Genomic DNA, 139,322 nt, shown 5'->3' with positions numbered 1-139,322 from the left:
TTATTTTTAATACATTGTCTTCTTTGGCAACCATGATCCTTATTTTGTGATTATCTTGCTTCTTTACATAATTTTGAGTAGTAAGCTTAGCTTTTCTAGAATATATGCAAAAATCCTTTTGATGATGTTAAGACTTTTTTTTACTCAATAAAAGATTTAAAAAATATTGTATCAATTTATAATAATTTTAGCCTTAATAAATAAATTTTTTAAAACTTAAGAATTGTTATCATTACTTGATTTATTCTTTTTCAGCCAAATCTTTATTTTTGACACCTTTCAAATAGTCAATTATTTCATACAATGGCTTAAGAAATAAATCATTTCAAAAAATCTATTTTTACTATTATCAATAATATATCTTTGAAATTATTTTTTAATCCATATTAAAATTCATTGATAAGAGCTTTGTTGATTCAATCTATATGTCAAGGACAAGAACATGATAAAAATAAATAAACAAGTAAGACTTCTCTCAAGGAAAGATGACAAAATAGGAATAACTTGATATGTATATTAAGAAAGAAACTGGAATGGCTATTTCCAAAAGCCAAGAAAACTAGAGACCCTTGAAATTAGACTAGAAGCAAGAAAAGAATTGACAAGAGTGAAGAAGGCTTCACTTTTGTCTTTATATATATTATCTAACTAGGGGCTACGTGGCAATATTCTATTGGACCTCCAATATATATTAACTTTATAAGACACATGCCTTGACTTACAAGGTAAGTTTTTCTACGTGTGGGCCACATAGTTAGCTTGGTCTTCAAGCTAACAACATGTGTGGCACATAGCCAACTTGTTGACCACGTTTCTAATCTAAAGAATCAATTAAAGACATCTATAAAGTCAAAGCAACGTCTATGAAGCTTCTAGAAAGCTTTATAATAAATATTATAGAATTAACTTATTTTTATCTACTTATACTTACTTCTATCTATTTATACATGTAATTATTGGCTTACATACGTATGTCCGTGATATTACCCCCTTCTAGGGACGAGTTCCACAAAGAACGGTCATCATATGTTGGGGAAATCTATGATGTGACAAATTATATTTGTCACATATTCTGATCTTTATTCTCTTCGAAGATGATTGATAGGGCCTCTCAATCATCAGTAGTGTCCTACATCAAGACGAGAAGACCATCTAATTATTTGATCGTTATTGAGGCCTTCATAACTTCCTTCGAATAAAACATTTAAAACATTGTCATGAATTATTTCTACCTCTAATAAAATCACCAAACATTGAGAGTCCCTTCTAAGGTCGTGATATCAAACGAATTGTATCTCCCCATCTATTCGAGGAAGAACATGTCATTCTTAAAGATCTTCATCTCGATTGCGTTGTCTTGAAGGTTGTGACAATCGTAATATCTCGTTTGGTAGGTCAGCAAATAAAGGCTCTTGAGTCAAATTCACTGGTTATTGGTTCTCCATCTCCTTAGCGTTACAACTACAAAGAAACTACAAACAAGGATTGAAAGTAGAATGTTATCTTGCTTAGATCTTGTTTCTTGTATAAAGAAGGTTTTCATCTTGATTTTGATAGATGTCATTGATGAAAAGCCTCCACCACCTTTGCTACATTTGTAAGATTCTTTACTAGCTCCCATGTACATTCACTGATATCATATCCGCACTGATAGACAAGATATTTCAATTTATTTTGGCATCACCTTGAATCTAAGACTTCTTCCACTTCAAACTCTTCATTATTGTCCACTTCTATGGGAAGACGTGGAGCTTGTCTTCTTCTTAGTATGTCCACTGTCTTGTATGGTTCAAGAAGAGACACGTGAAATACTATATGGATTTTTATTGACTCCAGTAGGTATAAATAATATGCAACTAAATTGATTTGTGTAGAAATAGAAAATGGTCTCAGCCTTTGATAGTCCAACTTGTCACAAAGACGAGTAGTCTTGATATTGCGATGAAGTAACCATACCTTATCATCCATGTGAAATGGTAGTTATTCCTTTCGATAGACATCTACATTGACCTTTTGTTATTCTTGAGCTTCTTTTAACTACGCTTTCATCGTTGCATGTAGCTCTAACAAATGAATTGCTAAATCTTTTGCAACAAGATTATCAACTTTTGAAAAGTCAAAAGTATCAAGTCGTGGATGATAACCATAATTGATAAAGAAAGGTATTTGTTTTGTAGAAGAATGTATCGTATTCTTGTAAGTAAACTCTGCCAATGGCAAAAGAGTTAATCAATCATCTTATTGGTAGTTAATGGTACATCTTAAATACTACTCCAAAATTTGATTAAGACGCTCTATTTGTCCATCAATTTGAGGATGGAATGCCAAAGATAGTTTTATATCCACTTTTAAAATCTTGAAAAGAGTCCGCCAAAATCTTGATACAAATTGAATTCTCCTATCTGATATAATATCCTTGGGTAATCCATGATAGCGATAGATATTGTCAAGAAAGAACTTAGCTGTTTCTTCACCTATGATAGATTTTGTACATGGTACAAAATATGCCATCTAGATAAAATGATCTACTATCACAAATATAGAGTCATAAAAACTTGAGATTAGAAGATCCGTGATGAAATCCATAGAAACAGAAGACCATAGTTGTTCTGGAATGGATAATGGCTGAAGAAGTCCGTAAGATCGATGATGAGGAGTTTTTGATCTCGAGCAAACATCACAAGATTATACAAAATCTTTAACTACTTTTCATATTTGGGGCCACCAAAAGTCCCTAGATATTAGTTCTAAAGTTTTATTGTATCTAAAATGTGTTGCATTGGAAAGTCATGACAATTTTGAAGAACACATAATCGAGCTTCACCTTCTAGAACATATAGGTGTCCATCAAAATATAATAGATTCTTCTTGAATTCAAACTTGGAAGTATCATGAGACTTTGAAGGATTTTCTTAATATCATGAATAAGAGAATCAGAAGACATACTTAATTGAACTTGCTTAATGAAAGTTGAATCAACAGTTAGTATTGATTTTATTGCTCGAAGATGAAGATGCTTTGGCTTCAAGAGAATTATCCGTTGTTGATCGAAAGCAGCATCTCCTTCTTTTGGTACAAGGTAAGATCGTCTAGAGAGTGCATTTGATAAACCTTGCTATTTTTCTAGTCAATAAGTGATCTTGAATTCGAATCTTGATGAAGACATACTCAAATGGACTTAATAATGATTCAAAATATGTGCTGATATAAAATATTTAAGATTCTTGTAGTCCGTATACATTGTGATTGGACTAGAAGCATCTTTTAGATAATGGTGCCATTCTTAAAATGAATCCACAATTACAAGAAGTTCTTTGTCGTGGATCTCATAGTTGATCTCGGTTGCTAAAAAATTTTTGGAATGAAAAGCTATTGGATGAAGTTTATCATCTGTTTCCATTTGTAATAATACGGTGTCGTGTTGTAACACGAGTATACAGTGAAAATAAAAAGAAAGGAGAATTTTATTAATATTCAGTTATCTCGAATATTGCGAGCATCGACCAACTCCAGTATAAATACTGAGTGGTCAAGTTCAGTCACTCCGTTACAGTCAGCCGGGGCATACTGCAATGCTCCATTCGATTCCAATAACGGGAGTCAGCAGGAAGAGAAGGACCAATTCACACGACGGGTTCGAGGAGCCAATTGGATCCAATTTCGATAATCCAATCCGGGTCCTCTTATCCAATATGAGACCTGAATTGGCCGGTCAACCCAATGTGGTCTAATTACGGGAAATCCAGGTCTTACTACGGGTCTTAGCTAATCTGACGCGAGGACCAATTTGACCCAATTACGGGAACATCCAGGTTACTACGGACATCTTTCCCAATATAGGACCTGAATTGGTCGGGCGACTCAATGTGGTCTAATTACGGGAAATCCAGGTCTTACTACGGGTCTTAGCCAATCTGACGTGAGGACCAATTTGACCCAATTACGGGAACATCCAGGTTACTACGGGCATCTTTTCCAATATAGGACCTAAATTGGTCGGGCGACTCAATGTGGTCCCGATTACGGGGTTCGATTCTGTTTCAGGCTGTCCTGTTCTCTGTGCCGTTTCAGGGAACGTTGTTTTCGGTAAATGGATTTCTTGAAGGTAAAAACGGAGGAAAAAGCTTGACGGCGAGAGCCAATTTCGGATCCAAGCTTGAGGTGGGAGCCAATTCCGGATCTAAGACAGAAGATTGAAGAAATTCAGAGGATAAGGTTAGGGGGGGATATAGTTTTGAGGGGGGAGGTTTTTTTTTTTCGGGGAAATCGGGGAGAGAGCTAGTTTTCAAGCTTTTGCAAGGTTACCAGTTCGGTTTTCATTGGAGGGTTTTTTTTGAAGATCAAGGGAATTAGAGAGAGGAGCTTCATGCTTCGGGTCGGGGAAGGAAAGACATAGAATTTGGATTTTTCTTCTTCGTAGAGTTTTGGGAAGACTGAGGCAATCGCTGCTGAAGTCAGTGTTGTAATGGTGAATCGGGATTTTTAAATGAAGTGGGTTTGAATACTCTTGACTGTTTTATAAAATCGAGTTACGTCTGTGATTGAAGGATTAAAGGGGTGTCTATAGGATTGAGTATGCGGAGTGAATGAAATTTATTGGGTTAATCTAACAGGACAGTCAGTGGATACAAGATCGTAAGTACAAAGGGGTATTGAAGATTAACAGTTTGGGTTGTTCGGGGTTCTCTGTAACGTCTAGAGACCTATCGGCTAGGAAAAAAAAAAGACCTCGACAAGCAGTCGAAGAGCATCCGTATAGATTTACGGTACATTGTTGCAGTCGTTTATATTCCAGCAGTCAAAAACTGATAGACTGCTTAACTATCGGCAAATCTCCATAGTACCTTCTACAGCCAGACGCCCGGCGCATTCTCGAGCAGGAAAGCACGTAATACGACATAAGTGGTGAACCCGACGTGAAAGCTTGAGGTAGAAGGTATTGGATTTCGGTTGATTTTATCTTTATTTTTATGGAAAACGAAAATAAAAATTTTGAAGGATTTTTGGGAGAAGTTTCTGGTGGGAAGTCTTCTAAAGGACAAGGTATGCATATGGATCTGTCTATTGCTAGTTTGTTTGAAGCCTTCTCATTGTCAATGCAGCAATAGCAAAGCAATGATCGAAAGGAAGCTTTGGCAACCAAAGCATTACAAGCAGTGGTCAATAAAATTGATCAATTTGATGGGAGGAATATTTCAAGGTATTTAAGATGTTATGTTCGTGAAATGGAATTAAATCGGGTTTCTGAGAAGAAAATGGTTGCACTATTTGGACTTGCCACGATACCGGAGATGAGGGACCACATTACATCGATTATGGATCATTGTGGGAATTCATGGGAGGATTTTTTACATGCATTGAAAGACGAATATTTCTTGGAAGATGCTGATCGCATTACTAAGAAGCTGTTTCTGGGATGGATTGAACGGCCCAATAAGAATTTGCAAGCAACAGAGCTACTAAGGAAATTTGAGAGGCAGTACTCTCAATTATCGAAGGTAGAAAAATTGACATTGGAGCCGAACAAAGTTGATCTATTTCTTCAAGCTGCTGATGGAAAATTGCAAGAGAAATTAGAACCCCTTCTTGAAGACAAAGAAGAAGATGAAGGATTGACAACGAAGTAGAAGAACGTTGAAGATGCGGTGGAGTTGCTTACAAAAAAAGAAAGGAGGAAGGATAGGAGCAATATTCCGAAAATAGTACAAGCACCCAAAGCTCCAGTACATACAACACTACCGACAATGCCTACAATTCAACCTTCGACATCCTTGTCAAAGAAAGCAGATATGGGTATGGAAGAAATTATACGAGGAATGCGAGATCTTCAAATCAAATTGGCAAGACTTGAAGAGAATACTTCTATAAACAATTCGAAGAATGTTTCAAAACAAGGATATGTACAAAGATGCATTTGGTGTGATGATGCTTCACACACTAGAAAAGATTGCAATGAATTTAATAATATCATACGGCAGGGAATTATTTGCTGGAAAGATGGGAAGATAGCATTAAAAGATAGGGAGGATCTTCTTCAAACCAATTTTGGCAAGAGAAGAATGAGAGCATTGGTTCAAGATTACTTAAAAGAGCATGAAACAGTAGTACGAGAAAGTGCAAGTTATGGTGCTAGAGTAGATGATGAAATTGGTGGAAGTACGAAAACTAGTGAGTTTTGGGCTTCTGCCATTTCTACAATGCAAGAAGGGAAATTACCTCGAGAAGCGTTATTGAGAACTGCAGCTACAATACGAGGAAGAACAGGTTGGGAGGATCCTGTTGAGTCTCTTTCACTTCATGCATATATTGCTAAGAGCCAACATGAAGCTTTGATGGAAGAAAAAAGACGAGGAAATTTTGATGATACTAGAGAAGGAAATTCTTTTAAGAGGCAAACTCGAGGAGACAAGGCTCGGGAGGCAGCTTCACAAGAATTGCCTGTAAAAGATACCTCAGCATCATTGGGAGAAAAAACAATGGAAACAAAAGATAAGGGCAAATCAATTGCTTATAAGCTACTTTCTGACATTGAAGCGGCAACAAATTTGAAAGAGGTGTTGGAAGAACGTATATTAAACGCTAAGGTGGAATTCACATTGAAAGAAGTCTTGGGAATTGCAAAGAAGGAGTTTCATGATGTTATCATTGACAGCATTAAGCGAAAGAGGCAATTAATGAGCGAAACTGGAATGAGTCATGCTATTGATGCAAGAATATGTAGAGATGAAGAAGAGGTTGATATTGGTTACAAGCAACCAACAAATGAAAAGAATGGGTATAATCAGCGAGCACATTTCGAAGATTCTAGTGACAAGGAAATGGAAACTCTGAGCCATTATACTCGAAAGCATTGGGCAAGGGCAACTACTGAGGTATTGGTGAAGGTAGGAGATATAGAAGAACCAATAGTTGCCTTGGTGGACCATGGTTCTGAAATAAATCTCATGTCTAAAGATCTTTATAAGAAGCAAAAATGGCCAATTGATATGGAACATGGATGGGCAATACGAGCAGCTAATAACACACGAGGCGAATTATATGGACCTTGTCCAGATGTCAAAATTTGGATTGGAGATGTTGCGACGGAGCAACATTTCTTCGTTCAAGATACAACGTCTTATCCGTTGATTTTAGGACAACCTTATATCACGGCAACACGGATGGAAACAAAGGTTCTTGACAATGGTTCTGCTTATGCAAGGGTACGGAGCGAAGATAGGAGGAAAGCTGTACAATTTCTAACAGTACCTCCTAACCATGAACGGAATCGAGATAGGTTGAGGGAGAAACCATTGCCAAAGTTTGTTAAAGGATTTAAGGATTTTGGGGAGATATCACTGTAAAGCGAGATTATGGAGGTACAAAAGAGGAGGTACTCTCGCGAGATGAAGGTGCCTTTGATGCGAGTTTTATTGGTATATTGGAGAATGGAAATATTATGTATAAGAAAGTTGATGATTTTAAAAGAAAAGAAAGAAAAAGATTATATGATATTGAAGGACAGTTATGCAAGATAGGTACATTGCAAGATAATGAGAGGATTTTGGGTGTTTATGAAGAAAATGGGCTGGAAGATTCATTGGAATTGATTACATCTATTGGGTTAGGGGATAATGATAAGATTGTTGAGATTCATTCGAGAGAGGTTTATACCATGCTTGAATCTTTTCAAGCACCAGAAGTCACAGTAGAGACGAGATATAAAACGGCAGATAAGAAGGTAAAGCCTGTTGCCGGACCATTACCAGAGGATTCTAAAGAACAAATGGGAGAAGCATCAAAAGAAGCAAGTTTAAGAGATCCAATGAGTATTGGACATCAGTTTACTAAAGAGACTTTTGAAGAATTGAAGATTGGTTCTGATGGTTCTTTATTGCCGGAGGAAATTACTTGCTTCAAAAAGATGTTGGCTAAACAAGGTAGATCGTTTGCCTTCGAATCTCATGAAATTGGGTGTGTGGATCCAAATATTATAACACCTATGGTTATCTTCACTGTACCGCATGTACCTTGGAATCTAAGACCGATTCCAGTACCGAGGGCACATTTACCTAAATTGGTGGAACTATTGAAAGAAAAGATAAAGATGAAAATATTAGAACCTTCATTTGCGCCGTATTCTAGTCGATGGTTTACGGTACCTAAGAAGAATGGGTCACTGCGGTCTATTCAAGATATGCAGCCGGTGAATGCTGTAACTGTTAGGAATGCAGGAATTGGACCTATTGTGGATGAATTTGCTGAGGCGTTTGCTGGAAGGGCGATCTATTCAATGAGTGATTTGTATTCAGGTTATGATCAATTTCAACTTGTCGAAGGAAGTAGAGATATGACAACGATGAGGACACCGCTTGGATTGGTTAGAATGTGCACTCTTTCTCAAGGCGCGACCAACTCAGTTGCGCATATGATGAATGGGATGAATAAGGTATTGAGAGATTTTATTCCGGAAAAGACTATGCCTTTTCTGGATGATGTTCCTATAAAAGGGTGAAGAGAAGGAGACAAGGATGAAACTTTAGATACGAGGGGGTGTCGCTGATATGTTGTTGATCATATACAAGATTGTGAAAAGATTTTAACTCGGCTTGGAGAAGTTCATCTTACATTATCGGGTATGAAGTCCGTATTTGGAGTGCGAGAGGTTGTAATTATTGGACATTTATGCGGATCTTACGGAAGAAAACCAGATCCGACTAAAGTTGATGCAATTGGAAGGATGAAAGAGGATTGTGGTTCTTTAACAGAGGTTCGCAGGTTTTTGGGTGCATGTGTATTTTATCGAATCTGGATCCCTCATTTTGCTCACATAGCGGATCCATTATATGAACTGTTACGCAAGGGTTACCGATTTGAATGGAAAGAAAGGCATATTCAGGCAATGCAAAGATTGAAGAAATTATTGATGTCACCTCCAATATTGAGGAAGGTTGATTATAAGTGCAATAGACCAGTGATTCTTACTGTAGACGCTAGTCCAATTGCCGTTGGATGGGCTGTGGGTCAAGATGATTCAAATGGGAATAGATTTGTAGTTCGATTTGGGGCTAAAGTTTTAAGTATTCGTCAGCGTGCATATTCGCAAGTCAAAAGAGAACTTTGGGGAGTCATTTCGGCTATGAAAGCTGAAAAGGACTATTTGATTGGGGCAGTAGTAGTAATTGAAACAGATTGCTTGCCATTGCTTAGAATGATTATTAATTGTTCAACGCCAGATATTGCAATGTTGAGATGGATTGCTTATATTAAGTCACTAAATCTAAAATTTAAGCATATCACTGGAAAGGATAATTTAGTAGCAGACATGCTATCTTGAGAAAGATACGAGAGGGAGGACGAAATGGTTGAAGACATTGATGATGTCAGATTGAAATTCTATTCAATATCAAATCTCAACAGAGAAGACAAGCTATTTCTTGAAGAATCTTATGAAGGAGAATTATTGGATATTGGTCATTATTTGAATATCTTGTCTAAGCAGGGGAATTGGTCTACAGAAAAATTCAAACAAATAAGAAAAAAAGCATATGGATTTTTACTTCGAGATGGATTCTTGTGGAAGAGACCGAAGAAAGGAATTGGGATGCCACAACGAGTGATAGGCAAAAGGGAAGAAAAACTAAAATTATTAAAAGAGTTTCATGATAGTTTATGGGCAAGGCATAGAGGAATCTGGGCTACTTTTGCTAAACTCAAGGAACGATATTGGTGGAAAAATATGTATCGAGATGTGCTCTCATTTGTAGAGTCATGTGAAATCTGTCAATCGTATTCTAATATCCGACATCGAGATGGTCTTCATCCTACGTATCCTCTGGCTATTCATTTTAAATGGGTTGTTGATTTGGTTATTATGCCGGTTGGGTTATGGCAGATGAGATATTTGGTTTTAGCTCGTGAAGATTTATCAAACCAAGTAGAAGGAAGAGCATTGAGGACAAAATCTACAAAGGGGATTTGTAGGTTTTTGCTTGATGATGTCATTTGTCGTTACGGGTGCGTAGGAAAAATCACTGCAGATCGTGGAGAATTAAATGCACAAGAAGCTCGTAAGTTCTTTGAAAGATGTGGAGTTAAACTATCACTGACTACTGCTTATAATCCGGAAGGGAATGCGAAAAGCGAACGCGGTCAGCCGCCGATTGTGAAAGCATTGGTTAAAGCTTGTAATGGGAAGGTTAAAGAGTGGCCACGGCTTTTGTCATTTGCATTATGGATTGATCGAACAACACATAGTTCGGTGACAGGATATATGCCAGTAGAACTTATGACAGGTCAAAAACCAATTATGCCGATTGAAGAAAAGGTACTTACTTGGAGTATGCTACCATGGGAAGATGGATTGACAAGAGAAGAACTTCTGGCTATTAGGATTCGACAATTGGAGCAAAGAACGGAAGATGTCCAGATAGCATTGGAAAGGTTAAAAAGAGCAAGGTTACAAAATAAGGCGCGATTCGATAAGCAACATCGATTGAGACCAAAAGCAATCGAGGAAGGTGATTGGGTACTTGTTTATGACAATAGTCTGGATAATCAACATAGCACTTTGGGGAAATTTTCAAAACGTTGGTTTGGACCATATGTTGTAACAACTGTTCATGATAATGCGACTTACTCATTACGGGAGTTAGATGGTACAAAATTGAAAATACCAATTGCAGGAAAGCGAGTAAAAATATTTAAACGAAGACATGCAGAGATGAATATTGAAGACCTTAATGAAGGTACAGAGATTCCACAGCAAGAAGATGAAAGTGATATGGATAATGAAGGTGACGAAGACAAATTGGACAAAGACGTAGAGGATATATTCTGAATCAAACAGCAATTGGGTAAATTGGTGCATACCGGAGGATTTACAGGTTCAGAAGGGGTGGATGTCGTGTTGTAACACGAGTATACCGTGAAAATATAAAGAAAGGGGACTTTTATTAATATTCAGTCACCTCGAATATTGGGAGCATCGACCAACTCCAGTACAAATACTGAGTGGTCAGGTTCAGTCACTCCGTTACAGTCAGCCGGGGCATACTGAAATGCTCCGTTCGATTCCAATAACGGGAGTCAGCAGGAAGAGAAGGACCAATTCACACGACGGATTTGAGGAGCCAATTGGATCCAATTTCGATAATCCAATCCGAGTCCTCATATCCAATATGAGACTTGAATTGGCCGGTCAACCCAATGTGGTCTAATTACGGGAAATCCAGGTCTTACTACGGGTCTTAGCCAATCTGACGCGAGGACCAATTTGACCCAATTACGGGAACATCCAGGTTACTACGGGCATCTTTTCCAATATAGGACCTGAATTGGTCGGGCGACTCAATGTGGTCTAATTACGGGAAATCCAGGTCTTACTACGGGTCTTAGCCAATCTGACGTGAGGACCAATTTGACCCAATTACGGGAACATCCAGGTTACTATGGGCATCTTCCTAATATAGGACCTGAATTGGTCGGGCGACTCAATGTGGTCCCGATTACGGGGTTCGATTCTGTTTCAGGCTGTCCTGTTCTCTGTGCCGTTTCAGGGAATGTTGTTTTTGGTAAATGGATTTCTTAAAGGTAAAAACGGAGGAGAAAGCTTGACGGCGAGAGCCAATTTCGGATCCTAGCTTGAGGTAGGAGCCAATTCCAGATCTAAGACGGAAGATTGAAGAAATTCAGAGGATAAGGTTAGGGGGGGATATAGTTTTGAGGGGGGAGGTTTTTTTTTTTCGGGGGAATCGGGGAGAGAGCTAGTTTTCAAGCTTTTGCAAGGTTACCAGTTCGGTTTTCATTGGAGGATTTTTTTTGAAGATCAAGGGAATTAGAGAGAGGAGCTTCATGCTTCGGGTCGGGGAAGGAAAGACATAGAATTTGGATTTTTCTTCTTCGTAGAGTTTTGGAAAGACTGAGGCAATCGCTGCTGAAGTCAGTGTTGTAATGGTGAATCGGGATTTTTAAATGAAGTGGGTTTGAATACTCTTGACTGTTTTATAAAATCGAGTTACGTCTGTGATTGAAGGATTAAAGGGGTGTCTATAGGATTGAGTATGCGGAGTGAATGAAATTTATTGGGTTAATCTAATAGGACAGTCAGTGGATACAAGATCGTAAGTACAAAGGGGTATTGAAGATTAATAGTTTGGGTTGTTCGGGGTTCTCTGTAACGTCTAGAGACCTATCGGCTGGGGAAAAAAAAAAAAAAAAAGACTTCGACAAGCAGTCGAAGAGCATCCGTATAGATTTATGGTACATTGTTGTAGTCGTTTATATTCCTGCAGTCAAAAACTGATAGACTGCTTGACTATCAGAAAATCTCCATACTACCTTCTACAGCCAGACGTCCGGCGCGTTCTCGAGCAGGAAAGTACGTAATACGACAACGGTACTCAAAGCAAAGTTTGATGCATCTATTTCCATAAAAAATGGCTTAGAAAAATTGATGCCATACAAATTTGGTGGAGAAACAAATGCTGTCTTCAAAGCGTCAAATGCTACTTCAGCTTCTTCATTCTATTGAAGTTTGTTTTTACAAGTCAAATGTGTAAGTAGAGCTGCAACTTGAGAGAAGTCTTTGATGAAGATCTGATAGTAGTTAGAAAATTCCAAAAAGCATTGGACATCTTTTACCGTTTTTGGAATCTTCCAATCCGTAATAGTTTGAACTTTCTTAGGATTCATCATAAGTCCATTATTTGAAATGATATATCTTAAGAAGTCAACTTGAGTAGTGTGAAATACACACTTTTCTATCTTGGCATAGAGTCTCGCATCTCTTAATTTTTGTAATACATGAAAAACATGAAGTTCATGTTCTTCTATATTCTTAGAATAGATTAAGATGTCGTCTAAGTAACAGATAACAAAATCATCTAAAAACTCCTAAAAGACATCATTTATTAGATGTTGGAATGCTGATGGTGCATTTATAAGTCCAAAAGGCATGACATTATATTTGAAATGTCCATACCTTGTTTGAAACACAGTCTTCTATTCATCTCCTTCTTTGATGCGTACCAGATTGTATGCTCCTCGTAGATCTATTTTTGTATAGATCTTAGCTTGATTCAATTGATCAAGGAGTCTAGATATCTCAGGTAGTGAGTACCTAATTTTTATAGTGATTTTGTTGAGTTCTCGATAATCGATTTACATCTACAATGATCTGTTTTTTTTTCTTCACAAATAAAATTGGAGCTCCTGCTGGAGATTTAGAATGGCGTATGAAGTTCTTGGCCAGATTTTCTTCAATATACTCTTTGAGTTCAGCCAACTCATTTTGAGATAAATTGTAGATTGGTCCAAATGGCGGTTGTGCTCCTTCTTGAAGGTCAATTGAGCAATCATAGAAACGATGTTCCAGAAGAGTATCCGCATTCTCCTTCTCAAATACATCTTGAAAATCTTAATATTGGCTTGGAATGTGACTTGAAGTCTTTCTACCAGTAGAAACAAATGTGGCATAAATGACACAAGGTGATCTTTCTTTTGCATCATATAAAAAAGCTCTTGCACCTACAAATATAGGTTTAATTATACTAAACTCATGACTTTCTACTTGATTAACTACACTCTTAGTTATACTTTCAGAAAAGTCAAGACTAGAAGAAGTCCAATCTATTTTAGGATTATATTTTTTTAGCCATGATAATCTTAAAATAATTGAATTAGAAAAGAGATCTAATGATATTAAATATTACAAAGCTACTACGACCATTAATTGCTATTTCTATAGGAAGGGTTTCATAGGTAACATCTTTTGAAGACAACAGACGACCATCTATGACTTCTACATGAACAAGTATCATGGACATACTCATGTTAGCCAGTAATTACATATATAAATAAGTAGAAGTAAGTAAAAGTAGATAAAAGTAAGTTAATTCTATAGTATTTGATATAGAAGCTTCCTAGAAGCTTCATAGATGCTACTTTGACTTTATAGGTATATTTAATTGACTTTTTGGATTAGAACGTGGTCAACAAGTTGGCCATGTGCCACACATATTGTTAACTTGAAGACCAAGCTAACAATGTGGCCCACACATAGTAAAACTTGCCTTGTAAGTCAAGGCATGAGTCTTACAAAGTCAACACTTATTGGAGGTCATATAGAACGTCGCCACATAGCCCCTAGTTAGATAGTATACATAGAGACAAGAGTGAAGCCTTCTTCACTCTTGTCAACTCCTTTCTTGCTTCCAGTCTAGTTTCAAGGGTCTCTAGTTTTCTTGTCCTTAAGCAATAGCCATTCCAGTTTTTCTTTTAATATACATATTTATTTATTTATATTTTGTTACATTTCTTTGAGTGAAGGCTCACTTATTTGAATTGCTTTTTCATCGAGTTCTTATCCTTGACAGATTGATAAGAGTACACCTACAATATCAGAGCTTCGTCTAATCTTGATTAAGAGTGGATTACCCATTTTTCTTGATAAGATATAAGCATATTAGAAGTTGTGGATTACCCACTTTTAAACTGATATTATTCTTAGTATTTTCTTTGTTTTCAAGTCCTCTCTTTTATTTGTCTTGAGCGATATTAGACATCTTCTCTTTTCTAAGTATTATTATGGGAGAACTTCTTGAAATGAAGAATGCAATGGCACAAATGCAAGAGTAATTGAGGGAGTTAATGCTTGCGATGCATCAACTCAATTTACTACCACAAGGAGCAACAAGATTGACAAGAAGTGAAGATATAGAAATAGTTGGAGCTGCTTCAACATCTGTATCAAATCATTTCCTTTTTTCTATGGTGGAACGTCCTTCCAGTGTTAGAAAATCAAGAATTGCCTTACTCGAAAAGTTTGATGGCATCAGATATAAGTTTCGAAGATTTATCAATCAAGTGTAACTTGTGATTGAACTTCAACCCCAAAGCTATCAAACTCCAAGATCATAAGTTAGATTTATTGGTATGCTTCTTTTACGTCTAGCACTATCATGGTTTTCATCTTTTTATGAACGACGAGATCCAATATTGGATAATCTAGAGGCTTTTCTGGCAAAGTTTTGATTCATGTATGGAAAACATGATGCAATTCGTGTTGCAACCAATAAGATCCGTATTTTATGACAAAGCAATCGGTTAGTAACATTGTATGCTTCACAATTTTGACAACTTGCAATTGATATCAAGTGGAATGATGCTGCACTTATTAGCCAATTTCTCTACGGATTACAATATGAGGTAAAAAAATTAATGCTCAACTTACCTGATCCTCAAACATTGAGTCAAGCAATTGACTTTGCTGTGAACTGCGACAATTGTCTTTTTGAATTTCGATCTGAGAACAATACAAATAGACCTCAACGTTACTATAATTCAATGGCAACACCAACACCTCTTCAACACATACATTCGGAAGTAGAGGATATGTAAATTGATATAGTATGTTTCAAACCTCTTACTGAGCAAAAAAAGACTCGTCGTTGTCAAGAAGGATTATGTTTATATTGTGGAGAACCAAAATACACTGCTCAACATTGTCCAAAGAAACGACACAACCACAAAATGAAGAGTATGGCTGTCAAAGAAGACAATATATTACAAAATGAGTTTGTGTAGCTATTATAGGGATGGTGCGGCTAGAACCTTGCACAACATCTAGTAAAGGTCTTATTCTCTCCTCAGAGCCCTCTCCTTGTTTTACATTAAATATTATTTTAGGACCTAAATATTACAAAACCTCTGCCTTGTTAGATTTAGGAGCCTTAGCATATTTCTAAGATGAAGAATTTATTAAAAGACATAGCATATCTTTAGTAAAGAAAACTAAATCTATTAATGTAGAACTCATAGATGGTCGTCTATTGTCTTTTGGAGATATTACTCACAAAATCCTTCCTATAGAAGTAATAATCAATGATCATAATAGCTTTGTAGTATTTAATACCATTAGATCTTCCTCTAATCTAATCATTTTAGGTTTATCGTGGTTAGAAAAATACAACCCTCAAATAGATTGGATTTTCCAAATTCTTACTTTTTCTAAAAGTATAACTAATAGTGTAGTTAATGTCATGGACACAAAATACAGACTTGAAATCTAACAAGAAGTTCAAGAAGAAGTGGCAGAACTAGATTAAACAGATGAGTACAAGAACAACACCAGAAAGGTGAGCTAGAACTCCAAGAGATGTGTTGTCGAGACTGAAGAACCCTTCAGCCTCGACTCCTATATATACTACTGAATAGGAAGCTTCTCGAGCTACTTCCGCTAACTAGGACGCTTCTCCAACAACTTCTACTAATTAGGAAACTTCTCGAGCAACTTCCTAGAATGTATCAGAATATTTTAGAACCTTCTAAGAATATTCTAGAACCTTCTAAGAGAATCTTTAGGGAATATTCTAAGAATCTTCTAGAACCTTCTAAAGGAATCTTTAGAGAATCTTTAGAGAATATTCTAGAAGAATATTCGAAGAATCTTCCAATGTATGTCCATGACATCACCTCCTCTTCTAACTTCGAGGTCTCCGAGAAGCAATGTTGTTATCAGTCAATACCAACGCAAGAAAATGAAAATCTGTCGCATCACATCCGCTATGAATTCCAATTGTTGTTCGCGAGGCAAATGATTCATCGGTCCTTGGAGCCAACGATAGTGACCAACACCTTCAACCTCTGACCAAGCGTGGACTTCTGTGTCTTCATTGTGAAACTGTCCTCCAAACACACCTTCTGGCTGATCGTCGTAGGCAGGCTCGACCTCAAATACAATTACTAGCGATCTGTTGCTCGGTATCCTCCGACGTCGTCGTGGTGCAGGCGGTTCTTCATCTCGCGGTCGTCTTCGTGAGCTAGTCGCTTGAGATGACATAACAAGTGTAGTATCTTGACTATCCATGTCCAAAGGCTAAAATGATGAGAGCAAACTATAGTTGCTAACAAAGTTCTACACTATCGAACTATGGGTTTTGGAGGTGCCCTCTCCCCTTTTTATGCTACTTGATGAGCAAGCTTCAGCAAGAAGCTATCGTTGAATCAGCTTAGGTTTATGAGGATATCGTTGATGAAATTCTTGTACCTTTTTTGGTGTATTGGCAAGATTTTTGGCACGCTCCCACGTTTGTTCATTGATGTCGTATCCACTTCAATGCACTAAATACTCCAATTTTCTCCTATTACGCCGTGAATCTAGTACCTTTTCTACCTCGTATTCCTCATGGTTTTTAATTTCGATACTTGGTGGCGGACTTTGTACTCTTTGGGGAAAAGCTGACTCTTGATAAGGTTCCAACAAAGACACGTGAAAGACTGGATGTACCTTCATAGTAGCTGGTAACTCCAGACGATATGCCACCGGATTGATCTGCTTCTCGATAACAAATGGCCCTAATCTCCGATAGTCCAATTTGTCACATGGCCGCTTGGTCTTGATATTCCGTCGAAGAAGCCATACTTTACTTCCAACTTTAAAAGTAGGCGCCTCATTTCGATATTTATCTGCAGATGCCTTGTAACTCTCTTGGACAGATTGCAATTGAAGCTTCAACGTCGCTTGAAGCTCCGATAGTTGCTTCACAAATCCTTCAGCTGCTGGGTTGTTATTTGCTGAAGAACTCAATAAATCGAGCTTGGGGTGGTATCCGTAGTTGGAGAAGAATGGTGTTTGTTGAGTTGACGCATGAAGAGTGTTGTTGTATGCGAACTCAGCAAGCGGTAGATATGCAGTCCAATCATCTTGTTGATAGTTGATGCTGCATCGTAAATATTGCTCCAAAACTTGATTCACCCGCTTCGTTTGACCGTCAGTTTGAGGATGAAAAGCCAAAGAGAGCTTAATATCCACCTTCAATATCTCAAAGAGGGACCTCCAAAACTTGGATACAAACTGAGTACCTCGATCCGACACAATATCATCTGGTAGGCCATGATAACGATATATGTTATCAAGAAAGAGACTTGCGGTGTCTTCACTTGACGATGTTTTCTTGCAAGGCACGAAATGCGCCATCTTTGAAAATCGATCCACCACAACAAAGATGCTGTCAAATGAATTCGATGGCGGTAGGTCCGTAATGAAGTCCATAGAAACTGAAGACCATGGTCGGTGCGGAATAGGCAATGGCTGGAGAAGTCCATACGGACAATGTCGAGGGATCTTGGATCTTGAACAAACATCACAAGAAAGGAAAAATTCCTTCACATCCTTCCACATTTGGGGCCACTAAAAATCTCGTGAAATGAGCTCCAAAGTCTTGTTGAATCCAAAATGTCCCGCAGTTGGAAAGTCGTGGCGAGATTGAAGTACTCGGAGTCGAGTTGGTCCTTTCGGGATATACAACCGCTCTTCAAAATACAGAAGATCTCCCTCTACCTTAAACTTGTCATTATCGATACGTTGTTTGATGTCAAGAGCTATAGAATCCTCAATGGTCGTAGTACGTACCTCGCTGAGGAAGCCGTCATCGATAGTTGCAACAGTAGCAAAAATCCTGAATTTTTCTGGTTTCAATAATGTTGTACATTGTTGATCAAACGCTGCTTCTCCAGCCTTTGGTGCAAGATACGATCTCCTCGATAATGCGTCAGATAATCCTTGCTGTTTTCCAAGGCGGTAGGTGATAATAAAGTCAAATCGTGATGGAGACATATTCCATTGAGCTTGACGACGATTCAAAATTCGAGCTGTCATGAAGTACTCCAAATTCTTGTGGTCCGTATAAACAGTCACTGGATGTGCAGCTCCTTCGAGGAAGTGACGCCACTCTTGGAAGGCATCCACTATAGCAAGCAGCTCTTTGTCGTGGATCTCGTAGTTGATCTCAGCAGCAGAGAACTTTCGTGAATAGAACGCAACTGGGTGAAGCTTCTTGTCTATGCCCATCTGTGAAAGCACAGCTCCCAAAGCAAAATCTGAAGCATCGGTCTCTAAATAGAAAGCCTTTGCAAAGTCAAGGTGTACCAAGATTGGAGCCGTAGTGAATGCCGTCTTGAGATCTTGAAATGCTTTTGCTGCTTGTGATCCCCATTCGAGCTTGTCTTTGCTTGTTAGACGCGTGAGTGGTGCAGCAACTTCAGAATAATTCTTGATGAAGATCCGATAGAAGTTAGCAAATCCAAGAAAACACTGAACATCTCTAACCGTCTTCGGAACTTCCCAAGATATAATTGCTTCTACCTTTTTTGGATCCATCTTCAAGCCCTCTATAGTCGCAATGAAGCCCAAAAATTCCATCTCATTCTGGTGAAATTGATACTTCTCCAACTTGGCGTAGAGTCCTCATTCGCGTAGTTTTTCAAGAACCAAACAAACGTGCTTCTCATGTTCTTCTTCATTCTTAGAAAATATCAAAATATCATCCAGATAGATGACAACAAAGTCATCGAGGTACTCTCGAAAGATGTCGTTCATCATATGCTGAAAGACCGCTGGAGCATTGGTAAGACCAAAAGGCATGACATTGTACTCAAAATGGCCATACCTTGTACGAAAGGCTGTCTTCCATTCATCTCCTTCTTTAATTCGCACAAGGTTGTAGGCTCCTCTTAAATCAATCTTTGTAAAAATCCTTGCACGTCCAAGTTGATCTAAGAGGCCGGAGATCAAAGGTAAGGGATAGCGATTTTTCTTGGTCACCTTGTTGAGTCCTCGGTAGTCCACGCACATCCGCAGTGAGCCATCCTTTTTCTTCACGAATAGGATTGGTGCTCCAGCTGGCGACTTTGAATGTCGAATAAAATTCTTGGCTAGATTCTCATCGATGTACTTCCGCAATTTTGCCAACTCCGTCTGCGATAGGTTGTATATTGGACCAAAAGGTGGTTGCGCTCCTTCCTCTAAGTCTATGGCGCAATCATATGGTCGATGTTCCGGCAGTATATCGGCGTTCTTCTTCTGAAACACGTCTTCAAAATCCCTATATTGCTCTGGTATATTCGATGTTGAGATATTCTCGCCGCTAGTTGGAGCTGCATAAATGACAAATGGTGCGCCTTCCTTGGACGATCTTAGGAACGCTCTCGCTCCAATAAACATGGATTTCTTCATGTAGGTTCTACCAACAGGTTTATTATTATTTTTTTCAGGAAATATTATCCTTCGTAGCCTCCAATCAATGGACGGATTATGATCTTCTAACCAAGAAAGACCAAGGATAACAGGGCTTGATGGGGTTCTAATAATATTAAAAATAACGTGACTACTATGGTCCTTAAACACCACTTCTATAGGTTCTGATTCGTGGGTAACGTTGCTTGACAATAAGGGTCGTCCATCTATCACCTCTACGTGAACAGGTTTGAACTTCTGTACTAAACGGATCTTGTGGCATTTAGCAAACTCTTCATCTAAAAAACAAGTAGATGCCCCCGAATCCAATAAAGCTAAAGTTTTTTGTTTTTGAGGGCCTAAAAACAAAGGAATTGTAAAACAACGGGCAGGTTGGACAGAGAAGGAGGAACCTGATTGTTGTCGTGATATTAGATTGTCCAGCCGCACGGTTCCTACTGTGGCTGGGCGTCGTCGTTTTCCGGAATCATTGCACTTCTAGTCTTGACAAGGTGCCAATTTTGCTTCTTTGGGCAATTTCCAACCTTGTGACCTTCTTCTCCACAGTACAAACATAACCCTTCCTCCATACGCCGTTTCTTCTTTGTTGAAGTAAGAGATCGGACACGCGCCGTGTCGATTTGCATGTCTGTTGCCTCCGAATGTGACTTTAAGCTATTTGCAGACATAGTCACGTCGTAACGAGTCATTTGGTGTCTTGGACGTTGGTCTTGGCGACGCTGGAATAGGCGGTTGTCACACTTTACAGCTTGGCTAATAGCTTCGTTGAGCGTTTGAGGATCAGGAAGAGATAACAGCAAGTCCTTCACATCATCCTTTAAGCCCCAATAAAACTGACTCACCAACGCCTCTTCACCCCAATTAATGTCACTTGCCAATTGTCTGAAATCCGAGGCATAGACTGATGCAGAGCGTGTTCCTTGTCATAGCGATCGGATCTTTGTTGTAGTCCATCGAACTTTATCATGCTCGCCAAATGCTTCTGCAAATGCCTCCAAGAACGTTTCAAAGTTGCTCAGGATTGGCGATCGCTTCTCGAACAAGGGAGTAAACCAAGACAGAGCTTGTGCTGTAAGCAAGGTTCCAACAAGCCCAACACGCGCTTCCTCCGTCGGATAACGTTCTGGCTGTAAAATTGTTATCAACCTGATTTGGTTGACAAAACCTCGAAACTTGGAACGAGTTCCATCAAACTTATCCGGAAGACTAACTCGAGGCTCCTTTCGTTGTAGGACTACTCGATCTTGTTGAAATGGAGGTAGAACTGCTTCTTCTGGCGCAGAAGTTTGAGACTGATATGCTTTAGATGGCGCTATCCCAGATGCTCCATTGTTATGGAGTCCTACCATGACTCCTTCGATCTCTGTTGTCCTATGTGACAACGAGGCAAGAGCATTTATGATGGCGTCTAGTTTGGATTCCAAACTTTCAGCCATTTTAACGTCTTAACCTTCGGCTAACCTTCAGAAAGAAGAAAAAAGAGTTTTGACAAGAGGACAATATTGGTTCAGAGGAGAGTACTCCGCAACCTCTAAAACGCCTTAAGACTCCAAGATGAGGGGTAATCCACTCTCTCCAAGAAGAATAAGGCTCTAATATTGAGAAAGAAGAGATATCAATTTAGAGGAGGGTAATCCGCAATCTCTAAAACACTAGCACACCTTCAAGAAGAGGGGTAATCCACTCTCTAACAAGAAGGAACTAGCTCTGATACCAGTGAAAATGCAGTCTCGACAAACTGTCACGGACACAAAATACAGACTTGAAATCTAACAAGAAGTTCAAGAAGAAGTGGCAGAACTAGATTAAACAGATGAGTACAAGAACAACACCAGAAAGGTGAGCTAGAACTCCAAGAGATGTGTTGTCGAGACTGAAGAACCCTTCAGCCTCGACTCCTATATATACTACTGAATAGGAAGCTTCTCGAGCTACTTCCGCTAACTAGGACGCTTCTCCAACAACTTCTACTAATTAGGAAACTTCTCGAGCAACTTCCTAGAATCTAGTAGAATATTCTAGAACCTTCTAAGAATATTCTAGAACCTTCTAAGAGAATCTTTAGGGAATATTCTAAGAATCTTCTAGAACCTTCTAAAGGAATCTTTAGAGAATCTTTAGAGAATATTCTAGAAGAATATTTGAAGAATCTTCCAATGTATGTCCATGACAGTTAATCAAGTAGAGAGTCATAAGTTCAGTTCAATTAAATCCGTATTTATAGGTGCAAAAGCTTTTTTTCATGCTGCTATGAAAGAATCACCATATATTATTTATGCCACATCCATTTCTAATGGTGCAAAGACTTCACGTGGCATTCCAAGCCAATATTAAGAATTTCAAGATGTATTTGAAAAAAAAAATGCAGATACACTCCCGGAACATCGTCCCTATGATTGCTCAATTGACCTTCAAGAAGGAGCACAACCAATATTCGGACCAATCTACAGTTTATCACAAAATGAGTTGACTGAATTCAAGGAGTATATTGAAGAAAATCTAGCCAAGAATTTCATACGCCATTCTAAATCTCCGGCACGAGCTCCAATTCTATTTGTGAAGAAAAAAGTTGGATCATTACGGATGTGTGTTGATTATCGAAGACTCAACAAGATTACCATCAAAAATACGTATCTACTACCTTTAATATCTGGACTTTTTGATTAGCTGAATCAAGCTAAGATCTATACAAAAATAGATCTCTAGAGAGCATACAATCTAGTACGCATCAAAGAAGGAGATGAATAAAAGACTGCATTTTGAATTAGGTATGGATATTTTGAATATAATGTCATACCTTTTGGACTTACAAATGCGCCAGCAGCTTTTCAACATCTAATGAATGATATTTTTTGAGATTTTTTGGAAGATTTTGTGGTCTATTATCTAGATGATATCTTGATCTATTCTAAGAATCCAGAAGAACATGAACTTCATGTTTATCATGTATTACAAAAATTAAGAGATGTGGGACTCTATGCCAGGATAGAAAAGTGTGTATTCTACACTACTCAAGTCGATTTCTTAGGTTACATCATTTTAAATGATGGACTTATGATGGATCCTAAGAAAGTTCAAACTATTATTGATTGGAAGATCCCAAAAATGGTAAGAGATGTCCAATACTTTTTGGGATTTGCCAACTACTATCAGATCTTCAACAAAGACTTCTCTCGAGTTGCAGCTCCACTCACACGTTTGACTTGTAAAGACAAACTCCAATGGAATCAAGAAGCGGAAGTTGCTTTTGAATCTTTGAAGACAGCGTTTGTTTCTACACCAATCTTATATTGTGTTGATTTTTCCAAAGCATTTTTTATGGAAACAAATGCATCGGACTTTACTCTGGGTGCGATTTTGTCACAAATGGGAATAGATGACAAACTTCATCCAGTAGCCTTTCATTCAAGAAAATTCTCAATAGCAAAAATCAATTATGAGATCCATGACAAAGAACTTCTTGCAATTGTGGATTCTTTTCAAGAATGGCATCATTATCTAGAAGGCGCTTCTAGTCCAGTCACCGTGTATACAAATCACAAGAATCTTAATTATTTCATATCAACACATGTATTAAATCGTCGTCAAGCTTGTTGGAGCATGTCTTTATCAAGATTTGAGTTCATCATCACTTATCGACCAAAAAAATAAGGTTTGTCCGATGCCTTGTTTTGACATTCTTATCTTATATCAAAAGAAGGAGATGTAGCTTTTAAGCAATAAAGAACGGTTCTCTTGAAGCCGGAGCAATTTCATCTTCGAGCAATAAAATCAACATTGACTGTTGTTTTAACTTTTCTCACGCAAGTCCAGTTAAGTATGTCTTCAGACTTTCTTGTTCATGATATCAAGAATAATTCTTCTAAATCTCATGATCCCTCTAAATTCGAGTTCAAGAACAACCTAATCTATTTCGAAGGATGCCTATATGTTCTAAAAGGAGAAGCACGTTTACGTATTCTTCAAGCTCTTCATGACTTTCCAGCAACAGGATATTTTGGATACAATAAGACTTTGGAGCTGATATCTAGGGATTTTTGGTGGCCTCAAATGTGGAAGGCACTCAAATATTTTATACAATCATGTAATGTTTGCTCATGATCAAAAACTCCTCGTCATCGATCTTTTAGACTTCTTCAACCATTATCCATTTTAAAACAACCATAGTCTTCTGTTTCTATGGACTTCATCACGGATCTTCCAATCTTAGGTTCTTATGACTCTATATTTGTGATAATAGATCGTTTTACCAAAGTGGCACATTTTTTACCATGTACAAAATCTATCATAGGTGAAGAAACAGCTAAGCTCTTTCTTGACAATATCTATCGCTATCATGGATTATCCAAGGATATTATATCAGATAGGGGAACTCAATTTGTATCAAGATTTTGGCGGACTTTTTCAAGATTCTAAAAGTGGATATAAAACTAACTTCAGCATTCCATCCTCAAACTGATGGACAAACAGAGTGTGTTAATCAAGTTTTGGAGCAATATTTAAGATGTATCATTAACTACCAATAAGATGATTGATTAACTCTTTTGCCATTGGTAGAGTTTGCTTACAATAACACAGTACATTCTTCTACAAAACGAATACCTTTCTTTACTAATTATGGTTATCATCCACAACTTAATACTTTTGACTTTTCAAAAGTTGATAATCCTGCTACGAAAGATTTGGTGATTCATTTGTCAGAGCTACATGCAACAATGAAGGCACAGTTAAAAGAGGCTCAAGAACAACAAAAGGTCAATGCGGATGTCTATCGAAAGGAACAACTACCATTCTACTTGGATAATAAGGTATGGCTACTTTGTCATAATATCAAGACCACTCGTCCTTGTGAGAAGTTGGACTATCAAAGGCTGGGACCATTTTTCTATTTTTGTATAAATTAATCCAGTCGCATATCATTTATATCTACTAGAATCAATGAAAATCCATCCAATATTCCACATATCTCTTCTTCAACCATACAAGATAGTGGACATACTAAGAAGACGACAAGCTCCACCTCTTCCTATAGAAGTGAATAATAATAAAGAGTTTGAAGTAGAAGAAGTCTTAGATTCAAGGCGGTGCCGAAATAAATTAGAATATCTTATCCATTGGTGTGGATATGATATTAGTGAATGCACATGGGAGCTAGTAAGAATCCTGTAAATACATCAAAGGTGGTGGAGGCTTTTCATCGATGACATCCATCAAAATCAAGATGAAAACCTTCTTTATAAAAGAAACAACATCTAGATAAGATAACATTCTACTTTCAATCCTTATTTATAGGTGCTTTGTAGTTGTGACGCTCGGGAGATGGAGAACCAATAACCAGTGGATTTGACTCAAGATCCTTTATTTGCTCACGTACTGGACGAGACATTATAATTGTCACAACCTTCAAGACAACGTAATTTAAGTGAAGATCTTCAAGAACGACATGTTCTTCCACGAATAGATGGTGAGATACAACGTTGTCGTAATGTAACACAACTAATAGGTGAAAAAGTGTAGAAATTATTATAATATAAGAGATCTTAGTTCAAAGTATGAGAACAAATTATCTTAGAAATATAGATAATAGTCAAAGGGCTAGAAAAATTAAAAGGTACCAATGCTGCCTTTTAGAATTTGGTTAGGATTTGATTTAGGATTTAGGGTTTGGATTAGGATTTGGTTTAGGATTTGGTTAGGATTTGATTAAGGATTTAGGATTTGATTTAGGATTTAGGGTTTGGTTAGGATTTGGTTTAGAATTTAAGATTTGGATTAGGATTTGGTTTAGGATTTGCTTAGGGTTTGATTTAGGGTTAACGATTTGGTTAGGATTTGATTTAGGTTTTAAGATTTGGTTAAGATTTTATTTAAGATTTAGGATTTGGATTAAGATTTGGTTATGGTTTGATTTAGGATTTATGATTTGGTTTAGGATTTGATTAGGATTTGATTTAGGATTTGATTGGAATTTGGTTTAAGGTTTTTTTAGGATTTGATTTAGGGTTTAGGATTTTATTAGGATTTAAGATTCAATTAGTTTTGGCCTAAAGTTTGAATGAAGTTCAATAAGATTTTAACTAGAATTAAATTAAGATTAAATTGAGATATATTTGAGTGATATTTGTGTTCTTTCTAATGTTTCTTTAAGAATTCTTATTTTTTGTTTAAAATTTCTTTGAAGTTTTTTTGAATTTGATTAAGCTTATTTAGTATTATTATGGTCTAATTAGAGCATTTTTACTATTCTATTAGAATTAGGATTTTGTAATTGTAATTTTCATTCTTCCTTATACAACCAAGTGTTTGGAGCATTCTCAAGCAAGACTTCATGTATTATGACATATTTGGTGGACCCGACATGAAACGCTTGAGGTGGAAGGAATTTGGTTTATTTTTTGAATTATTTGAATTTTGGAGAAAGAATTCAAGGAAAATGGAAGGAGGAATTTTTGATGGTGCTTCAAGTAGAGTTGAAACAGGAGCTTCGATTGGAGGACAAGGTATGCATTTTGATCCTAACTCTGCAAGCATGTTTGAAGCTTTGACCTTATTCATGCAACAACAATAGCAACAGGTTAAAGATCATAAAGAGAGTATGGCTAATAAAGCATTACAAGCGGTTGTGGACAAGATCGATCAATTTTGAAGGAAAAGATATTATAAAATATTCAAGATGTTATATAAAAGAAATGAAATTGAAGCGTATTTCAAAAAGGGAGATGGTTCAATTATTTGAATTAGCCTCTGCATGAGAGATAAGAAATCAAGTAAAGACTCTTATAGAACATTTTTGAGGTTCATGGGAGAAATTTTCTCAAGCATTGAAGGATGAGTTTTTCTTAGAAGATAGTGATAGGATTACAAAAAAGACTTTTTTTGAATGGATTGAAAGGCCAGAGAAGAATCTTCTAGCAACAAAATTATTAAGGAAGTTTGAAAAGTAATATTCTTCTTTATCAAAGAAAGAAAGACAATTATTGGATCGAAGTAAGGTGGAGCTCTTTCTTCAAGCAGCTAATGGAAAGTTACAAGAGAACTTGGAAATCATGCTTGAAGATAAAGAAAAAGATGAAGGATTGACAACAAATTGGAAAAGAGTAGAGGAGGTTGTGAGGTCCTTCACAAAAAGAGAAAGGAGAAAAGATATGAGGGGTGACCAAAGACTATCACAAGCATCTAAGATAAAGATATCTAGTATCTATCCGACATCTTTGATTCAACCTTCAATGGCTACATCAAAGAAAGAAGAAATGGAAATTGATGAAATCATACATGGGATGAGAGATTTACAAATAAAATTTGCAAAACTTGAAGAGAAGGATCAATCATCAAGAATATCAACAAAACAAAGACCTGGGCCAATTGAAGGTGTAATACATAGGTGCATGTGGTGTGATAGCATAGATCACTCAAAGAAGGAATGTAAAGATTTTACAGAGGCATTACGTAAAGGAGTTTTTTTTTTTAAAGATGGTATGATACACTCAAAAGAAAGTGGAGAAAAATTAGAAACAAATTTTAGTAAAGGAGGAATGAAGTTATTTATTGGAGATACTTTTAAAGTGCATACAATCTCAAGAAATGAAGCATCAACATATTGGGTAGAAGCAGATCCTAGTAGATGTTTAAGTATAAATCTTAAGTTTCCAGGAGAATCTAATTCTTTGTGGACAAGTGCAATGAGTTATGGTGAAAGGAAAAATTTGACTAGAGATGATTTAAAATGTGTTGGTAATAACATTCGACAAATTACTGGGTGGGATGATCCAGTACATAGATTATTTGTGCATGCTCATATTGCAAGGAGTCAGCATGAAGCATTAATAGAAGAAAAATGAAGGAGAGATGAAAATAATGAAGGGCCCTCAAAAAGAACTATAAGGGGAGAAAAAGCACGACAACAAAAGAATCCTATTCATGAAGAGACAATAGAGAACATTTCTACAAAGAGAAGAGAACTTGAAAAAGAGAAAGCAAAGGCTCCTACTTATAAATTACAATCAGATATTGAAGCTTCTACAAATTTGAAGAAAGTATTGGAGGAGTAGATTTTAAGTGAAAAGGTTGAATTCACAATTAGTGAAATTTTAGGAATTATAAAGCGTGAGTTTCATGAAGTTATTATTGATACAATAAAGAAAAAACGACAATCTATAGGAGACTCTATGACATCAAATGTACAAGGAACAAGAGCAATGGAAAGAAATAAAGATGAAAAAGAAGAAATACAAAATTTTGGAGATGTCTTATGAGTAAGATTTGCAGAAAAGGAAGATGTCATTCAAGCTTCTAGCCATTATTTTAGAAGTCATTGGGCAAGGGCTATGACGGAGAATTTAATAAAATTGAGAAATTTAAAAGAACCAGTTGTAGTATTGATTGATTATAGTTCTCAAATCAATTTGATGTCAAAAGAATTGTATAACAAGGAAAAATGGCCTATTGATATTGAACATGGGTGGATGATAAGAGCTGCAAATAATTCAAAGGGAGATTTATATGGAGCATGTCCAAATATCAAAGTGACAATAGGAGATGTTATTCATGAACAAAAACTTTTTGTACAAGACATGTCTATATATCCTATTATATTGGGACAATCATATATTATTTCCACACGAATGGAAACAAATGTAATGGATGACGGTTCAGCCTATGCAAAAATAAGAAGCCAAGATGGGATGAAAGTAGTTCAATTTTTAATTTTTTGTACTAATCATGAAAGAAATCATGATAAGTTAAGAAAGAAGCCATTATCAAATGAAAAATTTGAAGACCTTGAGGATTTTTATCGCACACCATTGTAAGACGGGGTTGCAATTGATTAGAGAAAAAAAGCTCCTACTTAATTTAGAAGAAGAAATATTATCTACTGGACTTATTGGGATGATACAAGATTGTGTATTAACTTTTAAAACTATTGATAAGATGAAAAGGAGGGACAAATTTTATATTAAAAATATTGAGAAAAACTTGAAAGAAAATGGAAAATTGGTTGAAAATGAATTTATTTCAGGAACATATGAAGAAGTAGGTTTTGCAGATACTATGGGAGAATTAAATTATCTATTATAATGTGGGTTACAAGTAGAGAATAGAGTTATTAATTTGTATTCTAAAGAATTTTATGATGAAATTCAAGGATTTATAGAAAATTTAAGTCACAAAGAGGTATGTCTTAAAACTAAGTATAAATCAGTAGCAAAAAAGGTCAAAGCAGTGGCTTTGCCACTACCATCTGATTATGAAGAAAAGATAAGTGGAGCATCGACACAACCAAATTTAAGAGATCCAAGGAAGATAGGGCATAAATTTATGGATATTACATTAGATGGATTAAATGTTGGATGTGATGAATTTTTGACAAAATATAAAGAAAAATATTTTAGAGATATGTTTTCCGTCATGAAAAGGCTTTTGCATTTGAGGCACATAAAATTGGGTGTGTTATCCAAGTATTGTAGCACCCATGGTTATTTTTACTATTCTTCATGAACCATGGAATTTGCGACCAATTCCAGTACCAAGAGCACATTTATCTAAGTTGGTAGATTTACTCAATAAAAAGATTAAAATGAGAATTTTGGAACTATCTATGGCACCTTATTTGAATCAATGGTTTACAGTGCCAAAGAAAAATAGAAAAATGAGATTTATACAAGATATGCAACCCATAAATAAAGTGACTAATAGAAATATGGGTTCAAGTCCAATTATGGATGAATTTACAGAAGCATTTGCTAGAAGAGCTATCTACTCAATGGGTGATCTTTATTCAAGTTATGATCAATTTCAATTGGCAATACAAAGTAGGGATTTGAAAACTATGAAAACACCATTAGGATTAGTTAAAATGTGCACATTACCATAAGGGGCTACAAATTCTGTAGTACATATGATGAATGGAATGCATAAGGTATTAAGAGAGTTTATTCCAAGAATAACAATGCCTTTCTTAGATGATGTACCTATTAAGGGATGTGAAGAAGAAGAAAAAGATGAAACTTTGGATTCAAAGGAATGTAAAAAGTTTGTGACAGATCATATTGAAGATTGTGAAAAGATTTTGAAAAGATTGGAAGAAGTTCATTTAACCTTATTGAGGGCAAAATCAATGTTTGAAGTAAAAGAAATTTTGGTGGTAGGACACATGTGTGGTTCATATGGACATAAGCTAAGTATAAAAAAGATTGATATTATTAAAAAGATGAAAGAATGTACAAATACAATCGAAGTGAGAAGATTTTTAGGAGCATGTATTTTCTATCATATATAGATACCTCACTTTGCACATATAGTAGATCCATTGTATGAGTTGTTAAGAAAGAATCAAAAATTTCAATGGAAAGAAGAACAATGGAAACCTATGGAAAAATTGAAAGAACTTCTTTCTTCATCTTCAACTTTGAAGAAAGTAAATTATGGAGGTGGAAGGTCAGTAGTATTAACAGTTGATACAAGTCCAATTGGAATAGGTTGGGTGGTTGGACAAGTTGATGAACAAGGGAATAGATATGTAATAAGATTTGGAATAAAGGTATTGAATTCCAAGCAAAGGGCATATGCGTAAATCAAAAGAGAATTATGGGATGTAGTAATAGCTATGAAAAATAAAAAAGAGTACTTGATTGGGACATTAGTAGTTATAAAAACAGATTATCTACCTTTGTTAGGTATGATTACAAGTTGTTCAAGTCCTGATATTGCTATGTTGAGGTGGATAGCATATATCAAATCTATGAATCCAAAATTTAAACATATTACAGGGAAAGAAAATTTAGTTGTAGATATGTTATCAAGAGCAAGGTATAATGATGAAGAAAAGATGATTGATTTAGAAGATGATGTAGGTACAAATTTTTATACCAATACATTATTAAAGGAGAAGGGTGTATGTTTTAATACACCATTGGAAATATTTTTAAGAGATTTATATGAAAATGAATGGAAAGATGTTGGAGAGTACTTGAGTACATTAAAGCGACAAAAAGATTGGATAGATCAGGAATTTAAGAAAATCCATAAGAAAGCCTATGGATATTTTTTACATAATGGATATTTATGGAAGCATTCAAAAAAGAGATGAGAAGTACCACAAAGGGTGATATGTGGTTTTGAAGCTCAACAAAGGATTATTAAAGAATTTCATGAAAATTTATGGGTAGAGCATCGAGGTATTTAAACAACATTCACTAAGTTAAAAGAAAAATATTGGTAGAAGGGAATGTACAAAGACATAGCAAAATTTGTAGAATCTTGTGAGACTTGCCAAGTATATTCAAATATTCGGCATGGAGATGGATTACATCCAACATACCCTTTGGCTTTATATTACAAGTGGGTGGTGGATTTAGTGGCAATGCCTATGGGACTTGGACAAATGAAGTATTTGATACTTGCACGAGAAGATTTATCAAATATGGTTGAAGGACGAGCATTAAGAACAGAGGATACTAAAAGAGTATACCAATTTCTATTAAAAGAAGTTATTTGTTGCTATGGTTGTATTAGAAAAATTACGGTGGATAGGGGTGAATTGGATGCAAAGGAAGCACGAGAATTCTTTAATAGAATAGGAATTAAAATTTCTTTAACAACAACATATAACCCAGAAGGTAATGGTAAAAGTGAGCGTGGGCATTCACCTATTGTTAAGGCATTAGTAAAGGCATGCAATGACAAAGCACATGAATAGCCTAGACTACTACCATTTGTACTATGGACAGATTGTATAACTCATAGTTTGGTAACAGGTTATATGCCTTCTGAATTAATATATGATCAAAAACCAGTAATGCCAATAGAAGATGTAGTACCTACATGGGATGTATTGCCTTAGAAGAATGATCTCAATAGAGAAGAACTTTTAGCATTACGGATTCAACAACTAGAAAGAAGACCTAATGATATTGAAGTAGTAATAGAAAAATTGAAAGAAGCAAGAGAAAAGAATAAGGAAAGATTTGATAAAAAAACATCGACTACGTCCTAAGGCTATTGAAGATGGTGATTGGATACTAGTTTATGATAGTAGCTTAGACAATCAATATAGCACTATGAAGAAGTTTGCAAAGAGGAGGTTTGGACCTTATATTGTCAAAAAGGCACACAACAATGGAACATATTCATTACAAGAATTTGATGGTATAGAATTGAAGGTACTCATAGCAGGCAAACGAATCAAGTTATTTAAACAAAGAAATGAAGGCATTTATTTTGATGAAGAAAAAACTCTGATACAAGATATTGACATTGGAATAGAACAGGATATTGTAGATCAAGAATTTTACCAAGATGAAGAATATTCTATATCAATAAATTAAAGAATCATTGGCACATGTTGGAGGATGCACAGATTTAGGAGAGGTGGATGTCATGATGTAACACGAATAATAGGTAAAAGAGTGTGGAGATTATTATAATGTAAGAAATCTTAGTTCAAATTATTAGAACAAATTATCTTAGAAATATAGTTAATAGTCAAAGGGGTAGAAAAATTAAAAGGTACCAATACTGCCTTTTAGAAAGGTGACTTCTACTTACTTTGTAGCACCATAAGTAAGACTAATCAAAATAGATTGGAAAAATAAATGATATAGACATCTTAAAGAAAAAATTAAGAGTAAATTATAGTAAAATTTACTAAAAGAAAACTAGATGTTGATACTCGGAGAGGGCCGGTTATGAACCAGGAATGAAATCGGACCCTGGAGCACAAAACCGAGTCTTGATGACGACTCTGGAGTTCTTTTGGAGATAAGAGAGTGGGATTTGATAGCAGACTGAATAGGCTTTCTATGAGCATTGATTTTGGGTGATTTGGAGTTGATATGACTTTGTAAGAGCTTTGCAAAGTCAAGGTTTGTTTCGGATGATTTGGATTTTATGAAATAAAATAGGGTTTAAATTTTGGGTGTTCTCAAGAGTTTTATAATAGATCTATGGATGAAATTTTGTGGGTTTATGGTTATAGTTGTGTCTAATATGTGTCGTGAATTTGAGTTTGACCTCACAGTTGAAATGAGGGATATTGAGGTTTAAGTGGGTCAAGGTCTCAGTGAGTAGAATTTTAGGTCTAGTGGGGATTTTTGAGATTTTTTGCAATCTACTAGTTGGAATGGAGTGAAAATTATTTGAGAGGATATTGGACTTATTTTTTTATGTGTATGAGAATTTTGAGATCAATCAAACAATGCAAAAGAGAGATATTGGCTTTGGAAGATTGGCATTAAGATTGGAGAAGGAGGCCGGCCATTATCCAAGTACATTTTTGAGGTTATCATCAATTTAGTAACTCTAATCCTTTTCAATTTTTTTTGTGCTTATTTTTAACTCATTTTTTTAGAAGTGTGTAAAATTTGAGTTAAGATCAATAGTTTATTCATTAGTCATTGAGGTTTAAATCTGTTATAGGAATTATTAGGATTTGATTAAGGTTTGGTTTGGGGTTTAGGGTTTGATTTAGGGTTTAGGATTTGGTTCGGGTTTGATTTAGGATTTAGAATTTGAATTAGGATTTGGTTTAGGATTTGGTTAGGATTTTATTTAGGATTTAGGGTTTGATTAGGGTTTGGTTTCGGATTTAGGATTTGGTTTAGGATTTGGTTAGGATTTTATTTAGGGTTTAGGATTTGGTTAGGGTTTGGTTTAGGATTTAGGATTTGAATTAGGATTTGATTTAGGGTTTAGGATTTGGATTAGGATTGTATTAGAGTTTGATTTAGGATTTAGGAATTGATTTAGGATTTGGTTAAGGTTTTATTTAGGATTTAGGATTTGGATTAGGATTGTTTTAGAGTTTGATTTAGGATTTAGGATTTGGTTTAGGGTTTGATTAAGATTTGGTTTAGGATTTGATTGGGTTTTGGTTTAAGGTTTGTTTAGGATTTTATTTGAGTTTAGGATTTTATTAGGATTTAAGATTCAATTAGTTTTGGCCTAAAGTTTAAATGAAGTTCAATGGAATTTTAACTAGAATTAAATTAAGATTGAATTGAGATGTATTTGAGTGATATTTGTATTCTTTCTAATATTTTTTTAAGAATTTTTATTGTTTGTTTGAAATTTCTTTGAGATTTTTTTGAATTTGATTAAGCTTGCTTAGCATTATTATGGTCTAATTAGAGTATTATTAATATTTTATTAGAATTAAGATTTTTTAATTACAATTTTCATTCCTCTTTCCACAGCCAAGTGCCCGGAGCATTCTTAAGCAAGACTTCGACAACGCGTTTGGTATCACAACTTAGGAAGGGACTCCTGATGTTTGGTGATTTTACTAGAGGTATGAAAAACTCTTGATGGTGTTCCAAATGTTCTATTCGAAGGAAGTTATGAAAGCCTCAACAATGATCAAATAACCAGGTGGTCTTCCCGCCCTGGTATGGGACACTACCAATGGTTGAGAGGCCCTATCAATCATCTTCGAAGAGAACAAAGATCAGAGTATGTGGCAAATACAATTCGTCGCATCATAGATTTCCTCAATATATGATGACCGCTCCTCATGGAACTCGTATCTAGAAAGAGAGGTAATGTCACAGACATACTCATGTAAGCCAATAATTACATATATAAATAAATAGAAATAAGTAAAAGTAGATAAAAATAAGTTAATTCTATAGTATTTGATATGGAAGCTTCCTAGAAGCTTCATAGATGCTGCTTTGACTTTATAGGTGTCTTTAATTGACTTTTTGGATTAGAAACGTGGTCAACAAGTTGGCCATGTGCCACACATGTTGTTAGCTTAAAGACCAAGCTAATAATATGGCCCACACATAGAAAAACTTGCCTTGTAAGTCAAGGCATGTATCCTACAAAGTCAACACTTATCGGAGGTCATATAGAACATTGTTGTATTACATAAAGTCTTGCTTGAGAATGCATCGGGCATCTCGCTATGGAAGGTAAAAGAAAATTGCAACAAAAGGTCCAATTAGTTGATGACCTCAAAATTCCGCTCGGATGTCGGTCAGCCTCTCCTTCTCCAATCTGATGCCAAACTTCCAGTGCCAATATCTCCTTTTTCCACCATTCGATTGCTTCTAAATTTTACTTACATATGGAAAATCAAGTCTTCTACTAATAAAACCAAAAATCTCTCCAATCTAACTAGCAGATTGCTAGATATCTAAGAAAACCTTACTGATCATCAAAACCCTAAATCTCGAGACCTTAGTCCACAAAAACCTTCATATGTATCAATCTAGCCATTCAATTGACCTCAAATCTCTTATACACATTCACAACCAGCATACCAATGAGTCCTTAAATTTTTACCTGTAAAAATGCTACAAAAGTTACGAAATCCAAAAATTTGTTAACCGGTTTTATTTCTCAAAGATCTAAATTCACAGAGAACATCATTTGCTTTGAAAATCCCTCAAAAATCCAATACTGATATAAACGACACAAATTTACCTCTCAAAAATCCCTCCACAAGTCTGTCTCCTAATTTGGCTCTTTGATCTTTCAAAGATCCCTTGAATCGCCGTCAGAGCACGGTTTTGTGCCTCGGGGTCTGATTTCGACCTAGGTTCATAATTGGTCCTCTTCAGGTATCAACTTTCGTCTTCTTGAGGTAATTTTTACTAATTTGCACTCCTAAATCCTCCCTACACATGCCTATATCCTTTATTTTTCTAATCTATCTTATTTTGCCTTATTTATGGCCTTACAAAGTAAATAGAAGCATAATTTGTAAATAGGCAGTATTAACACCTTTGATTTTTCTATCCTTTGACTAATATCTATTTTCCCAAGATAATTTGCTACAATATTTTTGAAGTGAGATCCTCAAAACATGATATTTTCTTCACCCTTTCACTTATTATCCTTGTTATATCACGACATCCACCTCCCCTGAACTTGTGCATCCTCTCGTATACACCAAATAATCAAACTTTGTTTGATTCATATAATATTTTCAATATCCTCATCTAATTCTTCTTCTTCATATTTGCTATTCAAATCAAATTCATCTTGTTGTCTTGAAAGATTTATATCTTTGACAAAGTCTTCTATAATTATTTATATTTTCTTTTATTTGAATATCTTCACTTGCTTCCATTATCATCATCCTTTAATCCAATATATGTAATTTCTTTCAAAAATCTTCCAATCCATTTTCTTGATAAATACCAAAAATCTCTCATCATCTTTTAATATTCATAACTCACATAATATATATATATATATATATATATATATATATATATATATAAATATTTTTTTTGAATGCCAATAAACTTGAATCAAAAGTACCTACATCTTATAAGACTACCTTCTTTTCATACCTCCATAGTATCGCTTTACAATGATACTTCTCTAATTTTATTTTTATTTATTTATTTATTTTTAATAAAACTTATATAAAAGTATCAAAGGCACCTATATCTTGTAAATGTATCTTCTTTTTTATACTTTCATAGTCTTGTTTTACAATAATACTTCTCCAATTTTTTTTTTTTTTTTGTTTAATAAAACTGAAATCAAATGCATCTATATCTTTTAAATGTATCTCTTTTTTTATACCTCCATAGTCTTGCTTTACAATGATACTTTTTCAAAAATTTTTTTTTTTTTTTCAATAAAATTGAAATCAAAGGCATCTATATCTTATAAGAGTATCCCCCCCCCCTTTTTTTATACCTCTATAGTCTTGCTTTACAATGATACTTTTCCAAAATATTCATATATATATATATATATATATATATATATAATTCAATGCCAATGTTTCCATTTACTCTTCATGTACAAGTAATCTGCAAATATCCTCTTTTATACATGACCAAACCATTGGCAAGGTACAAAATTTGAAATGAAAAGATTGAATTGAAACCTCTTCTACATAGCCACATACATCTTATTTGTATCTTTTTTCTTATTTCTTTGATTCCAAGTCCTATATAAGATATCCATGTAATCTTTAAATCCATTTTCCATGTCTTTATATTTGAAGATTTTTAGACTTTTAATCCTTGAATTTCATACTTAATGATAAACCTCATCTTTGTCAAAATCCAATTATGTCTCCATTACACATGCATTATCTATGTAACTTTGACCTTGATCCAAAAGAAAAGTGCTTACAATTAACTTAATCATTGTCAATGACTTAGCATCCTTATCCTTTGCCCCATAATCTTCATTTGCCACATAATCTTGTATAACATCCCTCATATCTTCTTAAATGCATCCTTGTGAAATATCATAACCTTTTGTTGTCTCAAAGTATTGTATAACTTCATAATATTGAAAATTCTCATGCCCTTTTGAAATCTCATACTCTTGAAAAGTCTCATAACTTTCACAATAATCCTTTGTGGTTTCACAACCACATTCAGTATCATAATCTTGTGCAATTTCACAACCCTCTTTATGATAATCATATAAAAATTCATAATTTCTTTTTATCCAACTCATATGTGGTCTCATAGCCATATACAATTTGACTTTCTTCATCATATCTATGCATAATCCCACCACTTTTCACATCATAATGTTGTGAATTCATATAATTTTTATAATTATAACCTTTAATAGATCCATAATCTATTTTTTGTAAAGGTTCAACTTTAAGTTCTTCAACACAACCAAAGTATTAGGCAAAACATCCTCACATCCTTCAAATATAGAAAATGTCTTTTTATCACCAAGAGATTTTCCATCCAAATTGCCACCACCAACTTATACAAACTTATTCAATATAGAATAGCCATAGCTTCTAACCGCATTGTCATTAGTTTCTAAATCCTTGATCTTCATATTACCTTCAAATTTTTGGATACCTTGGCCTTCCATAGTAATAGTTTGAAAAGAATCTTTCTTCTCTCCTTCACCACCCTTGGTATAAGATTCAATTTCTTTTATCTGTAAAGAATTGGCTTTTCCATTAAAATCTCCTACTTGCTCTTCCATTTCTCTTTTTTTAAGATTAGTTCCTTGCATTGATAAAGATGATATGGAAGCCAAAGTAGAAAATTTCTTAGGCCATATTGAAACTTCTTTAGCTTTTGCTTCTTATTGCTTTGCTAAAACAACCACTAATTCCTTCAACTTCTCCCAATTATTAGTATAATCACTTTCTGTAGACTCATCTTCAAGAAGCATGAAAACCTCATCTCCCAAGGCATCATCAAGACCATTTAAAAATAAATCTATCTTTAAAGCATCCAATGATCGTCTCTTTGAAGATGACAGTTGATAAAAACTCCTATCAAATTCTTCCAAGAATTCATAAAGATCTATATGCTTGCCTAATTGAAACTCTATCCAATTCAAAAACTTTCGCTTGGTAATCCTATCTTCATATCCATCAATAAATTCTTTCTTCAAAAGTTCTTGAAATTTTGACCATGTTTCTATACCCCCTTCAAGCAATCCCTTTATCTTTATCTAAAATCTAGGTTCGATAGCCAAATGTAAGCTTGAAATCATCTTTGCCTCAAGGATTTGGCATGTCTCCATCTCACATGTATAAACTTGCAAAAACTTAGTGATGTTGCACCTTCAAACCTCCCAAATTTGTTGATGACTCCTTGCAATGCCCTTGTGATATCTTTTTCAATTTCTTGCATTCTTTGTTGCTCCTCCATGAATATATAGAAAGCCTTAAAAAACTCACTAATATTTTATCCATCCATAATATTTGACATACCCAAAAACCTTGATGACACATCTTCCATTTTGTTCTATAAGGATCAAAAATGTTCTTTGAAATGCTCCAATAAATATCTTATGTTACTTCAAAATGCTCCAACATATCTATAAAGCCTTATAATACTCCATGATATTCCAAATATTGTCATTGTATTTTAAAATAGTTTCCAAAGCTCCATGAATTCAAAAGCTCGAATTCACATATCATCCAAAGCTCTTCTTCCAACTTTCTTGTATTTCTTCTCCAAAATTCAAATAATCCAAGAAAATTAAATTCCTTCCACCTCAAGCGTTTCACGTCGGATTCACCAAATATGTCATAATACGTGAAGTCTTCCTTGAGAATGATCCGGGTACCTGGCTGTGGAAGAAAGAATAGAAATTGCAATAACAAAATCCTAATTCTAATAGAATACTAACAATGCTCTAATTAGACCATAATAATGCTAAACAAGCTTAATCAAATTAAAAAAAACCTCAAAGAAATTTCAAACAAACAATAGGAATTCTTAAAGAAATATTAAAAGGATCACAAATATCATTCAAATGCATCTCAATTCAATCTTAATTTAATTTTAGTTAAAATCCTATTGAACTTCATTCAAACTTTAGGCCAAAACTAATTGAATCTTAAATCCTAATAAAATCCTAAACCCTAAATCAAACCCTAAATAAACCTTAAATTAAATGCCAACCAAATCCTAATCAAACCTTAATCAAATCCTAAACCTTAAACCAATCTCTAATCAAATCCTAAACCAAACTCTAAATCCTAAACCGAATCCTAAAACAAATCCTAAATCCTAAACCAAATCCTAAATCCTAACCAAATCCTAATCCATAATCCTAAATCCTAACAAAATCCTAAACCAAATCCTAAATCCTAACCAAATCCTAATCCATAATCCTAAATCCTAACCAAATCCTAAACCAAACCCTAAATCAAACCCTAAACAACCTTAAACCAAACTCCAATCAAATCCTAAACCAAATCCTAAACCAAATCCTAAATCAAACCCTAATACAAATACTAAATCCTAAATCAAATCCTAATCAAATCCTAAACCCTAAATCAAATCCTAATCCAAATCCTAAACCCTAAACCAAACTCCAACCAAATCCTAAACTAAATCCTAGTAATTCCTATAACAAATTTAAACCTCAATAACTAATGAATAAACCGTTGATCTTAACTCAAATTTTTCAGAATTCTTAAAAATTAAGTTAAAAACAAGAAAAAAAAAATTTATAAGGATCGGAGTTATCAAATTGATGATAACTTCAAAAATGTGTTCAGATATTGGCCGGCTTTCTTCTCCAATCTTGATGCCAATTTTCTAGAGCTGATATCGCTCCTTTGCACCATTCGATTGATCTCAAAATTCTTAAGCGCATAGGAAAATAAGTCTAATATCCTCTCACGCAAGTTTCACTTCAATCCAACAAGTAGATTGCAAGAAATCTTAAAAACCCTCACTAGACCTAAAATTCTACTTTTTGAGACCTTGACCCATTTAAACCTCAATATCCTTTAATTCAACCGTTAGATCGAGCTTAAATTCACAATACATATTAAACACTACTATAGCCATAAGCCTACAAAATTTCACCTATAGATCTGCTACAAAACTCTCAATATCACCCAAAACGTAAATCCTATTTTATTTCATAAAACCTAAGTCATCCAAAACAAACCTTGACTTTGCAAAGCTCTTACAAAGTCATAACAACTCCAAATCATCCAAAATCAATGCCCATAGAAACCTTATCCAATCTTCTATCAAACCTCACTCTTCGATCTACCAAAGAGTCCTAGAGTCGTCGTCGATACTCGGTTTTGTGCCTCAAGATCTGATTTCGACCCTAGTTCATAACCAGCCCTCTTCGGGTATCAACATCTAGTTTTTCTAAGTAATTTTTACTAGAATTTACTCTTAAATTCTTCCTAAAGATGTCCATATTATTTATTTTTCCAATCTATCTTGTTTTTGCCTTATTTATGGCCCTACAAAATAAGTAGAAGTCACTTTTCTAAAATGGCAGCATTACTACTAAAAGTTTTACTACCTTCCTATCTTTTATCCATATTTTTTTACTTTTTTTTTTAACTTGGCTCTTCTATAATAAGATCCATATTATCATCTTTCACCATATAGTCATGTTACAATATGACAACGTTGCCACGTAGCCCCTAGTTAGATAGTATATATAGAGACAAGAGTGAAGCCTTCTTCACTCTTGTCAACTCCTTTCTTGCTTCTAGTTTAGTTTCAAGGGTCTCTAGTTTTCTTGTCTTTTGGCAATAGCCATTCCAGTTTCTCTTTCAATATACATACTTGTTATTTATATTTTGTTACCTTTCTTTGAGTGTAGGCTTACTTGTCTGAATTACTTTTTCATCGAGTTCTTATCCTTGACAACAGATTTAGTTTTCTTCACTAAAAATATGCTATGTCTTTTAGTAAATTCTTCATCTAAAAAACATGCTCAAGCTCCTGAATCTAGCAAGGAAAAGACTTTGTGATGTTTAGGTCATAGAATAATATTTATTGTAAAATATGGAAAAGGTTTTGAGGAGAGGATAGGACCTTCACTAGGCATTGTACAAGGTTCCAATCTCACGGTCCCTATTGTAGCTAGAAAAATTTGTTTTTTGACATGCTATCTTTTTTAATTGTCATACTCTTCATTTTATGATTGCGTCGCTTCTTTGGGCAATGTTGAGCAGTGTGCTTAGGTTCTCTATAATATAAGCACAATCCTTCCTGACGATGATGAATATTTTCTTACTCAATAAGAGATTTGAAACATACCGCATCAATTTGCATATCCTCTACTTTCGAATGTATGTCTTGAAGAGATGTTGGTGTTGCCATTGAATTATAGTAATGTTGAGGTCCACTTATATGGTTCTCAGATCGGAATTCAAAAAGACGATTGTTGTACTTTACAACAAAGTCAATTTCTTAACTCAATGTCTGAAGATCAGATAAGTTGAGCATTAATTTTTTTACCTTACATTGTAATCTATAGAAAAATTGGCTAATAAATGCAGCATCATCCCACTTGATATCAGTTGCAAGTTGTGAAAATTATGAAGCATACAATGTTACTGATCGATTGCCTTGTCGTAAAATATAGATCTTATTGGTTGCAACACGAATTGCATCATATTCTCCATACATGGATCGAAACTCTGCCAAAAAAGCCTCTAGATTATCCAATATTGGATCTCGTCATTCATGAAAAGATGAAAACCATGATAATGGTGAACCTGAAAGAAGTGTAACAATGAATCTAACTTGCGATCCTGGAGATTGATAGCTTTGGGATTGAAGTTTAATCACAAGTTGTACATGATTGATAAATCCTCTGAACTTTAATCTGGTGCCATCAAACTTCTCGGATAGGTCAATTCTTGATTTTCTAACACTGGAAGGACATTCCACCATAGGAAAAGAGATATGATTTGGTGCAGATGTTGAAGCAGCTCCAATCATTTCTATATCTTTACTTCCTACCAATCTTGTTGCTCCTTGTGGTGGTAAATTGAGTTAATGCATCGCAAGCATTAACTCCCTCAATTGCTCTTGTATTTGTGCCATTGTACTCTTCATTTCAGCAAGTTTTGCCATGATAACACTCAGAAAAGAGAAGATGTCTAATATCGCTCAAGACAAATAGAAAAAAGGACTTGAGAACAAAGAAAATACTAAGGACAATATCAATTTAGAAGAGGGTAATCCGCAACTTCTAATATGCTTATGTCTTATCAAGAGAAAGGGATAATCCCTCTCTAAATTAAGATTAGACAAAACTTTGATATTATAAGTGTACACTTGTTAATCTGTCAAGGACAAGAACATGATAAAAACAAATAAATGAGATTGTTTTCAAAGAAAGATGACAAAATAGGAATAACTTGATATCTATATTAAGAAAGAAATTCGAATGGCTATTGCCAAAAGTCAAGAAAACTAGAGACCCTTGAAACTAGACTAGAAGCAAGAAAGGAATTGACAAGAGGGAAGAAGGCTTCACTTTTGTCTTTATATATACTATCTAATTAGGAGCTATGTGGCGATATTCTATTGGACCTCCAATATGTGTTGACTTTGTAAGACACATGCCTTGACTTACAAGGCAAGTTTTTTTATCTGTGGGTGACATAGTTAGCTTGGGCTTCAAGCTAACAACACATGTAGCACATGGCCAACTTGTTGACCACGTTTCTAATCTAAAAAATCAATTAAAGACATCTATAAAGTCAAAGCAATATCTATGAAGCTTCTAGGAAGCTTCATAATAAATATTATAGAATTGACTTACTTTTACATACTTTTACTTACTTCTACCTATTTATACATGTAATTATTGGCTTACATGTGTATGTCCATGACACTATATTACAAGCAAAGTTTTGGAATTCAACAGCATATATGGTGGTTGATTGTGAACTTTGTTGTAAAGATAAGAGCTTGGTTTTTGCTATTCTTTCTTGATCACTTTCTCCAAATGTGACCATAAATACTTTTAGGAATGAATTCAATTTATGAAAGAATCATGAATCCTTTTCTATCACATGTATAAATCAAGAAAGAGCACTTTTAGATAGAAGTGCACCTATAAATCTAACTTAAATAAATCCATCAAGGTATTAGAAAAGATGCAATGTTAGATAGAACTTGACTTGTTGCAAAATTCTTTGAAATTTTGATCTTATTCCATCTAACTTCTTTGGCATACTAATCTTTGTACCTCTTGTATTAGTAGAAATAAGACTTTATAGATTTGATTGTGAGTTCAATGTACTTGCTTCTCTCAACTGCAGAATTTCTTGGTGTAGACTTTGAACTTCTTCTATAAGCATAAAAATAGTACTTTTATAGTTTACATTAATAATACATGAAATTTCTATCCTAAGAATATCAAAAAAGCTCATGAAAATCTCCAATAGTCACAAATCTATTCTCATTTCTATCAAATATAGCATTGATGATTTTTCATTCTATTTCAAAAATCTTAATAAATCCATGAAGAAGATAATATATAATTTTTAATATCAAATAAAAATTTCCACAAAAAAAAATAATCTACTTTTTTTAAGAAAAAAATTAGTATTAAAAAAATAAATATTAGTTTAAAGGAGATAGTCTATAATCTTTAAAATATAATAATAGAAGTAGAATAATCTACTTACTTTTAAAAATAAAGTAAAAACAATGAGTTAGCACTCTTGCTAATTTATTAAAGAAAAAAACTCAAAGAAGATACATAAACAAGTGAGAAATGAATCAAAGAGAGATGACAAATTAAAAATAAGAAATTAAATATATTTAATAAGAAATTAGAATAGCTATTGCCAAAGGCTAGAAAATTAAAGACTCTTGAAACTAGACTAGAAGCAAGAAAAGAATTGATAAGAGTGAAAAAGGCTTTACTCTTACTTTTATATATATTATCTATCCAAAAGCTATATGGCAATGTTCTATAAGACTTCTAACACATGTTCAATTTGCAAAACATATGTCTTAACTTACAAGGCAAGTTTTCTTTAAGTGTGTTGCATTTTTAGCTTATACTACAAGCTATCAATACCTGTAATACATGGCTAGCTTGTTGGCTAAGTTTCTAATCTATCAATCACTTATAGACATGTATAAATGTGAAACTACATCTATAAAGCTTTTCCATAAGATATTGTCAATCAATCTACTTTTATCTACTTCTATTTATTCATATTATTTAAATAACTATAGGTATATCCATGACATTAATACCAAGTCTATTCTTTCTAAATAATACTAATTTTTAAAAGATTTTATATTTTATATTTTATATTTTATTTATTTTTTATAGATATTTTATCATCTTTGAACACATTTTTATTAGTCTCATTCTACCTCTAAAGTTTGTTTTCTATAGCATCTTCCTTCAAAAACTTCTTAATATCTAAATTTAAAAAATTTTAAATGACAAAATTTTATGATGAAAGTTTAAATTCTTATGATTTTTTTATCTAACTATCTAAATCAACTATTATATAAGAAGCCTTTTCTAGTCATAATACTTACTATTGGTACAAGTTTATAGATAAATAATATAATTCTTTAATTTAAAATGATATGTAGAAATTGATTGATACTATTAGCAATAGATCAATTGTAAGTACCAAGTGATTATATTGCTATAAATATAATTTTGATGGCACAATTTCTTTTCCTCAAGCAAGATAAAATTTAAGGTTTATTTTTAGAAATCTTGTATTGACTATTTAATATTTTTTTAATTGTCATCAAAATGATGTCTCTTCAACTATTTTTTGCAATTGTAATTTTTTATGCTTATTACATCCATTCAATAAATGTGTCTATTTTTTTTTACATAGTAATTTCAAAGAATATATATATATATATATATATATATATATAGAAGATACATACAACTTAATTAAGAATATCAAGTTTATTTACTTCTAAAATCTCTATACATCTTCAAAGTATCAACATAATGTTGTTTTGTAACATGAGTAGAAGGTAAAAAAATAGATGAAGAACTATATTAATAATATATATATATATATATATATATATAAGATTAATTGAAATATTATTTGAGATTTAAAAAAAAAAATTAACTAACAACATTAGAGATAATAAGGTATTTTTATGTTTTATATTATCTTTTATATAAAAATAACTTTTACTTATTTTGTAGAGCCATAAATAAGACAAGACATAGTAGAATAGACATATAATATTTTTAGATGAAAGTTAGAAGTGGCTTTAACAATATTTATTAAGAAAAAAATTAAATTGATACTTAAAAAGAATTGTTTGTAAAACATGGTTGGAATTAGATTCTAAGGTAAAAATTTGGGCATCTATGGCAATAGTAGGATTCTTAAGAAGATCAAAAAGAAGAATTAGAGAAGAGATTTTATAGAATTTTTTTAATTATTAGATGTATATGGATTGGATTTGCAATGATATTGTGAGAGCTAATTAAAGTCAAGATTTTTTATTTTGACAATCAAGTTTTAAGCAATAAATTAAGGTTTACTATTTTAATATTTTTTTGTATTTTGTAATAGATCTATGGTTGAATTTTTGTAAGTTTGTAGATATACTTATGTTGAGCATGTGTCTTATATGTTACCTTAGTTTTCTAATAAAATTAATAAAATTTTTAATTCAAATGTGTTAGGATACCTATAATTAATAGTTTATAAATTAATAAGAATATTGACATTTTGGTAAGACTTTGTACATGATGAGTAGCAGAAACCATGTTTTAATATAAAATATTTCAAGCCCAACTACATAAATTAGAATCCACAATGTAGATTGATATCTTGACAAAAGCACCCCCTCAAATCAATTAGAATTCATGTCTCAAAGACATTGATCTCTTTGGAGCTTCCTCCAACTTGTAACAAGGAGGAATTTAAGAATCAAAACAAAAAACTTTGCAAACTAGATGCTTCTCCAAGTCTACTTTTAACTTAAAGTTAATTCTTTTTCAACTCCATAAATGAAAGGAGAGTATTAGATCAATTGGCATAAATTAGTCCAGTCAGCTTAGAGCAAAGGTCACAAACCTTGGCAAAAATCTCACATTTTTTCCTCTTTCTGATGTACTAGATCATTAGTGTGACAACTAGTTGCACAATAAAAACCTTGTTCTGAAACTGGGGTTGACAGTGGATACAAGAGACCAAAGAAGAAAGAAGAGTCTGAAGTGGGGAAGTTGTCCTTTTAAATTGCAAACAAGGTGAACCATCGCAGACATGAGCTGCACGATCCGCACGATCTGAACAGAAGCAGTAGTCCCAGACCTCTACTTCCAGCAACAGTGTGCGACCAAATCATGAACAAACCAACAAGAAGTGATCTCGAATTGGACATGACGATTCAATATCTCATGCGAACCAAGATAAATCACCAAATACCAACAAAACCAAGTGATTCTACAACTCATCACTTGACACCGAAAGTTCAGTTCATATCAGTTGTGAGCGACAATTGAAGTAGCGAGTGACGAGTAGCAGAAACCGTGTTCTGATATGAAAACATGCCGTTGGATGCCGTTGAGCTTGAACTACCGCATTCCTGCAATCCACTGCACAGAATGTCCTTATCAACCTCGCAAAAACACGTGAATTGAAGAGGCTAATGGCAGCATTACATACATATGAGTGGATTCTGCGGAACTATACTAGAGTGCACATTGATTCGTCGTTAGCGTCGGCAAGTTACCTGAAGAACCGTGACGAGCAATAAGAGCGCAATTCCACGAGTAGCATTCATCAACTCCGGGACCAACCAGTTTGAGGTTGATCCAAACAACTGCTACAGTCTCTGCCCAATGTTTTACAGCGAGTGGGGTGCATTGCAGAACCCTAAACCCAGCGACTGTGGCTTGGTTGGAATAATAAGAATCTGACTTAATCGTGTAGACAGGTTGTTCAGACGACCAATTGACAGAATGTTCTGTCGTCAATATCACAGCCATTGAGGCTTCGACATAGATCCCACTGAGATCCGCACCGCATTACCATGTGAATGTTATGTCGTCGCCCGTCCTGCTGCGGGGGGGGGTGGATGGGTGGGCACAACAGCAGCGGGGCAACAACAAGGGTATAAAGAAACCACTCTTCTGCTCGCCACAGAAAATCCTCAAGCCCAAATACCGCCATAAACTTCGCAAAGTATTAGGGTAACAAGTGGTGGCTCTAAATACCTTGCGGCTGAGACTTCGGAACGTCTTTGACTTCACGAAACAAATAAATAGCACTTCACCGCTCCGGCATTCGTGCAAAGTCTTTCAAAAGGTGCGACAGAAGGAGAAGATCTCGAAGTCCAAGTAAGTATTTGCGATCAAACTAGTACCAGAATCGGCCACCTTGTAATTGTAGTTGCGGATAGTTGTTAGGAAATGCACTCTCCTCGAAATTGAGATTACGCTCACCCCAGTGAAAACCCAGTAAATCGTTATGGATCCAATGTAAGGCAATTCTTTCTTTCTCTTCAAAACTACCCAGCGACAGAAAAGCCTCATGTTCTTTAAGATTTCCGTGCTGGTGAATGCGACTCTTTCGATCAACACCATGTAATACAGACAAACACGCTATTGCACGCCAAAGACCTTGGTAACGATAAACGCCCAACAATGTACAAATTTGCACAATCCGCTAATAGCCACCATTGAAGATCAGAGAAGAATGAAAGTGACCGCACTCTTCGAACCTGCCACACGTATGCACATTCCGCAGATCAAAGTCTGCAACACACCGCCCCATGGCAACACCCAGTTCCTCCAGATAGACATTAGAAATGAATTGTAGCAAATCTGATGCTTCTTCAGCATCGGAAGTGATGAATCAAGATATAATATTAGGCCGTCCGGTGTTTCAATCGAAATGCACCTGCCAGGTGAAGACACATGCTTGTAGTATCGGGCATGGATTGCGGACTTGTGCTGAATGTCAGGATCGAAGGCAACTGCACATTGCTCCTGCGCCAACTTCTGGCCACGGTAAGAATTTCAGGCAGGGGTAATTTCCGATCATCTCATGACATGATGCGCTAACTCGGGATACTAATTGCTGAAGCAAGAGAGCGGAACCGAGTGGGGCTTGATCTGAGGTATTAAATTTAGATAGCTTATCGAAAGGACGTGGGTTAGGGTACCAACGCGGTTTCCATATTAAGCCCGAAAAGTAGCATTGTTGGTTCCCGCCTTAGTCTCCCGGGTGCAGTGCTATTTGCAGCGCGCGCTGCGTTGCGTGGAACGAAGATTCAGCAACTCCATGAACCGCGGAGTTATGCTGGTGTAAGCACCAAGTTTTCTTCGATGTACGAGGACTCCCTAGTTCTCGGCAGTCGAGTCATAATGACGAGGTTGGTGACGTACGAGCAAGGACTGTGGCTCAATGGGCTGTTTGCTCGGATTTCGGACTTCGGATGTTGCAGGAGCAGTGGATCTGTCAATGCCCGTCTTGTCTCGAAGCAATCGTGATGCCGCGGTTATTGGTCTATCGAAGTGTTTGGAGACATTGTGATTTGAATTTCCAGTGAATGTGAAGTGAGTGTGTGCTGAATCCATCTGGCGAGCAATCGGAGCTTGGTGAGAGGATTCAAATGAGTAAGTGTACTCTTCTTGCCTTTCAACCCGCTGCATGATTCAATAGTTGATAGAGTATTCCTACAAGTTTTATCCGGAAAACGCTACATCTTTTGGTCCGCACCTGAGCGATGTAGAGTCTCAAAGATCACTTGGTGATGTCGAGTAAGGCCGCGATGGAATCCGTGAGTCCTAGATCTTATTGGTCCTACACTGTCCGGAGTGTTGCTGGCAGCTTGTGTCTCATGCGTCTCACATTGTCCGACCGTATTATCTGAAGGCTCATTGAGGCTTAGACTCTACTCGTACCTTGCCAATATATTTTGTCCCATACGATGCATTTCGCTAAAGGACCTGCTGAGAAATTTTACTTAGACCTGGTTACTGGAGTATATTGCATTGTTATCCGAAGTTGAAGTCAGTATCTGAAGCTTGGAGGTGGAATGTGAAATCGCAGAGTTCTGTGAGAGAATGCGCAGCCCCTTGCAGTGTCACTGGACAAGGTGAACTCCGTACCCAACACCATCACTGTATGTGTTGAAGAGAATGAAGCGGCGAGGTCGGCATCTGGAATATTTAGGTTTGTCTCTGGTCTTCGATTCTCACAGATTCAAGGCAACACGTCATCTCTTGTAGTTTTGACGAGCAAGACTCGACGCGGGCCGACAATTTCTCAATTTTGAGCCTTGAGATGCTCCGAAATGAAGATGTCTCTACACCTGAATGCCGTGGATGAGTCTTGACGCAAGGACGTTTATTCTTTGATTCATTTGCAGATTTTGAAACCAAGCAACCTGAAACTAGCCACCAGAAGTTGCGGAACACTAATTAAGTCACCAACCTATTCATGGGTAGAATTGCGCTGTTTCAAAGTAGCTTCGTCTTCATCAATGGGATTGCGTAGACAAGGGATCAGGGCAATGAGTTGCTACCTATGGGTTTCGCTGGTAATCTTCTCTGTGTTGAATGACACTTCGACTGGGTATGTCCATCAGCATTCGGAATCTTACCTTGGATTTAAGCTCCACAACCAGGGATTTCGGGGGTGGTTTTTTTATCAAATGTGATTGAATCCACCGAGTAGTTGCACTCTCAGTGCCGATTGGAATCGAGGTAGTTGGATTAATCTGCATCTTAGGCAAAGTTTTCATTATGAGTGTCGTGCTGACACTGTGGTCTTGCATCCGAGGAAATGTCAAGAGCCCAGGAGATATCTACCGACGAGCATAGTTACTTCCGCAGTTTTCGCAGATGTTCCCTGATACCGCAAGTTTAGAGTGAGAGCAGTGAGATACTAAAAGCCCTGCATAGATCGTCTGGGTCAGACACACAGGCCATCGAAAATGGTTCGCGCCTTTTTAAGCACGAGGTCTTACTTTGAGGCACCTGCAACGAGTCCTCCAGCTCCGACTGATAGCTCATTTGGATATGTAGTGAAGAAAAAACAAGACGGAGAGAAAATCAAACCTCCGAAGGGTCCAAAAGCTTTTATAGGAAATCCTGCGCAAGCACCTTTTGATGGAAATAATCCTGCTTTTCCTCCTGCTTGGACAGATAGTCCTCCTGCTCCCCCCCCAGATACAACAGCCCCTCCTGATCCTGCAGGTCAACCCCCTCCATTGCTGCCGCCAGAATCATCACCTCCGCCTAATCCATCTCCACCACCTCTTGATCCAACCTCACCTCCTCCTGATCCGTTTCAGCCCCCACCATTTGTACCACCTCCTGTCGAATCCCCTCCTCCGATCTTGCCGCCCCCACCTCAACCAGCTCCAGTAGCTCCACCTCCCATTATTGTGACACCGCCACCCCAAGTCCCTCCGCCGGTACTTCCACCCCCTGCTCCGAGTACTGCCCCTCCTCCCTCCATATCCCCACCCCCTGCCAATTCTCCGCCCCCATGGTCACCACCTCCGGCTTCGCCACCACAATCATCGCCTCCACCTCCACCTCCACCTTCAGGATCGCCTCCACCATCCCGAGAATCATCTCCACCGCCACCTCCTGCATCAGCACCTGCTCCGCCACCGACAGCAGTACCCCCAGCATCGGCACCTCGAGGATCGCCTCCAATCTCTCTTGCTCCTGCTGTAATTCCGAGAATCACACAACCCGACTTTACCCCTCCACCTTCAACAAATCATTCTGGACCATCCTCTGCACTACCGTCGCCACCATCAAGTGGAGTCTCTAATAATTCATTGGTTGTAGGTGGGGCTGCTGGGGGAATTGCGGCCCTTGTCGTCATAATCTGTCTTCTGATTTGTTGTTGCAGGAAGAGAAGGAGACACATAAACCCGGATGGATTGTCGTTTAAAGGTTCTAGTGCTGCTATGCCACTTACCAGTTCTCAATATAAAAGTGACGCTCCGGATGCGTGGGGAATTCATTCGGGTAGTGTCAATGGTTCGGACATACCTCCGCCCCCAAATGGATCCGACAAAATGGGCAACTCCAGGTCTTACTTCACATACAGCGAATTGCAGACTGCGACCGATAATTTCTCCAAGGACAACCTTCTCGGCGAGGGTGGGTTTGGCCGTGTGTATAAAGGAACGTTGCCGAACGGGACAGTTGTGGCCGTGAAGCAGTTGAACCTGAGCGGAGGTCAGGGCGAGCGGGAGTTTCGAGCCGAAGTTGAGGTCATCAGCAGGGTGCATCATCGCCATTTGGTCTCGCTCGTTGGGTACTGCGTGTCGAATCAACAGCGCCTACTTGTGTACGAGTTCGTGCCCAATGGTACATTGGAGAATAACTTGCACAGTAAGTGCACGCTCGGCACTCAAAAGTCACAGCTTTTTCTCGGTTATTTTCCTTGAAGCATTGTACCACATTGTTGAGAATATCGCAGCTTTTTGTCCAGCAATTTGATTATTAGTGTAAGACATCTAACATCTGTCTTTTTGTTCAGATCCTGATATGCCTATCATGGACTGGAACACGAGGCTGAAAATTGGTCTTGGATGCGCACGAGGTCTTGCATATCTGCATGAAGATTGCCACCCTAAGATCATCCATCGGGATATCAAGTCCTCCAATATTCTTCTCGACGAGAAATTTGAAGCCCAGGTAAGAACCAACTGAATGGTAGTGTGTTTGTTTTTTTGTTTGTTTTTTTCTTTTTTCGTGACGTTAAATGTCAACCTCGTGACAAGGCTGCTTAAGTATCCGTTGATAGGTATAGCTTGTTGAAGACTTCTGCACATGCAGCTTGTACTCTACCATGCTTATGCCGAAGTCTGAACTCTGTTGCGTGTACCAGGTCGCAGATTTTGGGTTGGCGAAGTTGTCCTCCGACACCAACACCCACGTATCGACAAGAGTAATGGGAACCTTCGGATATCTGGCCCCAGAGTATGCCGCCAGCGGGAAGCTTACAGATAGATCAGATGTCTTCTCCTACGGTGTGATATTGCTGGAATTGGTAACTGGAAGGAGACCCATAGACATGAATCAAGAGGCAGGGTTTGAGAGTTTAGTAGAATGGGCAAGACCTGTGGTGATGCGGATTCTTGAAGATGGCCACCTGGAGGACATCGTGGACCCTAACCTGAATGGCAACTACGACCCGGATGAAATGTTTCGTGTCATTGAAACCGCAGCCGCATGTGTGCGACATTCAGCTTTGAAGCGTCCAAGGATGGCACAGGTAGACGATCGACTGCACCCGATGCATGAATAGTTTACCACTCCTGAGAATGTGTCTTGTATGCAGTCAGAGCTCTTTCCGTTATTCATGTTTGGCTGTTTCTCGTTACTTTCAATATGCTAAGTTATCTTTGCCTATCTGTGCTGCCAGGTTGTACGCGCACTGGAGAGTGATTCGGACCGAGCAGGACTTTACCAAGGTATGCGACCGGGGCAGGGCTCGGACACCGATTCCCAATACGGCAGCGAGTCCCAATATGGCACCAACAGATACGGAGGCGACAGTGGGCAATTCGACTCAGGCGACCACAGCACAAACTCCGGGCTCCGGTCATTCCACAAGCAGAACACCAATGTGTCGCGGCAACAGAACAACCTCGGAGTCATCCAAAGCGCGGAGCATCCCCCCATCCCCGAAGGCAGCGGCGAGTTTGATCTCGGGAATTCCTCAGGTCAAATGTCGGTGCACGATCTCAAGCCACCCGTACTCACGCAGCCCACCTTCCAAAGTGGCGAGTATGATCCCGACAAGGAAAGTTCGGACTTCCGGCCCACAAACAGGCCTCGCCCATCCGTTCCTAACAATGGAATGAGCGGCTTCATTGGGGCTCCGCCTCCGCCACCAGGTCGATACAACCAGCCCTTAAGCTACAGCGGAGAGTATGTGCCCATCGGCAAAACGGTGCACTTCGCCGCCAGTGTAGAAGAAAAGAAGTATTGAGTAACATCCTTGCTTCTCTGTACAATCTTACGACTGCAAATGGGCCCCTAGAACCTTGAACGATCGATCTGTGGAGCTTGTTCCTTTGCAACACCACCACCACCATCACCATCACCAATTATACTTGATGAATAGCTCATTCAAAGTAGACTTTGTAAGTTGGCCACGTGAAGGCCGGAAGAGAGTCTCTCTAGACTGTTCACCAGTTGTGCCTCAAGCTCGCTGGCTGCTAGCTATTCCCCAGTGGTCAGAGTTTGAAGGCAGCAGGGAGGACATAGTGATAGTTCTTGAAGCAGCAGCAGCAGCCCATCTAGCCAAAGAAGCTGATCTCTGTGATGATAATATTCGTGCCCCTTGCAGAGGCAATAAAAGGCGATGGAGTCCCTGTTGGGCCTGTGCTTCCTCTCATGTGCTTTGTGCCATGGTTTTCATCTCCCTACCGCCGTCTCGCAGCTTCTGATCGCCCCCATGAGCATGTTCCCATCCACACACTTCGTGTTTGTTTGAATGCTACCTTCCTGCCATTCCTCGCTTTCCTTGTTGATGATAGCGTGTGCAGTGCGACGGACAGTGCATTTTGACAGCAGCAGCTCAATTGGACACAACTGGTGCTTGAAACCGCTAAATACTCCACCGTGGTACGAAGGTGGTGATTCATTACTAGTAGATAGACCATGGGATACGTTGTGGATGGGAGGTAGATTATTACGATTGAAAGGAGGGGTGTTAATTTGATCGAATACAAGAATCCCTTACAAATGGGGGAATTATACATGCGTCAGTCACCAGAAGATAGAAGCCCGAACTAGTTAGCAGTGTATTTTATGTCCTTTCTGCTCTTATCCTGCCTTGTTTTCCTTTCTCTTAGTAATTTATTTATTTATTTATTTATTTAATGTGACGGGTTTACCTTGTCTTCATTTTTTTTTAATAGATGTGTCAAATTCTACCTTGTTGCATCGCCTATCTACTAGTAATGAATCACCACCTAGATTTTAACGAAGTTCTTTGGAGGATGACATTGGGTATCATGGGGAATTGTGGGAGGACATATTACTTGAAGAATTACGTGACTCAATTTTTGTTTAATTAAGTGGGTTTAAAATAATAATCTTGGTATACAGTTCTATCACTGTTCTAGATTATCTACACCGCCAAAGTAATCTGTTCTGTTTGTGTTGTCTAATCATATCTTACAACGTTTTTTTTGTATTTGAAGTGGATATTGTTTTAATTTGTAAGTCAAAAAGTTTCAACTTTATCTAAGTTTATTGTTATTGTAATAACACAATCAAATAACATGACTGTTGGTTATTTTTGACAACTCCATTGGTGGCAAAAGCTACTATTATCCATTCAATAATTCTATTATCCTTTAATATTCAACAATCATCTAGTTTACATGTTCTTCTTTTGGTTCTTACTTGTTTATGTATCTATTTGTTTTTGTAGATAGATCTTTTTTTAAAAAACATAACTCATATAAATAAAAAGTTCTGGTTACATGAGAACTTGCTGTTTAACTTAGAATCATGTGTATATGAATAGGGTGAATCAATACTTTAATGTAGTTGTTTGCAACAATTTTAGTTTAAATATTTTATGTTGATAGAATTACAAATTACCAAGAATGTAATGAAATTTTCTCAAGTAGGTCCTTTACATGATAATTATTAATGTATTTGCTTACATTGAATGTATAATGATTTCAGAAACAATGAATGGTACGATAGGCTAAAACATTCTACAATTTATCCACCAACAAGAGAGTTAAAATCTTTTGACACCTTTATTATCTTGGTATAATTGTGGTATTATTCTGTATAAAATAAGTAATTTGTTGGATATACTGCTTAATAAAATTTGGCAAGAGATTTTATGCCTGGAAGTTGATGATCTTTTAACGACTTGTTTTTTGAATATAAAAAAGAATAACTTTAGCAACAGTACAATCTCTTTGTTTAAACCTTTGAACCATTATTTAAAGACCAATGAAGCGTGGAAGTATTGTTGTTGTTTTCACATTTACATTATGAAAAAATCAACCCTCTCAAATATAAACAATAACAAAATTATTTCACAGTCCAATGTTTTTGATTTTCAGCAATATTTAACAGTGAATGTATTGTTAAAAGATATTTTTAAGAATATATTTTGGATTTGTTGTTTTTATTTTGAAAAAACTATATGTGATGCAGAAATAAATTGGATAATAATCTCTCTCTCTCTCTCTCTCTCTATATATATATATATATATATATATAAATTAAAATTATTACTTTATAAAATAATATCGATACTACTTATACTTCGCAAACAGAGGGTTAATTTTAGTCTACTATTTGTTGATTGTTTCACTTGGATTGAGCTTGATTTTAAACCTTTTTTTTTTTTTTTTTTTTTTTTTTTTTCAATCTAAGAGGCCTTGAAGAGAGGGATATATGGTAAAGATTATACGCAACTTCTGATGCTCCTCTCTTAAATATTACCATCTTCATCACTCAATTCTCATTCAATGAAATAAAATAAAAGAATAAAAAAAAAGTAATAATTGAGGATTCGCTTTACCTTATTTTTGTGACTTTCTGTCAAGTGGCAATGCAACAAACATTAGTAATGAGATAATTCATCCATGAAACGGATGGATGAATACATAATGACATAATAAGGTACAACAAGCGCGCACTGACCGAGTCAAGGCGACGCGGTAATGCAACCCAAGCGGTAATGCAACCCTATCAGGGTCATGCAACTCAAACGCGGTAATGCACCCACAAGTGCGGAGAATCGGAAACGCCGCCAACGCGATGAGTCGGAAGAAGCCGCGGCCGACACCTGGAAAGGCAATCCCACGGATGGATCTCTCTGCAGCCTTCCCAGAACCAGCGCACGGGGACCGATTACCGTTCCATGGATACTTGTTCCACGGTGCAGCTAGCCGCCCTATTGCCTCGCCATAAGGCGAGATCTCTCCTCTTGTCGATGAAGCCCTGAAGTATCGTCGCGCCATCACTTCCAGGTTCTGGAATCAAGGCTGGCTGCGTTCCTTCTCCAGGCCGAGTTGTCCCGTTGTTGTTAACGCGTGTGAGAAGGGACTATGTGGCAGGATTTGGATAGATTGGGATGGCCGGTTTATTGAGCTGTGACAGACGCGGTTGCACAAGGGTTTGGGTGCGATAAGAAGGTTGAGTAAGAGTAGATTGGGTGAGTGTTGTTGGTTGAGTGAGGATTTGGAGGGTTTTAGATCCAGAGTCGAGGCATCATCGGCACGATGTCGGGCGCAACGTTGGCCGCTGGGCCGAGGATGGCCAAGGAGCGGAAAGGGCGACTGTCCGCTGTGGACGAGAACGTGAGCGATTTCGGAGGGTTAGGAGGCGTGATGGGATCGTTCAGGGTGATTGAATTGCAGTTGATGGCGTTCATTGTTGTGTTCTCTGCCAGTGGGCTGGTGCCGTTGATCGACATTCTGTTTCCTGTGGTTATCAGTATCTATGCCGTCGTGATAGGGAAGCTTGTGTTCCCGCGGTACAAAAACGCGGAGCTGTCTGTGTTCAAGGGTAACCGCGTTTTTCAGGCGTACGTGATCTTTGGGACCCTGGTAGGGCTGTTCTTGCCCTTGGCGTACGTGTTGGGTGGGTTTGCTAGGAACGACCAAGAAGCAGTGCGAGCTGCGACGCCGCACCTGTTCCTGCTCTCATGCCAGGTGCTGAGTGAGAATCTCGTGAGTGGGTTGCAAATCTTCTCTTTGCCTGTTAGGGCTTTGATGCCTCTTATGTACAATACGCGGCGGCTCTTTGCGCTTGTGGATTGGACCGAAGAGATGTGGATCACAAGGCACTTGTCGGCGCATCCTACGCTGAACGTAAGTGATTATCTCGATGGCTCTTCATGTTCTGACTCAAGATCACAATTAATCAGGTTTCCGTGTCCCATCGCTTGCTTTCCTACTGGGAGGGTGGAAGCTACTGAGGATTGGATGCTTACTAATTTCATTTCCGCTGATCTTTTAAGAAGGTTATGTACTTCAAGCAGCTACTGTAAAAGTTGAGCTCGTTGTTCTCATGTTTAAGCTTCTTTACGACTCTGGGGTGTAAAATGAAACATCGATGTCTCCATTATCTTTTTCGAACATTCTGGGAATTGTTTTGGGCTAGTGTTATTTCTGGTGAAGTGACATACCTTCCAATTGTGTGTGGTGCAGGAGAAAGCATGGCTTCGGTTTGGACAGGGGTTGGCAGCCGTAAACACGATCTATTACACCATAAACTTATTTGGGTTTTTGATCCCCATGTTCCTGCCACGCGCTTTTGAGCGTTATTTTGAGTCACGGGCAGCGTACATGGAAGAGAAAGCAAGGATGAAAGCTGAGGCGGAAGCTGAGGCTGAGAGGAAGAAGGCAGAGGAGATTGAGAGGAAGTCTCGCCTTCCCACACCTGCTCGTCCCCCAGGTATGGAGGACTATGATGCTGGTGACAAGAAGGGGCAGTAGGATTTTCCTTTCTCAGTGGCTTTTGTAGAAGATGCTTCCGAATGATCCAGAATGAGGACCAACAGCTGAGCCAGTCCTCACCGAGGCATGCTGTTTTTCATTGTTACATACAGCCTGTTAAACTGTACAGAAAAAAACTCTTTCTTTACCATCTTGATCCCGCCTGCTGTTGTTTTCTGTATTCTGGGTCCTTAGTTTCAATCAGCATGTCTAGAAGTAGACTTGGTAGCCTTTTCGCTACATCATTTGCAATATTCCAGCGAAAATTGAGGTCTGGAAGGCTGTACAAACTAGTCACGCTTTCTTCTGTCTACCGTACATTGAGTCTTCACTCATTCTACTGCCTACTTCACTCATTCTGTCTGTTGTAATTCGATCCTTCGTCTCTTTCCTCGATGAACTCAGCAACATCGAATATTATTATTAACTACTCCAAATATTGCAGACAATGCCCTCAAAACGTGTATGTGGAATTAGGGTAGTGCTGAGGATTTTAAGAACCTTATGTCCAGGCGCTTGAACTCGTTTGCATCGATATACTGAGCTGGACTTCTCCTTGAGCCTCTGTCAGGAGATCATTGAAGATCTAACCAGTTAAGATGAGTCATATCACCCTCAATAAAAATACTACAATATCTAAGAACAATATTTTAATTGCCTGATGGGCAGCTGCTTGGAATGATACGTGAACGCTAGCAGCAGTACACGTTGTGCTGTCACCGAAATCCATCTGTTTTCGTGGCAAATATAAAGTAATGCATTTCAAGACAGTCCCTACTCTTTCTGTTCTACTTGGTACTGTCTGCCTTGCTTCTGTAATCGGACGTTCCCCGTTTGCTTTCACTTCTTTTACTGCTACATCCTATTGTGACGTCTTTGGAAATTTCCGAGCTTGAAGACCTTGGAGCTTTCAGGTTGTCTCGTATGTGTTCTTATGGCAATGGACGATTCATGCTGTCCCGTAGCTGACATTACACTTCAATATTCATTTTCCAAGGCTTGGAGTCGGGCTATTTATATACTGGCTATTTTACTTACCATCTGTCTGATCTTAGCGTGGACATTAGTGCGTCGGATGAACCCTCGGACACTGAGTCCAGGTCCTGATTGTTCAAACCGCATCAGTGCGGATCTTGGCAAGCCTTTGCTCATCTTGTTCTATTTGGTCAAGGAAGACGTCTAATGTCAGTAGTAATTATAGCTATCACATTTGGTGGTTAATTTGGTCCTCTAGGATCAATGATTTGGTAGCAACTCAAAGTTGAAAGTGAGCGACAGATGACATGTCTACAACGTAACAGTTGTCTGAAGGAGTCGCGAATGATGCTTCCTTGTAGGAGGGAGACGTGGAGTCGAGCAACAGCAGCTCTCGACATTGGAGTATGCAGAGCAAATCGTTCAACACTTCTTGCAATCTAGCAAAGTTGCTAGTAACGTCGCTGTAGTCGACGACTATGGTGAGACGAAGAAGAATCCTAGACGCTGGTATGTAACCATCCCCATGCTTCTCCTGTTGCTCTTCCCACAATCTGCCGACTGACGAATATCGTGCACACTCGTTAACCATCTTTTGTGATCATGGAGCAAATGAGCATATTCCTTCGTTTCCCTTGCAACACTATCTGAACCACCCACGTAGTGTATGCTAGGAATCTGCAGCAAAGTATTTCTAAACTTAATGTATTACAGCCACGGAATTTAAATTATTATTATTGCTCAACTTGCTTGGTACAAAAATCCTGTCGGTAGAGACGGCCGTATTCTTGCCTGATCTGATATATATGATGTACTAATTGAATATAAATCAACCAATTATCACATGCTCGTTCGGAGCTTAAGGAAAGCATAGATCAAGTGGATCGTCGACGACATTGGCAGCACAGCAAGAGGTATCTTACTGCTATCAGATCCTCAGGACCTTTGCCTTTGAGGTGTTCAGTTTTGGCAAATCGTCCAATTGGGCTACTACATCTGATCTCGATGCATCAGCTCTACCTCTGCTTATGCCAGGCTCGGGACTGACTGGTTCACCTTGCGTAGGCATACCCAACAACTCTGCGGTACAACGAAGAAAGAAGTGTTGGTTTTGATGAGGGTATTTCATTCCCTTACAAAATCCCGAAGAAGTCGAAGACAATCACAGGTCGAGGAGTGCTTGTGCAAAAAATTCAACAAAGTGAAGTGACTATGGTGTTCAAAGGAAACTACCAGGCCCTCCTTGTTCATTCTGGAAGTAAAAACCCTGCACTTCATCTTGTGTCTTCTCTGTGAGAGTGCCTACTTTCTCATCAATCGCAGCGTTGCCGCACAGAATATTCACTCTGGTGCGAGCCTGAAGATGTTCAACAAACGAAGCACTTCAGATTCGCCTCATGAAAGATTCGCTGACTTGGATTAAAGTCACAGTAACTAGCCACAGTTGTGGATTTTCTCTCTCTCGAAGTGAAGATCTTTATTCTTTATAGTGATGCATTAAAAGAAGGAAGTGATGAACGTACCTTTTTGAGCCGATATGGTGTGAGATAAGGCTTGAAAGGGCAGTTCAACAACTCCTGTTGCTGCCTTTCCTTCCTAATTGATGCTACTTTACGTTCACTGGCTAAGAATTCGGCAAACATAATTTCCCACCATTGTTCATGCGTACTGGATGTCACGTGCACAAGGTTTCAGGACGCTAATTTACTTATTTATTTATTTCATTTCAAATTTTTTATTATGATGTATTCTCAACTCATTTCTGGAGTTAAAAATACATGGCATTGTTAAATAGTTGAAAGCATCTAGAATCTTATTGAGTGTTGGTAGAAAAATTTGAAAGACTAAAATTTGAAGTGAAAGCAAACATTTCCTAGCTTTTCATTAGTGATTAACTTGGAATTTCACCTGTATTTCCTCCTTGTTTTCGCAAGATTTCGAGACAACCGGTCCATCTTGAACTGGAACGTGCAGTTAACATCAAGGTTGTGCGCCTTGTGCCTAGGTCCAAGAAGTTGTTGGCCAAATTGGTATTTATTCTGCAAGACTTTCAAAACTTCAAGTCAATTGCTGAATTCCACCGCCCTGTTTCTGCTTCTTACGACTCTCCAACGATCCCTTTTGGACCATGGTTCGGAAGTGGACACAAATGATAATATGAGGTGGATAAGCCGAAGAGAAATTTTATCTTTGCGACTAGGGCTTGCCAATCGAATGGAAGACCGAAGTATTCCTCAACCTTTCGCATCAGATCAACAAGTCTATCAAAATCGAGTTTGTTGTCAGTGGATCCGATCATCCTCTTCACTCGGTTGATGTCTCCTATCACGTCCTGGTTGAGGCGATCGACATCGGCAGTCATGAGGTCCACATACCCGTTCTGGAGAGAAATGATAACAAAATTTGACAAACGCTTCTGTGAGCTTCAAGCAAATGCAGCGTGATTTGATTTTCACCGTAAGGTTGTCAGTTATAAACAACAGGGTAGCTACACTTCTGTTTGATTAGTAGCTACACTACAAATTGTGAACAAATCCTGCAAAGAAACCATTTTAACGGCACACAATTTTGTGTAAGTAGAAATTAAAGTTGCAAGACAAGCCGGGTAAAACCTTGTCTTTATCTAGAAAAGCAAATATTTGCTTGAAACGACGGTCTTTCAGACGCTCGAGTAACTTCTGAGAATTCGGTCCAACAAACCGGCCACGTGTTTGATCTTTCCTCGTTATGTCTTTTCTTGCATTTATACACCTCATCTTGTTATCAAATTTATTTTTCATTCTGTGAAGGTATTCTCCAATTGACAAGCACACTGGGTTTCTCTGCGAACGTAATAGAGACATAATAAACAGCTATTAAACAACTGACTAGAAATGCTACTTCATTTAAAGGAAACCCCGCATTGCGTCAGGTTATTCTCTCGACGTTGAAACCATAAAGTGTGTGCTTTCTATTATTAAAAGTGATTTTTTTAGGAATTAATGCTGACACGGCGAGAACAAAGAAGATTGAAAAGGTGGCATACATTGTAAGGTTTGCGGCCAATGTGGGGTTTAAATAATTCTCGACCAGTTCTCTGATCAAAAGGCCTATGTGACCATTGCTGCTGCGCTTCCTTCTTCTTCGTTACTCTTGAAGCATTGTCGAGAAGCCTCCGGAAGACAGAGCATTCCGATTTCCAATCCTCGCCCATCATCGAGGTTCTATATGGAAGGCTTTTGTTGATAGACGGTTGGAATGTCAATCTGCCGAGCCACTTTTATTCTTGTCATTAATCTTTGCAACCCTCTTGTCAGTGTGTTCCATTGTAAAAATTCATTATTGTTTTCCTACAGAATGAGGCAGAATGGTCAGTAGTCCTCTCTACCAGATGGGAATAACAGCTTGACCCTAGCAAGCACCAATACTTATTGTTTTCTGCAGAAGGCTGCAAAGAGCTTCATTGACAGTGAGCCCGGCATCAACATTAATCAATAGTTCTATGCGATAGTACAGTCTAAGATCTAAAACATAATAAATTAGAGCAGTTACGAACAAGGAATAGCTAACCCCTCGGGACACCACTGCGTGCATTGATCTCGTCGGCGCCTGCGGCACTCGGCATCCAAAAAGAGCTGTTCGAAACAATTCCTATGGTCATCGGCATATTGGTCCTGACTATCTTTATATCTCTGGTTGATTTGAGGTTTGAAAGTGCATTCCATAAGCTTGGCCTCCCATGCCTACAGGATCCCCCTCACAAATCATAGGTCTCATCAACGCAGATCTTATGTGAATCCTAAATCTTAACAAGGAGTTACAAATACAAGAAGCAATAGCTACCATTTGTCTAAGTTCTTGCAGTTGGTCCTGCTTTGGTCGGTCATCACTCTGAAGTCTACTCCAAACTTGGCCTCTTCCCCTTCTCATGTTTCTTGCTCGTTTGCTTCACAGATTACGCATACAAGGTCAGATGTGGGTTGGACATGCAATCGGGGATTGAGGTTAATAAAGGTTCTACACCCCTCCCGCCAAGCCATCAACCCGAGGAATGTTGAAGGACATTAGAAAGAAATGACTGAAGCTTTTAATGGAGGTGCACTAACTCTAAAACCCACATGATGACACACAGATGGTGTGGACCTGATATTAGGCTTCAATGTGAGTTCAGCCGCTTCCCTCCTTTCATTCTGCTTTTTCTTGTCATACACTGCCTTGAGGTGATTCTGCCTCATCGTGACACCTTTAGCATACAAAAGCTCTCCATAATTCTTGTATTGTTTGGCTCTTCTTCCACACACCCACATTATCCTCCGGGATTTCTGGTTAAAGTCCATCGAAGAAGTAAGTTTCATGAATCCCCTCCAATCAAATTTCATCCGGTCTGGGCTATTTTCTAATCCTGAGAAGTTGGATAGCCTTAAGCTGAATATCCCCGATGTAGCTGTAACTACAAGCATAAACTATGTTATTTTGATTGTTAGCAGCTTAGAGTGAGTGAAAATTAACATTTCTGGAGGGATCAATTAGCAAAACTGATCATTTATACTCTTTTGTGTAGATTATAGAAATGATTCAATTGACAAATTCTAACTTCGAAATTTATAGAAGACACACTTTTCGAGGGTTAACTGTACAAATAAGGTGCATAGATTGAATCACAAAGATTTCACATACCTTGGAAATGCCCTGTTTCCTCACAACATGCTCTTGGTATGAAGTCTTTCTGCATTTTGCCTCATCCCAACATCTGGTATGTTTGTGCCTTAATCTTCCAATATTGAGCCGCATACATACAGCTTTCTGTTTGGCTCCACATTAAAAATAAACTTCAAGCTGTTTAATCTGTTTTAAAAAAATAGTTTTATTATTTTATTTTGTTGACGTGATTTGTAAAGTCAGTATCAGCTGTTTTACATGTGCAGAGGCGTTACTTACGTTTAGTACATGGAAAATCGAGAAAACTCACCGCCTGTTCGGATAGAGGCTGAGCTAGACGTTCCGGTTTCCTCTGATAATGATCGTATGCTCCTTTTTTCGCTAAGCTTGCGAATGTTTGAGCGATTACGTGGTCCGAGAAACTCCATTTCTTACGCCTGGATTTCCTTCTTGGCTTGCCTTCGCATGAAATTTGGCAACCTTGACCTTGACCTTGATAACTGTTTACTCTCTGTGATGCCTGAAACAACATAGGTGTCCGAACCTCACGACTTCCAAGCCAGGCATTAGACTCCGATATCACGTTCTGTCGACCTGAGCAATCTCGGTGATTGTGCAATGCATCACCATCAGAGCCATTCACTAAAGGGCTTTGTGAAGAGCCACTGTGCAATGTCGAATTCTCGTCATTTGATAAGCGATTCTCTTGAGGGTAGAACACGAAGTCACTGTACTTGCTGCAAAGGGGAAGTTAGATGACTGTTCTGTACCATTTTTCAGTGCAGTACGTACAAATAAATGGGTTTGAGACCTAGGTTACATGGCAATTGCGAAGACTAAAATCACATAGAAAATAGCTCCAGCATTACGCTACAAAGAATGTCTTCGACCAGGCACCTTACAGGAATAATGTTGCTGACAATTTGTTCTGCAAGAGGTGCAACGAATTGTTCTGGAAGACAATGCTTTTCACAGAACTTTATGGCCATTACTTCAGCAGAATCTCCTTCCTTAAAGTGGATATGTTCTACACATTCATCTTGGATCTCCACAGTAATGGATAGAAGAACCCTTCGATAATCGGAAAGATTTTCTGTGGCGTCATCAAATCGTATCAAGGTTCGACTTGAAAGAGGATAGTCAGGAAGAGGATTTGATGTGTAAAGAGCATGCGAGTAGAGAATACCATCAGAGCATTACCCTTATTGTCATTTCGCTTCTTTGAAGTTGTGTCTCTCTTGTCTGTGTCCTGCGCAAATTCGATGTCATATCAACGGATTGAACCCAACCAATTAATGCAATACAGTTCTAAGCATCGTAAATAGAGGATAAATTCAGGACTGAAGAGTTGGCCCATCAACCACGACGAACCTTGCACAGTTCTGAATTTCCACGATGTCTTGCAGTGGCAAACTCACAGTCGTAACAGAGGCTTGCATTATTGCTCTTCATTCCACCTTTTAATCTCCTTGATAGCGACCTACTTCTGGTGCTCAACAATTCACAGCCAATAAGGTCTTTATGCAGCCCGTTGATGATTGCCAACCAGGTGAAATTTTGTCAATCAAGAGCAGAGAAGCGTTTTAAAACGAATCCTGCAAACCAATCCTCTTTATCCCCTCAATGTGTAGCTCGCTAAACGCCCTGAAAAATATTTACACATCATCCACTTTCCCTGCTTCGTGGGGCCCCTTTACAGCCTGCATTCAAACGCGAGCTACAGAGCATGTAAAACTTGCTGTTTGCAGAAAATTGCTTACGTGTACCTTCACACAAAAGTAGTTAAAAGTTTAGTAGTCCGGAATGCATGGGAATTTAAAGACGCACCCGGAAAATTCTCAATATACAGGAGGCATTAAGAAAGTGTCTTCCAGAGATGTTGAGGTAGAGAAGTTCAAGAATGGCGGAAATTGGACCATGGAATTGAAGCAGCGAACATTGTTAAGTGCAGAATGCGAGTCAAAAAGCATGAGCACCTCTACCAATGAGGCAGCAATAATTTGAGTTGATAGGACTCATCACAATCTCATGTTCTACGAGACATAAAACTCACTCTGTAGCCAGAAGTGAGGGGCTCATAAGATCCACGACTAAGTTCGGCAGATTGGTGAAGGTAACAGCATCCTTCAACTTTCGGAAACCTCATGAAAAAACTGGTCGGGGAAATCAAAAGTGAACAGACTAAGGATCGACAGCCAATGTGAACGACCACCGTCGCTCCACATCAATGATATTGATCTGAAATTCGAAAGAATGAAGGAAGAAAACGCTGCCTGAAGCAGGAAATACGAAGTACAAGTTATAACCTGTCAACCTAGACTTGGTTGTGAAGAATAGTGGCACAAGTCTTTCCGCAGCCTTTCAAAGATTTTTGGTGGCGAAAAGACTTACAAAAGACCGTCATCGCCCTGGGTAGAATAATTGCGCGCTCTTCAACTGCAGCCGAAGTAGGGCCGCGTGACATGCTTGTTCAAAAGCTCAAAACAATCAGCAGTGAGTGCAGTGGAAGTCATATAGACAGGAACAGAGGAATCGGCCAGTTCGGCCGAAGCATCACTGGAGAAATCCCATGCTTCTGACACATCCATGCAAGCAATTAATTGTTGGAATATTTCCAACAGCCTTCATGCGAACAAACCAGCCGGCATTCTCAACCACAAACCACCGTTGATCTGAAAGGTCACCAACTAAACTGCCGAGACACACCAGACAATCCAACCAAACTGCAACCAAGAAACGAAACGAGAGCCATGTCCACATCACCTCACAGACAGAAGAAACTGGTACAAATACAATTTGTATTTGTATTTGTATTCAATTCGATATAATTAGCTCTACCTCGAAGAGCGAATCCACGATTGATGCGTCCATCGGAAATTTTCTATATGCTTCCTAACACGTTGGATGTGCAAGAGTGGAGACCCGATCGAGCATCATAAAAAATTCTCTTGCACACGCGATAGCTATGATACTATTCACATACGCATCTGCGACGATCTTTCATTCTGAAGTCTTAACTGCTCTCCATTCTCGATTAGGGCTCTCACAGTCGGCAAGGCGAAGGGGTCCCCTTCTTCAAGAACCTTCAACACAGTACCCCCTCCGGTGAAGAGATAGTACTTGGGGCTATCCAAAGCTGCCTGGTACAATCCCGGCCACAAGCTCTTAAATTCTTGGAGTGTGTCTCCGCCACCGAAGAATTTCTGAGCAGTCGTGTTACGGTCAATGGCCTCGTCCATCTTACTGGTACCATGCCAGAAGGCGGGCATCATGCCCATGACTGCGTTAACGAAGATCGTCATCGCAGACTCCAGAACCTTGCGCACTTCAGGGGTTTCGAAAGAAGCAGGGTCCACGTCTACGACATAGCCGTATTGCTGCCCTCCCGAGAAATCCTTAGTGTTGATTGTGCGATATTGGCCCTCGTATCGGCCGGAGAGTGTATCAGTTTCCACCAGCGAAGGTAACTCAAGGATCTTGTTCTCTACCTTATCCTGCTCCACAAGAACGTTTGCCAATTCTATGTCGGATTCCTCTATGCCCTTCATTCTGACGTTATACTTTGCGCAAAGAAAGGTGTTGTAGACTACTCCACCGAGAATCAGAACGTCCACTTTCTTGTAAAACTCGGTCAGAGGGCGGATTTTTGTGTCGTACTTGGAACCCGCGACAATGCTGACGAAAGGGTGCTTTGGCTCCAGTATTTCCCTCACATGAGTAAGCTCAGCCTGCAAATTGCAATAATATGGCGAATATTGAATCAGAACAAGCTCCACAATCTGAATATGGTGATCAAACGTTGCCAAAGCAGGAGGGTCATAATTAGCATTTAACCAGAGAGATGATCCAACCTGCATGCAAAGGCCGGCATAAGAAGGCAAGTACTTGGTGATATAGTATGTGGAAGCGTGGGGTTGCCATGATCCGAAGGCATCGTTCACGAACACATCTGCAAGCCCCGCGAGTTGCACGACAAACCGCTCCATGTTCGCACCTTTGTCTTCCTCTCCCTACAAACAGTAGCACCACGTTCAATCAGTCCACCAGAAAAGAAAGAATTGTACCCGCAGTGATCAACAAAACGAAGAGACTGGAGCAGTTAAGCCCAGAGCCACTCACAGAAAACCACCGGGTGTTGGGCAAGTAGATCCCCCCTATCTTGCGGTTGCGGAGGTCATGAATGAGCCAGTTTATCGACGTGTCGATGTCATGGATTCCTTCCTTCTCTGTAACTGGGAACTGCGGTACTGCAAATTTGATTCGAAGCTTACGTTGTAAGTAGGCCACGACGGGATCCACAGACTCTTCCTTCTTCACCGTCAGAGTTTTGCGTTTTTTGTTGCAGGGTCGACCAATGTGAGTCATGATGATGAGCCGTCCGCCTCTCTCGATGATGTTATACATTGTCGATAGCGTGACATCGATCCGGTACTGGTCCAAAATTATTCCTAATCGAACACAACAACTGCACAGAGTTCTGAACAAGGAACAGCTCGCAAATTATCATCTAAATTGACCCCTCTGCAATGACGGAATCAGCGAAATCCATTTCTATCACAAACTGAAGCGCCATGAATGCGGATTATACGATAACCTGAACCTCGGCACACGATCAATCCTCTTTGATGTGTTTGATGTCATCACTGATGCTCAAGCTGAGATTACTTCCAGATTAATACAAGTTCGTTTTCAAAGGCGACAGTGTTCTTCGTGAGAGATCAAGAAGCTTACAAGTTTGAATTCAGAGTCAATCGAAAGCTGCAAGTGGTGATGAAACGTATCGGTACTACCTTTTTTCAAGACGTTGTGATCAACACGGAGGAGGACAACTTTGTCTCTAAGGTCGGCATGTTGAAGCACAGGCAAGCGGGAATCCAAGTGCATGGTCTCTTGACCTTCTTCGACACTGTAGCCTACCTTGATTTTCCCACAGTTCGAAGTGTGTTGTCCTGGCATGTAGGGCTCCATTTCTCTTTCCCCTCAATTCCCCAGACAACGTCTACCTGCTCAATCCTCAGCAATCTAAAACAACATACTCCCTCTCCCTCTTGATCTGTGCACGCCACCAAAACTGAACTCCTCCCGAAAATCGCTGAACTCTTCACACAATTGTTCTCGTTTAAAATGAAACCCGCAAGAGATGACTAGTCGTAAACACAACGGCGACACCAAAGCACGCCAGTACTCTTTGACGTCAACATCAAGTAATCCTGATCCATCATCACTTGAGAGATGCTAAGTTTTTTTATCCTTAGAGGGCGTGGTCCCGAGCCTACAAACGTAGTGTTGTTGACAGGTCCAACCCTCCTCCAAATCAGATCAAATTCGTTACGATAAAAGCATAAAGTCATATTACCGATTCATGCTATCGATAAACATGGAACTGAATGCTGATCTGGACGTGTATCACTTCACACTAGACTCTCCTTCACTGTCGTTCACGTCAACCGAATGCATGACGATGCACGATGAGTGCAGCTAGCTTAATTTAAAGTCAAGATAGGAGATGGAAGCGTGTAGGCAAAGTTAACGAGGATTAGAACAGGCTTTACCTTGTAGAAGCCGATCAACAAAGACGCGAGTTTAATCGACTTCCACGGGGTTAGCAAACATATATATGAACTGCACCTGCAAAAGGAACACTGTGTTCAAAGTTACTGAGATTGGAGGTCAGGTACTTGAAATATTGATATGGGATGTCGAGCGAGAGATAGGATCGCAGCAAAGGAAAGAAATGGTGGGGCCAGGCGGATGATCGGCATCGACCAATTCGGATAGCTGGGCCCGGGGTCCCTGTTCCTGACCTATTTTTGTCTGTGGGGTCCAACACCTGAAGCCGAACACTATTACTCTGTGTCTTTCTCCTTCAAACTTCATTCTTTCGTGATTCGTCCAAGTCGTGTGTGAAGTTCACGATTCTGGCCCGCTGCATTCTCAAGAATCTCGCTACACTTTTTGAAAGTCAATTCGCGTGAAAGTTGGAGTGAACCAACAACTTTTGTGAGACAGTTGCAGTGTAAGCAGGAACCAACAAGTGAGGAAGTGAGAGAGACATGCCATCCAGTTGCTTGTTTAAATAAAGCACTTCCGAACTACGTTGCGGTATAACTTGATTTGGGGACAATCTCAAACTTCAAAACTTAGCAAAGTGAAAATTGAGATAACAGTTTGCAGGCTCTCAGTCAGAGTAATATCATGCTTTTATTTCATCACAAAGGTCATGTTGCCGACTGTTATGCTGGTCCCCGAGAACATCTGCAGTCAACACTGCTCTCAAGGCATGGCAAAATGCCTGCTTAGAAACACTGAATGTCTATTGCATTTATATCATTGTAAACATATCATTGCAAGTGCTGTTGCAAGTAACCTATTAAAATTGTTCTTTGTTATAACCGATTAGCCACTTCTTAAAGTTGGGCGCACGCACGACAATTGAGAGGCAATTGTGGGCCGTCCTAGCTCAGTTGGTAGAGCGCAAGGCTCTTAACCTTGTGGTCCAGGGTTCGAGCCCCTGGGGTGGCGATCTATTTGTCAACGTATTGCACAGTTTTGGGTTCCTCTAGAGAGGGGGCAGTACGAAATTTTCCGAGGTAGTATCATCAGGTTAGGATGCGATGAACCCCCCGTAACACACAATCCTTGGGGAGTACAATTAGTTTTTTTATACTGTTTCTGGCATACCTAAACTACAAAATCTATCGGGTGGACTGTAATCTGATAACCCTGCTTGTAAGAGTTACAATTCGCATTAGATTCAAAACACCACAAAGAGTTTCTAACAGTAATTAGGAGTGAATTGAAGATCTCATTGCGTAGGTCTTAGTGGGCAAATGTCCAACCTACATGTCTTAGATGTATCTAGTAAAATCATGTAAATTATTTCGTCAGTGGCATGTTGATTATCATATTTGTGGCTAGCACAATTCGTAACATCACTAGATGAAACAGAAAAATTACCAACAAAATTGTAATCCCATAATTTCGTTGATTTATGTCACAAAGTAAAAGCTAGTTCAGATTTTAATATGAAAATCAACAGTGACATCTATTCCAACCGAAGCTGTGATAGAAAAATAGTGCAGATTCCGAAGGAAAAATTGCAATCTCTTCCATCCTGAAGGACAGCAACACTTCTTTGAAGACCACAGGCAAAGCCATTCATTTTATGAGGAATAACAAAGTGCAAAGTCTGTAGGAACCACCCGTAGACATACTATTATCGGAGAATAGCATCTTTCCAGAATGCCAGCTTATATATCGACCAGTATGAGAATAGCACATCCGCACAAGCTAGTCGTCGAATCATACGTGCTCAGCGAATAATACCATCGCTGAATTCAGATTGCAGGCGATAATCTCTAGAACTAAATGCATTCCTAGATAATTAAGTTTCTAATGAGGCGGCCAATGTTCACATACATCAAATATTTGACTTAAACACCGTGCAAAGAGATCCGCAACCTTCTCGCGAGAACAAGCGTCGCCTACTTAGATCTTTGCCTCATCTTGCGGCGCTTGCGTTTCAGTCTCCTCATACGTTTCTTTTTCCACTGTAACACAAAGGCAGAGAGTAACAACCGTCACATGTAATTCAGGAAGAACACTACAAACAGTACTCTGTACCTAACACCACACAAGGCGTAGAAACGCAGATAATATGTCTAGGACAGCCCACAAGAACAATGTCGGAATTCCAGCTGATAACAAAGCCGAACGCATACCAACAAACAATGAAGGCTTTCCACCAGAGCATAACCCTAATACCAAGGTGATTCATGACCCAACCAAAAGTCTCTTCCCTTGTCGATTATAAAACAGTAACGACTGCTATTCCTGGTGAACTCGCTAACCCAACAGGGAGAAACTCAGATGGAAAACTGACGTTGCAAAACAGGTGTAGTGTAGAGAGGGCTGACCTTAGCCCTCATGGTTCCAAGCACGCTTCGAGATTGCGCCTGTTGATGTGCAACAAGAGAGGGGGGGAGAGTTGAAGGGGTTTGTGGTCCAAATACTGGAGAGCTGAACTGCAAGCCCTAAAATGGATATTATTCTAGGGCCGGCAGGAAAATCTGGGCATCCAAAAGAGAATCAACCGTAGCAATAAATTTGGAGAAGACGGGCATCGATCCCGATACCTCCTGAATGCGAATCAGGCGCTCTACCATATGAGCAAAGTACCCCAGCGGGGTTAAAGTATCGAGGTAAAAACATCGCACAAGCCGCAGATCGAACGGCTGGTGCCCTTTTTCAAACGCGAGAGACGCGATGGTAACGCAAGATGACTTGCTTATTCTGCGTTTAGACTGTTTTCCTTTCGAAAACCTCTGTCTACGAGTGAGAGTTTGGTTACTGCTCTGTTGTTAGCCTGCCCACTACGCTATGTCTTCATCGGAATGTGGTCCGTTCTGGCGTATATCTGTGCTGTGTGTAACTAGAAGTTCTAACCTCTCTCTCCAGCCTTGCCTATTGCCATAACTGCTGTCGATGAGACGAAACAGGTCTTCATCCGTTATATCCGTGTACGCCATGGTCGCGTAAATGTAGAGTTGCAGATCTGGTGCCGTCGCTGTTTGGTGATTTCGAGCATAGTGTATGAGTTGTTGCCGTAGGGAGAGGGTGGCCTCGGGAGGATGGGGGTGTGTGATGATCTGTTGACCGTTTTGATTGCGCCTTTCTTGTTCAATTTCTTTAAACAGCTGCTGGATCCCTAGGTTTAGCTCCTCGTTGGTGGACGTTGCTGTGTCCGTTGATGTTCTTAGACTTGCGGCTGTTCTGAGGATGTTGTCAGAAGAAGACGACGATTGATGATCTGGGGTGGTTGGTGTTGGTTGTCGTGAAGACGGGGATTGATGATCTGGGGTGGTTGGTATTGGCCGTCGTAAAGACGGAGATTGATGATCCGGGGTGGTTGATGTTGGCCGTCGTGTTACCGGTACATGAGGGTGTCTCGCAAGATCTTCGGGGAGCAGGGCTGGAGGTGGAACAAGGTGCCAGGTGAGGTCGTTGGCGGTCCTTGATGAGAATATGTTGCCCACGGTCCAAAGTTGTGTGAATATTTTAATTTTTGTTGTCTGGGTTTCGGGGGTGCTGTTGTGTCGGTGTATATCCCTCCATGCTTCCATTCCTATATGGATTGTCGTCGTCCAAGCTTTGTATAGTACCAGCCCTGTGTGGTAGGGTGCGCGATCTCTGTCAAACGCGCATTTATTGACCCAAATGTACCACAGTATTAAGGATCTCAGTATGAGCTATGGGATATCCGAGGAGACTTTAACTGAGGTTGTGAGGCTCATCGTTGGATGAAGAGCAGGGTTGAGTGGGCCGTAGAGGACGTCGCTCCAGCTTGTGAGTTGCGAGAGCTGTGTGGTCTGTCGGAGCGCATTGTATCTTAGCCATGCTGTGGCTCTATCATTTGAGCTACTCCCCCTGCTTGTTAGCTCTGAAATAGCGACACAATATATTATCTATATTAGACCGATTCCTCTATGGTAATCAAAAAATAATATCTTTCCACCAATCTATGTATGAATCATGTACAACCAATTATTTCTTCAAAATCATTTCATGTTTATTCCAAGTAACCTTTAATTATAACCTAGATTAGGTCTTCAAAACTGTGCACTACTTTCACACTTCTCTTAAGCCTAGTGAGGATAATATTATTTTTTTATATCTAAATATCTTAGAGACCATTTCTCCCTCAACATTACAGGAGCAAAAATTAAATTTTCAATAGAAGCTTTTGCATGAACTATAAATTTCATCTCAATTTGATTTTTACTCTATTTGATGTTGTACCCAAGTACAATAACATACAACGCATCCATAGTTGTGTTCGGTTCTCTTCAAAATCAAATTTAATTACAGTTGCCAACGTCAAATTCACTCCATTTCTTAACCAACAACACGAGCTAATAAAATGCCAACGAATCTGGGATACCCGCCACAAAACATCTCAACCAATGGACAATTCTTTCAAAAGCCTTGTGAATACGTGATTGTGCCTTCAAAGACAGATAAATCAGTATGCTTCATCTCTCTGCGGGGCCGGTATAGAAGCCATGAGCAGCAGACATTCAAACATTATATTCCATTCTATTGAAGCATGCAGAAAAGAAAGCAGATGCCAGACTGGACTAAAACTCACAAGATCCGGAGTGTTGTGCAACATGACATTAATATTTTCGTAGCTTCACATTCATGATTCCATAACTACAAACACATCGAAGAGCCACTATTAGGTTAAGAGTGATACAAAGATCTAGTGAGTCTCCGAAGCATCGGCGCTATGAGGCTATACCTCAGAACGTCGAATCTCACCCACGTTTCTGATCACCTGAAAGAGACGTTCCTGGAAGTCTGTGTAGAATCAGCAGGCTTCCATTCGGGGATGTGTTGATGTATCACGGTTGCACCCATTCGTCTCCATCGACAAACGACAGACTTAGAAATGGGCGGGCCTCGGTATCGGTGAGCTCATGTGACCAGGGGACTCGGCCCGTCTGTTTGGCTCCTGGCCCGAAGCACTTGTACTGCCCGAATATTACTGTTCTGCACATCGTGAACGACAGATCATCGGCATTTTAGTAAGCGAGAGTCCATGTCATAACATACTGTCATTGCCAACTGCAGTCAATCGTGTAGTAAAGGTGATCAACACTCGAACACGAATTCGACAAGCATTTTAATGACAAGGTTGGAAACTAGAGGGAGTTGCTGGGGCCAGAACTTGTTTCGTCGCGGGTCGTTCCAGTTGGACCATCCGGCAGGGACGATGATGTTGTCCATGTAGGTGTATGAGTACACGACGCGAGCGTAGGATCCCCAGGCGCGCCCCAAGTATAAGAGCCCTGACCCTGTGATCTTGCAATTCAGGAACGAGAAGCCTGTTTGCTCTGACACGTTTCCTCGCTTTTGTGCAGCCACTGATCCGAAAGTTGTTCGCGGTAAGGCATGGAGATGGCAGCTCTGGTTCCAAAGGGATCGAATTACCAAACCCACTGAAATCAGTTTGTATCCCTTGTACCCAAATATTACGACGGTTTTGTCGATCATTTACAGGTCAATAGAACTGGACTAAAACTTTGGCATACACTAGTTACCTCGTAAAGAGACCGACCGTTTCCGAAGACGAAGTCAATGGAGCCCTCAATGTAGCAGTCTTTGAAGTAATGGCGGCCCACATGATCGTAGAGAGTATCCTGGGTGCTCATGAACCGACAGCCATAGAAAGCTGCTGTGTCCCCTGTTACACGCAGCGCCACTGCTTGCTTTCCTGCTGCTCCTGCAGCCGGCATGGAAGCCGTATTCTTTTCATAACACCCAAAGAAGAATTATAATTGTTCAGAATTGCAATAGTAATTAGATCCCTCCAAGTTACAGTATTAATAGATGACCTCAAAGCACACAAGTATTTTCATACGTAGGTACCCTCAGAAACACAAACCTTAATTGTGATGTTACGGGCAATAAAGTACTGAGCTTCAACAGCTAAGGAGGCGCTCCAGTAGGTGCCAAGCTTCGCACCTTCCTTGTCAGCGCAGTCAGCAGTGTCATTCCATTGCAGGATTGTGTTGTTCCATCCTCCGCCTAGAATTGTAACATATGGTTTCGACGATGGTACTACTATCTTCTCTCTGCACCATTTTCAATCACTTGGGCTCAGTTTTGAATCCTTTCCTATTGGTCAAACCAGGCAATTCATCGTCGGCATCCAGATAAATTCCAAATACGATCAAGCAGAGATTCTGCATTGTAGAGATTAGATTGACCTCAATTCTCAACAAGGAATTCAAGCAGATGAGGTTAATGTGTATTTACTTGTAGACACCCGGCGCGACGATAATGTGGACTCTACGGTCATTGTTCACAGGCACGTGATCAATGGCAGCCTGCACCGTGGTGAAGTGCCCGACTCCACGCTTTCGATTCACGTAAATAACTGCTAAAGGAGTGATTCGATTCTCCGCGATCTCGAATACACTGTGATCGACGGTGCCCATTCTCTGCACCAACTGGACAAGCTCTTCATCCGGCGCGACGCTGAAATCACTGACTTGTTCTGAGCCGCTAACTGTCGAACCAGGTGTAACCATGCTCAGAAACATGAGCGTAGCAACCACTATTATGTTGATCCAACCTCTGATGTCACACCAACCATGGACTCTTGGAGTATCTCTTTCCTCATGGAGCCCGCTCAAAAATAACTTCGTCATTACTGGTTCCTTGAACTTAACCTCGCAAGTGATGGCTTTCGAGGGACAACAGTCACCCTACGTGTATGATTAATACAAGCGTAGAAGTCAAGAGTGTGAGTCTAGTCCCTAGAGTCTGAGCAATCTACGTTTAAATAGCGCTCCAATTCGAGATGGCGGTTTTGATCCTGTGTCCGCAGCTAGCTTTATACTTGTCGTCAAATTTTCTGGCAACATCTTGTCCGTGACTACACAGTACGTTGCTGGTCTTGTACTTCCAGGGGTGCGCATCCCTCAAGCTGGAACAGTGAAGCCATGGCAAGAAGATCGTTTCAAGACAGTGTCAATTCTGACACCGAATAGTCATGATATTTGCTGCTTTGTCAAACATATATATTTTTTTGTTCTTGTTTTTGTTCTTGTTTATTGTTTTTTGCTTTTTTTGTTTTTCTAACTATGGTGCGCATCCAAGTGGATTTAGAAATACAAATACAGATATGATTTGTTGATCCAGCTTGATTCCTTTACTTTTCGTCATTTGCAGCGCGTGGAGATTTGTTTTGAGGTTACTGGGTCACAGGAGGCGTTTCCGTTGAAAACTGGCGAATTGTTAACTGCTGGTGTTACATGCAGCTACTCTCAGACTTTGCAGAGGAAAATGGAACTACTAGACAGGACCTCCCACATGTGAGAAACACCCAATTGCGTGGTGGTTAATTTTAGAAATCAAATGTGGGAAAAATTTGGTTCTTGTGTACTTTCACCTCGATGAGCTGACGATGGAAGCCACAGACCACGTTGACTTCACAGATCTTAAAGGAAAAGGATTTTCGGAAGTCAACCTACAATTTAATGAGAGTAGGCGACATCGGGCAATGTTGTTGAGCTGTCTTTATCGCCCTTGTGAATTTTTTGGCAGTCGGTCCATAACCATCCAGTCACGGGCAACGACTGGTCCGCTGGATCAGGGTGCCACGTTGCGCTTAATCAATGTGAGACAATTACAGTAAGTTCAGGATTTTGAGCTTCTGCTGAGTTCTTTTTGAATTACCGCTACTTACATAGAGAATTACTAGATCCTTTTGAGGAAGTAGGTGATGACATAAGTTCGCAACAGTTCCTGCAGAATTGCACAGGTTGCACATCACCGGGCAGTAAATATGATACAAAACTTGCCTTCGACATGACGCAATTATCGAGGTAGAACTCGCCTCCGCACCACAACTTGCCAATCCAGATCTTTACTCACCTCTCTACCGAAGCGGAGGCTGCTTGAGAATTAGTTTTTTAAAATGATTTTATAAATTGGTGTTATTGATTTTAATCATTAATAATATGGTAGAAAATTTGAAACTTAAAATTCTTTTGTTACTACAACTTTGAGTTTATTAAATTTCCAACCATTAAGTTTTATTTTAATTTGGAATTAACTATAGTATTTATTAATTTTAAAATTTTAAAGTTAACTCATGTTAGAGTGGTTTTTACAATTCAAACTATTCTATTTCTTTATGCAATAAGTTACTTATTATGTGCTATGTCAAATTCACTATAGAAAATTCTATTAAAATAATTTTTATAATATTTTACACAAATTTTTTAGGAAATTGTTGACTTAGTAGTACACCATCAAAAAAAAAACAAAACAAAACAAAAACAAAAAAAAAATAAAAATAAAAATAAAATCATATTTATATATTTTAAAAAAATATTATAAGCTTTTACAATACTTGCCATATACTTTACATTATAGTAAGTATTGGATCATAGATTTTTAAGGTCAAAATTCTAACTTGAAGCTTATATATTTATTTATAAATTTTATTAATATTTAAATTATATATATATATATATATATATATATATATATATATCTTTAAACATGATTTAAAATGCATAAAATATATACTAGAATAGAGTAAAGTAAAATAATTGCCAAGACATGTGCCTTGAGCCCCTTTGATCTATCTAAATTGGTTGTAAAAATAAGAGTGATGTGTTTCCGAGTATATATATATATATATATATATATATTTAAATAATTAAAAAATAATCAATCAAATAAGATCACTATTAGAATACATAAAAATTTATCACATCTTTTATTAGTCTTCAATTTCTTATTGTACAATAATCTTATGAACCATGTAATAGAATAAATTTTAGAAAAAAAATTAATAAAATAAATATATATATATATATATATATATATATATATCTACAAATATTTAAATTAATTTTGAAAAACTTCATGATGATTTTATTCATATTGAAAACATCTCTTAGCTTATAGTAAGCAATGACTATTTATCACAAATACCTATAATTACTATTATATTTACTTGGTTAAATTATAGAATTAGATATAATAAGTTAAATTATTAATGTCTTGTTGTGAAGCTTCTTAGAAGCTTTGTAAACCTAGATTTGACTTTATAGATGTTTGTAGGTGATTAATAGATTAAAAGTTTAATCTATCAAGGATATAAATCATTAAAAAATTCTATAAAATTAACATATTCTTTTGACATTTAAAAAAAAGAATGAAGACAAATCAAAGATAGTTATAAGATAGAAACTATAATGGCTATTATTAAATATATAAAGACTAGAAATTCTTGAAAAAAGACTAAAAATAAGAAAAGTAATAACAAGATTGAAGAAGGCTTCACTCTTATTTCTATATATACTATCTAACTAAAGAATTATATAAAGATATTCTATAGGTCTTCCAAGACATGTCTAACTTATAAAACAGATGTCTAACTTACAAAGCAAGTTTCCAATATATGTACCACATAGCCAACTTATACAATAAGTGATTAGTATGTATGGCATGTGTTTAACTTATAAATTAAGAAGACAATATATAGAATATTTAGCCAACTTTTTGGCCAAGTTTTTAACCTATCAATCACCTATCAATACTTAAAAAGTTAAATCTCTATCTATATAGCTTATAAGAAGCTTCTCCATAAAATATTATTAAATTTACTTGCTTCTACTTACTTCTACTTAATTCCTCTAATCCAGGTAATTATTAATATAAATATGTATGTCTGCAACAATATCCCTCCTTTTTTTTAAGAACAAGTTCCACAAGAAGTGATAATCACTTGTTAAAAAAGTCTAAGATGCAAAAAATAATATTTGCTATATATTTTAATCTTTATTTTCATTGAAGAGCATTAATATGTTCTCTCAACCATCAATAGTATCTCATACCAAGGCAAAAAGATTACCTTGTTATTTGATCATTAATTATATTATTTTAACATCTTTTAAATAAAATATTTAAAATACTATTAAAAATAGTTTCTACTTCTGATAATATCACCAAATATTAAATGTTGCTTTCAATGTTGTGATACTAAATGTGTTAAATTTTTTATCTATTTAAGAAAAACATGTCATTCTTGAATATCTTCATTTCTATTACGTCATCTTAAAAGCTAAGACAATTTTAATGCCTTTTCTAGTATCTAAGCAAATAATATGTCTTCAGTTGAATCTACTAGTTATTAATTATTTTTCTATTTAATGCCAAAAATATAAAGGAAATATAAATAAAGATAGAAGTCAAAATATAATCTTTATTAAACCTACTTTTTTTCTTGGCAAAAAAATTATTTCACACTTTATTTTTGTTTTGATGGATGTTGTCAATAAAAAATTTAATATATGATATAATATATGCTAGTTTAACAATACAATCTAATTTTTATTTAAATTAAAAATATCTAAAAATAGAATTTAATAAATAAAAATAAAAAATAAAATTTAATAAATAGGTGATTTTATATATAAATCTTGACAAAGACATGCTTCAATAAGCTTAGTAAGAATTTAAAACACATATTGACATAAAATAATTAAGGTTCTTACAATCTATAAAAATAATCACTAGATTAGAAGTATCTTTTAAATAGTAGGATTATTCTTAAAATAAATCTATAATTTCTAAAAGCTTTTTTTTATGGATCTTATAATTAGTTTTGGCTGCTAAAATATTTCTTGAATATAAAAACTTTATGGTGAAGTTTGTCGTAAATTTCCCATTTGTGACAATATTGCAACCACAGCAAAGTCCAATGCATCCATTTCAATTAAAAAATGCATTAGAAAAATCAGTTCAATATGAGATTGATATTGTAATAAAAGCTATCTTCAAAGTTTCAAGTACTACTTTAATTATTTTATTCTATTCAAGTTTATTTTTAAAAATCAAAGATGTAAATAGAATTTTAAATTTTAAAAAAAAATCTTGATAAAGATCCAATAGTAATTAGCAAATTTCAAAAAAATCTTTGACATCTCTTATTTTATTTGAAATCTCTAAATCTATAATAGTTTAAATTTTCGAAGGATCTATCAAAAAAAAATCTTTTCAAATAATATTTTTTCAGAAATCAATTTAAATTGTGTGAAATAGTTACTTCTCTATCTTGGCATATAATCCTTAATTTCTAAGTTTTTGTATTACATAAAGAATTATAAAATTAAAAATCTTTTATATTTTTAGAATAGATTGGAATATTATCTCAATAATAAATGATAAAATTATCTAAAACCTTTCAAAAATATTTTTTATTAGATGTTGAAAAGTAATTGATATATTTATAAATCCAAAAGATGTGATATTATATTCAAAATGTCCATACTTAATTTAAAATGCAATCTTCTATTCATCTCATTTTTTAATGCATACCAAGTTATATACTTCTTATAGATCTATTTTATTATAGAAATATTTGTTATTTTAATTAATCAAAAAGTCTTTATATCATAAATAAAGAATATCTATTCTTAATGGTAATTTTTTTAAGTCTTTAATAACTAATATACATTTGTAGTGACCATCTTTTTCTTTACAAACAAAATAGGTGCTCACATAAAAGATTTTAAATGGTGTACAAAATTGTTGGCCAAGTTCTCATTAATATATTTCTTAAGTAAAGCTAACTCATTTTATAATTAATTGTAGATTGGTCCAATAAGTAGTTAAGTTCTTTCTTAAAGATCAATTAAGCAATTAAAAAGACAATGCTTTAGAAGTATATTTACATTCTTTTCCTCAAAATTATCTTGATAATCCTAGTACTAGCTTCAAATCCTTCTTGAAATCATTTCATCTTTATAAATGGATGTAACATAAATAAAAATAGATAATCTTTCTTTTGCAACATGTATGAAAGTTCTTACATCTATAAATAAGAATTTTATTATTTTAGACTTATAAATTTTTAATTAGCTAGCAAAAGTCTTGGTTATCTATACAAAAAGTTGAGATTATAAGAAATCTAATATATCCAAGATTATACTTTTATAGCCATTATAAACGTAAAATGATTAAATTAGATATAGATCTAATAAAATTAAACATTATTAATTATTATAATTATTTCTTGCTATCTCTATATAAATAGTTTTATAAGTAAAATCTCTAAAAGAAAAAAAAAATCATCTATGATTTTTATATATATAGACTTAGAAAACTTAACTTAAGATATTTCATGTTTTTTAATAAAATATTCATATAAAAAAATAAATTGACATTCTTAAATGTAACAAGACAAAGACTTTGTGATTTTTACATTCTAAACAAATATCTATTATAAAACAAGGTGAGGATTTCGAAGAAATAATAAGATCTTTACAAGGTGTTGTATAAGATTTGAGCCACATTGTACCTATTGTAGTTGAATAAACTTGTTTTTCAATACATTGTCTTCTTTAATAACCATATTTTTTATTTTATTGTTGCATTGCTTCCTTGGACAATATTGAGCAATATGCTTATTTCCTCCACAATATAAGCAAAATCCTTCTTAATAACATTAAAACTTTTTGTTCTTAGTAATTTAAACACATCATATTATTTTGCATATATTCCAATATTTATGAATAAGTTTTTAAAAATTTAGAAATTATTGTCATGACTTGATTTCTTCCTCTCTAACTAAGTCTTTTTCTTTAGTGTCTTTCAAAAAGTCAATTGCTTGAGTAATAAATTATTCCAATGAATCTGCTTTTGACATTATTAATAATAAATATTTGACATTATTTTTTAACATATATTAAAATTGATTGATAATGGCTTTATTATTTCAATCCACATTACAAGTACGGTTTTTAAATTTGATAATATAAATGGTAACTAATTGAAATCTTTATAATAAAAAAATAGCAACTATATATCTTCTACTTTTATTCAACCACTTTTTTTAAAATGTAGTTGTAAACACTTTTAAGAATAAATTTAGATCATATAAAAGTCATAGATTATTTTCCATCAAAGGTGTAAACTAAGAGAGCGTAGTCTCAAATATGAATAGGCCTATAAACCTAACTTTAATAAATTCATCAAAATATTTGAAATGATGTAATCTCAAATAGAGTTCAACTTATTACAAAAATTCTTAAAATTTTAATCTTAATCCATCTAACTTCTTTGGCATACTAATCTTTGTCTCTCTTATACTTATAGCAATAAGACTTTTTAGATTTACTTGAACACTTAAACTACTTACTTCTTTCAATTGCAAAAGTTCTTGATATAGACATTAGACATCATTATTAACTTCTTTCATAAGTATAGAAATAGTATTTCTATTATTGACATTGGTAATATTTGAAATTTCTATCTTAAAAGTATTCACAAATTTGTGAAGATTTGCAATAGTTATAAATCTATATTCACTTCTAAGAGGTGAGCATCCATTATTTTTTCTTTTATATCTATAATAGATAACTTTAACAAATCTACAAGTTGAATTAGAAGAGGATAATTTATATTATCTAATATCAAAAAAAAAGTTTTATAAAAAATAGTCTACTTACTTTAAATTAAGATTTAATGTTAGAAAGAAAAAAATATAAATTTAAAGTTTGATAATTTACAATCTCTAAAATAAAACAAAAGAAATAAAATAATTTAATTATTTCTTAAAAAAACAAGTGTAAAAAATTAGCATTCTTATTAAACTATCAAAAATATGAATTATAACAAAAATTTATAGAAGCAATATATTTTTGTCACATTTGAAGAAAAAAAAATACAAATCAAAGATAGTTATAGCTATATACTAGAATGACTATTGTCAAATACAAAAAGACTAGAGGTTCTTGAAACAAGGATAAGAACAAAATGGCATTGATAAGAAATAGGAAGGCCTCACTCTTACTTCCATATATACTATCTAACAAGAAAGCTATATGGCAATATTCTATAGATCATCTAAGATGTGCTAAACTTCAAAGACAAGTGTCCAACTTACAATGCATGTTTCCAATATATAGGCCATATAGCCAACTTGTATGAAAAGTGACTAACATGTATAACATATGGTCAACTTGTTGGCTAAATTTTCAACCTATCAATTACCTACCAACACTTAAAAAGTCAAATCCACATCTATAAAGCTTTTAAGAAGCTACTCCATAAGATGTTATCAAATTTACTTGCTTCTATTTATTTTTATTTAATTCTTCTAATCTAAATAATTATTAATATATATATATATATATATATATATATAAATAACACTCACTTATTTAGTTACATTCTTCGAATTCTTGTTTTTAATACTACCTAGAATTCAAATAGACTAGATTAATGGTTTCCTAGCTTATCAAATTACTATCATAGTAAATCTTAATGCACTAAATCTTATTCTACTCTTAGAAGCATTGTAGCTACTTACTAAAAAACTTGTTGAGATCTTTAGATATTCCAAGTCAATTATATAAGATCTTTGCCTTTATCATGATTTTGATGAGTTTTAATATAGGTATTTTTAATTATAAAAATATGCTTTATTTGGAATTGAAGTACCTATATTGACATGACTTCTTTTAATTGAGAATGATGACCAATATAAGTATATTTGGCAAAAAGGTTGGTATTTTTCATAGTTTCTAACTTATGGTGCTTCTTTAAGAATCCTCCAATACTAGATTAAATAATCATAATCCCAAACTTGTCTCTAGTCCAAATTGCAAAGCATTCTAACTCATCCTTGAATAATTAGCTTTATGCTTACAAACCTTAAACCTTTATGTGTTGGTAAAGCATGCTTAGAACATGGTCTTAGTTTGTGCAAAACAAAAGAACAAATCAATCAATTGAGTGAGCTGAGAAGTGCTAAAAACTTAAGACAGAACACCAAAAACAACACCCTAAAACCCAAACCAATCTCTCTACATGACAAATCCTTCAAGACACTTGATATGTGTTTTAAGAGTCCTAGGCAAGGAGGGGTCACAAGCTGATATTCTCTCTTGCTGCATGTCTTAGGAGGGTGGTCTACTCTTATTTACATGATTTTCTGCCCAGAGAAGTGTATATTTTTTATATATTTTTTTATTTTTTTATTTTTTTGTAACAAAAAACCACATAGCTAATACTCTCACACAACTCTTAAGTTCTGGCCTCTACCAAGGCTATGAGTTATCCGAGGAAAGACTGCACCTGTAAATGCAACATGGCTATTTTTGTAAGTCCAATATTTTGTTGTGAACATTATATCTAAGTTCATTATGGATTTGCTTTCCATCTCTAATGTTAAATTTTAGTTCATGTAAGTCAACCATATACGGAGCTGATTGCAGTTCAATGCACATACAGCTCAGTCACCAGCTGGGACTGCAAAGAGAAGACAAACAAGACCCAACTGGTAACCACACATCTGTCACCAATATTAAGCACAAGATTAGTAACAATAAGCACCAGATTTGCTCCACACTAAAATCATAATGCAGTTTACAATATGTAGTTGTTAAATCGTTGACGAAAAAAAAAAAAAAAAAAAAAAAAAAAAAGAGTAACAATAAGCACTAGAATTGCTCCACAAAGCCAAATGCAGTTCTCCACAACGCACCCGAGTGTCTAGAGCGATTCGTAAGCTCATGTTAACAGTGTCGTGAAGGGATTACAACGCAGCTCAAAAGCTTCGGAGCATCACGAACGGCATGAAGCAATGGCCGCAAGACATGGATGCTTATTGATCTAGAGTATGTTACTAAGCAATTTCTGTGGGAAGAACAATACTAACAATAACCCGCCCAACGGGACGACCATTCGCGTCCCGCGGCTCGCAACAGTCTGCTATTGAGGACCCTCAGACTGTGGTAGGTTGCACAACAAGTTCAGCTGGTTGATTTGCTGCCAAGCAAGCTGCAAATTCATCCGCCTTTGGAGTACACTAAGTTGCTACTGGAGGCAAGTCGACTGCTCAGTGGGACGCTGCATCCTCAAAGAATGGTTCAGGTGGAAGCGGCATGCACTACTGGTATTTACTGCTGCAGAACACTTGGCACTTAATGGTGTGCCGATTTACAATGAAGCCTGGGTTCACCATCACGCTGATCTTGGAGCGGCTGGGGTCCTCCTCATAGGTAGTCACCTGCTCCATGAAGCGGGGGTCGAAGTCAGAGGTAGAGGGAGCACGGAAGATGGTAACGGAATTCTCGTTGGCGAAGGCGAGGTGGTGCAGGAGCCACACCGATTTGAAGGCGTTGAAGAACGTGGCCAGGAGGCTGAGGGAGGTCTCCTTGTCGGTGACCTTGGTGAGCTGGGACAGGATGAGTTCCATGCGGATGACGAAGAAGCGGTGGAAGGTGGGATTGACGATGGTGGATCCTGACTTGCCGAGGGATCTCTCGATGGTAGGCCAATCTTGCTTCTTGAGCTCGTTGTATGCCTTGCAGCACGAGGAGCGGAGGGCGTCAAGGTCATAGATGTCAGTGGCGCCGTTGGGCTCAAAGCTCACATTCTCAAAATTCTCGTACAAGATCTGGTTCAGGAAGGCCTCAAAATAGAGGACGATGACGTTGCGCGGCATTTTACTGATCTCGCGCGGGGAGTTCCGCTGCTGCTCTAGGAGGGATATGACCACTTGCGTAGCGGATTCGCCTGACTCTCGGATATGGATGCACAGCGCCGACGCCAGCTTCTTCACGCACAGCTTGGAATCCTCGAAATGCTTCTGGAACATGGAGGGTGTGACTTCCAAGGTGGTAAAGCGGTGCGGTTTGTGCTTGGGCGAACCCGACCCCGTGTTCTCACGTTGGAGCTTGGCGATCTCATAGTCAAGTTCAATGTCTTTCGCTTCAGTTTGACGGACTCCAAGCTGCGATTCGAGTTCCTGGCAGCGCTGCTGCCATTGCTGGCACTTCCCTTCGGCTGCGTCCATGGCGGCCTGCAATGCTTTGAACTCCTCCGCGGTTGTCTGTTCGTTCTTCTTCGCTTGCTCCAGCTTGTAATGCAGGGTCTTGATTGTATACTCCATCACCTTGAAGGAGTTCGTATCCAGTTTCACACTCCCCTGGTCGACGACTTGGAAGAGATCGTTGATCTTGGTGCCATTGCCCTTTTTCTTTCCCCAGTTCAAGAAACTCAACACACCGCTTGCTCCCGACTTCGTGCTCTTCACGCTTCCAGATCTTGTCAGCTCGGAGGAGTATCCAATTTGGGAACCTGCCAGATTTACAATCTCAGGGTTAGAGCTTCTTTATCACCAATGAAACCGTTCATGGAAAACGTTTCGTAGTGCACAATTTAATACGCTCGTGAGGAAGATGAGTGGGCGTGACAGTACCTCCGAATCCCTCTTTCTCTAGCTCTGGGGAGATCATAGAGCCTTCTCCGCTCCAATTCGGCAAAGAAGTAGCGGGCTTGGCTGCATGTCCTCGTCGCCGGCTCCCTTGGAAAGACACACCGAGGTCCCTGGTGATGGTTTTGAGTGTGCTTGTGCTTTCAGTCTTGCGGCCTGTGAACATGGGTGAAATCGACCGAGAGAGGTTCTTCCATCCTCTTCCAGGGAGTTTGTCCGGTTTGTCAGATTTCTCCTTGGAAGCAGGCGATGGTTTCGTCAACGTAATTTCATTTCGCTCATATCCCAATTTGTTACTGGAGGGTGATGTCATCAAACGCGGGTCACGCTGCTGTTGCGTCTCTCTCGCGAAATCAGGGCTGGTAGGTTCTACCAATGGTCCAGCCCTCGATGGAGTTAACCATCCGAAATGTTTTTGCAAGGAAGGCTTCGGGATGTTCAGGGGCGTAACATTGGAGGCACAGTTATCCATTGGAGTCGTTCGATGGGGAGCTGGGCTGGCGTTCCACATACTGGGATGTTGAGGGGAGTTTGTCACGCTTGCGGCGTTGTTGTGATCTCGGGAAAAACAATTGTTATCAGGGCTACTAGGAGGGAAAATGTTGCGACGCGGGCTCTTCGAACCTGCACCGTTGGAGTAAGCGTTTCGGTTGCTCTGTTCAAGCACTTGTTGCCGATTCAGCTGGCCGCTGGGGTTGGGAGTTCGCTCAGGTGTGAGGAAGTTGTTACGCTCCAGGAATGTGTTGGGGCTCATTGGTCGTAACGGGTGAGGGTGCATTTGCTCGAATTCGGGGGTGTGCGTAGAAATGTCGGTATGAATCTCCTTCCACAGCTGCGCAACGGGAGACTCCACTTCACGGAAGTCCGTGTCCGCGTCGTGGAAATCACCCTCCCCTTGTAAGCTTCGGCAACTCATTTCCTTGCTAATGGGCGCAGCGATTTGGATACTCTCCAGACCATGCTGCGGGGGATCGGGATCTTTCACCCAACATACGACAGCAGGGCACATAACCTAGATCGTACACAGTTCATCCGTCAGAATTTGGAGGTACATTCCCTACAATAAAACATATGCCGCGCCAGGGCAGTCTAGATTACTCGAATGCACGTAAGAATCTCAATGCGCAACAAAATCACCACAACAACCGTGTCTATGCCCTCTCCCGGCGACAGATAGAATTGCGTTGTAGACCGTTCATATGGTAAACTGCTAAATTTTTGTACATGCAATCACACGCAAGTATCGATGACACAAGATTCTCACAACATTCCATGACAAGTGGTTTTCTGGGTAGTGTAATGAATCCGAAAGAAGGAGACGGAGAAGAAGCTTACAGGATTGAAGATGGAGTACTCTTCGTGAGAAGGGGTCGAAGCACGCCTGCGGGCAGAAGTTTGGGAGCTCATAGAAGTGTCAATAACATGGTTCTGGTTACGTCCCAAAGCCCTGACAGGACTCGAAATCTGCATTGTCCGTCCCATCCAATCATCCCTAAGTTACCCCTACTCGCTATCGTGCACCTGCTGTCCTAAGAAAGATCCACTGCTCGCCGGGACGTTGCATTCGTCCTTTACGCAGAATTCTCAGAAGCACGACTGAGACTGATCAAAGCCCTCAGCCCATTCCGCAGCGCATCGATCCTGCAATCTCCGCTCCTTACCGAGGTCAATTAAAATAGCCATACCCACCTAGCAGCCAGAACGTGCGACGTCTAAGAAACGTCATCCTACAGTATCACCCCACATCTCCGGTGCGGAAGAGCCATCTCAAGTATCCATCTCCTTACTGTCTCCCTCTCTTACTGGATCACAAACAAGCCATCACCGTCACAATGGACGTAACTGCAATCTGCTCCACCGGCTGGATCCTCTACATCACGCCACCACTGCACAGCACTTACCCTAAGCCATCACCTCTAAAACTCGTGTTTGAACCATCGCTCTCTACCACAAGGCTAAACCGGCTCTTTCACTCGGACACGAAACTCAAAAAGAGACAACAGCGTAGCGTCTCGCTCAGATGCAGTCCGGCGTCAAACTGGCTACAGGATATAAGGAAAGACCTGGTTCACAGCAAAAGCGCTGCACTCGAGTGGCGGGGCGCGACCGAGCAGCCTATTAAAACCACCAGTTAGGTAGGCAGGGGCGAGACCGGACATGGAGAAAGGTTTCACGTAGGGGGGAGAACTTGTGGAAATCGGCCAGATTTAGCGCGATGAGGCAATGGACCGGAACGGAAGGGAGGGGGAGAAGGGGTGAGGGGGAGAACCAAGCCGAGCCAGCGCGAGGAGGCGGCGGAGACGTGATCAGCGCCCAAAATGAAATATCAATCCCTGCAGCCCAGCAATGGCGTCTGGATCTCTGGGTTAATTCGAGTCTGTCGCCCAGCCTTTTCATTGATGACCCTGAATTTAGGCGAGCGGGGAGCGATTAAGGTGCCGCGTGGTTACGTCCGGGCGGGTAGAGCAAGTGTTACGATGCCCCAGTGATCGCCGCTGTCGCGCAGATTGCGGCCAGGCGGCATGTGCAGTTTGAGGATTCGGGGTCTGGAGGGCGGGAGGAAGGGAGGAGCCTCGTCTTGGGAGACGCTCCTGCGTCTGACTGCCTGGCCTCTTCTCCCTGGCCTCGGTTGGGGCTCCCCCTCCCCAGCGATTTTAAAATTCTGGACTTCCATGGGTGCGGCGAAGGGCGTCCAAGCACGCTGAAAAGATTAAGAAAAAGATATAAAGTACATTAATAGGTAGATAAATAAATATATACATATATAAAACCAGCAAGCCCTGGAATGTAACCACCACAACCTGCAACTGACACTCCTAAAACCAACCCCTCACCGATGAGGCAATTATAGATGAGTGGTTCAGCAAAGTGTGTTTAAACAATGACTGCCATTTGGGATAAAATTTTGTGTAAAATATAGAGAGAAATATTAACAAACAAAACAAAAAAACATTGCCCAATTGTAGATTCTGAATCTGTGGTTCTGTTGCGATTATGTTCTGGGTATAAATTGATATGCAAGATACTTGGTTTATATACAAATATGTACTCATCAGATTGTAGTCTATTAATTATTTGAAACTATTGTCACTGTAATTTTAAACTATGTCAGAAAAGAATGAAAAGAAATAAAGAAGGAACGAGGAGGTTGAAGAGGAAGAAGAAGAAAAAATAGAAGTTGGATGAATGTGGTCAAGTTGATATGTGGGTGGTCTTGTCAATATGTCATTCATTTACAAGTCTTTGTTCACAACCCACCATCTTCATTGCAAAATCACACAAGATAAGTTTTGCCTTCAACCAATCACGTTTATTGTATTTTCAAATTTTATGTTTGTCATTTCTATAGCACCTATTTGAAGAATAATCAAAAAACTGATCGTATCCTAATTTTTCTACTTTTCAGATAAAGGTTACAGAAAGTTCTGTAGTGCGTTAGCTCATCACAATTCGCTAATAAAATTGAATTGATAGATTTGAACTTTTTAAAATTGGAGCTGGTTATATATATAAACACTAATTTGATAAATTGTAAAATTAGAACTGTAATGTGCCGTTTGTTCATGAGCTCTGAGCAGAGCCAAGTCAAGCCTATCTGTGGATTTTCTATATACACATGCTTGCGTACTTGTATATTCTCAATGTGTTTTGTTTCAAGACAGAACATTATTTTGGTCATGAACAAAGCATCCCATAAAATGCAACTTCTAGTACTGTGTTTCTGAAGTTGGTATGTATGTATGTATGTGTATGTATGTATAAGTATATATATATGTGTGTATGTGTATGTATGTATAAGTATATATATATGTGTGTATGTGTATGTGTGTATGTGTATATGTATGTGTGTGTGTAAATGTATGTTTAATTGAGGTAAGTAGTTACCATTACAATTCAATCAACGATATTATCAGATATTACCATGCATTTTTTTTTTAAAAGAAAAAAAAAAGAAAAAAAAGCGTAGTTCTGTTAGGACTATCAAGAATCGAATCCACCTTTTTTTAACAGTAATTGGTGCTGTCTTCCTATAAAAATGACTTTCATTTTTATTTCACTATCAACCACCCAATAATATGCAACTCACTTGAATTGATATTTTTCATGTTTATACAAGCTCTGCATAAAAGCCCTTCAGTGAGTAGGTGAGAATAGATGGCACTCATCCACCTTATTACATCAAATCATCGTAGATGTTAAAGCTTTGTTTTTATCAAGAGCGACTTACCAAAATGAATTATTTACATACGACTTATTGATTTGTTGGTATTTATGCCAGAGTCATAGACCGCCAACAAAGAAGTTTCAGAGATGATCCTTTGCTGTTAACCTCTTCCAACCAATAAATGAAACCCAGAGCTTTTGGTTGGGTTAAGGCCTAATTGTTGACTCACACTAATTTCACGTCCACTACTTCGAAGAACATTAAATGAAGTAGAACAACTATCAGTAAGTAAAGCACACAACTACAAATGTAATACTCAAAGCTCAGTCAGGGAGGAAAATTTAGCTGGGAATTAATCCTCAACATACGAACACTCCTCCTTTTCCTGAACGCATGGCAACTTTCTGTTGATTCTAATGAGCAATTCCAGGCGTGATTTGCATGGAGGTGTTGAAAAATGGGACATGAAGTTTGTGTTGTATTTCAGCAACAAGGTACACATGGACATGCTCAACCAAAGACAAATGGCAATCTGGGTCTCTTCCATCACAAAAAGAGAAAAGCCCACTTTATCCTCTTTTCCAGTGCTGATGTGGGCAGTAAACACCTATTATTGCTGACGTGGACAACTAGGTTGGGGGCAGTGGCACTGGACACTGAGATGTGGTTGCCCGTCTTCATCGAATGGCAGTCGCGACCACAACCACTCACGCGGCGTCATCGATTTGTTGTTGGATGCGGCGACGTTGGGCGGATCAGATTGCGAATTCGTGTAACTAGATTGACAGAGAATCAATGCAGACTCGTTAATCACAAGTCCGCCGAAGGTCAGAGTTGCGTGAAACGGAGAAAACGGATGTAAGTTGATCAACTTGAGGAGAGGGTCGTGGTGAAGGGTCAGCTCCATGCAGGCTTCCCACCCCTGCAATTCGCCCCCGCCAGGCGACGCTCTTGCATCTGCAATGTTTCCTGTGTCAGAAGAGTGGCGTACTGTGTTCCCACACAATGGCGCCTCTGCTGTGGCCAGAGAGCTCGCCTATTGGCATTCGCGCTGCATGCTCGTGCTATGTTGATGCTCTCATTGTCTTCGTCCCTGCCGCTGAGCATGTCGCACGTCGACTCCCTGCCTGTGGTTGGCAACTGGGGCTGGTAACAGGGGGGCGAGATTTTCCTCCTAGAGTCCATTTTGTGCAGCGGATGAGCGCAACGTGTGCTGGGGCTTCTCCCTGGAGATGCGATTATCTCTGCAAAAGCATGACAAGGAGGGCTCTCACCCGCTGACATGGGGTTCAAGCGACATTCTGAGCTGGATCTGAATGCGACAGGACCATGAGTGTGCCCGTGATGGACATTGCGTACCCAAGTGCCATGGCCTGGGTGTCGCAAGCATTCTCGTGTGGGGTTGCGATAAGCGGATCCGCCACTTTTCCGCGATGCATAGCTCGGGGAGCTGTTCATGAGTGTCACCAGCTGGTCTCGCGCGTCCATCAGCGCATCCGCCAATGTGGACACCACGTCCCACACGTCGCTAGCATTGCCCTTCTCCCTCGCTGATCCTCTGCTGCCGCCATGAGTCTGCACTCCATTGCGGGATCCACTTAGCACATCTCTTCCACATAAATTTTCTAATTTCACATGCCTGCTGTCGGAACTTACCCATCGCACCCTCGCTTGCGCTTGCCCTAGTTGTGTTTAAGATTTGAAACCGTTTTAGTCTGGACTTGTCTTCCGTTCGGGAGAGCAGGAAGGAGGATAGAGGAAGTTAGGGAACCTGAGGAGAAGTGCGTCGCATTTTCAACTGCTACGGGCATGCACACACCAGTAGCTTGGACTCCTTCACGGCAGCAATATACGGCGATGATCATTTAGGTGGGGCATAAAGTTGTGAAACTCTCTTTCGTCGGCTGGTTGGACAGGCGGTTTGAAGGATAGTTTCATGGGCGATCCAGCGGCGAAGCAGAGTTGATGATGATTGGATTCATTACTGCTGCTGTGGATGTCGTGTTCGTCAATTCTGCATTTCAGCCTTTTATATAATTTTGAGATTGTACTGCCTGTGGTCCAATTCCCACCCCGTTATCTCTCCACCCCTTGCATAGTTGTTGAGAATGTCCCCAGGTGAAGTTAGACATTGATGTTTTCTATAGCAGATTTTATGACAGAAGACTTAAGAAGCGACCCCAACAGCACACCATGCACCACGTCGTGGAAATGCAACTGCTGAGCGAAGAAACAGGCATCAATGCAAAATGTACGTGGGGAATTTACTTGCATAACGAAAATAGGGTATAATTGCTGCTGCAACACCGAAGTAAAGGACAAGGAACAAGAGGCAAAGTCAAGTTCCGCAGACATGTCCGGACGTGTGAGTTGCAATGATCTGGCTCAACGATGATTGCGACATCGCTGTATGAGTCGTTCAGCTTGTGTACACACCGATAGACATGCAGGGATCCGGTCATTGCAAAACATGCAGCCATGAGTGAGTTGGTTATGGCCACAAATTAGGGCGAAAGTGTGGAGAAGAAGATGAGTCTGTGTAAAGCAGTGAGCAGTGGAGACGAATTCGCAATGCGAATGTGCAGAGCTTTCAGACGATGTGGAGAAACCGTTGCGCAACCAGGATATTCATCTTCCCCTGACCTCCTCATTCGCCTGAGATGACGATGTTGTGAACATTACCCACCAACATTCCGGTACATGAGAGATACTGCTTCCGCATGAGAGCAGTTCCCATTGTTCTCAAAAGTCTCTCAAAATTTCGTGCCAAATAACTTCCAAGGTTAGCAATTCCATTCAGAGCACGTTCATGACCATAAGGAACTCACTCGAACATCATGAACTTGTCAACATGTCCCCAAACCTGAAGGTCAGCTGAGGCTCTGCACAGAAACTTGTGCGAACTGTCGTAATCTTGTCTACTAAGATGAAGTTCGGGACGTTGATGTTGAGAAGGATGATGATGTGCTTGTCCTCAGGCTTGCTCGTCATGCCAACGGCAACCTTGCCATGAAGGTCCTCCACTGCATGGCTCACAAGATCTCAACTTCAAGTGTGATTCTTCTGATTCTGAGTGGATGTTTGATATGTCCATGGCGATCGACGGAGTTAGCTGCATGCAACCTCAGCCTGGTTTGAGTTACCATCCTGAATGCAGGTCTGGGAGCTTCGACCCACCAGAACAAAATGCAGCCAGTGTTCTGTGCTTTCACAGTGGCCGAAACTGCCTCAGAGAATTACGAGGATTTGCTTCTTCTTATACTGGCAGCAGTTTCACCATGTGAGTTGGCAGTTCATGGAGATCCCCACACAAGTCAGTAATCGATGAGTAACTATACAATTCAGGTGCGGGTGTCAAGGCTCTGGTTCCATTGCTACTTCACATTTCATGGAATGCTCATCTTCAATAAAACTGAATAGGGTCCCAGTCAAGTGTTTCTTACATTATGCCTTGCATTCATAGCTGTAGGGTATTCAGTGACAGTCATAATTAAGTATGAAATCAATTTTCACAAAAAAATCTGATTAACGAATTGTAGTAAAAATCAAATTTGAAAGAGAATTAGCTTCTAAAATGAGCCAATGTGTAAGTACAAATTCAAGCAATGCAAATGGTAGAATGAAACATGTGGATGAAATCATTTACCGTTCAAACTTAGTTTTGCTCATATTTGGATTGCAAGGTATCAATGTAATCTAAACAACAAATCTAATATTTACAAGTGGTTTTTTGAGCTTGGTTGAGAGCATGGATATGGTAGCAACCTATAGATTTGTAATTTTACACATCACTAGTGCATACTATGGCAAAATGGCTTCATTATGATATGTCTTTTAAGCTAAAAGCCAATAGATAAAAGCTAGTATTCTAGTAAGGCTAAAGAGAGGTGAGAGTACTAAAAAGATTGCATGAGATTAGCAAGTATTTTGAAGTTTTTTTTTACAAATTTGTAAGCAATATTTGTATGAGTTAAATGACATAAATCACAATGTTGTGGTAAATCAAGAGTATTTATTGTAGGAAATTGGAAAGTACTTAAATAAGTAATTAGTATTAGTGATTTGAGACAACATCCAAAGTAGGCATGTATATAAGAAATAAGGCTTATATTCCTATGTTTAATTCCATTGTTTGAAATCCAAAATTAATTAAAAGTATCTAAAGTTTACACCTAATCCAATAAAGTAAAGATTAGAATTTAAAAAAATTTATAAACATTAGTCAAATGATGATTAGGCACATGTTGTGTTCTTTGATAAAAGAAAAGTAAATCAATTTTACTTTAATAGTTGTAATTTGTACTAGATTTGTGATTAAAAGTCTTTAAGTGCTAGAACAATACATGAGACTGAAGTTTGGATGTAGATGAATGTAGGGTAATATGACTATAGAGAGCCCTTAAATAATGTGCAAAATTGTGAGAATAGTAGATTGATACATTAAAAAGGAGATTTTAGAGTATATATTGATTTATATATTGTATGCATATACTTTGAATTTTAAAAATATGCTTATCCACTATAATAATGATTCAAATTATACATCCAAACTTATGAGTTTGTGATTGAAATCACAAAAAATTTCTCTTCTCAAGTAGTTGGCAGAATCTCTGAATCTCAATTTAATTGAACATTTGTAAGAACATAAGACCTCTCTAATAGAAATGCTAAAAATATGGACTTATATTAGAGATTTTTGGACTTTAATTACTTATTATAAATGTAAGAGATTATATAGAAGCATGCAAAAGCTTATTAGAGTTGTAATTAGGACTAATAATATATAGATAGAATATTAGATTTATTTAAAATATTATAATCATATGTAAGTTTTAGACCTATATTTATATTTACATATTTTTTTATTATACTATATATAATTGACTTAAAACATTAGCAAATATATGCCATTGTAAAAACTATCTTTTCTAATTTATGGTATCATTTTTAATACATGTATTTTATTTACATTGGTTTTTGAATTAGATCAAATTGAATTCATACTTAATTATGATTATTACTATATGTATGAATATATGTGTTTATGAATATATGGTATTAGACTTTATTGATTGAATATTAATTAATAAGTAAAAAGTGTAAACTTGTAGTAGGTACTTGTATCTTATAAAGACCATTTACAATAGTTTATGGAAATGGCAAGATAAATTATGTATTTAAAAGAAATATTGTATGTGGAGTGAGATAATATAACATGTTCATTCATTTGGTTTTTTTTCTTTACTACTTTTATTTAAATAAAAACAAGATATTATATTATATATATTCAATATATTATCAAAAATTTCATGCAATGACTTTCGTCTACTCTTAGATTAGTCCATAAATAACAAATTTTCATGTTTTTTTTATCACAAATATATTAAAACTGGTAAAAATTTAAGAAAGAAATGTTTTCAATTGAATGAAGAAATTATTATTATTTTTTTTGAATTAGACTAGAGATAATGTAATTTTAAAGTCCTTCTTTTAGAATGTTACAAATTTATTTTGACACAATGTGAATATTTTATCTTTATTATTTAAAATTATTTTCACATTTTATTTTTTCAAAAATAAAAATATATTGATGTAATAATCTTATAAAAAATCTGATGTTAACAAGAAAAACAAATATGTGCTTATCTAGTTTATTATTGACGATGGGCACAAGTCTGGTTGCAGACTTGGCGTTTACTTCCTGGATTGCCTAAAACATATGACACCTCATGAGAATCATCAAAGAGAATTGAGTCGAGTGTTGCTTGTCAACATCACAGTGTTGAGAAAATCGAATACTCTCGACTATCGCACCTGAATTATATTTGAATCTTTCCAACTGGCAGTGCCCGCCTAAAAAGTCTTGGAGTTGACCAACAGGAAGTTGCATGTGCATTAAGTGAGACTTGGTGATAGATGTGTGCATAATTTCAAAAAATCATGAGACAAAGAAACAAATATATGTATATATATATATATATATATATATATTGCTCGAAATTCCTGTCTTGATCATTGTCATAAATGAATGATTGCCTGGCTTCATCACCACAAGTTCTAATGAAGTTAAACTGGATCAATTATATCCAGAAGCCTCGATTGGTAATTGCATCCAAAATCCCCCAGTAGAGTTTCAGATTAGTCTAATTCCGCTACCTGCATTTATGATGAACATGCGATGCATGGTCTGCCCATCACAACAGATTTTATTCTACTTCTTCGTCTTCAGGAGATATAGTCTCATCAACAATGAAGCAGCGTGCAGCAGAAACCACGTTGATCCGATTTGTGGACACAAAAATGTACTGGACACAGATATGGTTTGCTGGATCGATCTGATGAATAGCGATCAACAGCTCTCTTGCTTGTTTCGTAAAGAATAAAATACCCTGAAACGCAAACAACCCCAGAAAGACACGACGATTTGAATGGACAGATTAAAGCACCTTCTGAGGTAACCCTCTTAAACTTAAATTTAACATACTCAGCACACTATCAACGTCTATAATGGACGTCGACGAGTCGACGTGACAATTGGTTGCAAGTGCACACACAGGAAACTTGTGATTGATGGTCTTCTAAAACTCAACTACATGATACTTCAAATATCCCTCCATGGTCGTGCATTGCATGAGATTCTTTGTGTCTGCTTTGTCTATCCGATCTTCATGAATACGCACCCCAGAAAAATGCCATTAAATTTCGTACGCAGAAGTTTCTCCGAATCTCTGAAGAATAACTTTGTCTAATGTGATGCATAAAAGAGAGTCCGTCTGCCTCGCCTTTGCCACTTCTCTTCTGATAATTACTTAGCTTTGGCGTACACCGACTTTGGTTGGAGTCGGAATGGGCCATGTCCCTATGTCTTAGCATTGTTTCCATGACCCAGAACACCAATGCATACACATGGATCACCTTGCGGGGTTACAAATCAGGATCTTATACTCAAAAACATGACATTGTACTGCAAATATCGCTGTAGAAAAGCGCCATGTCCACCTGAAAACGACCCACTCCAACCCACCTCGCAACAAATGCATTATGGGCTTAGTGACTACGTGGCAGTGAATTGGACATGGGAAGGCAACAGCAATGCTGTGGACTTGAAGGGGACTAGGACCTCGTAACCCAATGTGCGATCAGAGAGCAAGAAAAATGTAGAATGGGAACCATTCAATCAATAAATACAGATTTCTTCAGACACTAGCGGAAGTTCAAAGCTACAATTCAATTCAGACCTCAAAAGCAAAAAGGATTCTAGTTTATTTATTGATTCATCTTGATTTGACACAGTGCAGTAATCTGTCATGTGTAGAGAAGAGCTGGCTTGTCTAGGACGTAGTCCACTTACAACTAGGCAAATAGCTAAAGCTGCACATATATTACAAAGAGACTACGTGCTCATGTTGCAATCTGCAGAAATGAGATTATGAGCTCAGACACTCGGGCTCCTCTTCAATGTCGTCGATGGGAGAGGTGGTAGAGAGCAGAGGCGGCTAAGAGAGTGGACAGGAACAGCAATCCGAAGCCGACGAAGCTGGCGATGATGGCGCCTTGCGTGTAGTCGCAGAACTTTGACACATAGTTGCAGACCGTGGGCCAGTAATGCGTTCCTTGCAAGTCTTGGCCATTCCTTGCTAGCAAAGCGACCGCCAGCGCTGCTGACGCCGCAGATATCAACGCAGACGCTGCAAGCTGCACAAGAGGCAAATGTTCCTAATTCAGAAAGTCCGACTTCAAGTACTATTCGCTTCTGTTTACACAGTGTGGAGCCTGCACGGAGAAATGAGAAGCAAGGCTTCACTTACGAAGTCAACTAGGAGTGTCAGCCATGCGCTTGGCGAGTAGCTGAGAGGCCCTCTCCGTGCGATCACCGAAAAGCACGCCACAATGGCCGCCATTACAGAGTACACAAATACCACAGCGTTCGCAATGATAAGCCACCTGCATCACATTCTCAAGCCTCCGTCACACTTGAGGAGACCCCCAACACCATAAGCTCACACGCTACATTAAAACCAGACACAAGAATAGATACAAAAATTAGCTAAAATAGAAGCAACGCTTACTTGTAGGCAGGGTAATCTCTCCAACGACCCCTGAAATAGCCATAGATGGTCCCCGAGGTCTGCGTGGAAATGAGCATGACGACAACTGCAGCGGCAGTCGCACCAGCAGTCAAAGTCCGGAGAAGGAAGTTGGTGCAGCTGTGAAACGAGTGGTGTCTGTGATGGTGATGGTAACTGTCATCGCTGTAGACACCCTTCCTCGGAACCACAATCACTGGCTCAGCCATGGCTGCAGCAACAAGTGATATGCACTACGAGCTTCAATCCTCTAACACAGACCCTGCTTCTCTGCCACACACATACAGGGAGCAAAATTGCAGACTTCCTTCAAAACAATTCATCGCCATCACCATGGAAACATGATCAATCAAGCGAGCAATCAAGCATGGTCGGCATTTCGTTCCAGCGAACTGGCTTCTGAGGATGAACTCCTTACTGACGCAATGCCGAAGCTTGAAAGCCACCATAGACGATGAGCCTGAGTCCACTGCACAAGCTTCAACACTTCAAGCACTCTCACTTTGATCTTCACAAGGCCAATTACCGTTGCAGCCATGTTCCCCGGTTTAAGGTCCCACAATAATTGGTGGTCCTGTGCAATTCTACTGCAGCTGTATGGTGGGCTTGACTTGCCTTTACTGATTGCTGCGGAATTATAAGGAATTCGATCGATTCTGTAGATCCGCTTTTGGTTTCTTTTCCTCGATTTCCTTGAATCCTGCATTCTGCTGAGTGCGGCCCCTTTGTAACTCAGCATGTCCAGGCACTAAATAGAACAAACAAGGCGGTTGTATCATGCGATCAACAAGAGTCGGCTGTTAAGCTCCATTAGTAAACTAAGGATTCGCTGACAGACCTTAACGCTATAGAAGACAATACAACTCATAATAGAGGAAAAATTCTATTCGCCAGGTCACGACGACAGAGTGCCGCATAGGCTTGGTCCACGTGGTCAGAGATCGATCATGATGGAGGCATTCTGCTGCCTGCTTTACCTTGTGCAAAGCAGGCAGGGCTAATGTGTGCACCCATGCAATGCTTAAAGTCAATTACTCCTAATAAGAAAGGATCTACTACAGAAGTTGTTGAAAATTCAGCTGTCCACACACTGCTCCCCTTCCCTGACAATCCCTTAATCAGTGAAAGTAGTCTACCTAGCAAACGAACAATCAATCATAGGGAATACAGAGCAGGTCCCACATCACCCAATTCGTACCTTATCTCGAGAGAGCTGGGTTCCCGCTTGTAATCTGATTGCTTCCTCTTTAATCTATTTCCCGCTTGTAACCAGACTACAACCAGTACATAAAATTAAAAGTCCTCTACTGAATTGCATTCGTTCGCCATCAAGCGGCAAATTCTGTACAGCGTAGGCACCTGTCTCGCAGTCACCGATTGGCGTCTGGGAATGAAAATCTATTGAAAGACTGGGTTCTGCAGAACATGCTCATCATATTGTGGCATTTCCCATGTCTAAATCTATGTTGAGAAGACAATCTTAACACACTGATTGAATATGCTTGAACGAAAGTATGTATCATTCAAATGAACGGTGAATAAAATGCTGGAAATTAAATCTATCTTCCAAAATGAATACTTTATTTAAAGTAGTGAAAAATCCGTAAATTGAGGCTTACATAATGCAAATTAGTCGTGACGTACAAGTAGGGGAGTAGCTTCAGGCAAGAAAAGAAAAACGTAGTCAACAATTTGATCTGTGTATGGGAAGGTAATTTTCATGTCCGAGAGCTAACCTATAGCCACCACCAGCATCTTTACTAAATGGCGTGATCAACACGGCCCAAGGACTACCCCTGAATTTCCAGCTCCGTAGCAAATAAAAAACGTACGAAAAAATTACTCACGCCTAAATCAGCTCTCTCTAAGCCGCCAGCAGATACATTTCTCTATGTATTTCCTGTTGAAACGAACCGGGAACTACACAAAACTCAATCGAAAACGAAGATCATAATCTTCTGTAGGAGACTTCTCTAATCATCGAATGTCATCTTCTTTCCCGTGCCAACCATGGGGGCAGATGATCTACCCCCGCGTCCTCCACGTCCACCGCTGCGGCCTCCCCTGTCACCTCGGCCTCCACTTCTACCCCCAAATCCTGTGTACAGACCCGTAAGAAAAACAAATCAGCACAATTTCAACATTCGGACAGTGAGGGAGTTTGACCCTTTCGTTCAAGACAAGGAAGTCAGCACTCGGCGTGAAAGGGGTACTATACATACCTCCTCTGTCACCTCCACGACCACCGCGACCACCACGACCACCCCTGTCGCCTCCACGTCCGCCACTCCGACCACCACCGAAACCACCTCCAAAACCACCACCACCACCACCGCTGCTGGCCTCGTTAACAACAAGGCTGCGGCCATTGAAGTCGGACCCATCTAGTTCAAACGCTTTGGTCATCTCATCCTTGCTTCCAAACTCTACATAAGCAAACCTGTATAGTAATCAAAATCAACAGTTAGCTTCCACAGCTGATAATCTCTTCTATGAGGGAAACTTTGAGAGGTTCAACACCGACAGATGTGAGAACCCAATTATCTCAGGCACATACCCCTTAATTTGTCCAGTCTCCCTGTCAGTGGGGATGCGAACGTTCACTACATTGCCGCATTCACCGAAAAATTCCGTCAAGTTACTTCGGATCTGCATACAAACATCAATTTAATTAGTAATCAATATGAGGATTAGGACGAAGAAAAACCGGAATAGATTACTGCATGAATTGCAAACAACTTCAACTTTAGAAATCGTACCGTGTCCTCATCTTGAAACTTGTCAAAGCCTCGGACGAAAGCAGTCTTGTCTCCGCCAGTCCTTCCTCCAGGGGTTCCTCCATTTGGCCTTCACACACAAACACACGTCAGATCTTAAGTGCAATAACCCGGGATGAGCACATACCTGATATTGAAGACAAATTCAGAACAATCACAGGTTTCAGCTGTAAATTGCGAGGACACTTCACATTACAGAAAAATAAAAGGCATACGTTTGGCTCCAGTCCTTGCCGCCTCCAGGTGTGGCAGCTCCACGCTCACGAGCCAAGTCACACCAAATCTCTCTCCCTTCCACAGTTTGTCCGCTCTTCGACAAAGCCTTCTGAGCAGCCTCGGCAGTTTCAAACTCGACATGGCCAAACCCTCTGGAATTGCCTTCCTCGTCCTTAGCAATTCGGACATCGGCCACAGTACCAGCATCTGCGAAAAACTCGTACCTGCCAAAAACAAAGTCATATTATCAATGGCCAGATACAAAAGAAATTACGCATCGCATTGGATTTATCTTCAAAGAACTGATAACCAATGGAGACAGAATAAGGTACTTACAAAGTGTCTTGAACCACTCCCCACGCTAGATTTTTCACAAAAATAGTTTTGCTACCACCAGCAGATGGAGTAGTTGGAGCCTTCGCTGGAGTTTTAACCTACAGAAAGGAACAAAGAACGAAATTAGAAGACTCTGGGAGAAATCATACAGCGGAATCTTAAGGGAAAAAAACGTTCCAACCAGCTTTTAGACATACCTCTACTTTCTCCTCCTCTGACTCCTCCTCTTCAGAGCTTTCTTCTTTAGCTGCTGGCTTTTTCGCGGCCTTCCCATTCTGATGCTGCACGATAATAAGAATGTTGGGACAGAGACGTCAGCTTCAAATACTATTTTTCTAAGTCAGACATAAAAACAGGAGTCAACAACAGAGTATTATATGAATCGTTCATTACAGAAAAACTACTCACGCAAAGTGATCAAGTGGTTAGTCATGAAATCCACACTCACCTTAACTTCCTCCTCACTCTCATCGCCACTATCCTCTTCTTCAGAAGAAGATTCATCAGTCTTCTTCGCCGCTACTTTAGCAGGTGTGCCGTTCTTGGCAGCGGGCTGGACAGAAACCAGGCAACGAAAACAGTTTAATGGTCTTGGATTGAAGGTAAACATCGTTTTCAGTTGTGCACAGAATTCAAAGAGACGGGCAATTAATTTCAGGTCCACACAGTTACCAGAATGATTGTACAACCTATCGAAACGACCACAATCCAAGGCAACATATCGCTAAGCAAAATTCAGTACCGATAAGTGAAGTGCGAAATGAGAACGGAGTGCTCCAAAACCAACCGACCTCAATGTGGGGAAGGACGGGGAGGGGGGGGTTACAGTTTAAGAATCGACTACACAGTAGGAATAAAAAAAAAAAGATCAAACCAAATATGAAACTTGATGTAGTGATCAATGTATACCTTTTCGTCTTCGCTGTCCTCATCCTCGTCAGATTCCTCAGAGCTACTTTCTACCTTCTTCGCTGGAGGCTTTGCAACAACCTTTTGCGGTTTCTGTAAATAAATACACGGCTTGCCCGATCAGCCACACGACAATTTGTCTAGAGCATGAAGAGTCAAATAGAAATTAGCATTTCATGGGAGTATATATAGATTACGTGCACTATACCCAGGCATTTGAATGATCAGGAAAGAAACTATTCATTCAGTCCTAAAGATCCATTGAACAATCCCAATAGCACCACTTAACATCTTGAAATATGAACTAATCTATGAAATTTAGAATATTATCCCACCACATCCTCCATCTCGCTATCCTCATCAGACTCCTCCTCAGAACTACTCTCCTCTTTCTTAGCTGGTTTCTTGGCAGGGGTAACAGACTTCGCTGCAGGCTGCATACGCAAAAGTGGTCTTAGTTTCTTTTCCTCGCAGGGCCAACTTGTACCGCATATCTAAAAACAATCACGAGACCGTGGACAACAAGAGACAAGAAATACCTTCACTTCCTCATCGCTGTCGTCATCGCTATCCTCCTCGTCTGAGCTTTCTTCAACAGGTGCTTTGGCAGCCACCTTTCCGTTCTTAACTGGCGCGACTTGGACAGGAACCATCTCCTGAAATTATCGGAAAGAAGAATTCAGTTATGTTCACTAAAGACCAGTCTAGAAGTCTCCATCGATGAGTGATAATCTTAAATTCTGATTGAAGTTTTAACGCGGGGGGAAATACCTCGTCAGACGAGTCATCTTCCTCCGAGCTGCTCTCCTCCTTCTTTGCTGGCGCCTTCACAGCCTTCGCCGCGGCCTTGACAACAGGTTTGACATCCTGAGAAGAGAGTAGTGACGGTTATAGAGGCTGAAAGGCACAAAAGCATATTAATCGATTCAAAATTATTAAGCAGAAACATAAGAGTAGAAACATTGGTTCACCACTGGGCAGCAGACAAAGCCTAATCATGTAAGATACCTCTTCATCGGATGATTCCTCCTCGCTGCTGCTTTCCACAGGCGCTTTCTTGGCAGGAGCTGCTTTGGCAACTGCTTTTGGAGCAGCTTTAACCGCAGGCTTAGGGGCCTGAGGACAAGCAGGAGCGTACATGGGTAAGAACCAGCCAATATCGGTAGCAGACGAGGAAAATAATCACACAGCGAAAGTGATCACCAAGGGGTTATTATGGCTACCTCTTCTTCATCGGAGTCGGACTCCTCTGATGAAGACTCCACCTTCTTGGGTGGTGGTACGACCTTTTTCTCGGGCTTTGATTTCTTAGACACGGGGGCAGCTATGGCCTCTTCCAAAGCCCTCTTCCCTGCAAGAGACAAGGCTGCAAGGTCAGAAATACTTCGCCTGAACAAGTACCTTGGGCATAGACAGAGTGAAGTTGAAATTATCGAAGACAGGCTTAGTAGCACGAGAGCATTCAGTCTTCGAACCTGATTTTTTCTCTACTTTAGCCACGACGGGGGCAGCCACCTGCGACGCAAGACACAAATTTGGGAACTGTCAGCGACTGGAAAAACATCAATGCTGAAAAATTAGCAGTGAATAATACGGGGTTCTTTTACAATGAATAAAAACGTCAAGTCCTAAAACTTGCCGCAATAGTGAGAACATAAGTAGCGTCAGCTTAGTTGTAAATGTCAGAACCCACCTCAGCGGTCTTCGATTTCTTGCCCATTATAGAATTTGGGAAGATCTTCCAAATTTACTTCCCGAATGACCTGCTAGAAGCACACAGCAAAGGTGAGTAAGTATCCTGGACAAAATGTTTCATTTACAAGGCAACAGGCTATAATATTTCTTTGAAAATAAAGTCTCACTGAGTTCAGAACACATTGCAGATGGCGCCTAGCCACAGCCGGAACCCCAAGCACTCATAAACCCTAACTTTAGACAGATACCAAGTACATGACAAGGTGCACTGGACATAGGCTCAGAGGCGAAAGCTATAAGACCTAAGAGTCACTACAGAAGGTAGGAACACAGGGAAAGGTACCCAAAGGCACTCAAAAAGGCTCGAGACGGCCTCAAACGCAATTCACATCCACGATAAAACAAAAAAAATATATAACCGACAACAAACACAAAAACACGGTCCGAACCCAAGGCCAAGAAAGGCACCCTATTAACTCCCACTTAAAACCCTCAAAAAAGGTTCCAACACTCGCCACAACAGACACCTCCATCGACATACTCCACACCAACGCTCTCCCAACGCATTTCACCCCGGGAACGAATCCACGGCTCCGACACCTTGCAAACAAACCATCGCAAGCAGGCAAGCAAGCATCTCCGGAACCCATAAACCCAAAACCCAAAACCCTGAAACAGCAAGCACGAGCCGAGAATGCAAATGTGGGTGAGCATGGTGAAACAACAACCTGCGACGCTGCAAAGAAAGCAGCAACGGCCAAGAAGGAGAGCTAGGAATGAATTCCTGAGACTCTCTCAGCTCACAGATTGCGCCGGAGAAATGCGGAATGAGGAGGCTGGTGTGTGAAATGTTGGCTGTGTGCACTGCGAGGGAAGAACTCTGGCATGGCGGCCGCCGCATGCACGGTCCCCCGCGAGGTCTTACCCGAGGGCCTGATTCCATGTCCTTTGTGACTTGGCTCCTGGAATGAGGAGCTGAATACAAACCCTGGTAGGGATTCCCGTTGAGGTCTTAACCGAGGGCCTGATTCCATGTCCTTCGTGGATTGGCCCCTGAAATGAGGAGCTGGATACAGACCCCGGTAGGGCTTCCGCCGGAGTCGTTCACGGCGACAACGGCTCAGTGGAATTTTAGACGTCGGGCACACGGACCGTAGCCCTATTATTGGGTGCCCGTATCGAAAAAGCAGATTAATGCTCGCCAGATTGTTTTATGATCTCTCATTTGGGGTACTCTTATTTATTTTTAGAGGGATATTTTGTGCACCTTGCAACTTTTGCTGTATGGGAAGCATGAAATCCGATTTAGGTCTTCTTTAGTCTCGTGTATTTACTTCCTTCTCTACCAAATAATGTTCATTCAAGTACAAAGGCAATTGGGTTTTTCAAATTCCTCAAACTATTGAAGGACTATATATATATATATATATTAATGCTATGCAAGTGAGAATTGTAAAGTGAAAATATTTATTGTGTGATTTATTGTAATTTTTTATTTTTTAAAAAATATTTAGCATGTGAACATGAGGTTGTTTGTAATGACACATTTGCAACCCACCATGGAAAAAAGCTATGAGTACATTGTTCTAGGACTTTACTTCCAATTGATGCCCTAATATGCCTGCAGCTTTGGAAAGGACTTTGTTGGGTCATGCTGGATTATTATATACAGGATTGATGTCACAATAGTGCAGGTGAATGTAAACCTTCATATATATATATATATATATATATAGGTAGAGAGAGAAAAAAAAAATAATTTATACTATTCTATCAATATATTTGAAAGTGCAAAAATAAAACAAATATTGTCCTATATATATGTATATATATATATATATATATATAGCTAATTACTCTACTCTTAACATTAAAGATAACTTAACATGATGAACAGTGCTTGTTGATTATATGTTTGCTTCATGCAGTCCTCTTCATATCCACATTGCTCCTTCTATTTTCTTGTATATTTTTAATAATATTATCATCATATTCAATATTTTTTTACTTCCGGCACTATGCATTTTGAGCAAGAGCATTTTGATCAGTTTGATAGATTCAAAATTACCAACTCAATGCAATGATTTTAGTTGATTTTAAATAAAACAGGAATTCGTGCAAAGAAAGTTATAATAATTTTAACAATGAGTTTAAAAATTCTTTTATGTAGGATATGTTTTGGATGATGGCTAATAAAGAAACATTGTTGAGACCATATACCAAAAATGAAACACATGCATTTCAATACAAAGATTTGTCTTGATTATTTGAATAGAAATTAATTTGCGAATTTACTAACATACAATTCATAGAAATGTAGGCACTAATGTTGTATGTGGAAAACAGTTCTCTGCATATTTTATAAAATTTGTGTAAGTATTATCCCTGCTTTTGGTAGAAACAGAATGCCAAACATGATCATTTACATTGCAAAAGTGCACAGTTGCTAGTTAAATGTTGGAATGTCAAATGTCTTATGATAAAATAATGCCACAAACAAGTATTAGAAATTAGCAGATACTAAAGAGAGTAAGATCACAAAAGTGGTTTTGTATTGTAAAAAATAGATTTTAATTTAATTTTAGCAAATACTTAGTCATAAACAAACACAAAAAAAATGTATATAAATTGCACTTGTAGACTTTTGAGTATGATTTTTAGATTGCATTTCAAAATTGGAATGTTGGCAACCAAGATCTTGTCTTCTTGAATCATATTGTTGTGTGTTGCCTCCACCATGGTGTGGGTATTATCTTCTACAAGATCTAGGGTTGCAAAGGTTATAATTTCACTATTTAGCATCATTTCCATCATGTTGCAAACAAAACTATAGTGGAAATTGCACACATGTATTTTATTCTGCATGTAAAATATAAAAAAAACTTGTTGTGGATATATATATATATATACACACACACAATTAAATTCCAATAATTTCATGTTTATTTTGAATATTTTGCACTTTCTTATGATCCAACTCACCTTTGAATCTTAAATCATAAGCACTTTTGATGATGCATAACTTCATCACTATCACTCTTTTTTACCAATATGTAACAAAGTTGCCACATTTTCATCTTGCAAAAAGTGCTCTAAGAAAGTCTTATATACATATAAATATATGAGCTTCTTTAAAAGACTTATATCTTGGTTTAGACTTGAATTGTTATGTAATACATCTTCACGGTTTAAATTGTAATTCTTGAATAATTTAGAAATCATTTAAAAATTTACATAAATTACTATAAAAGTGTAAAGTGACATATACTCCTTTTACCTTTGTCAGATGAACACAAGTGAGCGTGTAATCATCAAGCATCAAATGTCAGTTATGCAGTTTAAATTCTTAAACAATTATATAGGCAATGAGCAAATAATGTGATTTTGATGAGTAGTAGTTTTTACCATGACCAAAGAGACATGTATGCAATAGAAGAACATTGACTGTAAGTTTTAAACCATTAGCGTTTCCTTCACAAATCAAAGGAAGAGGAATATTCGTCTGAATTTCAGAGACATTTAAGAAATTCTTACAACAGATCACATGAATCTATTATCAGGTTGAACGAATAAAATTATATTACAATTGGGGCCTGTCGGCATGTATACAGGAAAACTACGTTTTTTCCTGCAGTAGCATATGAAGCCTACGAATGTGACGACCTAAGCCACTTTTGGCAGGTTGGCAACAAATATCAAAGCCTCTGTTGTTGGCAGTAGTAACAACTACTGGTCCATGTCACTGGTTGCTCGAAACGTGCTTACTAAGTGTAATGACAGATGTTATTGACAGTACAAATCTGAGTAGCTGTTTAATTCCTGTCAACAGTGCACTCACTCACCCCTGGCCCCAATCGAGTTCAGGTGCCCTGATAAACCAAATCCAGCAAAAAATTTACTATACAATGCAAAGGTGTAGTTAGAGACGGAATTGCTGCAACCGCATTTCAAAAGCCAACATCCTCAGCGGCTGTCAGAGATTGGCGGTGCATCAGCGGGATGCCAAAGTGGGCCACTGCAATTATGCTCGCTTCTTTAAGCCTGCATAAATCGATTTTACGATATAAGCAGATCTGCAGACAGAAAAACGTTTCTTTGAGAAATCTATAACGCTCGCTGCTTGCTTCCAGGTACTGAAATCCAGGGGCCGCCATATCTTCTGTATACTTGGTTGTCATGATCTTGAAAGTTTATAATACCCATGCATTACGCTAAGGCAGGAGCTTCGTGGTCCAGGATAATAGTAGCGTCGCGACCTTTCGCGGTAGTATCATGACCAACAAAACTTGTATGATTCAGTCAGAAGCGCCTTCTACTTCGTCCTTCATCTTCTCTATAGCCACCACGTTGCCTCACGGGAGAGCCAAGTCTGTATGCAAATTGTTTGGCGTCACCACAGGTGAGCTCACTTTCAAGTACCCTATTGTTGGATGCAACCAACGCCTTCACGTATTTCCCTTTAGCTGGCCAATCTGAACATTCTTCAGTGGAGACATCTGTAAATCCAAAAGGTTGATCTCCTACAAAACAAGGAATAGAGCGCAAGTTAGAGAGGAAGATACATTTGACGATCAATACTATTAAAATCATCACTGAAGAAGTGTGATAAACGCAGTACCTGTAGAGAGCTGTGCTCTCGAAACCAAGCCATTCGGTATCACATCAAGATCTATTCCTCCAGCAACAGCTAACACTTTCTCGGATTTCTCCCTCAGAACTTTCATTGCTCTTCTATCCTTGCTCGTTCTCTGAAGTCTACTAAAGAATTCGCACTCCTCACGCACTGCACTATCCAAAGTATTTGACTGATTTTCTTGATCTTCATTCCATTCCTCCTTTGAATCTGAGGCTCCCCCCCAGAAATCTGCCTCGGAATCTGTCCTTTCATTAAGATATTCATCTTCCCCATGACAGATATCTGTCTCAACACTATCCTCCCTCTCTAAGGTAGCAAGTGCAGTTTGCGCCTTTCGAACTAGAGAATCAGAGCCAAACTTAGATTCCTCAACAATTCGCTTTATCAACATCCTTTCGAGCATCTCGTCAGCCTCCAACATCAAATTTTCCTCGCTAAAGACATTGATACCGTCGAACAACCAGTTCGTATCACATTGCTGCTCTAGCTCTGATGCTCGAGATTGGCACTCCCAATCGCACCCTGATGCAGGACCAGGCGTCTCTCCCTCCATTAATCCTTCCCACCGAGCTATTTTCTCTAGAACCGTGGGGCTCAGCTCCCCTGACCACTGCACTGGAGCACTTTGAGGCATCTTGAACAGCTGTTGTCTGACCTTTTCGACAGGGGTCGTTAGTCCTGCCCGGCCGACCTCAACCCAGAACGAAGGATCGTCATCAGCAGGGACTACAGGCTCAGAGGCAGGCTTTGCTGTCGAATCTATGTAGTTAACAGAGTGAGGAGTCCTGAGGTTCGCAGTCTCTGCATCTGAAATATCAGACACGGTTTTTGATGATTCCATTCCTTCGGTGTGTTTTATATTCGCTGCACAGTAGTCAACATTTGGAGAGGGAGAAATCTCATTGCCAAACTTTCTGTTGAGCTTCGGATTGTCCAAATTACAGTTGCGCGTGGTCCGCCTGATCGAATGCGATGCCGCAAGTTTGGTTCGGGAGGACAAGACACCTCTAGTGCCTCCACCTTTAAACAATTCAGGAGTGGCTGAATCTACAGGATGATCCCAAGTGTCTGAAATTGACACTGAACTTGAGAAGATACCAAAATTTGGAGTGGTACTGCACAACTCTACACTCTCTGCACGATCGTCACATGACTCCAAACCATGAACTGAGTCAATTAGCTGCGTAATAATCTGAGCATTACCCAGCATTGGTCTGCAATCCCTCGCAGCCACTTCAGCGTGAGATGGCCCTTCCCCTACAAATTCAAACATTGATTGCAAAAACTCATTGGATGCACGTTCAGCTTCCTCTTCCAATTCTTTTGAAATTTCACTGCCCTTCAAACTCCTTCCATTGCCTTCCAATTCCTGTCCATAAACACACTGAGATAAATTTGTCGGTATTGTTTCTGAGTTTTCCTGAAGGATCAGTAGAATTCAATTACATTTACAATCGTCAGTGCGAACACAGGCTCAAGAACCTAAAACATGTAAATGTACCTGCTGCTTTGTTGACTCCGAGTGCAAACTTGTTTTCACTAATTCTTGCCTTACAGGTCTCAGATTTAGATGCAACTCAGGCCCTCCTGAGTATTTCTCTGACGCAGTAACACTGACTGAGGCACCATTTTCCACCCTACTATCTTGAGAGCAGTCTTGACAACCTGAAGTGTTATCACTTCTAGGAGCAGCTGACACCTCTTCGCTGATTATTGAGACCCTGTCAACTGGAGTCACACCCTTAGTAGGTGTACAAGGAATCAAACACTCATCACCTGCAAATCTGAACCCGTCAGATGCGATTTGCATGAATTTCAATATGTTACAAATAACACCTAATGCTACTGATACACGAAATACTAGAAAAGAACAGTACTACTAAAGCGATAAGTTGTGAATTTACTGGTATAAATGCAAAATGACAAAAAGCAAGCTTGTAGATACTGTCCACAAGAGTCATGCATGAGAAGGAAAAGGGAAATTACCAAAAGCAGAAGCAAACGACGCCTCAGTTAAGCAACTCAATCTTTCCTTTAACAGCTCAAGCTCCTTCTCCCTACTTAGTAATTTCGACTGCGCTGCTTTAAGATCCTCTTCTAACTCAGTAATTAATTCGTCTTGACGAGCAGCCTGAATTGCAATGGCTCCAACCATTAGCAAGAAGCGCAATAGACAACAGAAGTTTCAAATCGTCGTAGCGTATCCAGGGCAGGCTTGCACATGGTATTAGCACATCTTAATTAAATCAAAGCATTAGATTTAAAGAATGTGTAATTATAACAAGCACAAAGTCAAACCTGCAATTTGCGCAATAAGCGCGTAAGCTCTCGCGGCGACACAGCACAATTGTTCAAGCATGCAGCCTGTGTAGGAGGTGATAGATCTTCATCCGAGTCTTCTTCTATTCTGGCAGGTAGGCCTGTTGGTGCTAGATCACCGTGAACCACTGACACAACGCCATCAGTATCCAGCTGCATATACGATCACCACAAAGCACGTAATCAATATTCCATCTGCAGTATGTACAATAGCTTCGCAGGTCTTTCTTGCTACATTTATTTTGCATACTGCATCAAGTTGTCACAGGGATGTACTCTTAAATGTCAGTACTGGCTCACACATGTCTAGCTTGAACATCAGACTTGAATTAGAAACAGTCGGACCTCGTCATAGGCAGAGTATTGACTGTCCACCGTTGCAGAGTCACCCCCAGTAAGCTGATCAAGTTCAGCTTCCAGCTCGGCTTCGAGATCAGCCATTTCATCTTCCTGTTGTAGGCCATTTACGGAGGCTACGTCGGAACTATTCATGCCTGCAGGACTTTTTCTTTTCGAAAGTTCCAGCTTCAAAGACTCAAAATTCGCCTGTGTTTCTTCCAGAAGCTGGGACAACCTTTTCACTTCACTTTTAAGTGACCCAGAACCAAACAACACCCCAAGGCCCACTCCAAAACTGAATAGCAAAGTCTCGAAAGAAGCTACTGTTGAACCTGAAGGCAGAAGAAGGGAGCTGAATGTCAGGGCAATATGCTCATCAGTTGAAACAGCTCACAAGGAAATAATTGTCAATTCGCAGCATCAATTGAAGCACTTGATGTGCTATTTAATACAAACTTCACCCCAAAGATCTGCCTTAAATTCTTCTAGAATCCGAACTCCGACTAGGAAACTAGAAGGCCTCTCCAAAGGTAAATTTTTGATAACGATTGCAATAGCATTAGTATAAAAGACCAATGACAACATCCAAATCCCAAATTCAAGGTAGCCATCACTTCTCCCCCTACTCAAACCTCAGAGAATCTCAATACAAGTTCTAGAACGAAGATTTCTTCAGGATAACCGAGAAGAAAAAAGATCAGTCCTGGTGTCTCTTCTGAAAGTGTTTTCATGAGTTTCCTTCTGAACTGAACCTATCGAGTTCCAGCTCAGAATCATTTAACAGAAATCCGGTGCAATCATAAAACTCTCGTTTCTGCATTGAAACAGGCAAGAGAGATTTCTTACAATTGCCATCGTTAGAAGCGCCAAGAGTCCGACCGTTATCTGAAGCACTTGGGTTGCTCGTGCCGCCGTTGGCACTACTCTCATCCGTGCTAGTTGATGCCAGGTTTGCAGCATATTCCTTCAAGAATTTTGAGAGATTTGGTAGACTCGGTAGACTAGACTGCTTATGAACAGATATGCTGTCGTCAACCGCGTTGTTGCTACAGCGAGGCAAGGCTGGACCGTCGACAATCCTCGATTTCTCAAGTTCGCCATTCTCAGTTATTGAAGTGGAGAAATTTAGAGATCGAGAAATGGTCTTCACTCGATTACGATCAAATGAATCTGCCATCTGAGCCATAAGACAACTCTCCAAGGATGAAACAGGCTTTGGAGAGGCCCTGAGTCCACGCACTTTTCGAGCTAAGGCTGTGCCTTTACTGTTCTTGACTGGAGACCTTCTCGTGTAAGTTGCACTCATTTGGTCTCCTCTAACAGGGACCTTAGCGAAAAAACCAGCAGCATCGTAGCCCAAGAAAGGGTCGGAGTGACCGACCAAACCCCATGCAAAAGCATCAGGCTGTATGTCGGAGGGAACCAGATCCTCTGCTCCCATCCCATCCTTCATCTTCTTCCCACAAGAGGGATCCCAAAACAAATCCCTGGTATCCGCAAAACTGGTCCTTTGTGAACCAGAACGCTTTCCAGGGTTGGTGAATGATATGTTTACTTTCCCCCTACCATTCATGTTTTCTTCACCCTCACACCCAAGATGAGCGCTTACAGAACTATCCTCCCCCTTCTCAATAGTAATCCTCTTCAAGCGTCTCCAAGTCTTGAGTTTTCCAGAATGTTTATTAGCCCGAGACGAGTGGTTGGATGCCTCGATCAACGAATTGTCTGACGGTACATGATGGCAGACCTCAGCTGTGTCAAGACAATTAAAAGCTGTAGATATTCTGTGGTCTTCGTCCTCAACTAATAGTGATTTGACTTCGAGCAATGTATTGTCTTCGAACACAGCGGAGACACTGTCGTTGCATTGAAACTCTACATACGGGTGAAAATCACTGTTAGCACTCACTGGCTCAGCATCCAAAGGAATGTCAACAAATTCGGCGGCTATGGGCAAGTTGCTGTGGTTAGAATCACAGCTCCTAGGTGAAAGAAGCAGATCTTGCTGGGATGGTACCCTCGGACACTCGTTTACTTCGACAACAGGCTCTTCGGAATCCTCGCTGGCGCACAAGTCATGAGCTAAAACTGAGTCGATTGGAATTTCAGAAGCAACCTCGCCTGCTACAAACCCTTCAGATTCGCCCAGTATTTCGGCGAGAGATGAGACAGACTGAGATTCCAATCTGCTGCAACCTACTGCCCTTGAAAAGGTAGGATCGGATTTGAAGTTTGTTGGTTTAGAAGGTTGCTGGTCTTCATTGGCTATAGATTCTTCATCGTCGTCTTCATAGAGAACCTCTTCTCTCGAACCTCGGAGAGATCCGATACAGCAATGTGTAGCCTCTTGTTTCACTGTTCCGCAGAGAACTGAATTATATTTTGCAGAAAACGTCTGCTTTTTGTTCGACTTCTCTAGTTCGATGAGTCTTTGGTACTCTTGAGCGTGATCGAAATCGTCCGTATCCTCGAGCAGAGGCGTATCCCTGAAAGACCCTCCATAATCGTGACTAAGCCTTCTAGTGAATGCCTTGATTGGAAGCGATCTACTCCGCGAGACCTTTGAAGACGGAGAACTCCAGGTTGGTGTTGAACAATAGGGCACCTGTTTAGAGTTCAAGCCACAAGAAATGCTCAACGAATTAGCTTTGATTCAAAAGGGGCGGAACATTAATTCTACGGATTGCATCACCAAAACCTTCACCTACATAACCCCCATTCTGTGTGTGAGCAGCATGATCTAACTAACACACTCTAGTCTCTACAGTACACTACCAAACGAACTATGTTCAAACTTCACAATGTAACTCCCAAAACCAGCCTTAATCTGAACAAAGCAGGGAATGTTCTCCACCTCTCCCTTGCTGTTCTTGCCTCCCATTCATCCCAGGTACAAATAGTATGGAATTCTGAGCATGCTTCTTAATGTAGGACATTTGCAAAGGTCGATCTGCAAAAGCGAGGATCTAGTCAACTCAGCGTTCAATCAAAAAATATAACTCCAACCGAACTTCTACCCCAGAATGCCCATCAAACAGAGCTAGGGCATACCACACGAGGCCACCCTTCTCAATAGCAACGAAAGGGTGTTTGCAACTGGGGACATAATCCTGACAATCTGCATTCCTCTTACTCACAATTGAAACTACAACAATAAAAATCACTTAGTGCCAAGAATTCGAGCTTGCTCAAGAAACAGGAATCTCTCCATGCACTAAACCCCCGCTTGAGTTAAGAAGCGCTGTGCACCCTAATGCAAGCATTTTGTGTTCCTGATCCTCTCATACATTAAGCTGAGAATGATGAATCTCAATTACTATGAATCTCAATTACTGTGAATCGCTGGCCTCTACTGACGACTGATCTTCAAAACAGCGTCTCATTCAACAGACGACCCCTCGGATGTTCAGTCGCACAACTCTTTAATCCCAGCATGAGCTGCAGATGCCAAAAACAATTACTCCAAAAATAAAATAAAACAAAATAAAACAACTCCTCCCGACATAACTACTTTGAACTCTTCAGTCTCAGACTGAGATTGGACAAGTCCTGCATCTGCGAGATACAGACCTTAACCGTTTCCGTGAGGATTTCTTGACTAAGTATGATTGAGACCTGCCACACCTACTGAATTATGAAAGTTGTTCATATTTTAAACGTAGCTGATACACCTCGTTTTTTCACCAAATAAAGACTTTAAAATTTAGAATCTAATCCGAGCTACCAGATCGAGGACATGCGCGTGAATTCTCTCATCTCCAATTTTGTTTATACCGAGCATACGATCCTCCGGAAGGAAAATCGCGTAACCGTTCTAACAATTCTCAATCTGTGATCGACTTGGCGCTGAGGGAAGCTCTAAAGAACTTCAAGACACTCACACTCTCCCAACCGCGTCAACAAGGCCACGAAAAATGGACTCTACAGGATACTCAACGAAATGAAGATCCTTTGCGACGTGAAGAGAAGCACAGCCTTAAGATGACACCGATCGCACTCAATCCACCCACCCCTCCCTCTTCCCCACCTGCAATCCACGTACCGCAGCATCCAATACAATGCAACCTGTGTTTCCCATATCTCAAATATTCCTCACCACGCATCTCGCATTCCCAATCTCGTCACCAGCATCCATATACCCACGAATCACAAGCGCACCGCACCACAATCGAACTTCAAAAGGACACTCGCGATGATTACGAAAGGAAATTCTCTGCTTACTCCTGCCAGCCCCCTCCCCTCTCCTCAACCCTGAATCTAGATAGAATGCTGACATTACAGACCTCGAGTGGACTCACAAGACTTACTTCCGTGGACAAATATCATTCGACATCGATTCAATCAGCTACCCTTGCCTCCGCTTGCTACCAAAAAACGAATCCACAACCAAGAGCCAACGCTTTATCCTCGAGATCTCCCTCGAAACTCCTAAAGCTCACCTGCCGACAGAGCATGAAGGGAGGGAGGGGAGGAAAGAAAGCACGCGACCTCGTCGCAATCATCTAATAACATCCAGACGGCAATGGCGACGTTGATGCGCGTGCGGAATCCATGGGTTTACGTGCAGCAACAGTGATCAATGTCGCCAGAAAAGCACCCACACCACGTTGCTCTCATTCATTATACGATCCTTCGCTCCACTGGGCGAGGTGATGGTTGGGAGCGCGAAGACAGCTCTCGCTCTATTGCGCCGGGCAGGCTGGCCCCTTGTCATTCCATTCATGCTCGTTGTCAGTTTCGTTCATCTGAGAATACAACAGAAAGAATATGAAGCGAAGAGAGTGGTGAGACGTTGGGAGTAGAGCCGGCCTCGCCGTCAGAATGGAAAGTATGTTGTCCTGTCTTGCAATGCTGGCATTCACCACGCCCCCATCGCAACAGCCCCAGTCAACGCCTCATTCCCCTTCCCATCTAAGTAACTACGATTTTGTGCTTTTTGGGTGGCGCGTGGTAAGATTGCGGCGAGTTGCTTTCATCACCCAACCACGTAAACTTCTTCTTCCTCTTCTTCTGCTTCTTTGTAATCCTGCCCCACCATAACTCAGCTCTGGACGATCCCTTGCATGAGTTCCATCGCTTTTTTGTTCTTGCAGCCCATTTCAGCGTTTGCATGCAATCAGATGTAGCCATCTGTAGCAAGTAGCTTTTCTGTAGAGGAGGAGGTTTTTCCAACGCGTATACACCAGCAATCAATCTACCAACTATATTTTCACAATCCCACTTACACACTCTCGGGTTTTAATATTGGACGCAAGACGCAAAAGTTTGTTTCTTCATCTTTTTGTTTCCACGGCATTTTTTCTTTTCCGCTCGTGTTGCCATCTTAGATACAAAATGAACTCCTCCATGGCGACACGATGACTGGCACGTTCGGCGTTAAAGTTCAGATCTGAAATTTCTCCAGTGCACACATGAATTCACCGCAACTGTGCATGGAGTCTGACGTAGCACCAACCATGTCCCATTTCTTTATATGGTCTATTGGATAAGAAGAACAAGAAGAGGAATGCTACCTTCTCTTCCATGTAGGCAAGTTCCAAGTCCGCACTGAGAAAAATTTAACTTCTTGTGCATGAAGAAGCGCCCACTGAGGTTTATCCGAGCTCCCTTGTAGTTTACTCAAGATAGCCGTTCCTGCTATCATGGGCGCTACAGGTTTGGGAAAGCCATTTTGTTCTTACTTCCCACATAGCAAAAGCTGGTCATCTCTAAGGCTGTGAATTCACAAGTGGGGGGGGGGGGGAATTCTGCTGCCCCCATCCAAGTTTCAGTTTCAGATAACACATCATTCTTCGTCGCACTAAATTGGTTTTCAATTACGTCGGATATCAACTACTTGTGAACTGAATAGGGTTGAAGAAAAGAGGAAAAAGAAGAAAAATAAGCATCGAATCTGAAGTGGGGGGTATTCATTCGCATCATGAGCTCTGTAATATCGCTTCTCGTAACTTCAAACTAACACACTACACACACACACACACACAGATATTTACATATATATTTGGATTTAGAATCATTGGCCGTCAGTTAGAGAACATTGGGAGCTGGGCCCTGTGTACCGAGACCTTAACGCCAGGCCTCAGAGAGCAGAGGCACTAAGGCTTGTCAGCTTCCTCCGTCACCCTAATACTGATGAGCTTTCCGCAGCCACCCGGAGTCGTCGTGGCCCTGGGAAGGGTATGTCTCCTCGTAGAGGAGGGTGCTGTGGCTATTCCTGTTGCTGCCGTCCGTCTGACACTCCCATTCCTTTTCATTCATTGTCGCTATGCACAATTGGCTCAGCTTCCATTAATGGGGTCATGCTCCCCCAAGCTGAGCCTCGATGTTTTCTTCCTCACGTCAGCTTCGTTACTTGTAAGGTTACTGTCAAGATTGACAATCAGTTCATGGAATCGGTTGGAAAAATAAGCAACCATATAAATACGACCGATACTTGAACAGATGTATGCGAGAAGAAGAAGGATCCAACCAGTAATAAAATACATATGTTGAAAAAAAATGTTATGAAACTCAAGAGTACCGAATGCTTGCTGGTTTACATCAAATATTAAACTATGCACTAGGTGAAGACGGAAATTTACCTTGTTCTTTTTTTTGGCCGCATTGTTTAGAATGCTAATGTCGACAGTTGATGTTTTAGGGTTTTGGTTTGTTGCTTCGAAATGAATACGATGGTTCAGATGGGTGCATGGGCGTTTCATGTGACTGAGCTCGCTGTTTTCTGAGCCTCTCCAACTTCTTCTTTCTTCTCCTGGTTGTTGCTCCCCCGGGGGCTGCCGGCCAAGAATTTGTGTTCAATCATTTGATGTGGATTCATTCCAATGCGAGGAAACTTGTTGCGAGGGGAAAAAGAGTGAAGAAAAGCCGCACGAAGCTGGGAGTGGGCTGGGGCCCAGGAATTTCCCTTCGCATCTCACACATGGCTCTTGCAGCAAAAGAACTCATTCAGCCTGTGTCGTACCCCACACCCCCAGCACTCCCACTGGTCCTAACTCTCCCCTGTTATGGCTCCTTCCAAATGGCAGCCATAGCACGTTCGAATTCAAATCCCCAAAGCAAAAAGTGTGATTTCGCGGGCACGGACGCGCTTTTCTGAGCCTAAGTTCGGATTGAGGGGAAGGGCATCATGTTTTTTTTTTCCCCTCCGTCTTTTTGGATCAGGGGAAGAGAATGTTAGGAATTCTGATGCTACAGTTTCAGGGCGGGGGCTACAACCTCCGTGTCCGAATTCTCGCGGCCAATACTCAGAGGGTTAGCAGGCGTCTATGACAGGAACAAACGGCTCAATGCTCAATCCACAAGTGCAAGAAAAAAAAGCGCGCAGGGGATTTTCTTCTTTCGATTTAGAATATTCCTCTCACTCACCTAAGGTTTAGGGTAATCAGCAGAGTCACGTACCAGGAAACTGATCAGCAATCGACGAGCCTTTGTATATTTTACCATTTCGTGTTGTATCCAATTACGGACATGATGTGTAGCATAGAGGAAAGTAGAATGACCACTCACAGTGCGCAAGTTACGTCACTGAGTTGCCGACCAAACCCATTCAGTTCCAGTAAAAATCCATGACCCACGTGACCCACTATTAGAACAGATCTAGAAACCCTGTTTCTATCTTGGAGAATCTTTGCACTGTAACAGGTAACTGAAGTTAGATTCCCACTTGTTAATATTGTACCGGAGAAGTACTTAAATTAGGCGCTCAAGTGGGGTCCTCCCATTATGAGTCAGAGGACTGTCAATCCCGAGGAAATGACCATAAACCTGACTTTGGGTCACATGGAGCCGCTGTGGAGCTTGCGGGTGGGCACCATCTTGTCCCTAGCGTACAAATTTAACACTCGTGCCCACGCCCACTTCACAGAGGCGTGGGAGAGGTAATACTATTACAGGCCGCGAAGTCTATCAATCGTCAGAGCATCTGTGCAGCACATATGAGGTCGCCGAACAGCAAAACCAATCTCCGCAGCATTCCTGGGTTGTTTATTGCAGGCTAGGCAGTAGACTCTGCATCCCTAATGCAACAGATTCTACCAGCGATGGAAATCGAGCGCAGATCAAAAACTCAGTGGTGAGATGATCCCTCTGTCCACTCATCCGAGCTGAAAATAGGTCCATGACCTCGTAGACCTCGTAGACCTCGTAGGTCTAGATGGGTAACTTAGGTCGGACCCGTTTGCTGACTTCACAAAATAGTTGTTTAATGAGTACCCATTTGTGCACCTGCCGGCTCAGAATGGCAAATGGATCAGTCATTTTGTGGATGACACTTGTAAAGGTCGACTCGTGGTGCTTTTGTTTTTTTTCGCTGAGCATGGCGTCAAAGAGTTTCGGCGATTTAAGGACGTTAGCGTAGTGGGATTGGATTTCTTTTTGTGGGGGGATTGATCATTGGACTCGAAACAGAAAGAGCAGTTTGGGATCCTCCAGTTCCGTCGTCGCAAGAGTTGAGGGCCATCTGCAGAAGTTTACTATGTTTGTAGATTCCGTGCACGCTTTCATAGCAAGTAAACCTATATCCAGCTTTCAACCAAGATTAAATCTCGTAGTATTATCCTACGATTCTGCGATGGTTTAAAGCAACCAACTGGTTAATCGGTGAACAATGGTACGCGGAAGCTAATTTCTGATTCCCATGAAGTAATTCGGTTGAAAGCAATTGGCCACCGAAACTCCGAAACGCCCACCATGCTAGTCTTTCTTTCTGATGGTATTCGGCATGTGATTAATTCCTCAATAACCACGGAAACCAAAGCGTTGAATCCCATGAGCCGTGAGCAAACCCTCAGACGTGGTAGTCAGGCTCAAAAACCGATGCAAAAATCTGATGTTATGTGTGTACGAGATGAAGCACATAGAAGCACATAGAATCTCATTTGAAGATAGTCGCCCTAATAAAAAGTATCTAGTAAAATATCGTTTCTACGAGTCGCAGACTGACTGCCAGTGCCGATTGCCTCTTCGAGTGCTGATTGGCTCTTCGAGTCCCACCAGCGGCACACCATAACTGACACACAGTTACTCTCTTGTACTTAAATCAATCAATCCTTAATAAAAATATATTATCTCGATCATGTAGTTCTTTATCATGGTATCAGAGCGGGATTAACTTCCTGCTAGTGAGCTTTGCTCCTAGATCTGAATCCATCTAGTTTTGTTTCTATGTAGACAGTAAAAAAATCTAGTGACATTCTACCAGCACCATGAATTGAGAGTATCTGTAGATTTTTTCATTTCGACAGCATGTCAAGTGATCAGTCGTCAACGATCACCATTAGTGAGAGTAATAAATTGGAGGTTCCACAAACTATAATGTGTGGAAGTTAAGGATGAAGGCATTGTTGAAGAGAGAAAATATGTGGGATTCAGTGGAGAGAAAACTGACACCAGCATCGTTCCCAATAACCGTAGGTGCATCGACATATACTGTAGAGCAGTTCAAAATCCACAAACTTAAAGCTCAGGCTCTCCTGGTGATGGCTGTGAAGGACGAATTCCTAAAGACTGTGTCAGAAACCGAAGACCCCTCAAATACATGACAATCCTTGAAGAACATATTCGAAGCATAATAATCATATATAATAACATTAAACTTTAACTTCTTATATAGAATTTTGAGAACCAAGAGGAATATGCATTTTTACTTCTTCATCTATTTTTCCATTTAAGAATGCAGTCTTCACATTTAGTTGTAGTTTCCACCTCTTTTGTGCTGCAAGTGTAAAAATTGTTCTAATAGTGCTCCATCTGACAACTAGTGCATAAGTGTCAAAATAGTCCACTTGTGTTTGTTCAAATCCCCTTGCTACTAGACATGCTTTCAACTTGTTTGGTTTACGATTGTTTTCTATTTTTATCTTGAATATTCATTTAGATGTGATGGCCTTTTTTCCTTCCGGTAGATCAACAATATTCCAGGTATCATTTTTTGTGATAGTTTTTATTTCATCTTGAATGGGTTTGCAATCTCAAATGGGGTATCTTTGTTCTTCTATTTCATCTTTCCCTGTAATTCTTGTTTTTGAGCTAGGTCGTTGATATAGATTATAGAATCTGGAGTTGTCTGTTTTTGGAGCATCTATAGTTCCTGAATCAAAATTATCTTCGTAATGGGAAATTTCGGTGAGAGGCAATTCATCTTCATGTGATGGTGCTGCAGTTTGATGATGAATATTTTTTGCTTGTTGGTTTGAAAATGCAGTCTGGTCGTTGATCTTCATGTGTAGTTGAGTTGCATGTTCACTTGTGTTTGTTTCTGCAGTTTTCGTAGCATGCTCATAACCAATTTTTGATTCCTCGCATACAATATCTCGAGACAATATAATTTTTCAATTTGATGGATCAAACAGAGGATATGGTTTTGTTTGCTCGTCGAAATCCATGAGCAGACATTTCTTCGTCCTGCTTTCAAGTTTGCTTCTATCCGTTTTTGGCACATGTACGTAGGCAAGGCAATCGAAGCTTTTAAAAAAATTAACATTCAGTTTTGAATTATAGTACCTTTCGTACAGGGTGACTCCTCGGTTTGCAATGGTTGGGCTCCGATTAATTAATAAATTTGCTATATTAACAGCTTTTCTCTATAAATAACCAGGAAGATTACAGCCTGCAAGTATGCTGCATGCCCGCTGAAAGATCATACGGTTTCGTCTTTCAGCGATGCCGTTTTGGACTAGAGAATGAGGTTGAGTCAGCTGCCGTTAAATGCCGTGCAGCTCACAATAATTTTGAAATGCAGAGGATTTGAATTCTACTCCGTGGTCAATTCGCAAGCCACTGAGTTTTAGTCCAGTTTCGTTTTCTGTAAGTTGTTTTAGCAGATGGAATACTCGAAGTGTTTCTGATTTTTCATGTATAAAAAATACCCAAGATCTTCATGAAAAGTCGTCGGTGAAAATGATACAAAATTTGGAGCTGTTCAGCGATGGAGTCTTCATAGGTCCAACCAAATCAGCATGTAGTAACTATAGAATCCTTTTTGTCCTGGTGGTTGACTTTTTGTGGGAATCTCTCACGATATTGCTTCTCAACTAGACATTGCTCATATATTTTTTTCATTGCAGGAATCAGTGGCATACCTTCAACTAATCTCTTCTTTGAGAGGTGTCAGAGGCTGTCATAACTCAAATGACCAAGCCTTCGATGCCATAATTCAGCTTGGTTTTTTGTCAATCACGATTGCAGATGCTGTTTTGATGGTGTATACTTTGTTGTTATTTGGTGCTGAAGAAACGCAGATAATTCTGTATTATCCATGCATCTTGTCTCTCTGACCTGTGAGTATTACTTTGTTTTGTGTACTCATTATCCAACATTGGTTATTAGAAAATGCAATCAACTTTTTTGTTTGTACCAAACAGCCCATAGAAATCGGATTTTTTTGAAACTATGCATGTAAAGAACTTTAAGTTTTATTTCTTTGTCTTTTGTACAAATGTTGGTACTGCCTGATCCTTCTATGTCATGCTTTTCACCTCCTGCCGTTGTTACGAAGCCCTACTTGTTCGGTGTGTAAATCTCCCGAAATTCTTTGTTACCAATTATGTGCCTCGTTGCTCTTGAATTGAGGTTTCGGGGTTGGTTTTTCTCGATTTCGTGAGCTATTTCCGTGAGTGCGACATTGATGTCTTCAGTCGCACTTGTGATCCCTTATTCTTTGTTGGTAAGTAGGTTGAGGTTGTTTTCTTCTTTACGCATCGTGAATATGTTTGGGCAGGTTTGGGCTGGGTGATCTGGTGACCCGTATACGAACCAGTGAAAGTTTTTTTCGATAGCTAATACGAGTTCTTCTCTGAAATCCTTGATTCCTAGTTATATGCTGAAATCCAGAAGGTTGGTGGATGCGACTATGTGTGCTGTGATCTCTCCTCCCTTGAGTATGTTGTTTTTCACGATCAAAAATTTGATGCCGAGGTTGATAACGCTGGAGTTGTGTGATGAATGCCTGCTCTTCTCCTAAGCGATTCCTGCGCAGAGCAAGACGATGTGACTTGTTTAATAGCTTCGAGCTAATCAGTGCAAACGTGGGTAGCTTATCCTGTACGATAAGACTTTGGATTATTTCCTCGTAGCTGGGGGGGAAATCCGTTCAAGGTCGACTGTACTAAGGTCTCGTCTGCAATTTTGTGTCCCATGGCTGCTAGGTTACTCTTTGATTTTCTAGCACTACGCAAGTATTCTTTGATTGAGCCTCCCTCTTCCATACGCATGTTATGAAGGCGAGTTATTGGAAGCAAGATTTGAGATGAATCTCCAACCTCGAATATGTTCTTCAAGGATTGTCATGTATTTGAGGGGTCTTCGGTTTCTGACACAGTCTTTAGGAATTCGTCCTTCACAGCCATCACCAGGAGAGCCTGAGCTTTAAGTTTGTGGATTTTGAACTGCTCTACAGTATATGTCGATGCACCTACGGTTATTGGGAACGATGCTGGTGTCAGTTTTCTCTCCACTGAATCCCACATATTTTCTCTCTTCAACAATGCCTTCATCCTTAACTTCCACACATTATAGTTTGTGGAACCTCCAATTTATTACTCTCACTAATGGTGATCGTTGACGACTGATCACTTGACATGCTGTCGAAATGAAAAAATCTACAGATACTCTCAATTCATGGTGCTGGTAGAATGTCACTAGATTTTTTTACTGTCTACATAGAAACAAAACTAGATGGATTCAGATCTAGGAGCAAAGCTCACTAGCAGGAAGTTAATCCCGCTCTGATACCATGATAAAGAACTACATGATCGAGATAATATATTTTTATTAAGGATTGATTGATTTAAGTACAAGAGAGTAACTGTGTGTCAGTTATGGTGTGCCGCTGGTGGGACTCGAAGAGCCAATCAGCACTCGAAGAGGCAATCGGCACTGGCAGTCAGTCTGCGACTCGTAGAAACGATATTTTACTAGATACTTTTTATTAGGGCGACTATCTTCAAATGAGATTCTATGTGCTACAATCAACACTCCCTCTCACCTTGGAGCTCATTGCATCTAGCTACTGTAGATCATTGGCGTCGAGAATTTGAGGATATGCAGGGTGTAAGTCTTCTTTGTTTTCTGTTAATCTTGGATTATTAGTTCTCTCGTTGATTGAGCAATTCGTTGACTTTTGCAACAGTGTGAACTGTTTATACTAGGCTTATGGATGGTGGCAGTGGCAATACGTCGAGGCTGCGTAAGTGTCTTCTCTGCTGTCGCTATGTTGCTAGAACACGTCTGTAATTTTGTAATGAGAGATGAGTCTAATGAGGAAGCTCCCTCTGGCTTTGTAAGAAGTCGAAAAATAAGAAATGAATTCAGTTTTGAATCGAAGCTGCATAAGTTCTATGCTGTTTGCATAGGGTTTCATTTATGAGTCGTGGGATGAGTGCAAATCACAGGTGATTGGCTTTAGAGGGGCACGATTTAAAAGTTTCAGAGACCGTTTTTCTGCAGAATGATACAGGAGAGGTTAACTTATAGCACTAGTTCGAAGATGGTACAGGAGTAATGTTGATTGCTTCGCGCATGCAACCATATGTAAATGTGTCCAATGGTTTTGTTAATATATTGGCCTGCTATTCAGAGCTTGGTACGCAATCAACAATAATATCACTTACAAGACTCTTTTCTGGAATGAAGTGGTACAACAAAGTAAAATCTGATGTTGTGTGTTCTAGATTCATCGGCTTGTGATGCCAGTGGTTCCAAAATACTTAACAACTATGGTGCCGGCCTTCACAGGTTTCTACTGCTTTATGATGTGGGTTCAATGTCATCTTAGCTTCCAATGTCATCTGGCTAAGTGTGAGATTAGGAGACAGAACAATCCGGAAGCACATGGGCACTTGCTTAATTTGCTTCATGGTGCAAACCATGTGCATTGTGCATCTGCTGGGACTTTTCACAGAGGCTTGATTTGTGACTGATCTGAAGCATAATAATAATATATCACAACAATAATGATAAACAAATAAACTACAATAAAATACAATACAAAAAAACTTCTTCCAAACACCCACAGAGCAGGAGCTGCTGGGGTCCCAAGTCAGACGTTGATTCACTATGTGATGGAATGCTATTAGAATTGAAAGACAGGGTGGAGCTCAGATTATGAAGATCTGAGGTCTTTCACAGTTCTCACAGAAGCGCACACAAAACTGCAACTTCTATCACCCCATGTCAATATTCAATGCATGCTAAAGCACTAGAGACTCAGTGAAGCATCAGATACACAAAATTGAGCATCAACCTCATGAGCTTCACCTCAGCAACTGTAGCTTTGTTTTGTTGTTTGGATCATCAAATTAATTACTTCAGATGATAATAAAATTTTAAAAAACATATTTAACAACTTTGGGAGATGTGTATAGAAATGGGATTTGGAGTTGCAGAGTTAAAATTTGTGACATGCAGGAAGGCATTGAATAGGCCCATTTGTGGTGCTTGCTGCTTGAAATGATTTTGTTGAATTGGGTAGTCTTTACTTTTAAGTGCACATCAAATTGGAGAATAGGTGCATGCATTGAAGTTGGTATTAAAATTTGACAATAATAGTCACAGTCTTTACATGTTCCATAACTATTTTGTGAGAAGAGTTAGTACTAATCTAAATCATTAGTCTAATTAACCAGTGAAATTATGAGGATGTGGGTTTTGATATGTCACCAGAATTAGAGATGATCTTTTGGTCTACTTGCACTTTGATAGAATGCAGATTGTTTAACAATCGAAGAGTGATAATATGTCATGAAATTGATTAACAAACCAAGTGATAAATGCTAAAGAACCTAAGTAATTTGATAGTTGTATGTGTGTGTATGCACACATATACATAAATATATATATATATATATCCATGAAAACTGCATTGAACACATAAATTAACATATATTTTGTTGAATTCCTACAGTGCATAACAAAATTTAATTTTGTACTTACATGGTGTTTAATGTCATAATTATCAAAATTAGACATGTTCAATATCAATATAAATATTTAGAAACAAAAAGTACCAAATGAAAAAAAATATTACAATTATGATTATAACTCAATATTATTCATATCTTGAATTTCTAAGCAGCTTGTGTAAATTATGGCTTTTTGTTTCAAGAACTATGAAATTACAATGTGTAGTAATCAAGATCAAGTATACTGTTTTTATTAATTTTAAAATGTTTCATGTTCAATTAGCATAACTTCATGTTATGATAATTGTGTTCATATACACATACACGTGCATATTAATACATTGCAAAAACAAGATTTATGTTCATTGAATTAGAATATGCATATTAATACCAAATAATATACTTTAATTTTAGAAGCTCAAATGAATAAATATACATAATTAATATACAAATTTCTATTTTAAGTACAAATATTTTAAATTCAAAATTAAATCTATGATTAAAAATCTTATATTTAATAATAATAATAATAATAATAATAATAACAATAATAAATCAAGAGCAGATTTTAGGTTTAAAGTTCATAAATTGTTAAATAACTATTTTGGTATATTTAAAAAGATAAGTTTTTTTTTTTTTTTTTTTTTTTTTTTTTCTAATAACCATCAAGTTATGTTACATAATTCACTATTATTATACTAAATTTCGATAACATACAGCTTTCTTTCATTTATGATAATTTGAAAATTTTAATTGGCAACATATGTTTATATTTATATATTTCATTAAACATAATTTAATCATGTAATAAACATGTACATACATATACATACATTGGGGAGAGAAATTACGGATTTTAAGTTCATGACCACAATTATGTACATATTATAACTAATGTAACCCTTGATAAATTAAAAATAATGAATCATATATATATATATATATATATATATATTCACACACACACTGTGCAACATAAATTTGGTGAAATCTGCATTACATTACATAATCTATAGGTCTACATGCACACATGTGTGAAGTTGTAGATAAAGATATATTGTTTGAAGCAATTAATTGTGAAACAATTTTGATGGTTTCATTCAATTTTTGTTCCAGTATCCACTCAATTTGGCACAATTTTTGACACTTTTAAACATCATGAATGGAAAATATAAACTGTTAAATAAAGAAAGAATCACCTAAGAAGAATGTGAAATACCATGCCTCTATGTTTTCATTTAGATGACAGCTTACCATGGTTTATGATAGTCAATGTTTCATGACCATTATAATTCAAAAATGACAATGACCACAGAACCCAGTAACTCTATGTTTGTTTTTATCAAAATAAGTGCACAGAATACTTAGAAGAAAAAGACTATGAGATTTTTAAACAGGAATATTTCATCCTGTATTTACAACAAGCAATATCACTATTAATAATATTATCATTTTTTTGTTGTGTATTGAAAATTTATATTATTATTTAGAACCTTTTTAACATTACAGGGGAATGAATGATAAGATGTACAATATCCCATTTGATGCTGTTTTTGCACATGGCATATTATCTTGTGAGTTAAATTAAATTTAACCAAAATTTATTTGGGTTATAAGTTCAGTAAAAAAACTACCCTGTTTTGGAATGTTATGTCACAGTATGAATTAGAGAAGCAAAACCATATGTTGAGTAGTAAATACAATATAGTTCTAGATGTAATTACAGCAACATAACCAAATAAAATCAATTAAGGACCAGAACAGATAATCCTTTAACTGCAAAGGTGCCTTTTCATAACACTGATTTTCAATCTTTTTATTTTCTTTCTATTCTACTTTACTAAAGAAAATTACATGTTGTATTTTTTTTGTATATATATATATATATATATATATACTAAAGTGACATGTTTAGAATAGTTATTTTAATTTAAAATTAAGAACCAAATATGTGAGAAAGTTTTTAAAGTGGATTGAAGCACATTCGTGAACTTCTAAACTTTTAAAAAAACACTTGTAATTGATGAAATACATTCAACCGAAGCAAAGAAAATGGTTCAATTATTAGTGAACACTGGTGCAAGCAAGTTTGAAATCTTAACTCACAATTTTTTTATTCATAGAAGTCACCAATACCTCATCAAAATAAATAAATAAATAAATAAATAAAGACAAGACCAAGCTCCAACATTCCCATTTCATGTTTTCTTAGTCATAAGAATTTTGAGATGCAAACAATGGATGCCCTATGCCATTTACTTTCAATTTAAAAATGATGAAATAAAATGTAGTTACATTGTATAGGTCATCTAATACCCTTTGCATGAAACTCATGATAAATAAATAAACGTGGAATACTTAAATTGGTATTAGTTACTTTGAAAAATATTTGTTCAGTTTTTGAAAATAAATTGTTCCACGATTATCAACGTTTGTTTATTTATTTATGATTCATGCAAATAATCAAATCTCAAATCAACCATCTCAAGTATTAGTGTTCCCAATCTTCAATTATCCCCATATTCATTCACATAACAAAAGAGTGACAAATATTAAACTCTCCAACCTTTGGTGTTGATTTGAGACAGAAAATCTGAGGATGCAATCTCTATGGGATACTCAATCTGTATCATGAGTATTGTTGCATAAGTAACGCATTTCAATCTAAACATTTATTAATAAAAAAAAATCTTAAATTAATTATGGTTTTAAAATTCCTCACCAACCTTTTTTTCTAATATTTTGATTCATGTCCATCTTAAGTTTCTTATAGTTGCATCTTTATGGAGAGAGAGAGTTAGAGCATGTGTATATATATATATATACACACACACACACACATCTATATATATATATATATACATTTATGTATGTTTTAAAATGAAATAAAAAGTTTTTGCTTGAAGCAAGGGACTCCACCTTTTAGTAAAAATGGGGAGGTTGTTGATATTGATGATGATGAATAGGATTTGTTATTGAGCCATAACCTCCAACTACACCACCACCACCAATTGTGGGGGCACTTGGTGGAGGAAGAAGGCCATACAGAGGTGGAACCCCATACAACAAAGAAGTTGATGATATAGTTGAATATAAGTTGTTTCCTTGGGATACCTACAATAGCCACATTTCTATTTATATGTATATTCCCCCCCCCCACACTTTTATTTACAATTTATTATGTACAAAATATATATATATATATATATATATATATATACACACATACATTCACATATTGTTGACATAAAGCCATTCTAAAATAAATAAATAAATAAATAAAATTGGTAATCCAAGGATTTTACTTCGGATATGCAAGTAGAATTTGCTACATAGTCTTGGTTCATGTTTGCATATCCTGCAACACAGCCATGCCACTGCTTGTGTCATTTACTTATTTACACTAGATTATTTTCCTTTTAAAAAGATACAATAAGCATTATTATCTGCACACAAAGAAGAAGACAAAGAAGAAGCTTCTACCATTAATCTTGACTTTGGCACAGAGAGTGATTTTGGAACAAGTCACATAAGTTGATATATCTTGTTCATTTCAAACCATACATAACTTACAAGTTAAAAAAAAATAAAAATAAAATACACCACGTGAAACCCATTTTGATTATGTTTCTTTTTCATTCATAATTGTCATACCTGAGGAGGAAGGGGGAGGGTTGGGTTGGGAGGCTGCCTCGTAAATGGAGTAGGGGGTTGCATTATTAGGATTAGGGTTAGGGTTAACCCCCACTATGGTTGCAGAGAGGGAGGGATGATGTGGCACTTGGAGAATGGTTGGGTTCATGGGGACCCCTCCCAATGCTGACGCAGCAGCAGCATACCCACCAAATTGGGGCTGTTCTGGGGGCCGCACAATTGTTGATCTGATGGAACTTCATACATAAAAATTAAAAAAATCATAGTTGTTTATTTTTGATTTACGAAATGAATATATATATATATATATATATACATATATAAATTTTGAAAAATTCATGAATCATATTCTTCATGCATAAATATATAATAAAGTATACATTAACAGTGCTCCATATAGTTTGTTCATACATATTTGTACAGATACATACCCATCCATTGTGTTTGTTTTAAAAGCTAAAATAAATGAAAAAAATAAAAATTAAGGAATCAAGACCAAGTATGATTAAGTTGCTACAATTGAGTTCATTGCATGATTTGATGTTCTTAAAAACTTTCAGTAGTATTTTCAAATTGGCAATTATACTTTAAAAGTGATTTGATGGTTAAAATTGTGAATAGTCAAACATGAGTACAAGATGGTTATATAAATATATATATATTGTAAATTTCAGATTCAACTTGAAAACACGTACTACCTAGATTTTTCTGAAAACAAGGATTGCCCATCAAAACCAGGGGTGCTTGTGTTGGAGTGAATGGAGCCTTGCTCTGGAAGTTCCAAGCATTGCCAAGGACGAGCCCTTTGCGCATCCACAAATCTTGCCTCTTTTTCCTTTCATTAAAATTATGGAGAAAAATGAATAACAATTTTTCAAAAAGTAATTAAATTGTAGAAAGACAGGGAAAAAAATTACCTTCTATATTATATAAAATGGGGTTTTTTAATTTTTAAAATTTTACTTAAAAAAAAAAAAAAAAATCCCTAACTCTTGCATCATGTGGTATCATGACATTGGATTGGGACATTACCATTGAAATAAAAGTTCGTTTCAGTCCAGATGTTTCAAATTCCTGGTTAGCACCAACAAATCCCACTGCAGACATATCACAATTATTAAAGTACAACATTGAAAGGAAGATGTCTTCATATATATATATATATGTACATATCAAAATGTGTTCTCAATGAGGTTGCAGCTATGAAAGCTTCAGGTACCAATTGCTCCTCGAAAATCCATGAAATCTTGTCCTCCAAATCCTACACTTCCAAAGCCTCCTCCTCCATGTTGAACTGGATCAAACCGATCCACATATGTATCCACACTTTGACATGGAACTACTCCACAAGGGCCTTGAATGGATGTTGTATAACCTCCTCCACCACATCCATGAAACTTTTTGCCAAAACCTCCTCTCTCCATCTCACATTGTGGAAATTCATTGTATCTCGGTAAAGGAATTGTATTTGGATTCATGATATTATCATTGAAATATATCAAATCATGGGAATTTTGGCGTTTGTTCTTTCCGTTTCCAACACCATTTCCCGTAAAATTTGGGAGCCCTAGAAAGGAATTACCATTGATTGCGGTTTGCACACTCATCCATTCTTTGTTGACTTTCTTGCATGAAGTTTGATGCCCTCCTCCTCTTCCATTACAACCACTGTAAGTATTATTCTTGATTTTCCTATTGCATTGTTCACTGATGTTGTTGTTGTTGTTGAATAGTTGCCTTGATTGCCCTAGCTTTGTAAATTCCAATTCAGGAGCTTGTAACATAATTTTCTCTAAAGCATTTGAGGCAGCCATTTGTTTGGCTCTTGCCTTGTTGCGGCCAATGCCAAGTCCTTTGATGGGGGTGCCAACATTTGATCCTCCATCCAAGGTGCTAATCACTACTGTAACTTCAAAGGGCCCAAATGAGTTAGCTTTGGTCTCGTAGTGAACCTTATAATGGTTCCGAGAAGCATATTCATGAAGCAATGATAAAGGTGTTTTATTGTGCAACTTTTGTTCTTTGTGTACACCTTCAATCACCTTGTGCGCTTTGGTTTTGTTGTGAGATTTGTATTTGTCAAACAAGTCAAATCCAAATCCACACATTGTGCACTCGTATTTGTCAAGAGTGAATTTAGGCAACACATCACTATTTTGTGGCAAAGCTTGTTCCAAATTTTCTAAAGTTCTTGAAGGGAGAAGACAGTCACTCAAACAAGCCCCTTCTACAATAAGATTCACACTGTTAAGTTTTTCTTCTTTTTCATCTGTGATTAAATCATTCTTTATTCGTTTCATTTGTGGTAATTTTGTCTTCACATCTGTCTCTTTGTTGTTGATACTGTTTCCCCGCTTTATTTTTTTCCCCAACCTTTGCATGTTTCCAATTCCTAACCCATGATCATTCATTCTCCCAAATCTAACTTGATTCTCAAAATGAGAAAGGTTTCCACAACTTGATAATACTGCAAGCACAAAATCCAGTTATAATTGTTATAATAGAACTAACATTCAATAAAAAAATAAAAAAATCACATATTTTATATCTATATATATATATATATATATATATTAATAAAGAGAGAGAGGGATTGTAGGAGTAATATACCATCACAAGGAATCAATCCCATTCCTCCTCGTAGCCCCATTCCAACTCCAGGTACTCCAATGCCATGTATTCCTACTCCTATCCTATGGTCTCCTCTAAAACCTGGTGGATATGCTCCACGAATTCCTCCTTTCATAACTTTGCTTTTCATTTGTGGCTTTGCCAGCATCACTTTCATTTTGATCTAGAGTATGTGACATTCGTTAAAGATCTTCATATAAATTCTTAAAACACACACACACACAATATATAAAAGAAAAAAAACTCAAGATAAATGATTTAAGAATGTATTTCAAGATTAAATTTATTAGTGCATTTTTCTATTTGTTATTACTATGTGTATTATTATTATTGTTGTTTTCTACCTTGATATCTTCATAACTGATTTCGGTGTTGTTCAAAGCATCTATACACAGCAAGGCAGCGTCTCGCTCAACATAGTTCACGAACCCAAAATCTTTTCGTTTTGCAGACAACATGTTGCGGGCTAAGACAATGCGTTCCACAGCGCCATATTTGTTGAAAAGCTCTTTCACTTTTCGTTCATCCCATGTTGGAGGCATTCCATCAACAAAGACAGATTTTACCTACACCAACAAATGAAGAGGAAACATGGTCGACGGATGAGCTTCAAAAACATGTACTGCGAAATTAGAGAATGATTTCAAATGTTATATGATACTACATATATATAACTTATGGTTAGAATGAGTGGTTGGCTTCAACTCATTAAATCATACCTGGGACATTATATCTTCATCTGGTTCATTTAATGGTTGTGCCCATGCAATTTTTGCAGAGCGATCTGTTCCAAAAACAGCATCAGCTTGCTGAAGTCGCCTAAAAGCATTCAGAGCTTCTTTGTGAGTATTGAATTCAATAAATGCAAATCCACGGTTAACACCTTCCAGTTGTGGATCCTCCATCAATGTTATGTCCTCCACATTCTCAATGGCAAACTTCTTCAAAGTCTCCAAAACCTACAATTCCTCAAAAAACGGAACAACGTGCCACCACACTTTCATTTCATTGGTACCCACCACATATTCTTTCAAGGAGAAAGAGATACTGAGACACACGCAGTTGCAAAATCCAAAAAACATGGGTAGAAAGCTCAAATATGTAGGCCGAGGTATTCAACTGTGGAGATACGCACCGTTTCCTTTTTCCACAACTTGCTGATGTTGCCAAGGAATAGCGTATCGTTTTCCTCACTCGGCAGTACTCCACATGAGCGACCTCGGATCTGACAAACCAATACTATAATTTACTTCAAAAAAGTCGACTATGTGTATGTGCAAACACGTGCATATACATATACATTCTTAAAACAAGGCTGAAAAGACTCCTGCACTGGTAAAATGAGTAATGAAAGCAGCAGAAAAGGATTTATTACTGTTGTTGTTGTGTTTCATTTCATTTATTAACAAAACGATGAAGGAGGAGGAAGAGGACGCTGACTTCGACTCGCTCCAGGTCGTGGGAGGCGCGCTTGGCGATGGCGGCGGAGGCGAAGCGGATGAAGGCGTAGCCCTTGTTCTTGCCCGTCTGAGCATTCTTCATGAGTCGCACCTCCACCACGTCGCCCACTCGTCCGAACACCGACTCCAGCTCTTCCTCGGTGGTTTCCTTGTCCAGCCCACCCACGAATACCTCCAGCTTCTTGTGCTTCCGTCTCTCAGAGATGGGCAATACCCGTTGCTCTTCCATCTCCTCCTCGTTCTCTTCCGCTTCCTTGCCAACTCCTACACCGCCCCCACATTACATTTCTCGTCAGCCGACGCGGGCGACGCGTGCACAGACGCAAAACGGTGCGATCAGTCATAGCCTTCGGAACCTGTCAGCGAATTCCCACAGCGCAAAGGAAGAAGAGGTGGTGGTGTAGAGAGTCATTATGTTTACCGCAGAGATCGACCGTGTCCTCTGGCGAACTGTCGTTGCGTGGGTCCCTGCTCCATTCTTGATTCCCTCCTACCATCTTCACCGGCTGGTCCGACTCAGATACGAGCTCGACTTGTTCTTTCGTTGTCTTCTGGCGCGTTTCCGCTGCAGGACCGCTCTCCGCCTCAACATGATCATTCTTCTCCGTGGGTTCAGTCAAAACTTCGTCGATGCCGGCTTCTGGTTCGTCTTCCGCAGACACCCGCTGTGAGCTTGGATGAGTGGAGCCTGAAGCTGAAGGGTTGAGTTCTTGGTCAGCGTCTATCCGTTCGAGAGGTTCCGCTTCGTTTGTGATCACATCCATGGTATCAACTACGTCAATCAGGCTTTGCATCACCTGCACTGTCGTTACAGAATAGGAATCGCCCATATTGTTTGCAGATTCCAAAGCAGTGCCTTCAGGATCGCACGGCATCGATACCATCGTCTCGTTCATTGGAACTCTGCTCCCTGCAGTTGTTACCTCTTCCTCCTCGGGTATCATGGGATCGTCCGTCCCCGCGATCATCACTCCAATTTGCGAACCATTGGCGTCCGCGCTAGGTTTAACCTCGACAAGATCCGCAGCGTCGTGGGCAGTATCCAACATCACAGCGTCATTGAAATTCATCGCAGGGACCTCCTGAGCACTTGCACCATCGCCGGGAGGGCGTGCCGCGTCCGCGGTGGGCTCATGCGTTTGGCAATCCTCGTCGTCACTGGAAGAGACGAATCCTGCGTCACTCGCATATGGCGTGTTGCCTTCGGCGGATGATGTTGCGACGGAGAGTTCCGTAATTAATCCAGCAAAACAAAGCCTGTCCAAGCAAGCGTCTGCTCGCTCAGGCTGCTCCTGCTTCTCTATTGACTCGAGGCCGCGGTGCCGCGGTGTGGGTCTGAGCCCCGTAACTTCCACGGTTGCCTCGGTGTCTGTAACTGTCACGACGATGCTGATCGGCCCTCGCCACCGCTGCGTCGCGACCTCCAGTTCCGTCGTGTTTTCCTTCAAATTTTGCGAATTGTGTGCCTGTCTGCTGATGCGACCTTAACCTTCTTAAGATTAAAAGGTTTTAGTGTGAATAGATGATTTGTCCACAACTAGTGTTATAATGATCATTTAAAGTAAATAAAGGTCACGGCAGCACATCTTGGTTCTAATTTAAATCATTGAGAATTAGTGATAACGTCGTAAACAACTCACTCTGTCTACAACTGTGCAACCATCATCTCAACATCCTAATGCATTCTTTTAAAGCGTGTACAACACCGATTTCGAAGAACAGATAATACCCAATTCTCACTATGATCTTTATATTTTCATCCGTCCATCAACCAAGAGTGTCGACTGACATTGATGCGGGGTAGCTGCCTCAGATTTTTTTGGGACTGGCAACCAATTGATGCGAGTCCCTAGAATATTGGCAGTAGAGGAGCAAAATTTCGAAATAAAGGAAAAAGAAAAACACAAAAACGCAAAATGATTTTTTGGGCACGTAGACAGAGTTAAAAATTTAGATTGTCTTAAGATGTGCTGGAGCTGGGGGCCATTTGGATTTTCTTTTCATCCATTACCAGATACCTATCCCACTACGGCCATACAATACCTCATGGTCATTGTAGACCCAACTTTACTAGTGGATTATTGAATCAGCGACAACAAAGAAAATTTAAATAAAGTTTTAGAATAAAACAAAAAGAAAAAAAAATAAAGCTGTACTGTGTATCAATGAATCCTCATTCATGTACTACTGTACAAAACATGATTTTACTATGGTTAGAATAAATGAAATTCTATTTAAATCGGTGTCTAATGAAGTCAAGTGAAATAAGCATGAGCATGTAGATGTTGAATCATGAAAAGTAGAAATGAAAAGAAAAACACTCCATGGAGAGGACGTTCATGCCAGAAGATTTTAGTCACAAATGAAATGAAATCAAACCTAATGTTTCATTGCAATTAGCGGAACGGAACAGAGTAAAAACGCGCAAATGAAGTCATTCAGACCACTCTGAAGATGCGTCTTTCGTAAGCAAACAAAAAAATTCTCCAGCTCAAGATAAACTCGTTGTAGGACTACCGATTTCCGCGTACGAAGAGATGGCCGGGGACGTAACCCCGGCATGCTGGTTCTACTCTAGACCGCCATTAAATCACCAAAATTGCGCATCAGAACCACGGATCCTGCAAAAATTGCCACAGCGCGCACAAGTCTCTGCAAAAAACACGAAGTTCCTGATCAGCTCTAAACCCTAAAACTCAGCTCAAACAAATATATGCAAACAGCATACTCACATACTAAAATTCAGCCGAATATAATTACTACATCAATGCTGCTTAAATCCTTAAAAAAAAAAACAAATTCTCAGCCCAAGCAAACATTCAGCTCGATCTAGCCGCACCAATTCATTCGATTCCAGCACTAAGCCCTAAAGCAGCAACGGCTGTCAACTTCACCAAGCAACCAGTGATTGATCGACAGCAAAGAAGAAAATTCCTCATCAAAAGACTCTGAATAATGCCGGAAAGAGAGAGTAAACAACACGAAACAAAAAATAACGATTTCCGACAGAATTAATATCCCCGGAAGTAGAAGGCGATACCAAGTGCGCAGCGAGCTTCTCCTCATCCCTGGTTTCCGCGGCCCATTTGTTCTTCAACTTCTGCAGCATGCTCAGCGCCATGTCTTCGTGATGCAGTGTCGATCACGTAGAAGTCACGACGGAGTTCGATCTTTCGACCACAACGCTTCAATCCGAGACAGACGAGCTTGCAAATTGGAAGCAACTGAGACTTCCATTGGGCTCCGAGGTTCGCAACTAAAACCCTAATTGATACCCGGAGCTACCGGAGCATAAACAATTCTCCAGGTGTATACCCGCATCATACTGGTGTAACACCAGTATCATGCTGGGCTGAATGAAGGAGCTCCAGGATAATCCTAGTTCAATATATTTCAGCATATAATCAACATCTGATGTATACAGGTTTTTCTTGTGTTTTTTGTTAGAAGTTATTATTGAAAACATTAAATATGTACACAAGTGTGATTATATATATATATATATATATATATATATCTATATCTATTGACACACACACATGCATATTAAAACAATAACAAAGTGTGAGAAGGATTTACATCTGTCATTTTAATGCAAAAGTTACATGCTGAAAATTTTATATTTTACACCAATTTAATTATTGAATACTGAGTATACTCGTGTAAGATTATTATCATTAATATTATTTTCAGGCACATATGTATGCTAAATGAGTGCATGTTTAAAAATAATGTCATTGTATATGTAAAATTAAAGTGTTTTGTTATTTTCATTCTTTTTAAAAAAAATTAAAAAAAATTTTAAAAATTTTCATACATACTAAAATATTTAAATTATAAAAAAAACCCTTTTTAAAAATTTTAAAGGAAAAAATCATATTGACTTATTGTTTAAAACAAATTTTTAATGTATTTAATTATTAACAAATATAATTGATTTCAATTTGAGGTATGTAGCAGACATATTATGGTGAATAAAATTTACAATGAAATTTGGCTTGTAATATAAGCTCGGAGGCATTGTAAATTGATTTTTTTGTCTTATTTTAGATGATTACATCTCTTTCTACAATGTAGAAACAATACATGTAAAAATAGAACTTGTTAAGCCTATCAATTACTGTCAAAGGAGACCTTTCTAATTTTGATTTTTTGGCTTGGCCAAAAAACAAAAATAAATATTATTAAATATATTAAAAAATTCAATATATATATATATATATATATATATATATATATTAATTTCTTGTTTTTTAGATGCCAAAAGTTTATTTGATTGTTTAATTTCAATAATTTTTCATTTTTTAATTTTTTAATTTTTAAAAAATAATATTTGTAATACTTATTTATTTATATGTAACTAAATTTTATTATCTTGTTATTTCACATCATTAATTTCTTTGGTGACTTGATGAAACCTTTCTTATACACATGGCAATTTGTATCCAATTGTCTTCCAAATGTTGTTCAAAGTTGTGACTAAGATTGAGTGTTGATTTATATTTGAGTAATATTTTTAAGGATTGAAATTTGAATTAATTAGGTGCTTTTATCAAAGGATTTGTGAAGTCATTTTGCAAATATAAAGGTAGTGTTTGCGGTGTTTAGGTAGAGAAAGTTTGCCTTAAGAAAGTGCTAGGCTTTTGGCTGTCACTAAATGCTCAACCAAGCCTTTAGATAAATGAAACACCAAGTCCATATACAAAATTGTCCCTATAGGGGCAATTACATCAATACATAAGCCTTAAGTACCAAAGATCACCAATAATGTGATAAAAATATCATAAAAAACTTGTATATCCTTAAGGTAAATTTTTTCCAAACTTCAACAGCTCATATCTCATGATTGGGCCATTCAAACAAATCTAAATTTTATATGAAATAATGATGTATTTTTGGCAACTGCGACAAAAAATTTCAACTCTAAATTTGTTATAAATCTTAAAATATTGCCAAAACTCTAACACTAGCTTCAAACCCTTGCTTACATATACATGTATATAAATTTCTTTATATCTCACAAACTAAATATTCAAATACTATAAAATTTTGACATATATCTTTTGAACTCAATAACACACACTTTTGAAAAAATTTAGCTAAAAATTCATTTGGAAA

At 38.5% G+C, this 139,322-nt stretch overlaps 13 protein-coding genes, 4 long non-coding RNA genes and 1 other non-coding gene across 43 annotated transcripts; 6 read left to right on the top strand and 12 right to left on the bottom strand.

Annotated features, from left to right (window-relative positions):
- Nucleotides 1–46,408: 46,408 nt before the first annotated feature.
- Nucleotides 46,409–48,045, bottom strand: LOC112289460 (uncharacterized). Its single transcript, XM_024534699.3, has 2 exons — nt 46,939–48,045; nt 46,409–46,801 (listed from the first exon to the last, which is right to left on the bottom strand). Exons 1-2 carry the CDS (start codon nt 47,192–47,194, stop codon nt 46,683–46,685), a joined length of 375 nt encoding a protein of 124 aa, XP_024390467.1. The 5' UTR covers nt 47,195–48,045; the 3' UTR covers nt 46,409–46,682.
- Nucleotides 48,046–48,461: 416 nt separating this feature from the next.
- Nucleotides 48,462–54,070, top strand: LOC112289212 (uncharacterized). 2 transcript variants are annotated; one of them, XM_024534240.3, is made up of 6 exons: nt 48,462–48,826; nt 49,263–49,385; nt 49,582–51,568; nt 51,717–51,874; nt 52,068–52,454; nt 52,605–54,070. In XM_024534240.3, the coding sequence occupies exons 3-6, from the start codon at nt 50,149–50,151 to the stop codon at nt 53,172–53,174; spliced, it is 2,535 nt and encodes an 844-aa protein (XP_024390008.1). In that variant the 5' UTR covers nt 48,462–48,826; nt 49,263–49,385; nt 49,582–50,148; the 3' UTR covers nt 53,175–54,070. The 2 variants fall into 2 exon arrangements, with proteins under 2 accessions (XP_024390008.1, XP_024390007.1); XM_024534239.3 differs by having other exon boundaries at nt 49,263–51,568.
- Nucleotides 54,071–56,393: 2,323 nt separating this feature from the next.
- Nucleotides 56,394–61,204, top strand: LOC112289292 (uncharacterized). Of its 7 annotated transcripts, XR_016505889.1 has the most exons (6): nt 56,394–57,036; nt 57,376–57,622; nt 59,001–59,148; nt 59,503–59,552; nt 59,704–59,896; nt 60,644–61,204. XR_016505889.1 is itself a non-coding variant. In XM_024534399.3 (5 exons), the coding sequence occupies exons 1-4, from the start codon at nt 56,446–56,448 to the stop codon at nt 59,510–59,512; spliced, it is 996 nt and encodes a 331-aa protein (XP_024390167.1). In that variant the 5' UTR covers nt 56,394–56,445; the 3' UTR covers nt 59,513–59,552; nt 59,704–60,379. The 7 variants fall into 7 exon arrangements, 3 of the variants coding, with proteins under 3 accessions (XP_024390167.1, XP_024390169.1, XP_024390168.1); XR_012218715.2 differs by having other exon boundaries at nt 59,001–59,552; XM_024534399.3 differs by lacking the exon at nt 60,644–61,204 and having other exon boundaries at nt 59,704–60,379.
- On the bottom strand, nt 57,506–65,930 carry LOC112289493 (uncharacterized). 5 transcript variants are annotated; one of them, XM_090255029.1, is made up of 17 exons: nt 65,668–65,930; nt 64,648–64,976; nt 64,477–64,525; nt 64,174–64,369; nt 63,587–64,013; nt 63,295–63,420; nt 62,761–62,939; nt 62,461–62,563; nt 62,188–62,360; nt 61,664–61,883; nt 61,251–61,460; nt 60,878–61,018; nt 60,547–60,677; nt 60,162–60,306; nt 59,872–59,995; nt 59,562–59,718; nt 57,506–59,316 (listed from the first exon to the last, which is right to left on the bottom strand). In XM_090255029.1, the coding sequence occupies exons 2-16, from the start codon at nt 64,726–64,728 to the stop codon at nt 59,567–59,569; spliced, it is 2,457 nt and encodes an 818-aa protein (XP_090111155.1). In that variant the 5' UTR covers nt 64,729–64,976; nt 65,668–65,930; the 3' UTR covers nt 57,506–59,316; nt 59,562–59,566. The 5 variants fall into 5 exon arrangements, with proteins under 5 accessions (XP_090111155.1, XP_024390505.1, XP_073393957.1 ...); XM_024534737.3 differs by having other exon boundaries at nt 57,506–59,718; nt 64,648–65,042; XM_073537856.2 differs by having other exon boundaries at nt 57,506–59,718.
- A 119-nt stretch (nt 65,931–66,049) lies between these two features.
- LOC112289291 (uncharacterized) lies at nt 66,050–68,553 on the bottom strand. 2 transcript variants are annotated; one of them, XM_024534396.3, is made up of 4 exons: nt 68,067–68,553; nt 67,396–67,724; nt 67,128–67,286; nt 66,050–67,004 (listed from the first exon to the last, which is right to left on the bottom strand). In XM_024534396.3, the coding sequence occupies exons 1-4, from the start codon at nt 68,242–68,244 to the stop codon at nt 66,252–66,254; spliced, it is 1,419 nt and encodes a 472-aa protein (XP_024390164.1). In that variant the 5' UTR covers nt 68,245–68,553; the 3' UTR covers nt 66,050–66,251. The 2 variants fall into 2 exon arrangements, with proteins under 2 accessions (XP_024390164.1, XP_024390165.1); XM_024534397.3 differs by having other exon boundaries at nt 67,396–67,741; nt 68,067–68,198.
- A 1,172-nt stretch (nt 68,554–69,725) lies between these two features.
- Nucleotides 69,726–69,798, top strand: TRNAK-CUU (transfer RNA lysine (anticodon CUU)). Its single transcript has one exon. It is a non-coding gene; the product is annotated as a tRNA-Lys (tRNA).
- A 694-nt stretch (nt 69,799–70,492) lies between these two features.
- Nucleotides 70,493–72,584, bottom strand: LOC149988063 (uncharacterized). The gene is made up of 2 exons (XM_090255028.1): nt 71,193–72,584; nt 70,493–70,826 (listed from the first exon to the last, which is right to left on the bottom strand). Exon 1 carries the CDS (start codon nt 72,396–72,398, stop codon nt 71,649–71,651), a length of 750 nt encoding a protein of 249 aa, XP_090111154.1. The 5' UTR covers nt 72,399–72,584; the 3' UTR covers nt 70,493–70,826; nt 71,193–71,648.
- On the top strand, nt 72,128–72,793 carry LOC149988062 (uncharacterized). Its single transcript, XR_016505888.1, has 2 exons — nt 72,128–72,270; nt 72,582–72,793. It is a non-coding gene; the product is annotated as an uncharacterized LOC149988062 (long non-coding RNA).
- Nucleotides 72,794–73,434: 641 nt separating this feature from the next.
- LOC112290030 (putative pectinesterase 53) lies at nt 73,435–75,646 on the bottom strand. Its single transcript, XM_024535912.3, has 5 exons — nt 75,097–75,646; nt 74,723–74,912; nt 74,379–74,585; nt 74,006–74,244; nt 73,435–73,827 (listed from the first exon to the last, which is right to left on the bottom strand). The coding sequence occupies exons 1-5, from the start codon at nt 75,489–75,491 to the stop codon at nt 73,680–73,682; spliced, it is 1,179 nt and encodes a 392-aa protein (XP_024391680.1). The 5' UTR covers nt 75,492–75,646; the 3' UTR covers nt 73,435–73,679.
- An 8,712-nt stretch (nt 75,647–84,358) lies between these two features.
- On the bottom strand, nt 84,359–88,111 carry LOC112289188 (uncharacterized). Its single transcript, XM_024534189.3, has 3 exons — nt 87,419–88,111; nt 86,069–87,095; nt 84,359–85,947 (listed from the first exon to the last, which is right to left on the bottom strand). Exons 1-3 carry the CDS (start codon nt 87,563–87,565, stop codon nt 84,755–84,757), a joined length of 2,367 nt encoding a protein of 788 aa, XP_024389957.1. The 5' UTR covers nt 87,566–88,111; the 3' UTR covers nt 84,359–84,754.
- A 2,595-nt stretch (nt 88,112–90,706) lies between these two features.
- On the bottom strand, nt 90,707–93,294 carry LOC112289525 (uncharacterized). 2 transcript variants are annotated; one of them, XM_090255025.1, is made up of 3 exons: nt 92,517–93,294; nt 92,020–92,302; nt 90,707–91,823 (listed from the first exon to the last, which is right to left on the bottom strand). In XM_090255025.1, the coding sequence occupies exons 2-3, from the start codon at nt 92,038–92,040 to the stop codon at nt 91,146–91,148; spliced, it is 699 nt and encodes a 232-aa protein (XP_090111151.1). In that variant the 5' UTR covers nt 92,041–92,302; nt 92,517–93,294; the 3' UTR covers nt 90,707–91,145. The 2 variants fall into 2 exon arrangements, with proteins under 2 accessions (XP_090111151.1, XP_024390546.1); XM_024534778.3 differs by having other exon boundaries at nt 92,020–93,294.
- LOC141045999 (uncharacterized) lies at nt 92,896–93,963 on the top strand. The gene is made up of 2 exons (XR_016505887.1): nt 92,896–93,030; nt 93,227–93,963. It is a non-coding gene; the product is annotated as an uncharacterized LOC141045999 (long non-coding RNA).
- A 3,516-nt stretch (nt 93,964–97,479) lies between these two features.
- On the bottom strand, nt 97,480–98,798 carry LOC112289853 (CASP-like protein 1U2). Of its 2 annotated transcripts, XM_024535509.3 has the most exons (4): nt 98,754–98,798; nt 98,318–98,605; nt 98,057–98,192; nt 97,480–97,943 (listed from the first exon to the last, which is right to left on the bottom strand). In XM_024535509.3, the coding sequence occupies exons 2-4, from the start codon at nt 98,542–98,544 to the stop codon at nt 97,704–97,706; spliced, it is 603 nt and encodes a 200-aa protein (XP_024391277.1). In that variant the 5' UTR covers nt 98,545–98,605; nt 98,754–98,798; the 3' UTR covers nt 97,480–97,703. The 2 variants fall into 2 exon arrangements, with proteins under 2 accessions (XP_024391277.1, XP_090111152.1); XM_090255026.1 differs by having other exon boundaries at nt 98,318–98,798.
- Nucleotides 98,799–99,895: 1,097 nt separating this feature from the next.
- On the bottom strand, nt 99,896–105,110 carry LOC112289852 (uncharacterized). Its single transcript, XM_024535508.3, has 17 exons — nt 104,997–105,110; nt 104,267–104,336; nt 104,049–104,088; nt 103,797–103,924; nt 103,582–103,689; nt 103,345–103,440; nt 103,113–103,229; nt 102,909–103,007; nt 102,574–102,666; nt 102,113–102,217; nt 101,862–101,945; nt 101,665–101,762; nt 101,328–101,552; nt 101,095–101,182; nt 100,893–100,984; nt 100,558–100,775; nt 99,896–100,433 (listed from the first exon to the last, which is right to left on the bottom strand). Exons 2-17 carry the CDS (start codon nt 104,291–104,293, stop codon nt 100,309–100,311), a joined length of 1,743 nt encoding a protein of 580 aa, XP_024391276.1. The 5' UTR covers nt 104,294–104,336; nt 104,997–105,110; the 3' UTR covers nt 99,896–100,308.
- Nucleotides 105,111–105,482: 372 nt separating this feature from the next.
- LOC141046063 (uncharacterized) lies at nt 105,483–106,483 on the top strand. Its single transcript, XR_012218747.2, has 2 exons — nt 105,483–105,962; nt 106,439–106,483. It is a non-coding gene; the product is annotated as an uncharacterized LOC141046063 (long non-coding RNA).
- A 332-nt stretch (nt 106,484–106,815) lies between these two features.
- On the bottom strand, nt 106,816–107,622 carry LOC149988061 (uncharacterized). The gene is made up of 2 exons (XR_016505886.1): nt 107,251–107,622; nt 106,816–107,033 (listed from the first exon to the last, which is right to left on the bottom strand). It is a non-coding gene; the product is annotated as an uncharacterized LOC149988061 (long non-coding RNA).
- Nucleotides 107,623–107,795: 173 nt separating this feature from the next.
- Nucleotides 107,796–116,363, bottom strand: LOC112290005 (uncharacterized). Of its 9 annotated transcripts, none has more exons than XM_024535849.3 (9): nt 116,002–116,363; nt 114,417–114,512; nt 112,409–114,167; nt 111,569–111,894; nt 111,203–111,376; nt 110,891–111,035; nt 110,406–110,680; nt 108,887–110,288; nt 107,796–108,788 (listed from the first exon to the last, which is right to left on the bottom strand). In XM_024535849.3, exons 2-9 carry the CDS (start codon nt 114,441–114,443, stop codon nt 108,568–108,570), a joined length of 4,329 nt encoding a protein of 1,442 aa, XP_024391617.1. In that variant the 5' UTR covers nt 114,444–114,512; nt 116,002–116,363; the 3' UTR covers nt 107,796–108,567. The 9 variants fall into 9 exon arrangements, with proteins under 9 accessions (XP_024391617.1, XP_090111148.1, XP_024391619.1 ...); XM_090255022.1 differs by having other exon boundaries at nt 110,406–110,632; XM_024535851.3 differs by having other exon boundaries at nt 116,051–116,363.
- An 8,644-nt stretch (nt 116,364–125,007) lies between these two features.
- LOC112289316 (uncharacterized) lies at nt 125,008–135,822 on the bottom strand. Of its 4 annotated transcripts, none has more exons than XM_024534443.3 (13): nt 134,626–135,819; nt 134,185–134,468; nt 133,880–133,969; nt 133,464–133,703; nt 133,089–133,310; nt 132,724–132,907; nt 131,333–132,580; nt 131,146–131,210; nt 130,812–130,948; nt 130,114–130,349; nt 129,765–129,817; nt 129,379–129,573; nt 125,008–125,479 (listed from the first exon to the last, which is right to left on the bottom strand). In XM_024534443.3, exons 1-12 carry the CDS (start codon nt 135,272–135,274, stop codon nt 129,382–129,384), a joined length of 3,600 nt encoding a protein of 1,199 aa, XP_024390211.1. In that variant the 5' UTR covers nt 135,275–135,819; the 3' UTR covers nt 125,008–125,479; nt 129,379–129,381. The 4 variants fall into 4 exon arrangements, with proteins under 4 accessions (XP_024390211.1, XP_024390210.1, XP_024390212.1 ...); XM_024534442.3 differs by lacking the exon at nt 125,008–125,479 and adding an exon at nt 126,055–129,083 and having other exon boundaries at nt 134,626–135,818; XM_024534444.3 differs by lacking the exon at nt 125,008–125,479 and adding an exon at nt 126,055–129,083 and having other exon boundaries at nt 130,114–130,340; nt 134,626–135,817.
- Nucleotides 135,823–139,322: the final 3,500 nt, after the last annotated feature.

The sequence above is a fragment of the Physcomitrium patens genome, chromosome 12, assembly GCF_059467195.1.
Source record: "Physcomitrium patens ecotype Gransden chromosome 12, ASM5946719v1, whole genome shotgun sequence".
NCBI lineage: Eukaryota > Viridiplantae > Streptophyta > Bryopsida > Funariales > Funariaceae > Physcomitrium > Physcomitrium patens.
This window is presented reverse-complemented; position numbering and strand designations above follow the sequence as displayed.

Excerpts from the sequence above, each read along its gene's own strand:
- LOC112289460 (XM_024534699.3), bottom strand. The coding sequence starts at position 47,194 with ATGGCTGTGATATTGACGACAGAACATTCTGTCAATTGGTCGTCTGAA. Across the intron at positions 46,802-46,938 it reads TGCTCGTCACGGTTCTTCAG|TGGATTGCAGGAATGCGGTA; the intron begins GTAACTTGCCGA and ends CATTCTGTGCAG.
- LOC112289212 (XM_024534240.3), top strand. The coding sequence starts at position 50,149 with ATGGTTCGCGCCTTTTTAAGCACGAGGTCTTACTTTGAGGCACCTGCA. Across the intron at positions 51,569-51,716 it reads ATTGGAGAATAACTTGCACA|ATCCTGATATGCCTATCATG; the intron begins GTAAGTGCACGC and ends CTTTTTGTTCAG. Across the intron at positions 51,875-52,067 it reads ACGAGAAATTTGAAGCCCAG|GTCGCAGATTTTGGGTTGGC; the intron begins GTAAGAACCAAC and ends TGCGTGTACCAG.
- LOC112289292 (XM_024534399.3), top strand. The coding sequence starts at position 56,446 with ATGTCGGGCGCAACGTTGGCCGCTGGGCCGAGGATGGCCAAGGAGCGG. Across the intron at positions 57,037-57,375 it reads CGGCGCATCCTACGCTGAAC|GAGAAAGCATGGCTTCGGTT; the intron begins GTAAGTGATTAT and ends TGTGTGGTGCAG. Across the intron at positions 57,623-59,000 it reads CACACCTGCTCGTCCCCCAG|GAGGGAGACGTGGAGTCGAG; the intron begins GTATGGAGGACT and ends GCTTCCTTGTAG.
- LOC112289493 (XM_024534737.3), bottom strand. The coding sequence starts at position 64,728 with ATGAAGAGCAATAATGCAAGCCTCTGTTACGACTGTGAGTTTGCCACT. Across the intron at positions 62,564-62,760 it reads ACATTGAAGCCTAATATCAG|CAAACGAGCAAGAAACATGA; the intron begins GTCCACACCATC and ends TAATCTGTGAAG. Across the intron at positions 60,678-60,877 it reads TTGTTGATCTGATGCGAAAG|AATAAATACCAATTTGGCCA; the intron begins GTTGAGGAATAC and ends AAAGTCTTGCAG.
- LOC112289291 (XM_024534396.3), bottom strand. The coding sequence starts at position 68,244 with ATGGAGCCCTACATGCCAGGACAACACACTTCGAACTGTGGGAAAATC. Across the intron at positions 67,725-68,066 it reads TCACAACGTCTTGAAAAAAG|GAATAATTTTGGACCAGTAC; the intron begins GTAGTACCGATA and ends GTGTTCGATTAG. Across the intron at positions 67,287-67,395 it reads CCAACACCCGGTGGTTTTCT|GGAGAGGAAGACAAAGGTGC; the intron begins GTGAGTGGCTCT and ends TACTGTTTGTAG.
- LOC149988063 (XM_090255028.1), bottom strand. The coding sequence starts at position 72,398 with ATGGAAGCATGGAGGGATATACACCGACACAACAGCACCCCCGAAACC.
- LOC112290030 (XM_024535912.3), bottom strand. The coding sequence starts at position 75,491 with ATGACGAAGTTATTTTTGAGCGGGCTCCATGAGGAAAGAGATACTCCA. Across the intron at positions 74,245-74,378 it reads ACGGTCGGTCTCTTTACGAG|AGCTGCCATCTCCATGCCTT; the intron begins GTAACTAGTGTA and ends CTTTGGAACCAG. Across the intron at positions 73,828-74,005 it reads AACGACCCGCGACGAAACAA|AACAGTAATATTCGGGCAGT; the intron begins GTTCTGGCCCCA and ends CACGATGTGCAG.
- LOC112289188 (XM_024534189.3), bottom strand. The coding sequence starts at position 87,565 with ATGGGACGGACAATGCAGATTTCGAGTCCTGTCAGGGCTTTGGGACGT. Across the intron at positions 87,096-87,418 it reads AGTACTCCATCTTCAATCCT|GTTATGTGCCCTGCTGTCGT; the intron begins GTAAGCTTCTTC and ends TGTACGATCTAG. Across the intron at positions 85,948-86,068 it reads AGAGAAAGAGGGATTCGGAG|GTTCCCAAATTGGATACTCC; the intron begins GTACTGTCACGC and ends TAAATCTGGCAG.
- LOC112289525 (XM_024534778.3), bottom strand. The coding sequence starts at position 92,040 with ATGCGACGCACTTCTCCTCAG. Across the intron at positions 91,824-92,019 it reads TGCGACGCACTTCTCCTCAG|ACTCATGGCGGCAGCAGAGG; the intron begins GTTCCCTAACTT and ends AATGGAGTGCAG.
- LOC112289853 (XM_090255026.1), bottom strand. The coding sequence starts at position 98,544 with ATGGCTGAGCCAGTGATTGTGGTTCCGAGGAAGGGTGTCTACAGCGAT. Across the intron at positions 98,193-98,317 it reads AGAGATTACCCTGCCTACAA|GTGGCTTATCATTGCGAACG; the intron begins GTAAGCGTTGCT and ends AATGTGATGCAG. Across the intron at positions 97,944-98,056 it reads TGACACTCCTAGTTGACTTC|CTTGCAGCGTCTGCGTTGAT; the intron begins GTAAGTGAAGCC and ends CCTCTTGTGCAG.
- LOC112289852 (XM_024535508.3), bottom strand. The coding sequence starts at position 104,293 with ATGGGCAAGAAATCGAAGACCGCTGAG. Across the intron at positions 103,925-104,048 it reads TAAAGTAGAGAAAAAATCAG|GGAAGAGGGCTTTGGAAGAG; the intron begins GTTCGAAGACTG and ends TGTCTCTTGCAG. Across the intron at positions 100,776-100,892 it reads GAGACTGGACAAATTAAGGG|GTTTGCTTATGTAGAGTTTG; the intron begins GTATGTGCCTGA and ends ATTACTATACAG.
- LOC112290005 (XM_024535849.3), bottom strand. The coding sequence starts at position 114,443 with ATGGGAGGCAAGAACAGCAAGGGAGAG. Across the intron at positions 114,168-114,416 it reads GCAAGAACAGCAAGGGAGAG|GTGCCCTATTGTTCAACACC; the intron begins GTGGAGAACATT and ends AACTCTAAACAG. Across the intron at positions 111,036-111,202 it reads GCTTATTGCGCAAATTGCAG|GCTGCTCGTCAAGACGAATT; the intron begins GTTTGACTTTGT and ends ATTGCAATTCAG.
- LOC112289316 (XM_024534443.3), bottom strand. The coding sequence starts at position 135,274 with ATGAATTTCAATGACGCTGTGATGTTGGATACTGCCCACGACGCTGCG. Across the intron at positions 132,908-133,088 it reads TCAGTTATGAAGATATCAAG|ATCAAAATGAAAGTGATGCT; the intron begins GTAGAAAACAAC and ends CACATACTCTAG. Across the intron at positions 130,350-130,811 it reads TTGTTTTCAGAAAAATCTAG|TTCCATCAGATCAACAATTG; the intron begins GTAGTACGTGTT and ends TTATGTATGAAG.